Source organism: Oculina patagonica, chromosome 4 (assembly GCF_052425735.1).
Source record: "Oculina patagonica isolate OP01 chromosome 4, crgOcupat, whole genome shotgun sequence".
NCBI lineage: Eukaryota > Metazoa > Cnidaria > Anthozoa > Scleractinia > Oculinidae > Oculina > Oculina patagonica.
In genome coordinates, this window is record NC_135761.1 from 45553265 (window position 1) to 45682511 (window position 129247).

The 129247-nt window shown below is 38.5% G+C and overlaps 6 protein-coding genes and 2 non-coding genes across 13 annotated transcripts in view; 2 read left to right on the forward strand and 6 right to left on the reverse strand.

Annotated features, from left to right (window-relative positions):
- Positions 1-2175: 2175 nt before the first annotated feature.
- On the forward strand, positions 2176-16179 carry LOC144652578 (microfibrillar-associated protein 1-like). The gene is made up of 18 exons (XM_078512633.1): positions 2176-2351; positions 2477-2528; positions 2677-2782; positions 3312-3388; positions 4144-4219; positions 5499-5542; positions 7580-7604; positions 7732-7791; positions 8308-8364; positions 9008-9081; positions 9780-9888; positions 10559-10604; positions 11419-11471; positions 12134-12195; positions 12907-13066; positions 13912-14001; positions 14500-14565; positions 15639-16179. The coding sequence occupies exons 1-18, from the start codon at positions 2282-2284 to the stop codon at positions 15744-15746; spliced, it is 1335 nt and encodes a 444-aa protein (XP_078368759.1). The 5' UTR covers positions 2176-2281; the 3' UTR covers positions 15747-16179.
- Positions 16180-20143: 3964 nt separating this feature from the next.
- Positions 20144-48944, reverse strand: LOC144650320 (gamma-aminobutyric acid type B receptor subunit 2-like). Of its 5 annotated transcripts, XM_078509971.1 has the most exons (18): positions 48353-48943; positions 40360-40811; positions 37409-37546; positions 35735-35908; positions 35151-35258; positions 33742-33807; positions 32659-32862; positions 30839-31057; positions 30028-30094; positions 29153-29236; positions 28668-28818; positions 28004-28136; positions 27091-27201; positions 23684-23806; positions 22968-23306; positions 22302-22485; positions 21930-21997; positions 20630-20758 (listed from the first exon to the last, which is right to left on the reverse strand). In XM_078509971.1, exons 2-18 carry the CDS (start codon positions 40807-40809, stop codon positions 20756-20758), a joined length of 2622 nt encoding a protein of 873 aa, XP_078366097.1. In that variant the 5' UTR covers positions 40810-40811; positions 48353-48943; the 3' UTR covers positions 20630-20755. The 5 variants fall into 5 exon arrangements, with proteins under 5 accessions (XP_078366094.1, XP_078366093.1, XP_078366095.1 ...); XM_078509968.1 differs by lacking the exon at positions 21930-21997 and having other exon boundaries at positions 20144-20758; positions 48334-48944; XM_078509967.1 differs by lacking the exon at positions 21930-21997 and having other exon boundaries at positions 20144-20758.
- A 10603-nt stretch (positions 48945-59547) lies between these two features.
- On the reverse strand, positions 59548-81435 carry LOC144652509 (atrial natriuretic peptide receptor 1-like). Its single transcript, XM_078512531.1, has 21 exons — positions 81304-81435; positions 79914-80603; positions 75557-75843; positions 74891-75026; positions 74304-74525; positions 73461-73542; positions 73045-73141; positions 72416-72520; positions 68429-68506; positions 67895-67999; positions 67133-67204; positions 65897-66065; positions 65099-65248; positions 64351-64525; positions 63516-63656; positions 62969-63092; positions 62549-62617; positions 62020-62194; positions 61027-61125; positions 60325-60416; positions 59548-60100 (listed from the first exon to the last, which is right to left on the reverse strand). The coding sequence occupies exons 2-21, from the start codon at positions 80590-80592 to the stop codon at positions 59993-59995; spliced, it is 3165 nt and encodes a 1054-aa protein (XP_078368657.1). The 5' UTR covers positions 80593-80603; positions 81304-81435; the 3' UTR covers positions 59548-59992.
- Positions 81436-87039: 5604 nt separating this feature from the next.
- Trnat-agu (transfer RNA threonine (anticodon AGU)) lies at positions 87040-87113 on the reverse strand. Its single transcript has one exon. It is a non-coding gene; the product is annotated as a tRNA-Thr (tRNA).
- A 1494-nt stretch (positions 87114-88607) lies between these two features.
- Trnat-agu (transfer RNA threonine (anticodon AGU)) lies at positions 88608-88681 on the forward strand. Its single transcript has one exon. It is a non-coding gene; the product is annotated as a tRNA-Thr (tRNA).
- Positions 88682-92394: 3713 nt separating this feature from the next.
- LOC144652590 (uncharacterized) lies at positions 92395-98066 on the reverse strand. Its single transcript, XM_078512652.1, has 3 exons — positions 96987-98066; positions 94645-94885; positions 92395-92531 (listed from the first exon to the last, which is right to left on the reverse strand). The coding sequence occupies exons 1-2, from the start codon at positions 97924-97926 to the stop codon at positions 94647-94649; spliced, it is 1179 nt and encodes a 392-aa protein (XP_078368778.1). The 5' UTR covers positions 97927-98066; the 3' UTR covers positions 92395-92531; positions 94645-94646.
- Positions 98067-102528: 4462 nt separating this feature from the next.
- LOC144652638 (uncharacterized) lies at positions 102529-105145 on the reverse strand. Its single transcript, XM_078512714.1, has 2 exons — positions 104835-105145; positions 102529-103632 (listed from the first exon to the last, which is right to left on the reverse strand). The coding sequence occupies exon 2, from the start codon at positions 103606-103608 to the stop codon at positions 102982-102984; it is 627 nt and encodes a 208-aa protein (XP_078368840.1). The 5' UTR covers positions 103609-103632; positions 104835-105145; the 3' UTR covers positions 102529-102981.
- Positions 105146-106735: 1590 nt separating this feature from the next.
- The window catches only part of LOC144652556 (acyl-coenzyme A synthetase ACSM3, mitochondrial-like), a 70605-nt gene continuing 48093 nt past the window's right edge, over positions 106736-129247 (reverse strand). The window contains exons 2-16 of one of the 2 annotated variants that reach the window (XM_078512607.1): positions 127747-127862; positions 127545-127645; positions 125428-125540; positions 124981-125117; positions 124292-124359; positions 124140-124194; positions 123726-123847; positions 122165-122519; positions 120481-120564; positions 112399-112500; positions 110738-110789; positions 109514-109589; positions 108360-108456; positions 107817-107936; positions 106736-106937 (exon numbers count right to left, since the gene is read on the reverse strand). In XM_078512607.1, the coding sequence (XP_078368733.1) occupies positions 106851-106937; positions 107817-107936; positions 108360-108456; positions 109514-109589; positions 110738-110789; positions 112399-112500; positions 120481-120564; positions 122165-122519; positions 123726-123847; positions 124140-124194; positions 124292-124359; positions 124981-125117; positions 125428-125540; positions 127545-127645; positions 127747-127842 (1665 nt within the window). In that variant the 5' untranslated portion in view covers positions 127843-127862 and the 3' untranslated portion in view covers positions 106736-106850. Of the gene's footprint in view, positions 106938-107816; positions 107937-108359; positions 108457-109513; positions 109590-110737; positions 110790-112398; positions 112501-120480; positions 120565-122164; positions 122520-123725; positions 123848-124139; positions 124195-124291; positions 124360-124980; positions 125118-125427; positions 125541-127544; positions 127646-127746; positions 127866-129247 lie in introns of both variants that reach the window. The other variant, XM_078512608.1, reaches the window with a different exon arrangement.

Sequence of the window (129247 nt, forward strand, 5' to 3'; positions counted from 1 at the left end):
TTACCTTGGTACAGTCGTCAAACTAGCTCTACTTTGTTGCAAAGGAACATGTTAAACTGTTTTTAAAGTTTTGTTTTGTTATATGGTTTTGTTTAATGTCATTGGAAACTGTTGCAGTGGAAAATTAAAATCAGTTGGACCAATTTTGAGACTTACTGTTTGTTAATGTTGACCAGTATTTTGACACTTTTCGCGAAATTAAGTTCCCTTAATCTTATCTTTTTGGCCAAATCGCGAAATTTAAGTCCCGTGGAATATGGCCGTTCCATTTTCGCGAAATCAAGTGCCCGCGAAAATAAGTAACAATAAGGTATAAGCTTGTTTAGCTTCTCGGCTAACAGCTTTCAATCCAGCAAAAACTCCAGGTAGTCCGGGAGTATCGAAGACTCAATTCATTCATGTTGAACCAAGCCAACACTGAGCAAATGTTGTTTTCTAAGCTTGTTTTGTGAGTGTTTTCTCAGTGAAGGCAAGAATTATCGAACTTGCCTAAACCTTAAAGCTAGTGGTTCTTTATTTCGGTTTTATGTTGTTTTCTTTCTCATTTGTCGCCCCTTACAGCAAGGCACCCAAAAGTGTGACCACTTTTAATTTATTCACATTCTTTTGTGCAGATTTAATCCAATCAGCAGTCAACTGCAAGCTATCCAATCAAAGAGCAATCAAAATCGGGCAAACTAAGGGTGCGTTTCTTTGGGAAAATCCAAAATTGGATCATTGATCTCAGATCACACGGATACTTTGCTCCCAAAGAAACGAATAATCCGAAAACGGATTTTTTGCCATGACAACCCCTTAAACACTTTTCGCACAGAACATAAAATATCAGCACAAATTTATTTTTCGTCGAATGTATCCTAGCTAAAATAGTTTAAGCATACAAAATATTTTACAAAATGTGGCGAGAAAGCATCTGAGAGCGAAGAATGATTGCGAAATGATCAGTGCACATTTCACTCGTGACAATTTCAAAAGGATACAACTTCCGTAGGCACACAGTGGCTGTTCTAGAAAACCTGTATCCCGTTTTAAATGAAACTACATACCTATCTGAAGCTACCGTTTCCTTTTATCGTGAAAATTTTTTGTATTTTGATCGAAATAACTGCCTAAAACTTTCCGTATGTCTGTATTTTCACAGCAAAGACCGCTGGGCCAAGGTACTTTTTTCGAATCCTTTCCCAAAGAAACGCATGGATCATGAATCCTAAAAATCCGGATTCAGATATGATCTGATGTATCCACTCGAAGTGTGGATTCTTCAGATCATTGATCCAAGATTAATCCATTTTTGGATATAGGTAAAGAAACGCAAAATCCGTTTTTGGATCAAGAATCCGGATTTGGATTTTTCCCAAAGAAACGCACCCTAAGACACAGTCAAAATGAATTGTCAACTGTCGAGCGCTAGCGACCAGCAAACTTCAAGCATCATTTTCAATGTTGTTGTTGCAAGCAGGAAACACCATAGTGCACAAGTATGAAGCTACAAAAATAAATAAACTTTTGAAAGAGACCATTCTTTTCCTTACAATGTATGTTTCTTTGCTATTTCTTATGTTTTATGTTTAAACTTCGCGCGGCGGGAATTTTGTGTTTACGCAACTGGATTACATAGTCAACCGGAAATACAAAACTGACCAGATGTTAATTTTTCTACTCATGCGCAGTGCGTTTTGCCGCGGTGTTGACAGGGAGCTGGGCCATCTCGCCGGGGGGGAGCTGGGCAAGACCAGAAGCGCTTGTATTAAAAAGTGCACCAAAACGGGAGCGAAGAGAGGCGGCTGTATTCGCAGGCTAAGTTTGCAATTCATCGATTCAAATTAAAAAGAAATTGTCTAGCACCTAATTCCCATAAATGTAGATGCAGACTTCGTCGAAAAAAATAACGGCGCGCTACACTGTTCTCCTGTTTACGTGCCACTTTGCGAGTTATTTGCGGCATTAAAGCGGATAGTTTATAGCATAGTAATTCAATTGTCCGGTATAATGCAAAAATAAACAATCATACAGTAGTAAACTACAACGTACCTTGCTATTTTCAAAAAGATAATCCCTCTTTTTTGGGCACCACAGCCTCGACAGACTTCACTTCAGTTCCGCGCTCTCCGTGTAACACGTGACTAACAGTGCCCAAGATCCTAATCAGCGCCTGTCAGCGGTGTCACTGAAAAGTGCATGTGCGTAGTGTGATCCGCCATATTGGATTTATTTCGTATGCTTTGCAAAGAAGAAAACACATAATTCGTGGCTCCAAATTTAGATAACTCGAGGCTACAAAATGGATCCTTTAGCGAAAGGAGCCCCTATCAACTGTACAGCAGGCGCTGTTCCTGTGAAAAATGAAAAAGGTGAATTCATTTGCGTAGCTACCGACGCGTTATGGCTCATGTGTGAAGTTCAAATCCTAGAAGTTCGTCTTCAAAGACAAGTTTCTCGGTTGGTTACATGTATGTTCAATTTTTATTGTTTACAGGAGAGTTTACCATGAAGAAAGTGAAAGTCAGCAGATATGTAGCCGGGAAACGGTAGGATCGTGCTTTTATTCTAACGGTTGACAATTTATACAACAAGTTATATAATTTAAAGTTGCAGACTTCTTCCTTGTCGTCACGTCAGTTTAAATCTACTTCGTATGCTTAAAATTTTGTGGTGTTGCATGATTGTGCATTACAGTCCCGAATACGCTAAGTATTCTAGCGATGAAGATGATGAAGACGATGCAGTACTGGGAGAAGCATTTGTCAAAGAACGAGAGATTGATGAGCAAGAAATAGACAAGGTACAGTAATTCATAATTATTGTTTCTATACATGTTTGTGATAAAATTTTAACTTGTGCTAGTACATGTATTTTTGGCTGAGAAAGCTTATGAATTAATATAAGATAGCAAACCACACTGAGCTTTTAAACCCAGCCAGTGTTGTGTTGTGTATTTTTAGCGGAATTCTACCATAATGCAAATGCTTTGCAAATGCGAGAATCTGATTGGTTGAGGTACTATTCTGCTAAAACAATTGGATTATTCGCTCTTAATTTCTATGAGGTTATCAAAGCTGTGCTCTTAGAAACCTAGCAGGGTGGCCTAAGGCTCTTTAGTAAGACATTTTGGGTGCCCAGCTCTTAAAAGCTTTCATGATAGCGAAGTTATACAAGTTGCCCAAGGACAAAAGCAAGTCGCCTGTGGCACCCAGGCTTTGCTAGAGCACAGCTCTGGGTTATAGTAAATTTTGCCTGCAGCCTCATTGCCAATCACCTACAGGAAATGTTGAGCTCACAATCTAATTGTTTAACACTTTGTTTGTCAAAAGGTATTTCAGAAGGCAGAAAAGACGGACAGAAGACTACGGCGACTTCAGGAGAGAGTAAAAGATGAAGATAATGAAATGTAATTTGAACTATCATTGCCAGTTTTCAGGCAACATAATTCCCATTCCATTGCAAGACCCCACAACCATTTCTCTGCTTTGATTGTCATTATTTTATACTAGCATACTAACTCCTATTAGCATAACCCAGTGGCCATCTATTGGCAAAACACATAATCTCTACAGTTTTTCCCCAAATCTTGTTGATATAAACCATGAATACAATTCTTGAAATAGTCTGTGTTTGATAGATCAGGCACTAATTTATGCTAAAACAATTACACCGCTTGCTTTCAGTTTCTATAAACTTTAATAGTTGGCTGCCGCTCAGGGCTTTGCCCCTTACTAACTACAAGCCAATAGAAACCTCAAGCTTGGCATCGTATTGTTAAATATAAATAAAATTGTAATTAGGTTAACAACACATAGTGCCATGTAGATGCAACGTGATACAATGTAGCACTTGTCTTACAAATGTGCGAGGCGTGAGAGGTAAGGAGTGTGGCAAGGCAGCGAGGCAATGTAGAGAGGTATGCAAGGCATAAATCCCTACTTCAAATAAAAAAAGGCTAACTGCAAGCTATCTAAACTAACTGTAGGCTAACCAGAGTGCATTTAGAGTTCATGTCTCGCTGCCTCACACGTTGTGACGACCCTTAGTTTCAAACTCTTGAATAAGGTATAATAACCATACAACTCCTTTAAAATTGTGGCAATGTACACAGTATTTAAAAGGATCATGACAGTGAACTTTTTTCCTTCTTTGATGTGTCAGGGAGGAAGGACATAGACGTCGCCCACATGAACCAGAAGTGGTTGCTATGGGAGACGAGGAAGCATCAGGAGAAGAAGTATGAAGTGTTTTTGTGTTGATTTTCAACTAAAGAATGGAGCAATAATACAGACCTTTTCGTGGTTTTTGCTCCTATTTTGCTGCATATGTGCACATGTAGGTAAACACACGGGAATTGCAATACTTGAAACAGGAATCCTTACTTAAATTTCCACATGTACAAATGTACACTTACATGTAACCCATTTACCACCGCACATTTTGACACAAAAGTGCCCCTAACACTGGCCATTTTGAAAATGGTGATTTCTTAGGAAGAAATGGTGCATAAATTTTTCAAACGAAGCTAGCGCATACTACAAACATCGTATCTAACTAAAAAATAAATCACTGCAAAGATAATTTCACAGCCAACAAGTACATAAAGACAGTTATATTTATTTCATTCAAAACATTTACAAAAGCAGTGAAAACGCTGCACAACTCTTACCGCATTATGTAAAGATCGTCCAAGAGCATCCCTGTCAAATTTCTTGTTGTTTAAGCAGGTTTACGGTTTACAGTTGCCTTGACATGTCTTACACATCTTCACCGGTTATTGATCGAACACTTTTGAAGATATTTGACTTTAACTCTTGAAATTCATGGTAAAATTTGCTCTTGAATATCGACTTCACTTTCGGTTGTTGCTGAAAGTGGCGAAAAAAATTGCGCGGGAAGTTTTCTTCTTCATTTTACAATGCTTTCTTCATCCGTCAGCTCGTGAAAAAAGACCGCCATTTTGTTTTTTGTTTTTTGTTTTTCAAAACATGTGCTCTCATTTGCATAAATTAGTTTTCCAAATATGGAAAGTAGTGCCCAGTTTTTCCCAAAACAAAAGAGATCGTTTCCAGGCGTTTTGTTTGGCCGGTTTACCGGCCACTGGGGTTACACAAACTTTTAATTTTGGCCGGTTTACCGGCCAGTGGTGGTGAAAGGGTTAAAATTCTGGAAGAGAGGTTTGGTTTGTGGATCTAGTTTAAAATACTTAGCTCATATACAATACATGTTATGAGTAAGATATTTGAGAGGGTCAATAACTGAATTCAACAAACTAGGGGGCATTATGAACAATAAATAACTATCATCTAAGTATTGTCCAACCAGGTTTCGTTTCTGTGGCTCCTTTTAATTACAGTCTTGTACAACATACATGTATACATGTACATGTAATTCTCTTATTCCCTGGGAGATTATTAGCCCTCTTTCTTTTTCATGCTTGGTTTATCAAAAATATACATACATGTACATTGTCATATCTTATTTATTTTACATGTGTAATTGTTTGTTGAATGTAGGATGACAGAGAACAACGAAGATTACCAAGAATGGAAGAAAGCAGGTTGGTTCTGCATTTACAGTTTTTTCTGTTACATCTAGGATGAGTCTCTACATGTACATGTACATGTGCATGTACATAATGTCATTGTATTTCAACATACAGTGTACTGTATAATCTTTGATAAAGATGGTTGATCATGCATAAAAAGATGTATCGGTAATTGGTACAGTAGATACTTATTGCAGTACCTCCATATATACGTGTAGTTAAAAAAATTATTCAAAGTCCAATTTCCCCTTCTAGAATTTTAATGTCTGCTATATTTCTATGTAATGTTCCAACTTCTTTATATGTATTAATCTCTTTGATATGCTGAGTAATACACAAACAATGTACATGAACATTATAAGAATAAGAATAAGAATAATAATCATCCTAATAACGGAGGCTTTCGTTATACAATTTAGAATAAAAATCAGCGAAAATAAATGACGTTTCGATGAATCGCGGTTCATCATTATCAAATTCTAAAAAGGTCAGATTCTGATGAGTTCAATATATATTAAGAGTGCGTGTGAAAATCTCGTTGCATAAAATTAAAGACTATACAATGTGAATTGTATAGAGTGTTAATTACGAACTAAATAGTTTTGCTTTAATGGAGTCAGATTGAGTGTTCAGTTTAGGTTTTAACTCCTGGATAAAAAGCATTTCGAAGATCAAGCATTCGAATTTCCCGCGACATTTCTTCAAGATTGTAAATTGCTTGTTAAGATCTTTGTTACTCTGGTTGTGGGCGTCACGCAGGTGGTTTCCAATAGCTGAGTGCTTATGTTCATCAATGCATTGGAAAAGGTGTCGGCGAGTGTAGCCTACATAATCTGCATCACACGAATCACATTTAAATTTGTAAACAACACATTGTTGATTTATAAGCGGCGGTTTGGCCTCTGCTACATTGATGTCGTCGGCAATTTTCTTGCTTGTGAAAACTGGGCGTAGATCGCTGTTTATTTTCTTGCCAAGATCGGACAGCTGTCTTCGTACAACGTCTGCTGATCTTTGGTCTTTGAATGGCAGAATAATCCGAACGGGTGCATTTGCTTGAACATCGCGAACTTGCTGTTGACTTCGCGACTCGGTGAATCGAGTCGGTGAGCCGACGACATCAATGTAGCAGAGGCCAAACCGCCGCTTATAAATCAACAATGTGTTGTTTACAAATTTAAATGTGATTCGTGTGATGCGGAATATGTAGGCTACACTCGCCGACACCTTTTTTATTCTTTACAAATTTAAATGTGATTCGTGTGATGCGGAATATGTAGGCTACACTCGCCGACACCTTTTCCAACGCATTGATGAACATAAGCACTCAGCTATTGGAAACCACCTGCGTGACGCCCACAACCAGAGTAACAAAGATCTTAACAAGCAATTTACAATCTTGAAGAAATGTCGCGGGAAATTCGAATGCTTGATCTTCGAAATGCTTTTTATCCAGGAGTTAAAACCTAAACTGAACACTCAATCTGACTCCATTAAAGCAAAACTATTTAGTTCGTAATTAACACTCTATACAATTCACATTGTATAGTCTTTAATTTTATGCAACGAGATTTTCACACGCACTCTTAATATATATTGAACTCATCAGAATCTGACTTTTTTAGAATTTGATAATGATGAACCGCGATTCATCGAAACGTCATTTATTTTCGCTGATTTTTATTCTAAATTGAATAATAATAATAATAATGGTTTTATTGGTAACATTTCTACAGAGTAGCTCTTCGTTTACCAAACAAACCCTAACCTAACCTAACCTAACAAATAAAATGATATTTACAATTAAAACTCCATAATCGTTAAGTTACTGTATACTACTATGCTACTATACTATATACATTTCTACATTTAAAAAATACTATACTATATACATATAATAAAAAAATAAAAAAATACAAATAAAAATAAATAGAAAAGCTACAGGAGATTAATCTGTTGGAATAATAAATTTAAGAATAACAAATTTAAAGTAACATTATTGAACATGATTTTACCACTAAGTGAAACATTTTCATTTATGTCTTGTAGTGATGAAGAAGATTTAGATGAAGAGGTTTGTACTATGCAATTGACTTTCGTCATCAGTTGACATTTCTCACTAAAATAAATGGCCTTTATTGCTGTACATGTACGCACTTGGTAACTGACTTAAACATAATTAATTCTGTTTTGTTATTTAGGCAATAGAAAGAAGAAGATCAATACTCAGAGAAAGAGCAAGACAAAAAGAAGCAGAAAAGGTATCATTGTGTTATTTTTTTGCTAACAATGTGGAGCCTGTTAAAGTACTATTTGACAACCACTTCTAGAGGCTAAGTTAATACAGATGAATCCTTGTTTTTCGAACTTCCAAGGGAAAGGAAAATTGGTTAAAAAAGTATGGAAGTTCAAGGCAGGGCCCAGTTGTTCAAAGGGTGGATAACCCTATCCACTGGATAAATTGCAATCCAGTGGATTACTGTCATACAAAACCTACTCCGCTATCCACCAGGTAGTGATCAGAAGAACAGGGGCCAGGGGCAAATTTACAGTGTTTGACTTTTGTTTCGAGTTATCGGGGGGTTAAAAATATAAGGGTTCGAAAAATCAGGATTTCACTATACATGTATTCCTACAGAACTATTAAGGAGTTTGCCAGAAGACTCCCACACTCATTTCCAACACTTGTTTTTCTCCTACTCTAATGAAACGTTTTAGAAAGGTGCCTGTTAATTTTACAAATTATGTTTGCAGCCTGAATTGTCCTTTCATTGCAGGACTTACTGGATCTGGAAGAAGAAGCAAAATCAGATGAAGAAGAAGAGGAAGAGGAGGTTGGTGTACATGTGTGATCAGAATACAAACTCTCATTACTCATCTTACTTTAAAGAATACATGCATGTGTTTGATTTAATAGGATTCATGAGAATTGGCTCAATGGTTAGTGTGCTGGACTTAGAATCATACTGTGGACCACTTGAGCCGAATACAGACTCACCTCACCTATGCATAAAATAAAATAAATATAAAAAATAAATCGTCTTTGTTTTACCAGGGTAGCACGTAATAGTCTTGCGACTGACAAACCTGTGACCATCAGATTCCGGATCGAATTAGAATTTAGAAGGGAGGAAAACCGGAGTAACCGGAAAAACCCTCGGAGCAACGACTAGAACCAACAGCAAACTCAACCCACTTATGGCACTGGGTCTGGGAATCTCACCACTGCGCCATACAGTACCGCTCAGAAATAAGCTTCCCAAATCATACGCGAAAAACGTGTATGCCTTTACACATACGCGCGTATGCGTATCTGCGTATATGCGTCTGCGTATGTGCGTACCTGCCCTCCCCCCCCTGCTCCTCCATGCTTTTGAACCTGTCAAAACAATTTCTGTGGAATTGGTTTCTTGCTACAGAGATAAATTATACGCAATCTTAACCAAGCATTACTTAATGTGATTGTCATTTTTATAGTCATCAGAGTATGAAGAGTACACAGATTCAGAGGAGGAAGCTAATCCAAGATTAAAACCAGTGTTTGTACGAAAGTAAGTCCAGTACAATGATTGTAGTTTTCTTTAGGAAAGTTGAAACAAATTTTCCTTGGTAACTTGTTGAGCTAGGAGGGAAGCTGGCTTGTGCATTGGACAGTGTTTTAAGAGGAATGGTTTTGTCTGGCCATGATGGGTAACTGGGTTATAAATACTCTTATGCACTTAACTTCCACTGGAGTGTAATGGATAATGATAAATAGGCTACTTTCAATAAATTTAAATTTAACTTAGTAGTGAGGGCTAGAGGACACAAACAAAAGAAACAAATAACCATGCTTGTAAAATTTCTTTTGTTTTTGTCCTCAAGGCCTCGCTGTCGAGCTGAATTTTGATATATGTATTGAAAGAAGCCTACCGTAGTGAATTCTGTTTGCCTAAAAGCAGGACTACAAGTTCAACAAGCAACTCTATAACATACTTTGACATTGTTTTCCAGCAAAAGCGATGTGCAGTTCAAAGTGATTGTTTTACCACTTGCCCATTAGTTTCTCCAACTTCACATGCGTCAGTTCTGAAATGCAGCTGCTACTTGCCAGGACACCAGCGCCCCCAGAAGGAGACGAATACTGACAGAAACCGAAACGACAAAAATTTAATAAGTGCCACGGCACGAAATACAGGGTAATGATTTTTGCCAAGAAGAAGAATCAAACAGGAAGCTACATTGTGTAATGTTTCTTTGTTAAATACAGGAGTGACAGAGTAACTGTTCAGGAACGTGAAAAGATGGAACTTGACCTAGAACGTAAAGAAGAAGAGAAAAAGAAGATCCAAGAGGAAAGGACAAAGACATCACGCAAGGTAAAAAAAAAATGAAAGAAAATAATGAAACAACTTCCTCAAGATGAGGATGGGGAGGTTACATGTAGCTTGCTGGGCTCTGGACTGAGTAGTCCAGTCCCAAGGGCCCTGCAACCCTCCAAGTTAAGACCATTTTAGCAACTAAAATTTTGGAGCTGGCGACTAAATTGAAACCAAAGTCACCAGCCTGGTGACTTACATGTAAATTGAGAAGAAGGATCGAAAGCACGACTAAAAGTTTTTACTGGCGACCAAAATTTTAGCAGTTGGTGGCCAAATGGCCACTAAGGAAAAAAATGAACTTGAAGGGTTGCCGTTGACACTACTCACAAAGTGGCTCTCTCCACCCAGGTGTATTACATGTGAACTGGAAAAATAATGCTGGGGTGTAACTCAATGATGGACTAAATGTAGCATCCCATCCAGGGGGGGGGGGGGGTAGAAATACTCATAGTCGCTTCATGCTACAGAAATCAGGATATCTTTTGGCAGTGTGGGCCACTTGGCTTAATGCAGATTTTATATTACCTACCTACAAAATAAAGAGATTGGATATTTTATTTTGACAAAGTGCAATGTGGTGCAGTGTTGCTTATGATGTCTTGCAGAAATAGTAATAATTTCTACTGGTGTGAATATTATTGTTTTAACAATCCTTTCTGTTTCACAGCTTGTTGAAGAGCTTAACAGAAAAGAGTTGCAAATAGAACAAGAAGGTACAGAATAGCTGTTGTTTAACTTTCAGGGTTGCCACAGTCAGGGAAAATTCAGGAAAAAACAAAAAATTTTCAAGGTCAGGGAAAAGTCAGGGAAATTTGCAAAAAGTCAGGGAAAATCTTAGTTCTTGTCAAAGACAGTGAAAAGTCAGGGAATTTTGGCTGAAACAAGTAAACAAAATGGAGTTGTTGGTTAAGTCAAATGCCATGCCTTCAAAATCCCATGAAAATCCTTAAGAGATCGAAAGTGAAGAGAAGACTATGTGACCATTGATGGTCTGCAGAAGAAGCTAAAGCAAAATGTAGATAAAGGTTGGGCTTACCGTATTTGTTAATTCACCTAATTCAAGGTCAGTGAAAATTGTTTTAGGGTTAGTGAAGAGTCAGGAAAAAGTCAGGGAATTTTGGGCATTATAATTAGTGGCAACCCAGCATTTTTAACAGGTACACTCAAGCCACAACACCAATTTAAAATTGTAATTTTGAGTGGAAAGTTGTAATTACATAGCTTATCCACATAAATTATTCAATGCAAATACACCTAATTGCAATAACATTGAATGCATTTACAGGGAACTCACAAGTTTATGTATCTGTACACATATTAATCGAGTTATAAGATAAATTGATTTACATGTACTATAAGCCGTTTCTTTAGATTGGCATCGGGACTGCCAGGCTTATTCGGGGACGGCGCTTATTAACTTTTTTGACCCAAATGCGGCGCTTATTCAAGGCGGCGCTTATTCGGGGGCAGCGCTTATTCGAGTAAATACAGTATGTTGTTTAAATGTTTCCTTTTGTTTTATTACAGTGGACAATGAGGAAGACATTATCATAACAGACGATGAAGATGATGAGGAAGAGGTGACAAATTATGTTAATTAAACCTTTGTTTTAAGGGTTTCCAGGTTCGAGCCCTGGCCCGGGCATTGTGTTGTGTTTTTGGGCAAGACACTTTACCCTCATAGTGCCTCTTTCCGTCCAAGTGTAAAATGAGTACCAGCAAATTTAATGCTTAGGATAACTGCGATGGACTACATGTATACTGTAGCATCCCATCCAGGGGAGAGCAGAAATACTTCTAGTTACTTCATGCTATGGAAACCGGGATAAGCTCCGTTCTGATGGACCACTAGGCTCGAGTACCGACTTTACCTTTACCTTTTATTTGCACATGAGATTCCATGGTAGTCCTCATTTTACTAGTAATAATAATAATACTTTATCTCAGATACACACTTCTTGTATCTGAAAAGGAACGACCACAAGGTTATCCTCGTGCTTAGGTGCCCTTAATTAAAATTACAATCTAAAATTTAAAAATTTCGATTGCGTAAATAATGAGCAATTTAAAATTTAAAACTTTAATAATATCTATTAAGGTAAATAATTAACAATCTAAAATTTAAAATCAGAAATATCTAGATCACCTGGATATCTGTGGCTTTAAACTCTCTTCTCCTAGTCGCAACTGATTCCAGTATGTCTCAGGTAATATTTCTTGTGTTCATTTGTTTTCTTTTCAGTATGAAGCATGGAAAGTCCGTGAACTAAAACGTATCAAGAGAGACAGAGAAGAAAGAGAACAGTGAGTTCTTAATGTATTGAGTTGAATTGTACAGAAGTTCATTTTTTCCTCACTTCCCACCATGGGTGCAAGACGCTTTTCTTGTGCAGTTTCCAGTCCTGATAAGGGAACCAGTAGGAACTGGATTTCTGTGTCTCCTACATGTACATCGTATAATTGCCAATGCTAACATGGAGGAAGTGTTGTATTCTTTAAATGACTGAGTTTAGTCTATTTCATTAAGATATGTCAAATACTCGCAATAAAACTTAATGTTAGCCAAGAAGTTACTTCTATGGATCTAAATGACAAAACCATAGGTTCAATACTAATAAATATGTCTCCCAAGCATTAAACGTAACAAGCAGACGACATTAATTAAACGTGACATCAAAAAGTAGTCAGCATCAATCAAACCACCAACGAACTATGTCATCCCCTGACTACAATTACACAGTCACTTATTTAAACCCAAACGATATTAACTTTGAAAACTCTTCACCCTTACAGTTTTTCAGAGACCTATTTTCAAAAACTTATATCCCAATACGTTTCAAGTCCATCCATGCCACTCTTTAGGTTTGCTGTGTAATTGAAATGTTCCTTCACTCTTTTAACTTGATTTTTTTTACATGTACATTACTCAATTTGGTGATCATTTTCTTATGTCTAAATTTGGCTGAATTCTATGATACAGGTCCTTTAACATTTGTGTTATTTTAACTTATTCAGAATGGAGAAAGAACGCCAAGATGTTGAACGTCTTCGCAACATGACAGAAGAGGAATGGAGAATGGAAGTAAAACACAACCCCAAACAAATCACCAACAAAGCAGTCAAGGGAAAATACAGATTCTTACAGAAATACTATCACCGTGGCGCTTTCTTCTTGGTAAGTGAACACAACTTTTACCATCCGATTCATGGTTTGAAACACCCCATGCTTCTCTGTAAATTTATTTGAGAATTTGTGTGTCTGTGTTGTATTTTTCTAGCTCGACGATCAGCTCAAACAGTCTTAGTGAAAAATCTTCTAAGTAACTGTACTCATCTACAAAGCATACTGCAACCAAGAATTGGTGTGATAGAGCGGTTTTCACTTGAGTGGCGAAAGTTAATTGCGTTTGCTTTGGTTTTGCATTGCTTCGCTTAGTGATTGGTTTAAAAATCTCGCGCCACTTTCTCAGCCAATCAGAACTAAAACCAAAACCAATTGTGACTCGCTCGCCCACGTTTTCCCGCGCTTCGTGCCGGCTACATGTATTTGCTTCGAGTTTTGATTGGTTCACTGGATTGTCTGTGTCCTTTGTGATTGGCCAGAGTAATTACTTTGGTTTTGGTTTTACGACACTCAATTAAAAACTGCTCTAACTCTTTCTATGGTTCCCATCAGCTGCACGTTTCTGATTGAAGTTGTGTTTGGTTCACTGCACCTTTTACTTTCATTGTCAAGGATGTAATGAATTAAACATAATTTCACACAGTAACGTGATATAACTTGCTGTAGGCTTGAAAGAGCCTTCATCCTGACCTTCTTTGTTATTCTTGCTAAATCTGGAAAAACGGGGCATTTGTCCAACCATCTACATTATACAGTGGTGAAAGTAACAGTTTGTTCAGTGGAAAGGGACCTTTTGCCTTTATCCTGTGTTCACTGTTAGTAATTTCCCAAGTGCTGTATCCTTGTGATATTTAAACCGGAACTCATGACAAGTGGTCGATTTTCTTGTTTCAAAGGATCAAGAGGACGATGTGTTCAAACAGGACTTCGCTAAACCAACACTGGAAGATCACTTTGATAAAACAGTTGTTCCTAAAGTAATGCAGGTAAGAGTGACGTGACTAAAAAACCTTCACTTTCTATTGAGTATTTTAAGTAACTTGGACGCATACTGAGAACTCTTACTTTACAAGTACTTTACAGTCAACTCTCTTTAGAACGGACATCATCTGGGCCAGCTCCAACTGTCCATCTTAGAGAGGTGTCCGGCTTATCGGGAGTTTAGCTGTAGTAAAATGACTGAAAAAAAACGGCAGGGACGGGACCAACACCAAATGTCATTGTTATAGAGGTCTCCGTTAAGAGAGAGCTGACGGTGGTATGTAATTTGCTGTGTGCGGACCAAATTTCTTCCCGTCATTCTATGGTACGTTCCCTTAAAAGGAAATTTCAAAAATAGGGCATGCGACACTTGTACAGTTTCTACATGTGGCACGGCAAGGGGTGTTTGTCTAGCTCTCTGAATATAAAGGCGGTTGATTTAAATCGTAGTTTATTTATGAGTTGGAAAATGGACACAGTTTGAGTTTCTTCTTCTTTTGCAGGTCAAAAACTTTGGTCGATCAGGTAGAACAAAATACACCCATTTGGTTGAACAAGATACAACACAGGTAGGTGACTCAGATATTACTATTATTTGAACTTGTGATATTCTTATTACTGCAATTACAATGTTTGTAGTTCATAAAAAAAGAAAGTTGGTGATTGTCCACTCGATGAATTTTAAATGACTTTATAAGAAGAAGGTCCTTGAATCAAACAGCATCATAAGGATATGAACAGGCCCTACAGGATCTTGGATGATTTCTCCTGTGATCGAGAGCAACTGGTTTTTTCATCACTCAGCAGACTGCTTGTTTGTTTTAATTCTAAGAGTTTTTTTTCTGAACATTGTCGCGAACGCAACACTACTTGGGCCCATGCTCTATAATACTTGCGCGTATGGCACACGCCTGATCGAGTCGAGAGATGAGAGAGCCGTATGGTCTTACTCGGTGTTCATTCTGGGTTCAATGTACAGGAAATGCCGCCTGGCACAGCTAGATCATCAACTTGTACATGTACAATTGATCGTTCGCTCGTTTATTTTCACAAACCAGTGGAACATATCAAACAAAGTGGTTTTTTTGCTCTTGACATAGCTGATACAGCTTCGCATTTACCGAAATTTTATTTCATCTTCGTTATCTCCATCGAGCTTAGTCATGCGTTAGTCAGCGGAATTATAAACAAAAGTCTACGACCCACGGACCAACCGAGCTCATCTACTTTTCTCCTATTGTGCATATTTTGCAAGTTAGTCGTAAAAACGAGCGTCTGGCACCAAGTTTAATATCATAATATCGTCAACTTTGCTGCCTTCCCTTTCGCTGCTGTAGTGTTAGTCTTCATTACTCACCAGTTAACCCTCGATGTTCTGTATTTTTACACTAAAGCCTGGTTTTCACTAGCGACGCAAGCACAAGCACAATCACGCAAAATGGACAAATTTTGACCCTTGTGCTTGGGCTTGAAGCACAAGCATCAAAATACAATGCGCTTGTGCTTTTGCTTGCGTCGAAGTTGTTTTCACGGTGAAAAAAGAGCTGTTATCCTTGCGCTTGTGCTTGCGTTTGTGCTTACGTCGCTAGTGAAAACCAGGCTTAATTTACACTAATAACGTCTACCTCTTTCTTCCATACAGACGGATTCTGCGTGGACGATGGAGAACACGTTGGCCATGAAATTCCACACTGTCCGGGCCGGTGGCAGCAAACAAACTTTCCAAAGACCAAGCAAGCGAAGAAAATAACTTGTGTGGCTCTGTTCACACGTCAGTATACTGTGCCGCATGTTATCATTGCGAGAAATTGACAGCTGGGAACGTTGACAGTGTTAAACGCACGCTAAAGGAAGAGGCTTTTTTTACGGTGGCTCGTGGCAGTGTTAATGTGATCGACCAGAATCTACATCATTTCTGGCTGAAGTGCGATTCATGAACGTGCTCGCTGAACGTGATCATAGAGTTACGAAGGAAGGCATTACATTTATGTAAACGACTTTCTCCCTCGTGGAGAGTCATTTACAAGTTATGGTGGTCACTATATGGTTATGGTGACTGCTCATATTGGCTTCACGCCCCTCTACGAAACATTTCTATTACAACGCTGGAATTTGAACTACTGGGTTGCTATCAACTCTTTTTTGTTTGTTTGTAAATATTAAAGAAAATAATACCAACTGAATTTATTCAGCCTCCAACAAGGTATTTACATGAAATGTGCAAAAGTGTGATAATGGTGCACGTCATTCTCGTACCCAAAGCCACTTGTCCCTCTTAGCCGGCTAAGCCACGGGTAAAAGGAACAAGTGGTTCTTGGGACACATGATTTCATTGGCTAGATTTTTACAAAGAGAATTTAAATCTAGCCAATCAAATCAACCGTTATAAAATCCCTTACAACACAGGGATTTAAAAACGGTTGAATTAATTTGCCAAATTAAAATTAAAGATCTAGCCAATCAAATCATGTGTCCCCAGAGCCACTTGTTCCTCGTGCCCCAGGCTCAGCCGGCTAAGAGGGACAGAGTTGTTCTGGGGACGAGAATGGGTGCGAGTGCATACCCATTTTGGTGGGAGTGCACGTGAACGTGATTGCGTTGAGTAACAGTATGCTGTATCTGTCACGGGATTTTAAGAAAAGCCATAAATCAATGCAACTTGGTATCTTAGATCAACGGGGTAAAAATTGTGACCTTGTTGAAAGCTGTCTTGCCTCGCGCATATAATGGTAATTTTCTCGCCCCACGCTTCTCTCCTTGGTTGAAGAGCGGTGCGTATTTCACCGCGGTCAAACGTCTCAGGCAGGTTTTCTTTCCAATTTCACCGTTTTTTGTTCAAATTGAAGTGTTATTACGAGCAAGGATAGATAAAAAATAATTGCCGAGTGAAAGCATAATCCATTCCCTCAGGTAAACCAGTGTTTTACTTTTTAAATGTTTCCCATCCGAACCAAAGGTGCTTTGACAAATGGCGCCGACAAGTCCGCATATCGCTATTTTCAAACACGTAGAACGTTTTTAGTAAAGCTCCAAAAAACTTAGTAAACCCTTAGGATACCGGTTATGTATCGAACTTTGAACTGTGAAAATTAAAACCTTATCTTTGCAGTACTTTTCTTATTTTTTGCATATTTCTGTCGTTTGACCGCGGTGGAGGTGCGCATGGGGTTGTGGAATGCTGCACTCACAACGTGCATATCGCGTTGCGCATAACCATCATCCGCCACACTCCCTCAGTTTCCCACCTTTCACCGACAAATTGCAACTGCGCCTGGCGACGCGGCAGAATTGGTAAAACGTTCTTGTCTTTGTGTATTGTAAAAACCTGTCCAGTCGTTATTTGATAGACCTGAATAGCGAGGTTATATTTTGTTTTTTTGTTTGTTTGTTTTTTTTTTTTATCAGACGACGTCGCGAGCAACTGCTGAGTAGCAGAATACGCGCTTGAGTTGTGGTTGGTTTAAGGCTAAAATATCCTCTCATTTTGGGGCTTAATTAAAATCTTACCCTTGTAAATTTCCCGTTATCTTGACATTTTTTAAGTTTTACTGCGACAATTTTGCGCCTGCTTATGTGCGTCAACGGACGACAGTTTTTCGATCTTTTTCGTGCTCCCTCCCTTACTTAAAGCGTCTTCGACCAGCACTTAACCTTTTATTTTGCACCAGGCATTTTAGTTGGAGACACCCTGGAAACTCGATGTGTCAGTGTTATTCTATCGGACTGTGGAAGGTTGGAGGTCGCAAATAAAACTTGCTAGCATCAATAAGCCAGAACTTTCCAACGGCATCGAGGTGATGTCCTTACCGCTTTGGAAAAATAACATAACACATTTCAAATAATTTTGGATTAACGAAAGTTTTGACCAAGGAATTGCAGTAACTAAGTAGAATACGTCCAATGCCACCTACCAAAAGTTACCTGCTTTACGAAGGTGAGTTCGAAATTCCAAAATTCCTTGCCATAACTCGTCCCCATGCCAGTTGTCACTGATGAGAACAATTGTAACATGCGGGGGACTGATATATTTTTTTATGGAAGGCGTCTGGAGACGAGTTTACTTCTACAGGTTTAACCTTTTCTTTTTCCCGGCTGTCCTTGCGCGCCCATAAGTAAAAAGAGATTTAATCAGTGACTGTGTTCACATACCCCCGGTAAAAAGACTAAAACTACGGAATTGGGTGAACTATTTTTTATTCTTTTTTTTTTTTTAATTCGGTCTAGGACGTTTTTCAATCTACAGTATATATGATCAACACGAGATAAGTGATCTAAGAAAACTGTTATGAAATACAAAGGCGAGATTTCCATGTGATCGCAGGCGAACGCTGGAGCTACGTCACGGCTGGCGCATCTTGGAAAGATGAAGCCTTAATTTTAAGTTTTGCTAATCTTAGCCATTCTTTTTCCTTTTTGGTTTACTTTTACCTCGCTGGTTTGTTGTTTTTTTCAGCTAAGTAAACTGCAATTTTGACGTGGCTTAGATTTCGTTGCCTTAGATTCGTAGGAGGCGCAGTGGCCTAATGGTTAGCGGGCTGGACTCCTGATCGAGTGGTCTGGGTTCGAGCCCTGGCCGGGGTACTGCGCTGTGTTCTTGGGCAAGACATTTTATTCTCATAGTGCCTCTCTTCACCCAGGTGCATAAATGAATACCGACGGATTTAATGCTGGAGGGAGATTAGAAATACTGCTAGTCGCTTCATGCTACTGAAACAGGGATAAGCTCCGGCCTGATAGGCCACTGGGCTAGAACGCAGACTTTACCTTACCAACTTAGATTTGACATCAAAAACATATCGTATATATCGTAACCTGCTCCATTTATGTTTATAACATAGCTAGGAGAGCCGCGCAATCAGATTCAGTATACTTAAGCGTGCTCAAAATCCCGATGGAGCACGCTGATGACGTAATCGACGAGTGAAAATCTCACTGAGTAAAGCTTATACGCTGTGTTTTGCGAAAGCGATGACATATTATCTTCGGAATATGAAAAGTGAATCCTTTCAATATTTTTCCAAGGATACGAGCTACAAGGTAAGCTGTTTCTTATTACGAGACGGAGAGCGAAAAAGAATATAAATTCGATATTGCAGTCAAAGTTGTTTGTGTGCTTTTCTTCATTCAAACAACAACAACAAACGTGCGAGTCTCGAACGGACGAAAATCATTTTTTCACGTGAAGAATGGGCCAACCATGAATGACAACAGCTCGATGGCACTAAAAACTAGCTGCCTGACGAAAGTTTTCGCGTTTTAATCATTACACCAAAGCGTCTACGGCTCTGTTGTGATTTTGCCGCTCGGAAAAAATTTACTTCATCGGGCGCTTCATTCAACTACCGTTTTCAAAAATAAATGTTTATTTACATCAATTACAATTCAAATAAAATCGGTTCACAAAAATACTTAAAACTAAGCATGGAACCGAATTCTTTGACTCTTTTAACCCTTGAAATCTGTTCGGCTGTTCGAGGTTGTTTTGTTTTAATTTTCTTCCACTCGGGAGTAAACATTTTAATTTTAATTCAGCGAAAACTAACCTCAGAATCAACAGCAGTATTTGCTGTTTTCGACATCTTTTTTCCTTCGCTCTGCCACCGTATAAACTTAGTCAATTTATCAAACATTTGACACAAACTGCTCCAGTCGTGTAAATTTGTACATGTGTAATTTATTGATCGACCGCTAAGTTTATGTTCTTACACTGCACAACACAGTTTTTTTCCCGCGGCCGGTTTTGACGCACAATTCCACCGGCAATGTTATAAAACAATTGGTTCATGCTTTTAGCTGTGCCCCATCGAGTTATGGAGCACTTGGGAAGTTTGGAGAGCACTCAAGAAGCTAGAGTTGCCCTCGGCTACCGCCTCGGGCAACTCTTACGCTTCTTTCGTGCTCTCCAAACTTCCCGCGTGCTCCATAACTCGATGGAGCACGCTAAAGCATGAACCAATTGTTAAATTATACAAGCATTAAATTCCACTGAGTGATTCTTTTTGGTGAGTAGATTGAACTGACATATGTCTGTGGCCGTTAGCTAACGATCACATGGTAACCAGACGTTCTAGAAATCAGTCTACTCCTGATACTCGGGAAAAATTCGACACGCCATTAAAAATAAATTAAATGTATGACGGTAGTAGGTCTTTTCTGGCAAATTTAAAAACGACATAACAAAATTGACACTTACTTTGTTTTCTAATGTTCACGGTCGAGGGATTGAGTAGGGCTTCTGGTAGAATCCCGTGTATCAGAGTTCAAAAGAAGAGCACTTCTTGGAAAACATGCAAATTCCGCCTAATTAAGTTTCTTACTTGGTTCTGGGAGCTGTAGGAATGAAGCTAACAAGTTATTTATTCATTCTTCGACCTCGATGCAATTTCTTCCTATTCTACTAGAATTCATTTTTTCAAAACCAGTTTCCATTCCACTTTTTTATGAATAATACAAGTATAGTTACATTACTTTTTTATTTCACGTTTTGACTTGACTGCCGGGCCTGGAGTCTCTAAGAAAAGTGGAGCGAGTGGCTGGGGAGATTTGACTAATATAACACATGAGGTTGCAGCTAGCTCTAGAGTTGTTCTATTTTCTATGTGCTGCTTGGAGCTCCTGAGTAGCAATTTTTGATGACAGCCTCACAGGTCTGAGGACTGAACGCCACTACCATTGTTTCGTTCAGCTGGATGTCGTCCATGCGTATCTCGTAAGTAATGTCGTCTGAGGAAGAGCCCCTGTACTTGAACATCACTCCGTTTACTTGAAAAGTAAAATCAAATAAAATTGTCAGATAGGAGGCTCTAACAGACTACTAGCGGGTAGGACAGTGATGGTTTTGGTTGCGTTTCTTCCCTTAAACATTTTGTCATCCTTTCATCATTTACAGAAATGACCAAAAAAATTTACAAACCAAACGTTTACGACTCAAGTATATCCAAATTTCCGAGTAAAGCGTGGTGGTTACTTAAAAACTAATTAAACCGGCAGTCAGTGCACACATATCGGTACGGTTTGACTGTATATGATGTAATTTTGCAATTTTATCATCCTCAATTATCTCCCATTTTCCATTGTGATAGCGGATTTAAGATTGCAGATTGAAACTTTATGACTTAAAAGAACATAAGGTCATTACGTCACATTCGACAAGATTGTTATCATCAAAATAAATATTTATATGGATTCGTGACCCACCACACAGGTTTTATTACCTACTTTCTATGTTTCCACCATTTCCGAACCGGTCCTACGAACTTCAAGTAGACCAGGCTAAATATCGTGACTATCATAGTCGTTGAGTGTCTCATTCTTACTTATTAGAAACAGTGGTTAGCGAAGCCATAAGCTACACGAAATAGCGACTGAAGCTGCCACCTCATTCCTGGGAGTAACAATCAAGTCAAGAACATGTACAACCTTTCCAATCACTGTAAGTCGAGACTGACCAAAAGACTGGCAATGTGCACTGAGGTGCACTAGGTCCTTTGAGAAAAAGCTCAGGGTAAGGAAAGAGATCGGATGCTAGTCAATGTAGGGTGGCTATGCAGAAAAAACTAAGACAGAAACTGAAGACAGGAAAAATTAGGACGTGCAGAATTTAGCCAAGGAACATCACCCTTAAGGCCACATTGTTTTCTTTTCGGTGAGCTGGAATAACGTCTCATGCTGTATGAAGAAGCAAGGTAGATAAGAGTGGTAAATGTAATCTATCATTGTGAAGTGCCTGAGGAAGACATTAATGTAGAAAAGAGCAAGAAACTCGACGGACAACATTAAGTAAAGAATGAAGGAATGAATGAAGAAGACAATGAAGCAAGAGATGTATTTGACTGGTTGTAGGTACCAGTGACCTTTCAGGAGGCCATATTCATAAGAAGGCCAGCTAATGAGCAAATAATTGAAGAAGTTGATTTGCGTATGAGTTACTTACAACATTTAAGTCTTGTCCGTCGTATTTAGCTTGGCTTTCTATTAGTGGAATGAGGAGGGTACTAGGGCCTAAAAGTAGTGAGCAGTAGTAAAATACTAAAAATACTGACTTTTCATGATTTTTTTTCATTTACTACTAGAGACTTGACGTTGGGATTAGGTAAGTTTGACAAGTCTCCTTATTGGAACATTAACATTTCTCCGAGACTTTATCGCCCGAAATAGAAAGATAAAAGAAAGGCATCCACTTTTCTATTATTCCCTCGGGTGAGAACAGGAGCAAAAGAAATGAAGGTCCCAGCGATCGCAAGAAAATAAGGTACGGAATAAACACAAAATCTGGGCAAGACAAAACTAAAATACTTCATCTTACCTGCACTTCCAGGAACATCGCAGTCTGTTTGCGTAGCTTTGCAGGTGAATGAAGTCTGTCGCTCCTTTAGAACAGGGCTACCGCAGGTCAGGCTATGACTGTGTGCTCGTGTTCTTGTCTGGCCGACATGCATACTCGAAGCTTGGGTAGTTAGTGTTTCGTCCTTCATGAGAAACTGGTAAATCTGAAAGGAAATTTCTGGCGTTCTCATTACTCTCTTCCCAATACAAGTGTATCATGTCTTTTTACGTATTGCTGTGAATTTGATAGAAGCCTTAGTTCTATAAATTTCAGTTCTATAAATTTTTAGTATTGAAATTCTACTGGTCATCTACACTAGGAGTTGCTTTTTTTTAGGTTAGGAGTATTGTTCCTGTTGTTTGTTCTGTTGTCCGCTCGGAAGGGTAGCGAGCCATTCATGCAGGACCTTGCGGGAGCAGCTAGCAGACCCGTAAATTTAGTCGTACAACAATTTGCCGGTGAAAAGAGAGATTCCCTGAATGGTAAATACCTAGTATTTATCAGCTTGAAATCGATAAGCTAAATAATATGGCTTGGTGAACCTCGTAAGCTGACGTTTCGAACATTTAACCTTCGTTTGAGCAAACGTCCCATGTTTCACACCTCCCTGTCACGAAGTACTCTCCCTAGGGTCTAAATACATACCTTCGGCACAAACACCAGTAACAGCGTCGCGGTGGTGCACACGATCAGACACAACGATGAAATAGCATAAGGAGCTTCATAGTACATGGATCCATCCAGAGCAATAGCCACAATAGCACCAATGATGGACAACACGACCACGTTATAAACCGACATCCCGATGTACCTGGAGTCGTTCAGAGCAGGAATGGTGACATTGCGCGTCTCCCAGGCCAAGAAGAGACCAAATAACAGAAGGATCCCTTTGTACGCGAATATGCCCCCCAGGAAATAAGTCTTGTATTGACAAGTGCACTGGTACAATGCTGGGAGTATGATTGTGTCTTGTTCCTTTCGGCTCTGTAAACAAATAAACACACATCATCATATATACAGAGCGACATTCATTCTGTAAGTACCGTAAATTTTATCTCCTTAATTCTGAGATTTACTGTTCAAGAAGGTGTCTTTCCCTATAACCCCCTCTTAATTAATCGTCCTTCGTTTCTACGTTTTCCGAACTTTCTTTTTGGCTCCCGAAACTCGCAGGGAACTCTTGCAAAATTTCAAAAGAGATAGAAATAAAGATTTTATTTAATTATAATGAAATAAAAGATGTGGCTTCGCCAACGTACACAGCTTGTCGCACGCCAAGATGATTATCTTCCGTTGTACAATCACAAAATGTGATCACGCAAAAGTCATATAACTCATATTGAATTTATCAGGTCACTCACCATTTCTTTAAATGTCAGTATTTCAGCTTGGAGTGGATCAATAGCAATCCAGCATGACAGGAACACCACATCAACTGCTAGCAAACCTGCTACAATAACAAGCAAGTGAAGATCCTTGATGGCCTAAGATTAAACAAAAAATGAAAATGTGAAATGACAGCAAAAAGATATAAAAAGACTAAAACCTGTTTTCTTTTAATATTCGTAACAGCAGAGATTTTGAAAACGATTTTATAATGAAATTAAACGCTAAAATATTGTTAAAATTCATTTTAAAACTTTAAAAACTTTAAAAAAGTAGACGACGTTTCGGCGCTACTCTACGCCATTATCAAGTCAAAAGAAGTGATAGTTAAAACAAGAATATATATAACGTGAAACAATAAAAATAGTTGTCTGTCCTATGGGCATAATACGTAAAGTAAAAACAATGGAAAAACTAAAAGTTCTTATTAAAAATAGAGAAGTGTCAAGTAAATAATTTGGCGCGGATAGAGTCACTCTGGGTGTTCAGGGAAGGATTAATGTCCCTGATGAACAGCATTTCGTATACGAGGCAGTCAAACTTGCTTCTGCATTTCTTTAACACTCTGAAAAGGTGATTAATCTTTGCTCCTTTGCTGCCATGTTGTGCCTCAAGGTGTCTACCGATCGCAGAATAACGGTGCTCCCTAATGCGTTGATGTAGGTGTCGGGAAGTAAACCCGACATATTTGCATCGCACAAATCACATTTAAACAAGTAAACAACGCATTGTGTGTTTACGATCGGGGGCTTGTTTTCCTTTACGCACAAAATCTGTGACAGCTTTCTGCTGGTAAAGACGGGTTTGACATCGATGTTGATCTTGGATCCCAGAGAATGAATTTCTTTGCGGACGCGATTAGCTGATCGTTGATCTTTAAAAGGCAATGAAATGTAGACAGATGGCTCTGATGGGGTTGCGGCGTGCGGTTCTGTATAAGTTTCTTGCCTGAACTTGCGTATTGTAGAATCGACTAATGCGTTCGGGTAGTGTAGTTTTGAAAACATGGTGCGTAACTTGTTGCACTCTTTCGTGAAGGCTTCTTCGGTGGAGGATAAACGGTGCGCCCGATCAACCATTGTGTTTACCAGGCCTTTTTTGTATCTGTTATCAACGTGGCTTTGAAAATGGAGCAGAAGGCCCGTGTCAGTTGGTTTTCTGTAGACTTCCGTTTTTAGTGTGTTGTCGTTTCTCGTGATTAGTGTGCCGAGAAATGGAATAGAGCCCTCATGTTCAAGTTTCATGGTAAAAGACAAACTAGGATGGGCACCGTTAAGTACTTGTAAGTAATCTATAGCCGCCTCTGTGTTGGGCATTTTGACCAGAGTGTCATCAACGTATCTTCGATAGAATGACGGGATCATGTTGTTTTGTTCCAGTTGGTTCTCTATATGGCACATGAAAACATTGGCTAGTAGTGGGCCAAGTGGCGAGCCCATAGCTACACCGTCTGTTTGCTCATACAGCTCACGGTTGAATTGAAACAGCTGATTGGACGTAGCGATTTCTAATAACTCAGTCAGTTGATGCTTTTGGAGTAGTTGCGTACTATGCGTCTTATTAAACCAGTCATCTTCAAAAGCTTTGTCAACAAGAATGTCAATTGTTTCCTTCAGAGGAACATTTGTAAATAGTGCAGATACATCATAGGAGACAAGGATGTGGTCAGATTCGATGCGAGTGTTCTTTATCTCGTCAGTGAAGCTGAAAATATCATTAATACAATATTTGTTGGTGGATAGTGGCTTCAATTTCTCCTCTAGCCATTTTGCCAACGGGAAGTTGTATGTGCCAGACGCAGATAAGATTGGTCGCATGCAGAGCCTTTCTTTGTGCGTTTTGGGGAGGCCATACAGATGTGCTAGTCTGGAGCTTTTGGGGCAAAGTTGGTCGGCTGTAGCTTTCGGTAGAATCTGATGGACCTTTTCGTGGAGTTGCTTTTCTTTCTCTAAGAGTGGATGAAAGTGTTTAGGAGGTCTTCCTCTGGACTTTGGGCGATGTTGATCGATGTGGATAAATTTTGTAGAATCGTTGATCGAGGCCTCACTTAGTAGACGAAGGTACTCGTCTTTGTCCATTATTACGACACCCGAGCCTTTGTCCGGTTTGGAAATGATAATGTTATCTCTTCGTTTAAGGTTGCTGAGAGCTCTCAGTAGTGCTTTAGGTGGAGATGGACCTTTCTTTGCGATGTAATGGAGGGCGATCGAGCGCAAGGTGGCGGATGCAAGATCTTTTTTGTTTGGATCTAGGATGAGGGGATCCAATTTCCAAAAAGCTTTTTCGAAGCTGGCTTGGATATCTTTACTGGAGCAGTGCTGAGGAAGAGAGAATTTCAGACCTCTGCATAAGATAAGCTTCTCGAAGAAGGATAAACGACATGAGGAAATGTTGTTGATGTGTTCGTCTATGTCGGTGTCCTTGGATATCAATCGAGAAAGTTTCTTGGTGTGACACTTCATCAACTCTTGAAACTGAGTTCGTTGGAGTGACCGAAGTATTTTGATGATGATAACAACTTTGAAAATCGAGCAAGTTTCGCGTACGTCATGAAGGCTGTTTGTGAAATCTTCTTTCAGTTGTTTGAGTTGGGGCAATTTTCCTTTTAACTCCTCCTCGACGATTTCTCTTTCGAAGTTAGAAGAAGATTTCTTCCACTTGTTGGATCTTGTAGTGTCGACTTTCGCGAAGGTTGGAGTAACGTCAAAATTCTGACAAAGTCGTAAGAAATCGATGGCGCCTTCACATTTGGTGAGTCGAATACTGCCCTTTTCCAAACGTCTGAATAGGTGCAGTTGGTTGTCGCGTTTTAATGTTCGTAACAGCAGAGATTTTGAAAACGATTTTATAATGAAATTAAACGCTAAAATATTGTTAAAATTCATTTTAAAACTTTAAAAACTTTAAAAAAGTAGACGACGTTTCGGCGCTACTCTACGCCATTAATATATATTTAAAAATGAAAGAAATCATAATAAATGAAATAGAACTGCGTTCGAAGTTGATCCCAATCCAGGACCCACGATTGAAGAGCAGGACTTATATTCGTGTAACCTACACCTTTTCCTGGGATGGGATAACTTCATGCAATGGTCATCTATTGTCTAACTGGATTTTTACAATTTATACTCGCTTGGGGCTTATCTTCAATCTTGAAGAATACCACACCTATACGTGAAACAAAGGGTATAACACACCCAGGCAAAAGATGAGAAACGTCCGACAGAATTAGACGATTAAAGGCCTCAACGTCAAAAAAACCTTGCTCTAAGAAGCATACACCTAACTTTGAATAGAAATAAGTTAGTCCTCTTAAATCTACCATTAACTGAGTGTCTTGAGTATTTATGCACAACATACAAATTATTTCGTTACATCTCACCATTTTTTTGAGAGTCTTGGCAGCTGTGAATATCTTGTGAACTCGCCAAGTCTTGCTAAACATGGCACCAAACGATAAAGAAAATCCAACAGAAAGCACTGCAGTTCTAGCCTGTTGATAATAAACAAGGGTTTTTATACTGCATTGGTTTTTTTTAAATATTAAATGCATATTGCGCCGTACCTACGGGTTTACAGTACCACTTCCAAGTCTTGACTTGTTTTCTAACACAAAAACTAGTTTTGCTGCTTATTACTTGTTGGCTCGATGTGAACACGACATAGAAAGGCAAGCAAAGAATGCGTAAAGTACTATGTTGAAGGATCGGTAAGAGGAACACTAAGTAACTAAGTAGTTGACCACTGATAGAAGTGATCATAGTAATTAGCTTCTTAAGGCTGTTGTGCTACGTCGGCACTTCGTTAATTATAAACTAAATCTTGATAAAGGTTAATAAACGGCCGTAGAAAATTTGGAAAAGCTGATGTTTCGAGAGTTAGTCCTTCGTCGAAGCAAGGAAGTCGTCATGCTGAGTGGGACAACATGTATCACCATTTCTTTGCACTTAATTACTGCTTTTTCCATCCACTGTCTTTTAATTATGTATCTGCGTTAGTTTTGCTTAGACCGACTCTCCCATCGAGTAAAAGAGGTCTTATACCATGCATTAACCGACTTCTTGGAACAAACATACTGTTTCTTTCTCATCCTATCAGAAAAAAACAAACAAAACTACTAACAGTGGCTTGGCTTTGTTGTTTTTGTTACAAGTTCTGTTTGGTTCATTACAACAACAACAACAACAACAACAACAACAACAATACTTTATTTACCCACGCGACACCTTGGAGCGCAAGCGCTCGTTAAAATGTGTGCGTGAAAAACTACAACTAACAACAGAGGGTGATCTTACGTTGCAGTTGTTTCCGTACTCCTTTAAGGTAAGGAACCTCGCATCCAATCCAAGCAAAACCACTGAAGCGTAACAAAGTATGCATCCAAGAATAATTATATTATTGAGCTTTGGTGACGACATCTTGATAATTCTGAAAACATAAAAGAGGGAAATTATTTTTTTCAACGTAACTTTTCCTGTTGCACTAGGATAAGCCTCTCTTAGTGAGCTTGTAGCTAAGAAGGTATAATTTGCCAGACTAGCTGATGAAATGCGTTTAGATGTTTTGTATCTCGTAATCATATTTAATGGAGGGAAATGGTTTTAAAGTTCGGCAAACTTGAAAGGAGCGAACAAAGATTCCAAAATTTATGTGAGTAGGTCCACGACCGTGCACAATCTTTTGTTTTGCACTAACATATTGTGGTTGATTAAGTAACCGTGGCTAGTTGCTCGCACACATCTCAAAACTTACTGTGTTTTGTAGACGGTCGAGATGTGTCGAGGCCAATAAGACGAACAAAATAATAACCAAGAATGTTTATGGTCCCGCAAAAAATTGACTGTTTCTTTACAAAAATTATCGGGTCGGGACCACTTTTTTTTTTTTTTTTTTTTGGGGGGGGGGGGGGGGGGGGGGGGGGGGGTCAGTGAAAATGGGCCTACACGAAAACTTGCTTACCTATTTTTTCCATTGCTGATGTTAAAATAAAGAAAGCTCGCTGAGCAGATGATTCCTACAGCTGCCATAAGCCACATGATTATTATCAGTGGCAGCGGTATCATCATAAACTCCAAATTTTGGACTGTGTGATCCTTGGGCGGTTTATTGTCTGAAAAACAGGAACGTGACATTTCATTTATCTCACGGGGACGTTTTGTACCTTGATTGTTTATCAAACACAGTTGTACGTTCGGATAAGTTTGTTCAAAACTGAAACTTTTTGCAAGAAGATGATAAGATATAAATCAAGGGCGAATTAAGCGGGGGCAGAAGGGGCCGCGGCCCCCCGTTTTCTTTAGATTTCTGTGGGTATGGGGCGAGGTGGTTACCTGGCCGAAATGTTTTCGCCCTCCCCCCAACTCCTTTGTAAATTTTCTAGACCCGCCACTGTGAGTAGAAAGTCCATTGTATTCTCTTTGGAATAATAATAAAAAAATCGTTACCTGGCCATATGCTGTCTCGTTGAGAGTCAAATATGTGAAGCTCGTCAGAGAAGGTGAAGTGCTGACCAATTCTGGTCTCATCACCTGAAACGTAAATAAGCAATTACCAAAATTCAATTAATGATTAATAATCAATACTGTTTAGCCAGGTTTACCAAAAAAATGGAATCTTATTGCAGGGTTTTTATTGTTTTTGTTTTTTTCACTACCGAAGTTGTGAAAAAGCGAGTTACAACACCTTATGGTCTAGTTATCGAGATGTCATGGTGAAATCTTTATGGAACCCAACCTGCCTTCCCTCTGGAACGCCCGCCGCACTAAACTGATACGTTTCAAAGACACTGGGACTGTGTCACGGATTTTACCTAATTATTGGCCTGGTAAAGGACCATCAAATTCGTTGAAATATAAAAATAACCTCTCAGGAAACAGTGAAGGAACATTTTAATAACACACCAAATACAAAAGAAGGTATGGATGACCAAAAGCGACAACGACTGAAACGGATTGCAATATGAGTTTTTGAAATGTTGTTGGGCTGAACAGTTTTCAAAGTTAATCTTGTTTGCTTGTAACATTAAATTATAATGCCCGGGAGACACATTTGGTTGCAGTAAAATAAAATAAAATAAAATAAAATAAAATAAAATAAAAGAAATATATGTTTATAGTGGTCATGCACTTAGCTTCATATCTCAACTAGATAGCTAGTTTACAGGCATGCCACTGAAACAGAGGAAAAGGTTGTTATTTACATCCATAGAAGTAATTTGTTTTTGCAAACATGAGGTTTCATAGCGATATTTGGCAAAACTTAATAAAATAAACTTAACTCAGCCGTGTCACTGAGTCCCTTTTTAAAAGACTAACCCTACCTCCTTTATTTTGTTTGATAAGGACTGTTCCCACACGTTCTTTATTTTGGTCAAACCCAACAGGGCCCTGTAAAAAACAAACAAACCTTACTTCTCAACTGCTTTTTGTGGTTTATTACAATTTGACTACTACATTAGATTCTTCCGACGCTATTTGCTTGTTATACCAACAACAACAAGCTTTATTTGCATGACTACGTAGAAGTTTGGTAGTATTGCGAAAGCTACTTGAATTTAATTACATATAATTTCATTAACTAGGATAATTAGTTAAGTTGGAAATAACATAACACAACAAAGAAAATAATAATATTAATAATAACAATAATCTAAGAAAGAATTACTAACAATAATTGTTCATTTAACTATTCGAAGTGGTGATCATTGTAACGAGATTGTCTCTCAATTCAAAGCATGCTGAGATAAATGAGATCAGCTTAATGTTTACAAAGTAGTCAGTGGAATTCATAAGATGTGATAATAGGGTTTCGCGTGGTAGTAATCGTAGTAATGGAAGTTTGGATTCTATTTTAGAGAAGAATATGTCTCGTATCTGAGTATAAGCTGGGCAATCTAACAAAAAGTGAGTTTCATCTTCAATTTTGTTACAATTGCAGAAGTTGCATATTCTTTCATACCGGAACTTTTATTTTAATCGGCCATTAGCATTTGCAACTTTTTTTCTGCGTTTTTGAATCAAATTGAGAATTTGCATAAGTAATAGACATTCTCGACATTTATTGGCGAGTATTTCCATTCAAAAAAGTGAACGAGAAACTCCATTTTTCCGTTTTGTTTTTCTTTTACTTACTGTGATTCCTTGAAAGTTGGTGTTCGCGATCCACTTTTTGATCTGTAGAACTTCCTTCCAGGTGCGCTTTTGAAGATTTTCATATGTCATTCCATCGGCAAAAGAAGCATTCAGAGTGAGTGCGATCACCCATGCCGCATCAAATGCGTATGCAGAATCCTTTCTGAGTCTTGTGCTGTTATTTAACCTGACCATTTCACTCCAGAAGCTTTCCGAAGTCTGAGAAACCATTAAAGAAAAAATGGGTTTGTTATATTTTATGTTAGTTAAAATGTGACAACCTTCAGTCGGTGTCTACTGATATAAGAACCGGTCCAGAAGGCTTGTTCGCCAATCCAGAGATAAGTTTCCAAGGTTGTTATGTAAGGCCGTAGGTGGTGGTAAGTTAACGTATTTATAGCGACCATCCCCTAATTTACCAAGCTCTGTAAGCAGACTACATTATTCTCAATATATCAATCCAGGTTCTGACGTTTAGGTTTTAAGAGTGAAATAATTAATCGCCAAAGAGAATTCGTCGAGCTGTAACATTTAATTTTCCCATGTTATATTACAGGAAAGATGCTGGGACCAATTAAGTATATGATATATACAGTAAAAACCCGCGTATAAGAACAAGTGAATTAAGAACACCCAGGTCTGATTTTAGGAAATAAAGTACCATTTATATAAGAACACATTCAGCCTGAAAAATGAAAGTTGTTCTTATATGGAAAAATATCAAAGATCAACACTACGTTTCATTGCACACATAATAGTTCCATCCCAATTACAGTACAGCATTGCCTTGATTTATCAATTTTGTTAAAATTAAAATACAATTGTGTGCATATATATTGATTTCATCTATTGGTAGCCTAGTATGTTCCTTATTTTAAGAAACTTTTTTTTAAGAACACTTAAGAACACTTACAGGCTGATTTTGCAGATTATAACCCTTTATATAAGAACCAAATCAGCCTGAACCGCCAAAATAGGTGTTCTTATACGCGGGTTTTTACTGTATAAATAAATAGACACAGTGACCCAATGGTAACACTTCGGATTTAGCAGTCAGGGTTTAGTGGGAGTCATTTTCGTGTAATGTGTTATATAGGACCAGATGCTTTTCTATCAAAGTGTCGTTCTCCCTCCGGGATGGGGTGGGGGTACTCTCTTATATAACCTATATAGGTACGTGCTGCGCCAAAGGCTATGGTTTTTGAGCCAATTTGGTCTGAAAAAGGGGATGATTAAACTATTTTTTATGATTGTTTTAATTCATCCCTTGAATAGTGCGATTAAAATATATTTGTTTGCACAAACCAAAGCAGTTCCTGGGTAGAGTCTGATCTGAAATGTGGTAGGGAGAAACGAACGTATATTTTGGAGCGAAATAGGGTAATCGGGTTTGAGGAATCGCGCAGCACACCCCTGTAAAAAGTTATACACTAAGTTCTTGTTCGGGAATGAGAGAGAAAAGACAAGCCCTGATTCAAGATGGCGGTTTAACAAGAAGTACTTTATTCGGAACGAGGCTCTCACGTGGGCACGCCACGAGGCTGTGACAGTGTCACGCAATAACAATATTGTCACAACCCCCACCCAAGTTTCTGGAGAGTACTTTCAACGGGCCTTCCCCACTCAGGAGTATAAATTGGTACTTGCGACCACACTAAATGCTGGGGGGGGGGGGGGGGGGGGTAAGCGGTCTAGCATCATTCGTGGGTGGGGGTGCGGGAAAGCAATACCTTCCTACTGCAGAAACCGGACTGACGGACCGCCTTGCCATGTTGATAGCAAGGATTGAAATTTCACTGCTCGTTCTTTTAAAAACTTACCATTCCAGATAAGGTTTTGTGGTCGTCCTGACGAATGTCTAGCTTGATCGTTGAAATGTAACGATCAGCTGCTTGTTTTAGCTCATCACTTTTACACTTTTTAAAAGAGCCGAGCTTGGAGTCTTCGGGAAAAATTTGAATTGGCTTTAACTCGCCAAATATTACCCAGGCATAGTGTGATCCATACATTTTCTGTTTAAAAGCCTGTCAAGAAGACAACAAGTACTGGTTGAACGTCAAGTAGATAGATAGATAGATCGCTATATAATATGGATATTTTTTAAGAAGTAGCAATGGATAAATGAAAAGGATATGACTGATAATATTAATTTTAAATTGCTGGGCTACTTGTAGCCGGCCTGCGATAGCAGACGTATTTCCAGCTGTCGCTATTGGCGGAGACAAGTGACAGCCGGAAATACGCAGGCTAGGATACTTGCTAAGTAAACAACAGTTCTTTCGTGAGATTATTCACACCCTCACTGCTGTAGCCTTTTTTAACGACTGATTGCAGAATACAAGTCAGTAGTTTTGCAGGTGACTGGCAAGTCACTCATACAGTTGGTCGGTTGGTCGAAAGGTCGTAAACTTTTAATTCCGCTGACCGGTGGAAGAAAATTCGGCATTCATTCGGTGATGAAATGTCGGTTAAATGTGAAGCTCAGTGAAAACAAAAACTATGGTTGTTATGGCTTTACTTACATAAAATGAACACGGGCTTCTAGGAAACAAATCAGTCTAGGTCTTTTTTCAATAACGCGTTACTTTTATAGCATCAGTGCTTCTAATTTTTTCTCACAGTGAAACTCATGGGAGCTCTTTCGATCTCGCTTTTTGGGATTATACCGTAACGATAGAAAGGGAAAATCAAAGCCCAACCAGCAAAAAGAAAAACTGAGACAGTTTTAATTAAAAACTAACCAATCAGTGACTCCCTTTCCCACGGAGGAAAAAGAGAACCCTATTGCACGTTCACTGCCCGTTTCGAGTCACAAAAGCACGCCAATAAATTTGTCTGCTACGTACCCTGTAGTTTTTCAGTGCTAGCTTAACCTTTTTATTTATGAAAGCAAACTAACTTACCTCGCAGAAGACATATCTGGCTCCAACGTAGCCGAACTCACCAATAATGATCCTAGCGTCCAGTGACTGATTGCAAAAGAAAGAAATGAATTTAGTTACACAAGGCTGCGATCGAGTACTACTAGGGGCCATGATCGTGGACGATTATGGCCCCTTGTACTACAAAACAACGAGAGGTCTTCTGGGAAGTAGCAGAGCATGAGAGCCCCTGACTGGGGCGCTCTATATTGCCAGTGTGATGAAACAACACCGCTACTAGCAATCCTTTTGCTGAAATACAAAAATCCGTGCACTCGTCCTTAGCAATGGGCGCAAGTTTTATCCTGAAAATATTGAGTTTGCGCATGAGGATGGCAACAAACGACGTGACGAGTGTTCCCCTCACCCACAAACAACTGTAAATAAAATAGGAAACAGTGTGCTGTTCTTTCTCTTGATTTCTTAAGTAGCTTCAAAACTGGGAATATGTTTGCTGTCTCTAGACGATCAGCAAAATAAAAAAATAGTGTAATGTGTGTGTTAGAATCGAAAATAGTATTCTCGTCGAATTTCATTTTGACGCGTACGAAAGTCATATCAGAACCGCGCCGCTCGCGTGTTAACTTCCTCTAGTTATGATGCTGATGCCAAAGATCTAATACGACAACTGGGTTGGAAAGATTTGTGTACCCAGCGTCAAATTCAGAAAGCCTTAATGGTATTTAAATCTTTAAATGGTTTGGTCCCTGAATACCTATCGTCTAAATTTCTAAAACGTAACGGAATGCACTATTCTCTAAGGGATTCCGATAACAAACTGGTTGTACCTCATCCACGAACTAACTATATGAAAAATAGCTTTAGTTACAGTGGTGCAACTCTCTGGAACAGCCTACCCTGTAATCTCAGGATGATAAAATCCTTTTATCAATTTAAAAGTAAAGTTAGACACGGCATTCATGGAAAACAGGATTAGTTTAATGGATTTACGTCTTCAATTTTTATTAATTAGTATTCATTAATGTAATTAATGTAATTAAGTAGTATCTTCCTGATGTTTTTAACCGTGTATAAAGAAATGTAATAAATAAATAACAAATAAATAAATAAAATATCCATGCATCAGATGCTAAACGCGCCACTCATGATGTACGTCTTGTGTTCAGTAGGGATGTTTGGATCAATTTAGGTTTCTGGGAAACTGCTCACCTACCCCTCCCCAAACCTAACATTAACCCTTACTTATCGCTTTGAGCAAAATGTTAGGTTTGGGGAGGGGTAGGTGAGCAGTTTCCCAGAAACCTAAATTGATCCGGATGTTTTTGGTTTTGACCGTTTGATGCCCCGTTCCTCTTCTGAGTGGCAAACAAGAAAATTGCAGTATCTCGAGTTTTTCCATTTGAATGTCAGTGTCAAAACAAGAAAAATACCTTGAGCTTTTCCATTTGAAAACTGAGATCGCCGCGCTGTTCGAATCCTTCCACTGCAATGATGCTGATATTGTTCTTCTCCAGCTCAACTTTAAGCTTCGCCACTGTCTGGAAGTCGATTATGAAAAATCGAAATGTTGGTAAGTTCGCTACTTAATACCTCATTTTCATTTCTTACTCACTTACTACTCACGAAATGATAACCGAGTTACTAGATTTGATAACTTCCAAATCTATTTGTATTTGCGGAGTTTAAAAGATTAAATCTTTATCTTAAGGTAAAGTGAACATTAAAGTCGACTACACCAGAACTGTCGACTGCCTGGACTCAGGAAACTTTAAACCTAAGCTTTCTTTTAATTTTTAATCTTTAGTTTTTTATTTTCCTTCTTATTCTTTTTCGCTTTCGCGTCCAAACCGTTGCAGCTGACAAGCTCGAAACTACTGAGCAGATTACAAAATAAGCTACTGCAGTTGTAAGTTTGCATGTCGCTTAAAACTATGTTGCGTTAACATAGCATTAAAACCAAAGAGCGCACGGAGACTGTGTTCATTAAGTTAAACAAGCAATAGAGCAACTGTACCGGCGAAAAGAACTCCGGATCGTATTCGTGCAGTATGGCAACTCTTTTCCAACCATAATGTTTGATGAAGGCCACCTTTGCTTTGCTGTATGACGTCGACGAAGGAGCGGCTCGGTAAGTGTTAGGATAGAGTAACCGGCTCTCAAATTTAGGTGAACCTGATGCATACGAAACCTGAAGAAAACGAGAAAGAATCGTTTATACAATAACCGAGTTACTGCGCGCGTTGTGATTGATTGATGCCTGTGACGTCATGACGTCACTGTGTGGTGTGACTCGCGCACGTGATCAGAGTTCATAGTCAAAATCAGTGTTGTCGGCAAAGACGTCAAAATGTGGTAAGAACATCAGTGACACACTCGCCTAACGGCTCGTGGGCCACTTTTTTTGTCCTTACCACATTTTGACGTCATCTGTGATCTATAAATGAACAGACACACGGCAAAATAGAATCTATTTGTTAATTAGTTACCCAGTTATTGCTCATTGTAAACTGTATAGAATGGCATTTTGGTGATACTCAGATATAACCCAGTTATGTCATGCTATTAAACTTTCATCAAGATTTCTCTCCTGTAGCTGCCATAGATGGGTAAATAAAAAACAAATGTAAGGCCTGTACATTTCTCGAGGGAAGATAAACTTAGTTAATGACATTGTCAATTTTTTTAAAATACCTTGCTAGCCCTGTCTTCACTCAGCTCATGAAAGCTGTTAAAATTGTAAATCGCTACTGAACCCGTATATTTCCTTCGAGAGTGGATGCTTAAGAGGGGTTCGACTGTATAGCCAAGTAAGTTAATTAGTCGAGAAAGAGTATACATTAAATTAAAGGTGAATTAGAAAAAGCAAGTTACGAAGTAACTTACCATTTAAATACACTATTTAAATTCTCCTACGGCTGCTTTTATTAAGCACTAATAACTAACAAAAAAATTACCAGCAAGGTTTAGTAGTAGAATATTAAATGTGTGGTAAATCTCATTTTTTTAGGAATTCTGGGTATATTTTGTGAAGCAAATACATGCAAAATAATCGTGACAAGTCGACGTTTCGGCATCATCTTGACGCCATTCTCAAGACTAAAATAAAACTAAATATGCACTGTCCTTTAAGAGTTTCTAAATTTGCATAAAGCAAAAATTCTTACAAAAATGTTTTTGCACGGACAGAATCCGTTTGCTTGTTTAGTATTGGTTTAAGTTTGCGAATAAAAAGCATCTCTTTGATTAGACAATCCACTTTGTTCTTATACTCAGCAAGCACGTGAAATTGGTTTAATAGAGACACAGCATTGGAACATTGTGATCGTCCACGTAATGCTTGTAAATGGACGACGATTTCTGTTTATGTCCGTCAACACGTTGGTGCAAGTGGCCCCGAGTGTAACCAACATAGCCCGCATCGCACAGGCCACATTGAAATTTATAATCTAAACATTGTTGGTTAACAATGGTTGGCTTGATTTCTTGCACTTTGAGGTCTTCCTGTAATTTGCGGCTGATTTGGTTACACTCGGGGCCACCTGCACCAACGTGTTAAACGTATTTTAGTCTTGAGAATGGCGTCAAGATGATGCCAAAACGTCGACTTATTACAATTAATTTCGTATGTATTTGCTTCACAAAATCGGATCAAACTGGGTATATTTATTCTTGAGAAGAGCATCCATACCTGAACGAGTTTCCACAGGGGAGCAGCCTCTGCTACGGGCTCCAGAGCCTTTGTACTTGAAGGTCCAAGTAATATAACAGGTTTTTTGTTCTTGTTTAGAAGTTTGAAAAATGCAACTGTGGCGTATGCACCATTGTCCTGGAGAATAGAAAAGGATTGTCATTATCGACAATATAATAAGAACCTAATCTAAAACCTTGAGCATGTTTATGAATGGCCGATAACACAAATTATTACGCGACTAAGAGAGTCAGGCGCCAATACCAAAATCAACCAATCAGATTGTTCCATTACCGAATATTGGACCGGGTATTCTCCCGAATGATCCCGCACGTAATGAACTGATGGATCACAAAGGTAAACTTAACTTACATGATAAACACTCACGTACTTTTTATCTTTGTTTAACAGCGTTTGGAAATTCTTTTCCGACCGAAACACTCTTTGGGTCCTCGATTTATTATACAGAATCAATCATAACACTTAAAGGTCTAATTATACAGAGAAGGCGATAAAATCCGAAATTGGCAATTAACATTGGACCCGAAATTGCCTTACAGTCACGTTAGGATATATTGTGATACAAATGAGAAACGTCATCCGTTAAGAGGGCCATCGGATGTTACCATATTTTTTGTTAAGGCTATTATGTGCAATACACTTGGCCTCACAAAACGCACACATCACTTGTCAATAAATAATAGTTAAGAAGTTGTCGAAAAGTCGGGAAAAGTAAGCAGAGCCGTAACTAACAAGAGGCAAGACGAGGCCCTTGCCCTGTCTAGAGTTTAACCCAAAATTACAAAAAAATATGTTTAACTGGGAAAATAATCCCCAGTCGAACAAGATTGACTTTTCTCAAGAACTACGTCATGAAAAATGTCTCTGAAAGAGTTTCAGAGCTTCTAGATTTCACCATCTTTCTTTTCAACATCTTGATGGGCACGAGCCAGGATAAATTGACAACATTTCTCCTGGAGAGTTTTTGTCACAAAGCCTTTGTCTGTCGAGTCTCAAAGGATTGGTTGGTAGAAAACATAAAAAATGACACTTCTAAATGTTCTTTATGTGAAACAAGAAGTGTTAAGTCAGCTGCGTATGTTTCTTCCGTTCGTTTCTTTGGGTTAATGGATTGGTTTGTCAATATTTTCAGTAATTAAAAGAAATGACAATTAAAGAAAGTTGCTTCCTCAAAGAACAAACACAAAGCTCAAATGCATGGTTGACATAAACTTCAGGACCAAAAGTTTTTAGAAGGAAAAAGCAACTTAACCTTTTAAGCCCCATGTTTTCAAAAATATACATTTTCTCATTTTGTTTACGTTGACCTGCATTTCCCATGAGATGTCAAGAAATTCATGTTTTGCGATCAGCTCTATTGTTCTGCAATGATAATTTTAATTTTAGACTATACAGCAAATTTTAGTCAAATCAGACTTTCCAGCTGAGCACAGCGAGAACTTAGTGAACTCTAAGATTTAAATGATTCCAAGCATGCCTTTTAAAGATTTCACAGCTCCAAGACCTCTCATACAAATTTCCTGCAAAAATCGATTTATGAACCCAAACATAGTTTTAAGAATAATGTAGATTAATGGTCAACTTGTGGGCCTTAACACTTTCAGCCATAGATTTCAACCCATTTCACTGAAAGCACCAAAGTGCTTTTTTGCATTCGCTATGAAATGCTTTTTTGGGTGTTAATGTTTCTGTTGGATATTTTTTATCATACCTCCCACACAGTGGCATTATTAAAATGAGACCCACACAACACGACCTAACTCAATCTGGATAAATAATATACTTCTGCATATACTTGGTCAAGATTTTTGTCTCCCACAATGTTTCATAAAGAAAATGAGAGAAATTAGCCACTTCTTTTAGGAGGTAACTAACAAGAGTGCTCTTGAAAAATATTGTATTTTTAATTTATTATTTATTCGGCAAAACTGCGGTTAAATATCTTTGAATCAGTTGCTTCAGACCTTTCTTTAATTAAAAGCACAATGAAGCTTCAAACAAGAACTGACAGAATAACAGTTCACTTATACGATCTATTCATTTCAACCGGAACAACGTCACAACAGTGCTTTGAAATTGAAAAGCAAAACACTCAACAATCAACACCGCTTATATTTTAAACGAGCGAAAATGTAACCAATTTATCTTTCGAAAGAGGAAAAGAAAAATGTTTAAAAAAAATCACTTGCTTTTTCGAATTTTACGATTTTTCATCAGTGTTTTAAATGAAATAACTAGAATAGGATGATAGTTTCTTTCTCATTTTTGCACGAGAAACGTGAATACATCCGCGATTTAACGCAAAAAAAATACTCGCAAGCAGAAGTACCGACTTTAATTAATCAAGAAACCAAAATCTCTAAATATTTGAACGAGATCTGCATTTGTACAAAGGTACAATTATTCTTCAAATGTTCTATTTCTTTGAAGGTTATGTCCGCTAAAAGGTATGCCCTTTTGTTACTTTCAAATTTAAAATAAATAAATTTTAAAGACCGGGGTTAAAGAAGGGCTTATTCCATTTTCTTGAATAGTTTTGATTTGTTGCTCAACACAAGGTTTAATCCAACAGAAGCCTGGCAAATTTGGAAACAAAAGATACTATAGCGCTTCTGTAAAGGATTAGTCTAGCTTGATTTTAAACCAAGTACTAAATTATTCGTTGTCGGTTTTCCAAAATCGACCGCTAGCAATAAACGACCCAACAGGAGGTTCCATTGATAAAAAAAGAGAGTTGATGAAATGGTAGATAGCATCGACATTTCCCCCAATCTCACGGCAGTAAATATGCTAGAGATGTTGCTGTAAACGGTGAAATAATTAACAATAAAAAACTTCATTAATTTATTGCAGATGAAAACTGCATCAGTATAAGAAATGTAGTATAAATCTCAGAAAGAAAATAAGCGGAATAAAAACTCAACACTTACCCAATGCGAATCTTCAGAGTCCAAAACCAGTGTATAATTATCCAAAATATCAGTTCTGTTGTTTATGAGAGCGATGGCCATCTTCATGGCATTAGAATATCCATACCTATCATCCGTCAAGAAAGGAACAAACGCACCTATATGAATTTCCTTTTTTCCCGGGTCCAAGATGTTTTCTGCAGGATCATCTTGACACGGCTTTACCGCAGTTACATTGAAACACGCCTTCATTGCCATTTTCTGCGTACATTGGGCGAGTGTCGTTGTATTTGTTGTGTTTTTCTTTTCTTGTGTTTTATTCCAACAGCGCAAATCACTTGAGTTGGATAATTTTTCACAGCACAGATCTGCATATGTTTCAAACTGTGAGCGACAATATGCAGCATTTTGAGCCAAAACCAGAATACACGCAAGACCAAGTAAAACTCCTGGACAGACTTTTCCCTTCATTGCTGAAAGATAAAACAGAAAAAAAGAAGTATGTTTGAGAGAGTTTGACACAAATCTGGCGTTTCACATGACAAACAATTTCAAATATTTTTTTTTAAAATTAAACAAGACAGTCGTGCTGTTCTTCATTACATACAAACTACGAGAACCTTTTCAAGCCATTAGGGGCCGACGAAAAAATGATTTTTGATTCGCAAAGAGTTATTGAGACGATTTTTTAGTCGTTGTTTCTAATGTGTTTGTCTCCGTTTTGAGACAAACAAGAATGACCTCATTTCAGTTCTAAGGGCTCTTTCCTCTCATGATAAACATCTTTATTACATGCTTACTCCATAGGAAATAATCAAAAGTACTAATATTCCTGTGACCAAGTATATAGAGCACCGTATGTAAAGCGTTGTTAAACGCTTCTCCAATTTAACATAGATAAAGTGTTTTTTATTAGTTCGTAAGTACAAAATTTAATTTGCCCAGCGGGAGAACTTTGAGTGTTTTGCCGCACACGGTATAGGCTTAACTTTTCTTTTGTCGACCAACAAAAGGTTTTGATTTCGGTTAAAGTAAGTTCCGTTTGAAATGACTAGGAGATTTTACTAATACTTTACTCAGCTTTCACTTGATTGAAAGCTAGCCAATATAATTCTAAGCTATTATGTTATTCTATTCACCGTAGCTACTGGATATGACGAGGATGTTTCGGTTTTGCAAATGTTTTCTTCGAAAGATACTAATATAAAAAGACAATGATAATGTGCAGTTGTCAATATCCGGATTGCGTCACGTGACGTCATCTAAGGAGTTTTGAATGTGATTCTAATGTGCTTATTATGCTTATTACTTAGTGCTTTAGGCCACCTTCTGTGTGCTAGACCTTGTAACAACCATAGCTTTTATCGATTGGAAGTAATGACGCGATCACTACTCATTCTGGTCCTCTAGAATCTCAATTTTTTTCCGTTAACACTATAAATACGAGAATACCTCGCACCGGTTCTGATTTTTCATCCTGTGTGCCTTGCGTGCCGAGGGTCATTTCTCATATACTATAAAGCCTAGGAATAAAAGACTTCCCGAAATGGAAAAGGTATTCTTCACGTATTCTTTAATATTTATCGAAGTTTTTTTTTTGTCATATTTGTCAAAGTTACTCATGAGAATTGTCGAAATCCTTTATCTCAAATACGCGAAAGCACATGGACTGCAATCGGCCAGTCAGCTAAGATTACTGAACCAGTCTGAATACAAGTAAAACAGTGGTTATTTTCTTCAAAACAAAAAGCAAATGTCCTATGCATGCAAGTATGCAAGAGGAAGGTGAACTGCTGAGCACGATTTCTGTTTGGTTACTAAACAGAATGATGTCAACGTAAAATCGGAAGTGGTGGAACGATCAATGCATGCGAAAAAAACAAAACAACAAAACACGAGCGTGTCTTTTTCGTGTTTACCTCGATTCGTCATGTTTACTCAGTTTTGTTTTCATGTAATGCAAGAAACTATCGTAATGATTTCCTACGGGGCAAGCCATTAGAAGAAGTTTTCCTGCCTGAATGTCCCCACATGACATTTCGTGTCGCTTCGTGCAAACATGACGAAAATTAATTCAGAGAGCGAATCGCTAAGATACAATTATCTCAAGCCGCGACACAAAAACACCTTATAGGCGTTATAGATATCATTGCTTAATTTGAACATGCACCTTGAACGAATTGATTTAACTAGACGTGTGACTTTAATTAGTCAAATCTAAAGAACATCGCTAAAGAGCTTATGAAAGCTTTAATGTCAATAAACCTCATAACGGAACCTCAGTTTTCCTGCTAACTAAACATCTTTAGCCTAAGCTTTAAGCCGAGTTCTAAGTTTGGCAATGTTGTAAAAAGTCATCCGAAGTTGCTTGGAAATAACAAAAACAAATTAGTTTTTCAATGGAAAAACGTATACTTTAAATAATGACTGAAACGGTGCAGCGACAGAATTAGACACAAAACATGCTTTGTTGTTGAAATCCAAGGATTTCGAACAAAAATTGCCATAAAATATGAAACGGAAAGCAAGATCAAAAGGAAGATTATTTTAAGGAAAAGTGGGTACTAATCCCAAATTAATTTATGCAGCATTTCCATTTTTTCTGTTATTTACGTAACTATGGTATCATTATTATTATTTGAAATATTTGAATAGTATGACATCTGTAATTTTTTTCTTGCTTTCTTTTTACATTGTTATAAGCACTAGGTTAATTAAGATATCCCCCCCTTCTCTTTTATTTTTCGTTTCCTAGTTTGTAGTATTGCTAGTATTGTTATAATTATTCAAAGCAATGTAATCGCGTTTGTAACTTTCATGTGATTTGTATGTAAGTTATCTCAGTACTGTTAGTTATATGTAGAGTAATTGTAGAGTTAATTTTCATAATGCTAATTATATAATTATTTTTGATTGTAAGTTAATTGTAAGTAATACTTCAGTGGTGGTCGTAGCATATAGTGCTTTCAGGAATTTGCATAAAGCAAAGTATATAAAACAACAATTAATAAAATAATATTTTTAAGAGAAGAAAAAGCTGTTATACTTAAAAAGAATAAAGGTATGTGATTGTATCAATAATAGTACTTTATGATTTTCAACATTGGCATTTACATAGCAACTGGAGTGAAAAGGCTCCTAGGTGTCTCCAAAGAAGATGGCAGAATGTTGCCTTATCTTATTTTCCCTAAAAAAAAGCATTTTCAATCGATTTTAGAAAAAAAGAATCTAATTCCAAATTTTAGACTAAAGAAATTCTTAGATAGAGGGTGTCTAACTGGCAAATTGTAGCCTAACAGGTTCTTAAAAATTAGGTTCTTACTCTCGAGTTTTTACTGTAATGCAAATGAAACATGGCGTGCCATTGGTCCAGTTGTTTCTTGAGGATCCTGTGAAAACAGAGATGCATTCATTTCACTTCCTGAAGTCAAGTTATTATTCCCTCCAACGATGGCCTTATGCATGAACTGGGAAGGAGTCCAGCATTTATTTTTGTTAACATGAGTTATTAGGCAATTTTGTAACAAAGAAGACATAGCCATAGTTGTCATTCAGAAAACAACAGGGCTAGGGTTATTCAGTTTAAAATGGATGAGATTTTCGTAACCTATATACCACGTAATAAAGAGTGAAGTTGTAGTCAAAACAGCTCAAGCTTTCCTCAGAAGGGCGAATTAATGAATTAATTAATTAATTCAGTCATTAATGGAGATTTGATATCATTCTTTGCTTCAATATTTCATTCCTGACAGGAGTAGTTCCATGTTTAAACAGCGACTCGATTCAGAACTCGAATGTTGATTGGATCGGTTGTCTGGCTTCACGCGACAGGCACGTGGGAATTTACCCAATTTGAATACGTTTTGCCCAACTATCTCACTCACGGTGTCTTTTCGTCGTTTTGTTTTTGCCAATCGCTTATTTTCATGATGAATTGTAGTGTCTATATTTGAATATATGTGTATGAATAGAAAGACATATATCTGCGTTCTCTGTTAAAGAACAGCTCCTCGATTCAAACTCGGTATTATTTTAAAGTTTATGAATAAATATGACAGTGTAATAAGAACTAGAAAGGAAATGATATCTCGATAAAAACTCAAACAACGTGCTGATGATTTCTTCGTGGCATTCGCTAAATTCGAAAAGAGCAGAAATTGCGTTTTTGAAAATATTCAATAATGTCAATGAAAATATTAAGTCTTGGGATGAAAAGATTTGAAGACCGGCCTACGCCACGCGTTTCCTATCAAAGGTTGCGTTTAAGATCTTTGCTAAAAAATGTTATGGAAAGGCAAACTTTAAATATATATCAAGCTTACCATTTCGTCATTAGAGAATCCAAGAGCCATGTTTTTATGGGTGTTACTGCATTCTAAGCTCACTTCACCCTTGAACGTTTGCAACACACACTAGAAGAATATGCCGTTGTTTCGTGATCTTGTTTTTCCTCACGAGATTTTGTCAGTGAATGCGAATCACTTTGTGTCGGACTCATTTCCCGTTCAACAATTTTGTTTTCTTATAAAAAATAAACAATGCACCGACATCCTTTTTAAAACCCGAGCCCTGAGGGTTTTCATACACTAAAAGTACTTTGCGATGATTTTTTTTTTCTGTATGGTAGAGAGTTTTGGAAACAAGCTTCTCTCAAAAAGTTTTTTAAGGTTTTGTGTTCTGTCGTTTTAGGTTTTTAGATACAATTTGATTGTTAAAAATTAAAGTTTAATGCATTAGCTTTCTTGTTCTTGTATGACGTTCATTTATGGCCTGTTAGACGCCGCTGACGAGAACATCTTTCAGTGCAAACATTGTGATAACGAATTATTTTAAAATGCTATTTCTGAGCTCCTATTGGTCGGTGTTTTTATACAGGTCATAGTGCAAGTCTTTTCAAACAGAGCTGTTTATCAATGTTTTTAATTGTTTTAAAAAGCCCTTTATGGTCATCATACTTGCCCATGCGCAATGGCTTTGTATAAAAATTCTTTATATTATAACCAGTTAACCAGAAAACAAGTCAGGTCTACAAGGCACTCTCTGACAGCTCCTAGTGATACAAATTCTTTATTTTGAATCTAGAGAATTTTGTCTATACAATAAGCAATTCAGAAGACAAAATACCATTTCACAGCCTATTGTTCTATAATTGACTTATTTGGTACTTAAGATATTCACAGTGGAATGCTTAGTTTAGTCATTTTATTTTGTTAGTGGCTACTTTCTTCAACAAGACATACATCTGGAATGGAAATATTATGCTTTAATTGTGCATCGTGATAATTAGCAGTTTAGCCAACACTGTGCTAACGTGACATTATATAGACCAATGTGTGAGTTTCTTACTTGCTAGTAATAACATCGTTTTTAGGAATCAGCGCTGGAAAATATTTTCGGCAGATTTTATTTTAAAGTTTGATACAGTCATGAACATAACCATTTACTGACTGTGAAATTGTCTCAGAAGAATATTTCAGACATTTCAACCTTCAACTGATGACATCATTTGGGGCATACTGGTGCCCAGTCTCGCTGAAGTTTCTGATTAGGATACAGGTAGTAAGAATTAGTTTTAGGGTAAAATAGTATGTCATTTAGGTGTCTCGATATAGACAGGATAATTGACGTAAGACTAGCTTCCTATCCAGGGAGAGTAAAAAGACTCCCAGTCGCTTCATGCTACGGCAGCCGGGCTAAGCTCCGGCCTGACGGGCCTCTAGGCTCGAACGCAGACTTTACGTTACCTTACCTTACTCCTCAAAATAGGCACTCGATCGTCGGTTGTTACCTTAAAACCTAGATGTTTTTTTTATTTCGGTCAGGTCTTAGTAAGGGTCTGGACATGAAAGATGCCCTTCGGTGCAACACATAAAACTTGGAAATCATTTAGCGACTTTTTTTTTAGAAAGTGTAGTTGAAATTAGTAGAGAACGAGTTTCCACCATTGTGCTAAAATACTACTTAATTATTGGTGGAAACAATATTTTTGTATCCAGATCAAACATGTCTTTGTTTTGAACTTGATGGACGTTTTTTCGAAAGAAGCAAATGTCGTCTGAATGCTCCAACGATGTCACAATGTTTAATTTTTGTCTGCTAACAACGGAAAATACATTCATATCATAAAGGTATTGTCATTCATCTAATTGTTCTGCGAGTCACAATATAGACAAAATGAGGTGCAAATGCGTGGAATAGAGAATAAAGGCAAGATAAATGCAGTAAATGTAATATTTTTCCATACCTTGGATGAATTTGGAGACGCGCACTCTTGCACTACTGACGCCTTCCAAGGGGTTTTGGCAACAGGCGACATTGCTCCAAAATAGCTAAAACTGTAGTGACAATCTTGTTCAAGAGCAACGACAAGCGACAGAAACTAGCACTAAAAGGATGTATATTTGCGACAGCGACAACGTTTCCCTCACCAAATAAGCGACTGGTGTGTTGGAAACGAGTGACAAAGCAATCTCAGACAACCCATTGGAAGGCCTCTCAGACTAACACCTGCAAATTGTCTTTATGTAATAGCATTTAAAAGAACCTTTACCGTTGGATCAAGTCGCTTTATTCCAGTATCTGACGACAACAATTTTAGTGCACAGATTTTAGAGTGCAATAGGATATATTGACATAATTTTCAAAAAAAATAATGTTAACTGTTCAGGATCTGTAAGCTGAATAAATTAAGATAAATGGGGTTCCTTGTTGACAATGTGACAATGTATTGTTTCTACCGATTTTTATTCTGCTATGCCTTAACAACAGTTTTCTTTCATGTTATTTAAAAAAGATTAAAACCCTAGGAAAAGCAATATAATAAATACCAAAATTCACTTTGGTTTTCAAAGTGTATTTCAGTGAATAAATTAATTCTAAATTGAATCGATTGCTGACGCGCATGAATTGCAGTTTATTTTATTTGCAGCTGTTGAATATTAGATTTTTCAGTGGTACTAATTTTCTTGAAAAGAAAAGTATGAACGTTTGGCACCACGTGCGGAGAGGACGGACATCCTGGGAGACAGAGGAAACCCGACCGCCCAAACAAAGAGACAGACGTTTGGGCCAACCTTTACACACAGTTTGTTCTACAACGAGAGAGTCATTTAAATATTGACGGTATCTGATTCTAGTTTCACCGCTCATGTTTATATCTATTAATAATAAAAGCGGACGAATTCCTACTTGCCAAAGTGAACTTGATAAAAAACAAAATAATCCGAACCGCCACAAAACATAAAACATGCATTGACATACAATAAATACTTTTTAAAAAGAAAAGAGTTGTAGTTTTCACCCGGTGGTTGATTTACGATTGCGGAATGGTTATTGATGTCATTGATATTCATTTCAAAGTCTGATATTTTTGCTAGTTTTTTTTTTCAATAAATGGCTAAAATGATTAAAATGATACTACGGTATATTTTCATTTTAAATTTGTAAACAATATATCTTGCCTTAAGGTTAAGCGGAAAAATGGAAAACGAAATACGTTTTATCGCAACCTTCAGGGCAGAAGTAAGATCTTGTATTTTGCTGCATTGCCAGCACATTAATGTATTTGAATTGAAATCCTGCCCTCAAATGAACTGCTTTCTTTCTCATTAATTAAATACCATATACGTTTCACAGTGTCAACAGTTCAGCAGTGATTTTTTTTACGGAAAGCTACAATTTGGGGGCAAAAAAGACAGAGATCTTTGTAAAGAAACCTACACTTATTCCTTTGTTATCATCCTGTATTTTTTTGCCTCTAAACAATGAAGACTGTGACAGTTCATTTTTTTGAAAATAAGGTGCTTTGCTAATTCCTACCATTGAAAAACTCTGCAACGTTTGGACTAATGTGCGGTAGGAAACCCTTCCTCAGTTTCTCCAACCAACAAAATGCACCACTTGCTATTAAAAGACATCAAAACTAACTCAAGTTTCAGATCTCTGCAATTATTGTGGTACAAGGTTTAAAAATAGTACAGTAGTAATACTCCTCACCTAAACAAATAACACCAACCTGCTTCTCTCGAAGAAGTTTGCTGGGTCCTTTTTTAAGTCTGTGTCACTGTCTTTGCACCTGGTGAAAGTTCAAGCAAGAAGAAACGAAAGGATTATTCTGAAAGATCGTCAGACCATCTGGTCTGTTATCTTTAGTTTAAATCCAAGACAGTATACGCACACAAACTAATTTTTTTACGTCAACAACGTATTTTTGCTTTACTAGTATTTACTTCTAAATTAAGACGTCCACAAAATTAAATTCCAAGGTAAACACAACCCAAATTTATTCAAGGAATTGAGAAATTCTGATCTACTTTATCTGAAGTTTTTTGGAAGGTAATAAACAAAATCAATGACTCAAAATACTGGCAATTTTGGTGTTCGAAATGGTCGCGCCATAGTTCCTCTGCCAAGTTGTTTTATGCCGGCATTCACACAAACAAAAAAGCCCCGGAGGAGCTAAAACCTTTCAAGCTCCAAAAGCCGCTTCCATATCTAAAACGTTTGCTTCAATTTAGATAAATGTTTCAGTCGTTGTCCAACTTGCAGAATAAACATTGCCAGTCGACGATTAGAAAATTGCACGGACAGGATACGGTGTACATTGTAGAACAGGCAATTTGTCATGCTAGCTGCCGATCATGTTATCTTATCAAATTTTGAATTCACGTAAGAGCAAACGAAATCATTAATTTTCTCTTTTAGAATCAATAATCTTTACAAGACTGTTTTGACAACATTTGTTGTTTCCCTTCCCGTAGATAAGACAATATAATCATGCATCCGTTTTATCAAAAATACAATCAAATATTTCGGGTCAGACGTGCGGCTAGAACTGACTACTGTCTGTAAAGGGAATAGATATAACGTTATTATTTTCATGTAAAGCAACACACACCAATTCGTTAAGATTAAATAACAGCAAAAATACCTCTAGCGGTTTGTGCCTGGTTTGCTTATCATCACAAGTATAACACAATTCTTTCAGAACTACTGAGATAATATCGACCATTGGGTAAAAGTTGTTTTATATTGTTAGACGGTATTACAATAAGTGTTGTGTTATAAGTGTTGTTTTCTTAAAGATTTTGTAGGATTCATTCTTGCCCGCTAATAAAGGTTTCATTTCAGCGGAAAATGGTTTATTATACTGATTGAAATTAGATAAGAAGAAATTCCATTTAAGGTGTAAAGCTAAATGGTTACGTGCTGATTCATAATGATAAATTCGGGTCACAACATGAAATGAGAGACAGTGAACTGAAGATGAATTAGAAATTCTGGACTAGTTAGAAAAAAAAAACGTATGGATCAACTGTTTTATTGATTGCTTTAGCAAAGCGCATGGATAACTTTATCAATTTTTTATTTTTGTTTTTCACACAAGACTATAATTGGCACGGTTTTTGTACAGACTGTCATGTGTGACACCAAAAATTATTTGACAACGTTTTTGATTGGCTACTGTAATTTCGTGCGTGGCATAACAATTAGCCCTGACTCTTCCTCGAAGAAAGAAGGTCCAGAGCCTATTGCCGTAGAAAACGGCTTGGCTGTTTGCATATATCAAAGTCATTCTTTTCTATATTATTGAGGTCTTCCACATCCAAGCCTTATTAGTATCTTTCTAAGTTACTTTTTAACCTTTCTGTGTCGTCTGATTTAAAGGGACTGGTCACGGTTTAGCACAAATTTAGGCATCGGAAATAACCATCAAATTCGGTGAAATATAAAAATAACCTTTTAAAACAATGAAGGAAAATTTCAATAACATAGGAAAAACAAAAGAAGGTATGGGTGGCCAAAGGCGACGAAGATTAACACGGATTGCGAAATGGATTTTTGAAATACTGTTGGGCTGAACGTTCGAGCCTCGTTTGCTTGTAACTTTAAATTATATCGCCAGGGAGACATATTTGGTTGCAATAAAGCTATAGTTTTATCATTTTGATCCATAGAAGTTATTTCTTTGCAAACATTCAGTTTCATAGCAAGTATTTGGTAAAACTTAAAAAATAACTTCAGCTCAGCTGTGACACATTCCCTTTAAATAAAAGCTATTTCCCCTTTGCAGGATTCAGTCATTCCTGATTGCTTCTTGAAGGAACGTATGTAATTTTTTATAAGCCTGCTGTACAATAAAAAAGTGGACTCGCCTCGAAGCTTCAAGAGACTGAAACATTTATCATGAGAATACCAAAAGGACCTTGCCAAAATGACATCGATAACGTTGTTTTAGTAACGCGGGATCTAGGTATGCTTTTGAAAATATTTCCGTAAAAATTCTCCAGTATTTTTTTAATACAAACAGATGGTGATACAAGCACAGGGAAAGACAGGGAAAAGTTACTTTCATCCGTATGCTTGTGTCCTCTGAGGGACCGCCGGGGGCGTGTCCGAGCGAGAGTCCGGAGTCCCAGTCACCTGTGGGGAGGGCGAGGAGGCCGCAGCGGGTCCGAAGGGAGAGGAGTGTATATTGGTGTGATCACATTTCCATGAAATAAAAAGACTTTTCTCTTTTGCTTTATGTATTTGCTATTATACTTGTGTCGCTAGCGAAAACCAAGCTTTAATTCATGTTATTGCTTTCAAAAAGGCCCCACAACCATGTACACAATAGGAATAGAGTAAGGGAAGTGATAAAGCAAAATACCTCATTTTTATAGAGTTATTTTTGAATTTTTAAAAATGTGACAACTACCTAACATTTATGAAAGATGTTAGAACGTATTCTTTATACCATAGAATCTTCAATTTGAAAACACCTAGAACCCTTACTACATATGTACACATATAGTATACATGAACTCCAAAAGCTACGGATATAGAGCTAAACCCTTGGTCGACGTACCCTGCATGATACCATTTCGACACTTAGGCAAGGACTGTCTCTCTCACAACTACTAGACAAACTTTGTCTTCTCGTACTTCCTTTAAAATTCATTATTTTATGCCTTGTCTTGGCAGAAGGTCTCACCATAATGCTTATTAAAGATATGTACGTTAAAATTTAAATTTCAATAATTTTATAATTGCATTTTAGATCTACAAATAATGAAAAACATTCTCTTCTTTTATTTCCTTTCAGGTATTTTCTTTGCTATCTGTTTTTTTTTAAGAATTATTTTAATACAGCTACCTAAACTTTGACGTGTGAAATGTTTTGTGGTCTGAATGATGAGTCCATTACGCCAAACCGTTTCCATATCTCTGTCAAAATTACGTGCGAAAATATATTAGAAATATACTTCCTAATAATTGACGTTTGACGACATGCCACTTACGTCTTTAACAGACTTGTCATTTGCTATGTTTATTCTATTTGTTGTAAATCACGCAGACGTGACTGTTGTGTGGAATTAATCCTCTCGGGTGGTTTCAAGCTTTTTTTTGCTATTTGCTAATCAAAGTAATTTTTATATACAAAAAGGACAGTTTTCTTAGAAGTATTTCACATACTGTCAGATACGGTAATAAAAAACATAAGATAAAACTTGTAATGATCTTATGTTATGGCCAATCAGCGATCAGTATTTGTGAGGGTCAGATTGTAGCCATGCATCGCGAGGGCGAAGAAACAAACAACACTGTAAAAAAAAATCCAAGCTCATTGTTTGCAAAAACACACGAGGATTCAAATAAAAAAATACACTGAAAAAACGTTTAATGTCTTAAATGGCTTAGAAAGGAGACAATTGCACAAAAACTTTCCCGTCTGACTAAAGACGTTGTTTCTACAAATGGACCCCGCTTATTCATACTCGGTTATTTCGAATTGCCCGTTATTTAGATCTAAAACCCATATCCCTTGAATTTGGCCATCAGTCATTTACTATCGGCTTTTTCGAACTTCCGCTATTTCGAACTATTTTTGGTTTCCCCTGACAGTTCGAAATAACGGGTTTCGACTGTATTAAGGTCTTTTTTACGCCTTTAAGTGAAATTCATTAACCCAGATTTAACGTTCTAATAACTTTTACTCCTAGTAACTTGCTCGTTTAAAAATATGTTTCACACAGAAAAAAAAAACTATCGGTCGGGCTTGGCCATGCGATATTAATCTTTTTGTGTTTATCTCGATCTCTCAATTAAGTTAACAGCTACTTATTGAACGAACGTCGGCAAAACTATTGGCCACAAGATTTATACGTGCGAGGTCAGTGAAGCACTCTATCTTTAAAAAGGCGCTTTCCTACTAAACCCACTCAGTCAATAAGGACTAAACATATCACCTCTGTATTTTTCTTGGTAAAAACAAGAAAGATGCTAACGCTTGAGGATGCTAAGTGAATAGCTTTTGGGCGGACACTCGAAATGTTTTCCTTTTGGGTTCAGCTCAGGAGGTTTTTGAGAGCCTTCTACATTCGCTCGTTCAAGCGCGTAGGTGTTTATCTTATAACGCGTGGGACTAAACAAATCGTTAACGACAAAATATTAAGTTAAACACTCAAAGAAAATTTTATATCTCCGCTGGGTCTTTGTCGTTCTCTATTTACTATCACGGTGGGCGCTTCATGGAAAGTACCCCAGGTCAGTCCATCTCATTCGGATTCCCTCGGTATTGTCGAAAATGTTCGAGATCGAGGAAAAATACATTTTGATTCATGAATAGTCGGAAAACCTGGACGGATCCTCTACCAGACTTCGGGTGTCTTCGGATATCAGCGAACCGTATTCGGAAAGTCTCGAGCAATCTTTTATGAAAAAATTGAAATTGCCCCAAAATAACTTATTATATTTTTTGTTTCAAAGTAAAAAGTGTTTCGGCAATTTTCGGGTAGCTTAAACCAAAAAGATTGGTGTCCGTAGAATTATTAGACCGAGTTTTAAACTATATTGTCCTCACTTTGAAACAACTTTTGTAACATAAAACAGAAATTCATACCCTTTCACCTCTTGAAATAAGTTATCCCTGCCAAACCTAATGCAATCGCAATTTCGGCGGCGCTATACCGATCATTCCTTATTTAAATTTCTACGTAAGTGATCTCTCAAAATTAATGGACATTAGCCTCTTTGATTTCAGCCTTAGTTTCGTGCTCAGAATCACGATCGCGATGTCAAAATCGGCAAGTGAAGATGTTGTTTTTGGTGTGTGATTAAGATAACGGTCGCCCGTGCAACTGAAGAAAAACCTAAAATCTTGGGTTTAATATGCAATCGTGCTAGCCGAATTAACCTTTTGTGTACAATCAGTTCCAACATAACATGTTGAAATAAACTTAAATGTGGGAATAATCTTTGAAGCATGAAAAATATACGCTAAATGAAATACATTTATCATGGAATGTCAAAATGATAGATTCTGAATAACCTTTTCGGTTGCTTTGTCTTTTCAGAGAAAGGGAATAAAATCTGATGTCTATAAAAAATATATTTTCGTGTTTTATTTTCAGTGCGATTAACGCTGATTTCTCTGTTTTTTTCAATAGCACACATACAAATACGAGCGGAAACAAGCGGCTCGATATTTTTCCCGAGGTCAATCGAACAGCGAAACAGTTACTTTATCAGGAAAGCGCTTTCTTGATTTCTTTTGTTGAGCAATCTTCAGCTAGTGCTAAAAGCAAATATCGAACAAAAACGCTTTGAGTCAAAAACTACGGTCTTTGAGAAACCGAAGTTTTATACTGAATCCTAATATTGAAGGAAGGCTTCATGACAAGTGATCAGACGAAAACCTAATTTCATCCCCGTATTTCGAAATTGGCAATAAATCCGTGCAAACGAAGACTTAACGAATTAAAAAAAAGATAATAAATATAGATGGCGTAGGCTCCACGGAAGGATACAATATCTTTAATGCATTAAAGCAGAAATACGTGATTTCCCTCAGACTGTAAAATCAAAATATCTTTTTCGGTGCTAAGAAATGTCAACACATTTATGTCTTAAATTGCTAACCATTTTTACGAAAGTTTGATGGCTACTTGAAATATTCATCAGTGGCGAAAATAAGCATCACCAACGACATATCAAAAATTAGGTAAATCGACAGATTTGTACGTAATACTTGTTTCTATTTGTATCGGGATATTTTTTCTACTATTTGTTTTATTTGGACCAAAAATTTCTTTTAACTACATATTTCGATCATGCCTTATAATAAACCGGATGCGTAGCCAATGTATATTTCTTTTACTCTGATTTTCCTTTTTTAAAGTGTTATATATGTATGATTTGAGAATTATAAACTTCAGACAGACATCATTGAGCAGACCTCAACCACCGCTGTGTAATGCTTTACCAAGAAAGACTTAAAAACCGCTTTACGTGGCGGTTATTGGCAAGCCACGAATATGCATTTACTAGATAAAAAAAATGTTGCGCCGCTCAATCGTTAAATCACAGAATTTATTGCGGTTATTTGTAGCCATGAACAAATAGAGAAATAAAAAGAGAAAATAATAACAAAAAACAACAACAAAAGAAACAAACTAGCAAAGTTATGTAAAGAAATCAAAATAAACATTGACATACTTACCGAAAATATAAGCCAGGCTCGAGGGAAGATCATCGTGAAATTGTTCGTTTGCCTTGCGTGGTTGCTACTATGGCTAAGCTGTTTACGCAGTAAATGAAAGATTTTGGCTTACCGCCGATGTCGCTTTGTGTAGCATTGAAAAAAGCCGAGGACAAACGGAAAGAAACAGTGTGTCGTTTACCACGCACCGGAAAAGAACAGAGGACATTATCCCTGCTTAGTAAAGTAGTTTTCAAATCATTGAGTTTTGCCTTTATGTTGCAAACCTTAACGAAGTCAGCTGTCAAATGCAAAATACTGCCTGCGAAAGTAACCTTGAACTGTTTCAATAAAAAGGGCACAAATTGATTTTCTGGCAGAATAAAAGGAATCGGATTTAAACTTCACTTTTTTTAGTAAAACACAATGTGCAAGACAACAAAGGCAACAACGTGTGATCGTAAGATAAGAACCAATTTGCATTTAAATGCGGAATATTGTTTCTCGAGATGAAATTTGATCATCAAATTTCATAATGAAGGATAAAATTAGCGGTCGCCTTCGAAGATGCATTGGTACCATCGAGAAATGATATTCTGGGCAGCAAAAATAATCTAGCTTATTATTATTATGACTTTTTTAAAACAGATATTTGGTATTCAAGGAACATGGTCGTACTCTTCTGGTTAATAATGCAGGTTATGACGTAACCGCCAATATATAAACTTCCTGGAATACAATAAAGTCTCCAAGTACATTTACCATAAAAAGCCAATTGTATACGCTATTACAGATATATTCGCGGCATGAAATTTATTTGCGACTGATATTTTCGGATGAGTCGACAAAAGGATGTATTCAAAAATTAGCCTGCACGAAAACTAATGTCATTACAGAGTCGAAAAATAAATATAGAATAAATAAAACATAACGTTTTAACGGTTAACAATTCTATAATCGCGAAAATTAAGTGACCTAGTTTTAAAGAATAATGCAAATTTCCGAAATATCTCTGCCAAAAGAGCGGCAAAAAGTTTGTTTGGAGCATTTCCTGAAATACTCAGGTATCGTGAAGCGTTCAGTATTATCGAAACACTTTATTTGAATTGTTATGGTAAAGGCTCAATCCTAGCTAAGCCAAATAATCGTATTATTAATTAAGTCACTTCAATATGCGAACAGAGCATTTGGTAATCTTTGTTAAACAAATCCCTCACAGTAAGATTCATTTTTCACTAAGAAGCGAGATCTTATCAGATGAATTAATTTATAGGTAGTTAAACACCAAACAAATTGAGCATCTCGAATAATTTGCATATGAAATAATCTATGATTTATATTTTTTTACAGGTGGAAATCATGTCATATTCGAGATAGGAAAACGAAAACAAATCTTGAATTGTTCACAAGTCGTTTGTTCAGTTCTTTTTACAGGCTTTATTTTGTTTAGCGACTCGTTCACTCAGCTTGACGTAGGAAACCGTGAATTCACGTCTGAATGCTTTCTGTCTCTTTCTCGTTTCTACGTCAGCTTATCGTATCGCAGTGAATGCGCGTTTTCCTCTTAAACTGGACCTTGTAACTCGATTCATAAGCTGTAGAGCTAGAGGCCTAACAAGCCTCAATTTTCGAGTATGAATAAAGCATCGTAGTTTTATATTATAAGTTTACAATACATAGACGTCACATTTTTATTTATTTTTTCATATTTAAATGCAGTACTGACCAAACTTTGTTATCAGAGTTATAACTAAGTTATCAGAAGTCGAGGGGGTTGATCGCACAGGATTAAAATTTTGCAAACGTTTACAAATGTTTCCCTTTCTTCCATGTTCTTAGCTTATCAACCTTGTTCATTTTGGAGCAATTTGTTACCTCTTAGATGTCGCTGTATATTGATATGAAACAAAAAAGATAAATTCATAATGTCGTGATCGACAGCTAGAGAGCTTTCAAATGTTTGATGTTGACAAATAATTACTAAAAATCCTTAAGGAGAACAATAGAGGTCACTTGACCAGAACTTATGACGTCACAGAGTGAAAGCTAGGGTTATGCTTAACCTATAGCCGTGTATGGATTAGGGTTGCAGGGGTAGGGCTTATGGGTTAGGGTTAGGGTTGAGTTGTTTGGGTTGGGGTTAGATTTGTGGGTTAGGGTTGCTGTTTGGGCCTGGGCTAGTCACGTGACCAGCACTCCTTCCACATCGGGTCACCTTAGATAAAGTAATTGTAGCCTTGTGATTGCATTGGGCCCTTATTAAGTTTCCGGCCAAGCTACAATTTCGAATTATTTACTTCCCTTGCTTCAATTTTGTGCTCTGGTCTAATGATAAATGTTTTGTGGGGTAGTGCTATCCACCCTCCCCTCCAACTTCTTGCCCTGTGCTCAAGTTAACACAAGATGACGAGGAAGATTATGCCTTTCATGTTTGAAGCGTCTCAGATGTTTGAAAGATGAATTGACTGACAAAAACTATTTTTTGGTTAACAAGAATAAAGAAAAAAATAGTACAACCAGAAAGCTACTGCAAGAAACATTGTAAATGTGCACTCCACTCAGGAAAAGTTCAAAGTCTTTTTTAAATATATCCAGTGAAGTTAAGTTTTGCCCGAAGCGTCTTTTATCCTTTCTATGCTACAAGGGTTCTAATATCCACTAACGTTTGTTTTAAATTAGCAAGCAAAGTTAAAGTGAAAGTATGACGTTGGTGAATTGCTGTCATCTAGTCAGAGCGCGTGTGAAAAACAAGAGAAAATTTGCCACCAGATGGAACAGAGCAATAGTGAAAACATTTAAATTTTGTCATAAACTAATTCCCAAAGCAGAAAAGTCGAAAAGAATAATCGTGAGTAAACAAAGCTTGGAGTGAATTTTGAGCTTATGACGTTATCATGCATAAGGCCTATTTTGTCCAATTTATCCACTAACAAGTTTCCAGTGGAAAGGACCGTTTCATTTCATTACATTGGTTCATCAAAGGAACCGCTGAATTCACTCTGTGCAAGGATACATCGGTTCTTTTGATGCAAAATGATCTGATTGGATCGTTGATCCTAGACCACGAATGAGATCACGCACGCAGTTCACACCATGCAGTGACGTCAATTATGCATCTGTCCCCTGATAGATCACGGGAAAGGTACCAATCATGAGCTCGCAATATTTCGGTTATTCACGGTGCCCAGATATGGTCAGGAAATCATTGTTATCTGTATTCCGTACATAACAGATATGCTATGATATATGTATAGATTCAACCGGACGCCTGGGTTAAGGGCTGTATAACCAGTTTATCTAGCTGTAAAATGCGGTCATTGACAATTTGTGGTATTATAAAATAATCATCCTGCTCAATCTTGCGTCGTTGGCTAAGGTGATACTTCGCGCGATTTCTCAAGAAAAGCGTAACGTAAAAAGCCAATGCTATTAATTTATAAGGCATTTCAGTTACTTGCGAATGAGACGGGTTCATACTGGTTCATGCAAAGTTTTATTGTGCTCTCAGTGAGATTTCCGCTGTGTTTCATGACAGTTTCCAAAGTGTTTATAAAATAACGCGCGCATTGGTTCCCGTTGTGTGAAAATTTTTGAATGGGGCTCTGAAACTTTTGAATTCTCTAAAATTTACTCTGGTCTTTGTATGAAGTCATGTAAACGTTCTTCTTTGTTAGTGAACATTTCTTTATTAAAACGGTAATTGAGAAGACCTTGTAATATTAATCGTGTATAATTTTCCATATACATTAAATAAATTATCTTTATTTTAAGTTTCCTTGCTCGAAGAAAAAGTTTAAAATATAAGCTAAACTATATTAGCATATTAGCGGTTGCTTGGCATAAAAGTAACAGTTCCGCGCCTTTATAAATAAAACAAGTTAGTATGACTAAGTAAGACGTTTTTGACATCGTTTTTAAAACAAATCGACACGAAAATAAAAAAATGTTAACTTTATACTAAGTTTTCTTAGTTGCGTATAATTAAAAAATTCAATTTATTACCATTATTTCTAAAAATATTATTTACGCCAAGCATCAAATGTGTTCAGTTTATGCCATAAATTATGCCATATAGAGCAGTTTGCAATAGACCATATTCGTATTCTCGGTATTGGACTGGAAGTAGCTTACAATGGAGGCTCATGCGGGGGAATATCATTAATAACAGCGTCATGTCGTTTGCATTTGAAAAGATTACCCGCATTAGCCTCTATTGCAAGCTAGTTCCAGTCCAATACTGAGAATACGAATAAGGCCTATTGAGTGTTGTATAAAGACCAAAACAAAAGTTACCACTCTGACGAAACACAAAGAACAGGATTCACACAGTGTATCACTTCATTCATTTATACGACTGAGGATGATTCTAAACTGGAATCGAAACACTGTTCATCTGCATTTATTGTTTGTTCTTTACATGTAACACATGTTCCACATGTTCGTTGCAGGAAACTCCTGTCCACATGTAAGATCATATGAGATTCACTCGTGCGCAGTTCCCATCGTGGCTTTGTGCTCAGATGGTAGAGCAGTGGTCATGTCACCTGAAAGTCGTGGGTTCGAGTCCCACCTGAACCACTGAGTTTTTTCAGTGGCCAGGATTCACACACTGTCGAATAGTGTATCACTTCATTCATTTATGCGACTGAGGATGATTCTAAACAAGAGAAGACTGATCTTGTAACTTTTTGGCATATATAACGTAAATTAAAAGGAAGCCATTTAAGTTGAATATGACATCGGTCAAGTCTAGATTTGCTCAAAAGTGGATGGTTATTATGATAGTTGTGACCTTTCGTGAAGAGGATAAACATTTCAAGTATAAAGCAGCTTAGTAACCACGCATACTTTATATTCCGTTTTAGTTTGTGTAACACCGTTGTAGTTTCTCAGACCTTTTTGATATTTTAACTCTAAGGCCTATAACTGATGACATGAAATCTTATCAATGAAATTAAGGACATCACTTTTTATCCCATTTCAATGCAGATACTGATACATTCCCCACTTCCGGGCCATCTTTGCCAAAAGCATCTCAAATAAACGTTAATGGCGGACCCCAAGCATGCTTGTTACACCAGGATTGCAGTATCCATTCCTGTTATTGACCACTCAGGTGACAACTCTTTGCTTTGTCCTTCCCGATCTTTTCCCCTCCTTTTGTCGTTAACTCTTGCCTTTATTGATCTTGTTTTACTTGAAAGTATGTTGTTCCAGAGAAGCCGCTTTACTGAGATCTGGTAGCGGTTTCGTGAAGCCTTCACGTCCATTCAAGAAATAAGTCAGCATTGTACCTTTTCCCTGTGACAGAAAAAACAAATAAATCAAATAAATAAGAACTATGTTATTTTGTAAACAACCTTTTAAACAATCTGCCGTCTTCGTCAGAGTAAAACGAGGACTATAAATTATTTAAAAAAATTAATGGTACCAATTAGACTTCTTCTGGTCCTATAACGGGGGCGCTGTAAATATAGCCTTTCTTATCGCATTATTATCATGAAAACGAGTATAATAGGTTTTACCTTCATTGATGTCCAGCCTCTTTCCTCCGTGTGATAACCGCCAATGTCATCCAATAAACACTTGCATTGAGAACTCACGTGAATCCTGAGAGCTAAAACAAGAAGCATTTTATGTGAACACTTTTTAAAACTTACGTATTTTCCACGAATCTGAGTTTCCCCATATCATGAACTTTCACTCCAGTGGTTGTGAACCTTGTCAACTTATCAATTGTATAATAGTGATGAATCAACCTTCTGTCAATAATTTTAAACGCGGTGGGAGCCTTTACATAGAGGTTGAGATGGGGGTGCGTTAGGCATCCTGATACGACTGATACACAACCCAAAATAACCCACGTTTGGTTATTTTGTTGAACTGATCTTTTTAGGGGAATTCAGGATTACTACCACTACTAATGGAATAAGGTAACTGCGATTGTTCAATAAAAATTCCCTTTTTGAACGACTTTGTCGTTGACGTCACCACTGTGGTTTATAAGTACAGCCTCCTATTTCGAAAATGCTGACAACGTTACTTTTTGGAGACTCGTCTTAGTCCTTATTAAACAAGTTCACCTTCAGATGGAGTTCTGCTGTATTTGCCAATATTGAGCAATAAATACCAGCCAAGCGTTCAAAGGAGGGCGTTTCCTTTTCATTTGTAGGATATCTGTAACGTGGAGCAATTGCAAATTTATCTTTGTCTTGCATTTAACTTACCAAGTCCGCTAGACTCCATTCGCGAGGCTGTATTGACAGTATCACCAAACAGACAATAGCGTGGCATTTTAAGACCAACAACACCAGCCACACATGAACCTATGGATTAAATAGGACCGTTAGAGCAGTTTTTACTTCAGTGTCGAAAGTAATTCGCATTTGCATTCGTTTTGCATAACTACGCTTTGCGATTGGTTTAAAACTCTCGCGCCACTTTCTCAGCCAATCAGAAGTAAAACCAAAGCCAATCGTGACTCGCTTACGCACGTTTTTCCGCGCTTCGTGCCGGCTACCTTACATATATTTGCTTCGAGTTTTGATTGGTTTACTGGATTGTCTGAGTTCTTTGTGATTGGCTAAAGTGATTCCTTTTGTTTTGTTTTTACGATACTCAATACTCAATTGAAAACTGCTTTACTGTAATCACCCCGGATAGGCTAACATGGCCAATTTCACATACAGTGTACTTGTTTGTGCTAAGGTGCAAACTATTTGTCGTAGTTTCCAAAGTGTCTAAGAAGTACTTAAAGGAGCTTTGCTAAGACAGTTTTAAAACTAAGATAGCAAGGGTAATAAGCAAATAAAACATAGAGTATTAAGATTTTTGAAGAATCGCGTGGATTATGCTGGTTTCCTCTAGCGACGCAAGAACAAGTGCAAGCACAAGCGCAATCACGCAAAAAGGTCAAATTTTGACGACCCCTTTGACCCTTGTGCTTGTGCGTGGCATCAAAATGCAATGCGCTTGTGCTTTTCCTTGCGTCAAAGCCGTTTTCACGGTGAAAAAAGACCTGTTATCCTTGCGCTTGTGCTTGCGTCGCTAGTGAAAACCAGGCTTTACGACCAATAGCTAAAGCGTTTAAGCAAAAACATTCAAGATGCACCATGCGTGCCGTAGGTTTTCATCAAGTAATGAAATATCGTAAGTACGATGCAGAACATAACATATATTAGAAAAAGATCTAGGAAAGTAAAGGAGATAAATCTACAAACCAGAATGGATGCCAATCCTTAGCTGTAGCTGTTTTTCCGGTAGATGTTTTATTTTAAAGCAACACATGTCACTCAACAGATCTAAAGACATGTTTGCAATCTCCCCTGCATGATTGATGCCATTTCGGTTTGGAAGTCCAGATACCACCATGTAAGAATCACCAATTGTCTCAACCTTATGAATATAGTTTGGACTTTTCAACAATAGATGAGCTAAACAAAGACACACACAATAACCCCTTTCCCCAAAGAAACAAATTAGTACACAAGAATATTAACTACAACAATGGTAGCAGCAGCAACGGCAACAGCTACACGCAACAGCAGTAGCAGTAACTGAAACAGAATAACAACAAAAGTACCAGCACCAGTAGCAACTGCAAGAGCAAGAGGAACAACGAAAACAGCAACAACAACAACAAAAAAAAACAAAGAACTGTTAGGTTTTATAAGGAAGACTATTAAGATCGTAATCAAAAGTAAACTTGCAGCGAATAGAATGTGTGTTCAAACAGACACTAAACCTTACCTTGTAAACATCATGGCAGTCAATAATGTTATCAAAACAGGTGTAAAGATCATTGAGCAAGTTAACAATCTGTAAATAATGGAAATATTTATTTCAGTACATCAAGAATAAGCAGGAAATAATTCTGCAAAAACATCAACAGAATCAACCAATGAATGGACCAACTGACCAGACCACTCATCGACTGACCAAAAAATTCTGATTTATAGCAACTAAAAAGAAAGAACAGCTAAGAAGCTTAAGAAACGTTTCAATGTAAAAGAAGAACGCAAACTTAAAATCCTACGTCTCGATTATGCGGTTTCCTATACATCACATTTGCATTTCTGCAGCAGCCGTAAACAGAGAGTGCTTCAAACTTTAAAGTTTATTTCCAAATAATTCTACTGTAAATATAGATAGGGTACTTTAAATATTTACCTGTAGTGGTTTACTCTCAGCAGCCAGTGAAGTGAAACCCACGATGTCACTGAAGAATATCGTGACCTGATCAAATGACTCTGCTGTGACAGGCTCACCGCGCTTCAATTGCTCTGCTACGATTCTACATAGGGCAACAATTACTCAAAATTAAAAAGAAGTCCATTCAGATCTGTCTTTCAAAAAGTAATTGAAGATAAAGATAGCAGTCGACATAAATTTTAAAATTGCTTCATTGGCCAATCAATAATATATAATACAGTCATCGCTCTCTAAGACGGACACCGTCGGGACCGGCTCAGCTGCAAGTGTCCGTCTTATAGAGAGTAACAGTAAAATGACTGAAAAGCGGCAGAAAAGGGACCAACACTACGTGTCCGTGTCCGAGAGGTCTCTGTTAAGAAAGAGTTGACTGTATTTTTTCCTTAGGGAATATTGTTGTTCGATTCGGAGTGTTTCATATAGTAACATTCCCCCCAATTTTTAAACCATATCAAGTTATTAGCCACAAATTTTGATGCCCCTTTCTTAAACTAAATCTTCTTACTTAGGTAGCATTCTGTACAACAAAGCGTCCGTCTTCTGTTTCTCTTCCTCCAGCTGTTCTGTCCTTTCTCTTACCACTTCCTCCAGGTGATCTGTATACTTTTCCATCAATAAAATCATATTATCCATTATGTTAATGTCTCTGTGAAAAAATAAGACAAGACCATGCAATTTACTACTGTGCCATGCAGGCAACCATTCTAAATCAAAAGAGATGTATATTTTTACTAATAAATCTATAATTATTTGCCAAGTTGAGCTAAGCATTTAGTTATCTAACCTCAAGATTCTTGTCTCAGCGAAATGCAAACTGGTGAAGATGTAAACGTAGGGTGGTTTGAGAAGGTTGTCGAACCACAAACGTAACTTTTTCTTTTATGTCAGCTCAACGGGTTTTTGGCACTAACTGCTATTCCTTGCGCCATCTAATGTTCACGAGTATTTTCCACGTTTCTTAGCACATATATCACTGACTTAGCCAATTCTCTAGAAGAAAATCGTTTGATCTCCCAGAAATAAGTTTCAATATATCAAACAAGAGCGACAGTGTTTCATCGGGATATCCAAACACCAAGAAGAGAGTTAAATTTACGAAGCGCAGCAGAGTATTTTTGACGAAATTCCGTCGAGCTTTTTGGATAGCCGATGAAAAACTGTCCCGAGTGTTTGATATATCTTCGCAATCGAAACAAAAACTACGGAACAAACGGAGAAATAAAATCATACAAATCTATGTTAAGTAAGACCGTGTTTCCACCGACTGACACATACGTAAGTTTTGTATAATCATGCTATTGAAACATTTCTTTTAACCTAGTTACCAAGAATATACTTACTTTCCATTATTAATTCTCTTAACTGTCTGGAGAATATCACTGAACCTTGGTCGTAAGCTGGGATCATCATCCCAGCAGGAATGGATCATTTTTACATAAAGGCCATCACCAAAGCTGCTTGGTATTATTGGACGGAAAGGAGGAGTCTCTCGCTTTCTTAATCTGTTGACAATCGCTGTTAATGGATAGAATAATAATATGATAAAAATATATCAGAAGATCAATACTACAATCAATATGCAACAACTAGTTAGTGCACATATACCATAACCAGCTAGTGTACGAATGTGATGATGATGATGATGATGATGATGATGATGATGATGATGATAGAAAGAAGGTGAAGGATACAAGGCCAACGGCTGAACGCCCCAGTCTCAAGAACGCGATCATTTGAGTTCAGACAAAGTTTCTTTTTTTCACAGCCAGCATTATCTCAGCGGTTTTTTTCGGACCTTATTTGGTACTCCGGTAGGAATACTAACCGCGACCCCCGCGATAAACTATTAGTATATCTTCCTGGAGGCAGTACATGCTCCGGTATGCCATTTTATTGGAGTCTAGCTGTTATGTTTTGTTCCACTTGTTCACATGCGTTAAGCTAATTTGAAAAATAATTTTTTTTACCCTTTAAGACGATGGATATAAATGTAAGGAGAATCGTGCTTTTGCTTTTACACAAGATGAACTGTTTTTATATAGTATCGTGCGAATTTTTTTTTAAAAAAATGAATAGTTCAAGACGTACTTTTTGCCTCCATAAAGTCGTTCATACAGTATGGGAGACCTCTCAGAAGAATTTCCTGCAGAATTATCCCATAGCTGTAAACGTCTCCCATTTGTGACGCGGACGAACCCTTCTTTTCATCTAAGTGCTCCGGGGCCCGCCACAACAAACCTGACAAACAAAAACTATAATGTAAATGGACATTTTGTTGTCTCGCCAATATCACAACAAAGACGAAAGATGGCTGTTTGGCACATTAGAGTGTACAAGTACTGCCGCGATTGTTACGGTTTCAACATTCACACGATTAAGGCGGGTGGTATGAGTTTGAAAAAATGTCTTATTGTAATCTATCAAGTATCATTTTTCGCGTGCCGTTCGCGCAATTGGTCTAAACACGTCACGTGAAGCCAAACCTGGGAAATGTTAGATGATATCCCGCAAGTGATGTTCTTTAGGTTTTTCTGTTCGCTTCTTGGAACAAATAATGCCAAAGGACAAATATCAGTGCCCAAAGACGTTTGGACGTTACTTTTAATTCAAACAAGTGCAAGGGAAGTACTTGAAGGAAATCGGCTCTAGGTCTTGACAGTATTGGAGATAAGATGAAATGGATTGAGGATAACAGGGACGGCGGAGCAATTTTCCAAGTGGGGGGCTGACTTGAGACTTGAAGTGGGGGGGGGGGGGGGGCTTAAAAGACCCTTCTCTTAATAAGTCTTTATTTTTTCGTAAATTCTGGGGGGGCTAAAGCTCCCCCAGCCCCCCCGGCTCCGCCGTCCCTGGATAAGATGCGTGTTAAAGCTGGTGACTACTTACGATGATATTCTGCAGCGAGGCCAATATCCGAGTCAGGTTTCTGTCCTCCTTTAAACTTTTCAAGCCCGATATCTGTTATTTTACAAACCCATCGGCTGTCTATGACGCATTTAGAAGACCGAAGGTCACCATGGCAACCAATGGAGCTTTTGTGCAAGAAGCACATTCCCTATAACAAAATTCAAAAAGGCATTAACACTGCCATGGCAGGTGAGGTCGAATTACTGCAACACTACTGAAATGAAACTGTGTGTGTAATAATGTTTTACTATTAGTAAAGAAAACGTGGAAATGTCTACACACATTAGCTCACCACGAGTCTCTAGTAGCTCAGTTGGCTAGAGCGTCCAACTGGTATCTGGGAGGCCATATGGGTTCAATTACCGTCGGGGACTCATAATTTGTCTTAGTCCCATGCTCGTGTCATTTTTAAAAAATTCATCTTCATTATTTACAATCATTATTTGATGTTAATGTTATATATAATCACAGACAGACAGACAGACACCTTTTTTAAAATTATGAGACTAAGGGCCTCTTTATATGATCCCGGTTGACCGGGCTGGCCCAGTTACCGAGATCTCGGCTCACTCCTATTTTCTTGTAAAATTTTGGATGTGTTCATATGAGAAGGTGGGCCAGCCCGGTTACCGATATCTCGGTTTCTGCAACCGAGTTCAACAACCGGGAAGAATATTTTCCCATATGAACGCTCCAGCCCGGTCGCCGGGACGCAACTTTTTTTGAGAAAATAGCTTCCCTTTCGTAATTGGGTGGTCCAAATGGTTTAATTTTGCCTTGTATCTATTTCCACTTCAGAAATATGCGAATTAGCTTTATTAATAAAGTTACATGGGTCAATAAAGCTACGATAGTCGCGAAAGATTCAACTTTATGTGTCGCCATTTTGCCTTCGTTTCTTGAATTTTATCCCCGTCAACCGGGCTAAAATTTTCCATATGAACAGAGGTCAAAATCCGTCCTGGTAACTGAGACAGCCCGTAAACCGGGCTCATGTGAAGAGGCCCTAAGGGAAGTCCTTTCAGGGGCTTAAAAGAAACCTGCCACCAACAGGAGCCCTGAGCACTAAAATGCTAAATTACATATAGTTCTATGAAAACTATTTGAAAACAACTATTTGTAAAACAAGAAAAGCGAACGAAGGCTTTCTAAGTAGAAATTTTTTTACTCAATGTTATTGCACAATTCAAGCTCAAGCTAGTTGCGTGTTCTTACTCTAGCAACATCGGAGGCAAAGGACATTTTAAACATCCAGTCCAACTTCAATTTTTCGTTGTTCAAAACATCCTGAAATGAAAAAGTACGAAATAAACGAATTAACAATCAATTGCGAAGGGTAGTTTCCAGACATTAAGAATTACTTTGAGTTTCGATTATCCAAACACATCAGAACCTAAAACATAAATAATTGGTAGCTTGCCTTAATACACCCTATTACATACAACGTTTGATTTCCACTCAGTTAGTGCCTTCACAGCGGTCAAACGCCAAAAAATCCGGTCTTCGCCGCCTCGAATTTTTCTAAGAATTTGACTCGAAAGTGTGCAAACGTTTGCAAGAAATTGTTATAGAAATAGTACGGTGAAAAAAAAGTTTCTAGCTGGGAAACTCAGTGGAGATCAATCATCAAATTTCCCATCCATAAGCTGCGTATAAACCGTAACTTTCCAGGGACGGCGTTAACGTTTTGCTTTAAAGTGAAAGCTTTTAGAAAATTTAAGATTTGTATGGAGAATTTTGGCGGGAATTGCGCAGGAACTGCGCATGCGTTTGACCGCTGTGTGGTTAGTGCCACACACGAACTGTTGAGAGAGTCCCCTCTCTGTGAATACAATTGCTTGAGGACGAGCAGTGAAAAAGGGAGAGAAACAACAAAAATTACCTCCCTTCCTTGCACTCATTCTTTCGATGATTTTAGATTAAAACTACAAAGAATACTCAACATCAGTATTGTCTATGACATAGCTGTCTGATTACCTGTAAACTTCCCTTGTTGCAGTACTGTGTTAGAATCCAAATGTTCGGCGAATCTACGCACGCTCCAATAAATCGATTGATGTTCGGGTGTTGAAGATCGTACACCTATATCAATAAACGGGACCACAGAGAAACTTTTAAACGATCCATTTACGAGCAGAAGAAAATTCCACGCGTAAGTTGAATCTGATTTATGTAATATTAAAAGCTTTACAGCTTTTTGGTGAAATTATTGCCTTAATCAAAGGCAAATTAAACTGAGTAAGTTATAAGTTTTGCATCATGAGAGAACTGGCGAGAAGCTATCTGACTTATTTGAATAAGTTATACTTCCAAAGGTGATGGCAAGACAATGGCAAAACTATTGCTGACTTTGCACAGATATACAAATGTACAAGCGTACAGATGATGTCATGTGTTCCGTAGAGGGTGCCATATAGGGATGATATAATGACTTTAGGATTTTCTGGGCTCAAGTAACTCATAAGAAAGCACAAAAGATTGAGTTGCCATTCGTCAGGTAAACTGAATTACCTCTTTTAGTTCCATTAGAATTGCTCTGGACAGGTTCACGTGTGTTTTCCTCAGCTTTTTAACCGCTACCACGGTGGACTGTAGAATCAGTAAATATGGAATGTCATTAAGACATAAGAATTGAAATAAAGCGACTATTCCTGTTATCAAACTTATCTGTCACGAAAAGAGAATTTTAGACGACGCTCATTTAGGGGCTTAGAAATGGCCACTATCGCGTATACGTCATCCGTATGCAAGATCACTGAACATAAATAGATAAGACAGTCACTTTGTAACGTTTTCTTATGTCACTAAGATGCTGTACTTTTCCTGCAATGACGTGGACCAAGATCTTTCGCTAAAATGTTTTATGACAACAACAAAGTTACTTCAAAGGTCACATTACGCATGTCTCAGTGGCATACGTAGACTTGCCCCAAGTCGCTCGTTTTTTCTTTGCATCTATAGTTACCAGAAAGAGTTACTTAAATAAAATCGCTTTGAAATCAAGCACATACATACATACATACATACATACATACATACTTTATTTAACGTGGAAAAAGTACACACTTAGCTGTTAGCTAGTTTACAGGTGCTCCACGATTTAAAGTTTAGTATTTACAAAAGTATTTACATCAAAACAAAGGGTATAAAAGTATTACATCAGACTATTTTAAAATGGTTAAAAAAAAAAGAAACAAACAAACAAACAAACAACAACACCATCTAGCTAAATTAAGATTCCTAAAAAAATATATATATATAAATATAAAAATCCTATCTAAAAGCGATAAAATATAATTATTAAACATTGAAATCAGTTTGTCTAATCTTTTTCAAAAAGTCCTTTGAGCCTGCCATGGAACGAATATCACGAGGTAGCATGTTCCAGTGCTTTGCTGCAGCATAACGCCACGACTTAAGACCATATCTGGTAGTGTTCACTTTAGGTATGGAAAGATTAAAATTACCGCGAAGATTGTACGCTGTTCTCTTTTCAGTTATAAGATTTTTGAAGCTGGATGGTGCCCTGCCTTGAATAATATTGTTCACAGTCAATAACATATCTTGAGTGCGACGATTTTCTAAGGTTGATTTTGATCCGATACGCCGCAAGAGCGCTTCGTACGACGAGGTCTTGTCGCTGTACACAAATCTCAAGGCCCTCGCATTTGTTCTTTCCAGTTTTTCTATATTTCTTCTTCCACAGTGATACCAAACTTGACTACAATAAGAAAAATAAGGTAAAATAAAAGCTCTATACAAGGATTCCTTCGTATTACAAGGTAGAATGTTCTTTAACCTGCTTAGAGCGTTTATTTGGCTCCCCACCTTGCGACAAATGTCCGCAATGTGTGAATCAAATTTTAGTTTATCGTCTAAAGTTATGCCCAGTAATTTTATCTCCTTGGATACTGGAATTTCTTTACCCTCACATTCGATCTTGATGTCACACTGACTAGCATTTCCTAACACCATGGCGTTATATTTTGTCGGGTTGGCGATCATACCGTTTTGTTTGAACCAAGAGCTGGCATTGAACAGATCTTGGTTAATCATGTTTTCAACTGCGCGGGGACATTCGTTTGAGGCATGTAGATTGGTGTCGTCTGCAAAGCTTAGTAAGCTGCTCTCGTTTATAGCATAGGACATATCGTTCATAAAAATATTAAAAAGAAGCGGTCCTAATATTGACCCCTGGGGTACACCACTACGAACGACATTCCACGATGAAAAACTGTTTCCCAGTTTGACTCGTTGGTAGCGATGTGAGAGATAGCTCTGAAGAAGGGACCACGATCTTTCATCCAGTCCGTAAAATCTAAGCTTTTCCAACAGAAGATCGTGAGGGATACAGTCAAATGCCTTGCTAAGGTCCAGTGTAGCAGCACCAATAAAGTGGCTTTGATCAAGTTTTTCTTTCCACTCTTCGGTAAGTGTTAATAGCGCCGCAGAGCAGCCATGAAATTTCCGATACGCGAACGTATAGTCGTGGAAAATGGTATCAAAATACGTACTCATCTGTGTATGGATAATGCGTTCAAACACTTTGTCGAATGCGGGCAGCACGGTGACAGGTCTAAAGTTTGCTTTGTCCAACACGCTGTCCTTTTTGTGTAAAGGTGTAATCTGACCATTCTTCCACCCTTCGGGGACTTCTGCCTTTGCAATAATAGTATTTATAAGATCGCTTAGCGGTTCAGACACTGATGGTGCCGCTGCCTTGACTGCTCGTGGCGGAATCAAATCGTATCCCTGGGCTTTGTTTGTCTTGATGTTGTTGAGTATTTGCTTTACTTCGTGGTGATTTGTAAAACGAAAAGCAAAGTTCTTACTGGCTGTACTGTTCTTAGGTAAGCGAGAGGCATGTGACTGATGTTGGAATGGAGTGTATGAATCGATTATTAACTTATCGGTGATATTTGTAAAATAGTCGTTGAAAATCTCTGCTACTTGAGCTTGATCGATAATCGTTCTGTTGTTTTCCTTTAGAATGATCAAATCGCTTTGCGCACGTTTCTTTGTGTGTAAAAGAGGACGTAGTGACCGCCAAAAAGCCCTGTAATTTCCAGCACGTGAGCAGCACAGATGATCAAAGTGTTTAATAACAGACTTTCGCCTCATGGAGACCACGCGATTTCTTAACACTCGGTATGCTTCCCAGTCATCTGTTTTCCTTGTTTTGTTAAATTTTCTTTTTAGACTGTTTCGCTTTCGAATGGCCTTTCTTATCTCCGGTGTAATAAATTTGGATTGGCCGGAAGTCGCCTTACGCTTTCTTATTCTGATGGGTGCATGTTTGTCAAGCACATCAGTATACATCTTTTGCCAGGCCCAGCAGATGTCATTGATGTCTTCGAACACATACGCTACATTAAACGGCACACATGCAAGGTCCTTATTGAAAGCATTCGCGTCGAAGCTTTTAAAACACCTGCCTTTCGTAAAAGTGGTCTCTGGTTTGGATAATTTCTTGTTGAGAATAGTATAGACCAGTTTGTGATCACTTAGGCCTGTCTCCATTGTTCCTGATTTTAATGCAAATTTCGGAGAGTTTGTTGCTATTATGTCCAAGCAAGACTCTCTAGAAGCTGAAATTCTTGTTGGCTCCTTTATGAGATTGTCCAAGCCGTAAATGTCGCAGATATCTAAGAAGGCTCGACCTTGTTTCCCACTGTCTTGTGGTTTTAGAATATCGCAGTTTAGATCGCCCAAACATAACACATTAGCTCGGTTTGAAATCGCTGCGTCTAAAATTTCGCACATGTCGCTCGTAAACGTCTGGTTGTTTACTGACGGTGGTTTGTAAACATTAAGTAAAGACATAAGTCGCTGTCCAAGTTGAATGTCGACGAGTATTGCCTCCACTGCTTTGCTTCTGATTCTCACTTGGCTTGAAGGAATGGATTTACGAACATACAATAAAATACCTCCACCGCCTTTCTTGCGATCTTTGCGATAACATTCATATCCTTTGACCGCGAACTGGGAATCTGGAAATGTTGCATCTATCTTCGTTTCTTGCAGACACAAAATGTCGAACGTTTCGATCCAGTCCTGAAGTTCACAGAATTTTCCAGCGAGAGCGTTTATGTTGAAACTTCCGATAATGAAGTTCTTATTTGCATATCCGTGCAAAGTGTCGAAGAGATCGCTATTTGCATCGTTTAAATGCCCATGATGCCCACGAAAAACCACTTGAGTAAAATCGCCTTTGAAATCGCGCGGGATTCATTTCTGTGAACGCGCGCGCGAAGGAAAACAAATGACACTTGCCGAGGAATGGCTCGGAACGATCCTCTGCCATTTTGTTTCTCATGCCCGCGCGCCCTCCGTTTCCGTATCCAGCGGTCTCCTGCGAATCTAACGAGCGACTTGGAGCAAGTCTATGGCATACGCTGCTCCTTTACCTAAGGGCCAAGTTATGGTTTTGAGACACAATAGCTCTAAACATGGTTTCAATCTATGATAATCCGTCATTACAGTGACACTGACACAAACCTTGTAAATCGCCACATTGGTGAATACTTGTCCTCTCAAATCATCTTCATCAAATATCCTCGAAGACATACTGACCTCACCAAAACTTCCACTAAACATTGAGATCTGTCATGGAACAAACCACATATAAAGATATAACTTGTTGGTCATAGTGTTAGGGTATAAACTGTGATAAAAGTAAACGGAAAGCCAGTAGCCATAAACCAAAGTTCGTAACGTATGACGTAAATTAAATGCATCCGGGACAGTTTTACACGAGGGAAGAACGTGAATCGATGTATGAGTTTGTTCAGCGACAAAAACAATATTTTGAAGTTTTGTGTGTTTCTTGTGGTTTTATGAGGCGCGGGTAGCAAAAGCTGCGAATCTGCCAGTTTCCTGCTAGCCCCTTATCATTAACAAACCATCATTAGCCCGGCATGCCACTACATGCCGGGCCAATAATCTTTAAAAATGTCTTTAATGTTAGCCTGTTCTAGGCACTCGGTAGTTAGTGGAGAGCGAAAAAAGCAGGCGGTCCCCCCCCCGTTTTTTTCCTCGCTGGCCCGCGTTTTTCGCTCTTCCCCAAATACCGAGAGCCTGGAACAGGCTACTTTAATGTACAAAGATGGTTATAGCTTTTCTCTTACAATACTTCTTCCATCCAGCGGTTTTCTTGTAAACTTTACGTCAGCTGAGGAAATTTTCCATTGTTGACTCTGAAGTGATGCTTCAAAGGCCTTCCTCCTACAAACAACAATACAGTTAGTAAACAAAAAAAACAAGCAAACAAACAAGCACGTCAGACAGCCTTCCAATTGATTTATGTTTATTATGTGTTTTTGAATACATAAAGTCAGTTATTGTGAAAGAGGAAGATGTATTTGTAGGTTTCCAGCAGCTAGAATATTAAAAAATGTACTGGTTATTGGGGGTAAAAACAATCATCGCAAGGTCATGGGTTCGAGTCCTATCCAAACAGAATAGAAAATCACTGATTTATGGATGAGTGAGTGATTAAGTAAATGTATGTGTAATTAATTTATGTTATGCGATACATGCTTACCTATAATATAGAAGTAGAGCGATCATACAAATTATTAAACCAATGAATGCCGACAGTACATAGAGAGCAATCTTCCAAATAACTGGTGAGATAAGATAAATATCCTTTAGATAGTAAATCGGCCAATAAAAAATCATTTACAATCCATGCATATTAAATTGACAATGTGCTGAGGTAGGTTTCTTGGTTATAGTGCAATGCCAAATTACAAGCAATGTATTCTACATATAACCGCATGAAACACGTTTCGCAAAATTTGGGTAATGTTGAATAAGAAAGTCTAGTCCTATGTTCAGGGAAGCCAAGCACGTATGGGACATTTAGATTGACAATCCTTGCTCTCCCAACCCATTGTTACTTAACTGCTAAAGGAAGAGAGGGTCACTATTGATTTTTGGCTCCTGGGTAGGAGGGATCTTTTTATTATTTGTCTACAAATGCTAGGATGACATTTATTGAGTTTTTGTGGCATCCATTCATATCAAAGGCTATACTGATGTAGAGAACATTGATTATTATTTATCTTGCTATGTGCTGTCGCTGCCAGGTAGACTTACTGCAACAGTGCAACAAAATACTTCCAAGTCCAGCTTTCGTTCTCATTTTACGATTTTTGATAAACGGATGCTTTAATTAACAGTAAGGTCAAGAAACAAGACCTGTGAGGTCTTTATTTCAAAAGGGGAACTTAGTTCACCGAGAATTTCCTAGGTCTTGCAAGCAAAAAAACCGTACAACCTTTCATAAAGGTAAAGAGTAGAAAAACAAAACAAAACGAAACAGAGATTAACGAGTAACATAACATTACAAACTTTGCTTAAAATTGACAAATTTTCTTCATACCTGGAGAAACGCAGAATTCTTCGTCGAAGCCACACTCGGGTCGTCCCAATGGAGCAGTTACAGTCCCCCCCGGCCAGACCATCGTAGCGTTGGTAAACTCGAGCTTCTCTGAGTGTCGGAAGTAATTCGCTACACGGTCCATCTTGCCATTATGAAAGTTTTTCATTTGGAGGCTCAGTGCTCTGTCACCATTTCCGTCGATAAAAACTCGCCCAGAGACCCCTACAAGATGTAATGTTTTTAGAATAACTTGTAAGCTATACGGTTCGTTTAAGCTCAAGCAATATGTTTGAGCCATCCGAATGCTTAAAAAAGCGATGACTATAGCAAATGCCTGAATGACGCACCGTCTTGTAAGCAAACAGAAAAACGAAAAAAAATGTAATGTAATGCTAGGGTTTGTCTGCTTGCTGTTTCGCGTTAAAATGGTTCTGCCGTTACTGACATTTTCGTAATTTCCTTTTTTCCGATCGCGTTGACCGACAAATTCAAAACGATAAGGACTAAATAGAGTAAAAACATTGTGCGTAAGGCATACCGAAAAACTTTTAAATTCATGCTGTTATAAATCATAGTAAATAACAGACCTTCAAAGCTTCTGTTGGTCATGTGCTTGATGAGCGCTCTTCCATCTGTAAAGTTTCCTCCATATCTTAGATGATCATGAACAGCTAGTGCGTACAATACGACAGCGTCATGAAGAAAGCCCGCGTACATATCCACCTAGAACACAAGACAAACATGATACCTCAAAATACCCCACAGTACCAAATGTCGCGCTGAGGAACATGCAACATACCCGTTAATCAATTAATAGTTTATAAGATATAACGTAGTTAAGAATCCCAACTGGTAGAAGGCCACCGCATATTGCCTATTTGCAGGGCTTGGCCGACGGGTTAACAACCGAGACTCCTCTTTCCTACCACCAGCTGGATTTTCTCTGAGCGAAAATCCAGCTGGTGGTAGGAAAGAGGGCTTTCCCCAGGATCGGACCTGCGGATCGCAAGGACTTGCGGCCCAACAACCCAGTCGTGCGGCCTCAACTTTTACTTTTTAGGTTGAGACGTTTTGCGTTGTACAAAATCACCTTCAAAGCGAACGGAAATTTGAAGCAATAGTTCTCCAATGTAGAAAACCCTAGTGTAATAATTACAAAACAGAAAGGAACAAGAATGGATGAAAAAAATCGAACCAGGCCTACGTTATGTCACCTTACTACTTACACAGTATAAAGCAGTGTATCCCTTTACCTTATCATCTGGTCGCATGTGATATCCGAGGCCGGCAAACTCCGGCATTTTCTGCCGAACTTTGTCCTCAAATCTCTTATATTCCTGAGTTGCAGGGATATAGTTCGCAATGTCCATGATGCCTTCAAATGCTTTGCAAGCGTCTGTGTCCCTTCCGTCGTCTCCCTTACAGTTCTCAGGTGTGATTTCAAAGGTGAAGTAAGCGTACTGTGATGTTATCATTTCTAAGTCGTGGAGGTTAAGCATTATCTGCCGTATGGAACTTCCATAGCCAATGAGAATGAAAACTAAAAGAGAATACAGTATGCAGGTTACGAAACAGATAAAGAAAACTAGAACACGGACAAATCGTGCAGACAAACAAGTCGCCTGACGATTTGTTCGTCTAGCGTGAACTCAAGACGGCTTTTTGACGACTTGTCTGTCTGGACGACCACGTCGTCCTTGAAAAATCAAATAGACGGACAAATTCAGACGACTTATACGTCCCAAATCGTGTATCGTCCCGTTTTCACACTAAGACGACTTGTCCGTTACAGACGATTTGTCCGTCTCTTGTGTGAAAACGGCCAATCAAACAAATTAAATAATAGGAAAATACAAAAGGTAATGCAGCAAATGAGAGTTGCTTTTTCTTAGAAAGGCATGCTTAGGGTTGGTCTATTGGTTGGCACCAATACTTATTTTATACCTGTACGGGAGATATAGAAGTAATTTTTTTTGCTAACATTAAGTTTCGTAGAGCGTATTTAATTTATTAAAACTTAATAAAATAGACAAAACCCAGCCTTGACACAGTCCCTTTCACCCACTGACAACTCGATGCTATTCAGCCTTCTAACTACTAAAAGAGGAGGTACAGCATTTTGAATAGTTGGCTTCCAAGTATAATCACTCGAAGTACCCACTTTTGGGAAAAGCTCATTGAACCAAAGCGAGCATTCCACAAAGTTCTCCGCATCGGCTAACACAAAAGGTAATGACCCCACAAAGGCTGGCGGGAAGTGACGAGAGCATACGTGTCGTGCGTGTATGTACCGTTTGTGCAATTCTTAGATACACGCGATCAAAGGACTGATGTTTCACGCTTGGATTGTGCAATCGGTACAAGCAGTTTGCGGTCGCGGGTTAAAAGAGAGATATGTCACTACATTTTAAGTGATTTTTCTGGTAAGTTTCAAATTGAAGGAAAGCTCAAAATAATAGTTTTCCAATGTAGAACAACACCAACGGAGTAATAAAAACCAAAAATAAAGGATTGTTTCGACTGACGAAGATTCAGACGAATTACATATGACAAACTTGAAAAATTTTGCCAACTTTTTCAAGATGCGTTGTTGGTGACGTAGCCCCTTTAAATACTTGCCCACTAAACTGTTTTTGACGCGTAACTGAATTCGTCATTAGTGTGATAGTGTGAGAACTGTGAAAGGTGAGCGTAAAGACCTGGGCTGGACTAGCTGGAATGAGGTGGAACAGCGAGCAAAAGACCGTGAAGGATGGAGGACGTTTCTAGGTAGCCTTATGCTCCAGTTAGAGGAGCGAAGGGGATGAGTGAGTGAGTGAGTGAGTGTGATAGTGTGAGCAACTTTATCCCTAGCTTGCAAGCTTCTTGAAAGCAAGCCTCTTGTGTAAGAATTGATCTAAATAAAATTACCTTTCAGATTTTTCTACAGGTTTACAAAAATAACTTAGTAGATAAACGTTTTGTCTTTCTGACCAACAAAAACACTCTTGGCTACTATTTTTTTGAGACATTTTTTTCTCGCGCTTCACATGTGTAATAAGGCACGCGTGTTTCTTAAAATGGACACTAGACTTGCGGTCTCTATTCCTGATTATGGTTTCTGAATTTAAATACGTTTAAAACGCGCGCTGTGATTGGTTCGTCAGTTATTGCGTGCCGGAGACTAGTCGACTATGTAAACAGCCTAAGGGCTTCAAGCTTCGTTTCTCGCCTATTTTTATAACAGGAAAAAAAAAATCGGTTTTACGACGTCGTAGCTTAAGAGAATTCAAAAGTGCTTGTATGAAATCTCGTTTATCTTTCGGATTTACTCAAATGTACGAGTTCAAACAGACGCATGAGGCATGCGAACACGCCCCGGGTTTTTCTATTTGTTAAAAGAACTAATTTATCATTCGATCTATTTTTTCCTTTTTGTAGTCTTGCAGATTGGCTCAAGAGACCCTACGTCACTTGCAACTACATTGTAGCTGCTGTCAAATGAGTATTACCAGGGCACAATTTTGTAGTACGTAATGTTGCTATGTTGCGAAAATAGATTTTGGAAAATTCGAAATATTATATACCCCGTAGCTACAAACGAAAAAAAATTCTTAAGCACAATAAAAAAATTCTCGTAGAAATCTGCCTTTCAGTAAAAAACATAAAATATCGAATGTTGTTATCACTGACAATCATTGAGATTATCAAAAAAAAAAAACCGGTGCTCTCAATCGCTGCGATCGCCGAGATCAGTGATCATGCATATAGACGCCTGCTCTTTCTGAAACCGCAAAAGTCCCACGTAAACAATACTGGCCGCCATGTTGGTGATACAAACAAGACAAGATACATTTCGTTTATGTCCTCCAACATGGCGACGACTTCGTCACTCGCAAACCAAGAGTGGCGGCTCTATGAAAACTTTAATATGGAAACTATTGGCGATGAAATAACCGCAGTAAAAGACTAATCAACCAAATGCAATATAGTAACGAGCATTCGTTAAAGTGAGAGACTTATTAAGAATTAAGATGAAGATGTGGATACTGAACGTCAGCTAACATCACATCCTGTCTAATCGCCAGAGGCTTTTATATTGCGTTATTTTACGGTTGACGGAATCATATTATAAAGTTATTTACTTATCATAATCTCTTTTACGTCTCTTGTCTTGTTTTTATCAACGAGATTTAGAACATTTCAAAGAAGGCGACTAATAATTAATCAAACGAGTTCACCAGAAAGAAAACACGGTGTTGAAGCAAGGATTTTCTTCCCTGCTGTCATTGGTTAAAACCACTTGAAGATGTCAACCGAGACCAGTTCATATCGAAATTATTGTGTCTATATTTGCATACGCCTTTAAAATGTGCTCATTAACCAAGTCTCAGCATATAAACATTTTACGCGTGCTTTTGTTTTGACAATTTCCGCTTTAATTCGGCATTCTTTGTCGCAAAGTCTTTTTAAAAAGATTGTAAAAACACGCACGAAAGATGAAACACAATATTTCGTTGGGTGGTTTTCATCGGAAATGAAGTATTCACAGCATAGTCACACGTGAAGTGGTTCACGAAAATTGATGTTAATTATTCAGTTCTGGAGTGCTTTTGAAAATGGTAATAGACGTAAGAGTTGTAAATACTTCATTTTCCATTCGATAACAAATAAAATAGGATTGACTGGAACTATTCTCGCCCTCCTTCCAATTAAACCCAGTCTCAGTCAGTTTTAATATCAATATTTTTAGTTTATCCGTGTCCTTTGAGGTTTCAAATAAGTGGATCATGACACCCAGTATTTACTAGATTTAAAATGACCCCGCGTGCTTATTTACATGGAAGATAAAGGCACTTGAAGACCACTAAAGAGATGAAAAATTCTTCGCCGGATCTCGAAGATTAGGATAAGAAGGTTCAGTTAGAAATGGATAAACTTTATGAATGATATGAAACGATTTAATGAAACGAGTTGTTATCAAAGAAAAAAGCTACCGCTGAGGACCAGAAATAAAATAGCAGTGACCTCACGTTGTCAAAAGATACAGAAAGTAATAGAAATTGTAGGTGGAATAATAACTATGCGTTGCATTTCGTGGGAATGACTCAGCTGTTACGAGCATAAATGATGCAAAACTGTTCCTGTTAAAAGATCAGTCTTATTTTAGTCAGACTTTCTAGAAGCGGAGTTGAAGTTTAAATCTTTAAATAATTTACACGTTTTCAATTGATCTTACCAAAACATACTTATTGAGGGGTTATAATAAGTGATACAATACTAACGCATTTTAAAGTGGAATTGCGGTTTTCTTTATGCGTCTAGAAAATATCACCCCTTCTTTCCGTTTTTCTTTCCTTGCAACTTCCTGCTAAAAGCTTTGATTTGAAAATTTGTAAAATCAGTTTACAAATTTTAGATGCACGCTGTTCGCAGTATGATGAAAAAAAAAAGATGCTAAGAATAATATTTAGGTTACTACAACTAATAATATACTTTTGATAAACAACGGGTCTAAAAGTGTTTTTACTTCTTGTCGATGTGATTCACTCGCTTTGAATGACTTTCATCTCATGTCGCGTGATAAATGCTTATAGCCTTGTCATGCAGACACGAAGATTATTTACTTACCATGCGCCACTTCTCTTGCAGATTGAAACATGCTCTTGAATTGCTCATCAGTTGTAACACCAGGGCTAAACACATGAAAATAAGACACAGTATATCCTCCACTTTTAGCGCTATCAATTTCATTTTTTACAAAACTAGCAACTTGCGACCAAAGGCTTTCCGTAGAAGTCAGGATCGCTACTCGGGTCCATTTATATTTTTCCATGATCTTTAGGAAAAATTTTCCGGTTTGTGCGTATGTTCCAACGGTTCGAACAAATGTGGGATATTCATCTTTATCGGAAAGTGTAGACTCGCCACATCCGAACGATATCATAGGATTGTCCCAGTGCGCAGCTAAATACCCTCCCGGCATACAACCAACCGAACAACCAGGCCCAATAAACGCATGTATAGCTGGTTTCTTCGCTCGCAAGTCCGCCATAGATCTCAGCGTGGCTCCGGTATCGCATTCACTATCTCGCCAGTCGTAAGTCAAGTTATAATTTGGTAGCAGGTTCAACTCGTTCTTTATCGTGTCGAAAGCAACAAGCAATGCAGACGCCATTCTCGGTCCATTAGGCCATGTTCCATTCCATGGAATCAACGCACCAATTCTTATTTCTTGACTCGTTGTCGGTCGTTGCAGTTGCAGTTGAAGCACTGTGAGCATCAAAGTCATCAGACGTTTCGCTGTCATGTTCACAATTGCTAGCAGAAGCAAACAAAAAATATCTCAAGTGTGAGCTGTTGTCGTCTTAGACTATTTCTTGAGCTAAATACGCCAACTGTTTGTCGAGCCATTAGACATGTTCCTAGCGAGCTGCCGGAAGCTTCCTCGACCAAATGGTTATATTATCCAGTATTGCTTTCAAATTACATTATTCTTGAATAAAATTTGCGTCCGAAACAGATTTACTCACGTCGCAAGGTGTATGTTACTTAAACAATGACCGCAGCTGAATTATTACGTATTCGGTAAACGGAAAGCGCCTATGAATTCGAATGGAGCGCGCATGGCGCAATGTATTCAATTTACCGTGTCAATTTTAGTTGTAAATTGGTTTGAATTATTCAAACTTTAGGCGTAATTTAAATTCACGACTTTACGATAAATATTGTTTACTTTAATTTGTATTGTACATCCTATACGGCGAAGCTGCTAGAATAAATGCAAATGTCTCTAAAAAAATAAAATGGGTAAAAAAGAAAATAACAAAAGCCAAAAAGAAATAAAAATAACACAGGCAAGGAAAAGCAAGGGTAAAGAACCGAATCAAGCGAATCTTTCGCGAATTAAGCTCAACACGGTAATTTGGCAATTAATATGAGCACCTGCACCGCATGTAAATGGAGTCAAAAACAGTTAATTTAACAGTTTTATACGACGGAAGATAAAAACAGTTCTTACGACGATTTAACCGGAAAACGGAGACGATCTTTCTGCCGCAAACTGTCCATCTCCCGTTTACTGTGGGCTAGAACCGTATTTTTGCTATTCGCTGCTCATCTTTATGGATTTTCATTTAAACAAAACTACTATAGTAAAGAAAAACAAATATCGAATGTTTTTATTCTGAGTAATGTACACTATGCTTTTAAATCTAATGGTCTGGTCGCGAGTGCAATTTAGAATTAATCTGAATGGGCTGAGGACGTATCAAATTGCCTGACCCGCAGGGCCAACGCAATTTAAATTCCTTCACGATTTTAAATTTTAACGTTTTTCCAAATTACAAAAGAAAACGAGATAATTGTTTTCTTTTATGATTTAAACTAAAAAAGAGAGAAAGTATGTGTGACATTTTGGCCAATATTAGCTTTCAACCCATTTTTGTGTCTCTTAAAATGGCCAATGTAGGTTAATCTAGCTTGAAGACGAAAAATTGTCTAGAATAACGTTTTGGTATTTTACTCAGTCTCACAAACCATCATTAATTAAGCCTATTGGTGTTTTGTGAAGTTGCCTCCACCCCCTATTTCATGCGGATTTTTCTCATTTGGATTAAAATACCCCAAACGTCAAAAGCCTTACGGGCGGTCATTGGACAACAGGTGCAGCTTTCAATTACTTCAATTTTGCCCAGATTACATTCTTAAAGAACGCGGGTTTAAAGATACACTGTCACAGGGATTTTAATGCTTTTCGGTAACAAGTAGTAGAATTGGCGAATAGGTCCTCTCGTACATGAAATACCTAGTATATCAAAATGGAGATATAGGTAAATTGTTGTTAAAGACAGAAGGGAGTCATAATAATATTTAGTTTTTTCCAGTCGACAAGTACAAAACTTGAAAAAATCAGCCTGAATTCTTCAAGCAGAGATCTAAAATTCCTGATGGCATCACAATAATATCACTTGTCTATCGCTTCAGTACACTTGCATGGTGATTTTTGATTTGTAACAAAATTGGACCCATATTCGTAGTTTCCGTATGTTTTTAGGCTCCTGAGTTTTTGGAGTGAAACTGGTGACAGTGCCCCTTTAAGATCGAACGACGATAAGCAAGTTTTTTTTGCGCAAAACTTTTTAGCTAATTGGGAAGAATCGGTTGTTGTTAAATTTGGAACGCCTCTTTTCACAGAGTGTGTGGCCATTACGTCAATCAATCTATTACGTCAATCAGGAAAAACTTGTAATAAAATTTAATTATTTCGTCACTGTTTATTTTCCGGCTTAGCTGTCGAACTCATGGCAACGTTTTCAAATTGCGGATGACTTTCTTTTCAATCCTTTGTTTGGTGAAAACGTTTTTCTTGCGCCCAACAATAACGTTTGTTATCAACATCGCGTTTCTATAAGAGTTATTTCCAAGTAAGTAAGTAAATAGAAAACTAAGTCAGCATATATTACAAGTTTGAAAACAAATCAGCGTCTCATTGACGGCATAAATATTTTGTGGTTAGCTCAGACACAGAAGTGTCTCGCTTCATTTAGAGGTCTAATAATAGGTTAGAATATTAATCGTCACCGAACAGAGTTCATAATTGATAGTAATAAAAACGCTCTGCGTAAAATTATATCCAACCTGCCCCCCCCCCCCCAGAGACACTTAAAAAGTGGATTGTGGTAAATGTAGTCTAGATTTTCAAAGTACTTCTTTGGAGAGGAATAATGGTCTATTCGTCAACGGTCGATCGCTCCCACCGTTGTAAGGAAAGTCATAGGCTCGACTACTGTTAGGAGAAATCAACGTTTTTTTCCCGAGTAGCTGTCACTGACTGAGACACATCCTTCTTAAATTTCGAATGTTAAAATAATCAAAACAAACCCAGAAATATCAAAAACGCACATTGGTTACACTTACTGTATCGTTATTTCCTTGAATTACTCAGGTCCAAGGTTTTGTAATTTGTTGATGAAGAGCTCTCTTTCCCCTCTTAGCAAACCTAGCTCAAAACTACCAGTAAAAATAATTACCAACGCATGTAAAGATCTGCAATTAGCTTGATTATGATATTGTTCTTTCTATGAAAAACTGCTTCGCCCCTTTTTCGAAGTCTAGACAATTTATCTTTAAAATCAATTACATTCACAACTGTATGCAAAATACTTTCTTCCCTAGTTTTTCCCTGGACGTCACTGTTGTATAAATAAAATGACGTACGCTAACGAGAAAGCTTTATCTAATAGTAGACTTGTGGTTACATTCTGAGTAGTAAACTGCAAGAAGCCTCGTCGGGATTTAAGCAGCCGGAGGATAAAGCGAAGTGTCAGAAGAAAATCAAAGATACAATATATGATCTAAGGAAAAGAAGGAGCAACAATCGTGCCGTATATTCTATTAATAAATTTATTAATTTATCTAAGAATATCGAGGCTGAAATTCTTGACATTTTAAGAATACTTTACGAATAAACCCGAGGCTGAGATTTTGAAAAGAATATAAGTTTGTGTGTTGAAAATTTGTAAATACAATAGAATTATGTTTTTAACCAAACCGTCTAAAATTCTTCCTTTCTCTAAACGGCAAAACTAACCAATTAAACAATAGAAACATGCACTGGCCAAATGTTCGATGCTAATAACAGTTCGATGAACGGTACATGTAATACATATGTATGGCATACAGCACAAAAGGAAATGTCATAAGATACAATATAAGAATATTCACAAGAATTTTTAGCCTAACATCGGCAGAAAAATAAGAATATTCAGCCTGGGCAGGAAAAACAATATTCTTTTAGAAAAAAAAGAGTGTATTACTATTACATATGAGGTCAGCGGCGCCGAATATGGCGGCCACGAGTTTCAAAGCTCTGATTTTAGTGTTTTATTTCTTAGCTATTTGTTTTATAATTCCTTCTACTTGCGATCCAATCGATTGCCATTATCATGGGCCTTGCCAAGAAGCTCTCAGGGTTTTTCCTGGCGCATATTTTAGTCATTATGGTCGAATTTCTGTCACTGGACGAGCTTCAATTGCTTCCGTGGTGAAGCGCTTTGGATTTCATCGATCAAGTTTACGATCACATGGTTTCAAATGCTATCTTTCCCGTGCTTCAATCTTCTTACAGGCAATTCCATAGCACTGAAACTGCACTTATCAAGGTGATGAACGATATTTTGTTAAAGATGAATTCTCAACACGTCACATTGTTAATTTTGTTGGATCTGAGTGCTGCCTTTGACACCGTTGATCATCAACTACTTTTAGAGAGGCTATCTGACGAGGTTGGCATACGTGGGACTGCTCTGAATTGGTTTAGATCGTACTTGTCTGATAGAAGTCAGCGCGTCTCTGTACATGGGGTCCTTTCTCGTCCTTTTGACTTGAACTGCGGAGTACCTCAAGGCTCGTGCTTAGGGCCTCTGTTATTCATAATATATGTGTCCAAGCTGTTTAAGATCGTAGAACATTATCTTCCTGATGCTCATTGTTTCGCGGATGATACGCAGCTGTACCTGAGTTTTAAACCACTTGGTAACACCGCTCAAGCTGATGCTATACAAGCTATGGAAAAGTGCATTGACGCGGTGAGGAAATGGATGATTCACGATCGGTTGATGATCAATGATGACAAAACCGAGTTTTTGTTGATCGGCACACGACAACAGCTTGATAAACTAGATTCGTGTTCCATTACTGTGGGCGATAATCGCATCAGTCCAAGCCCATGTGTCAAAAACCTTGGATCGTGGTTTGACTGATCATATAAACAAGGCTTGTAATGCGGCATTTTATCATTTGCATAATTTGAGACGTATTAAGAAATACCTATCGAGGGATTCTTTAATTACTTTGGTTCATGCTTTTATAACCAGCCGTCTTGACTATTGTAATGGTTTATTGTTTGGCTTACCAAAGGCGCAGATTGCTAAATTACAACGTGTACAAAATGCAGCAGCAAGACTTATTCTTGGCATCGGAAAGTTTTCTCACATTACACCGGCGCTTTACGAGCTGCACTGGCTGCCGGTTTCTTTGCGTATTGATTATAAGATTTTACTTTTGACTTTTAAATGTATTTATGGCCTGGCGCCAACTTATCTTAGCGATATAATTAGGATAAAATCGAATTCATTATACAATCTTAGGTCTACTGGCATGCCCTTATTGGACCATCCCAAGGGAAAGATGCTGTCAACATTGGGAGCTAGATCATTTTCAGTGGCAGCTCCGAAACTTTGGAATGTTCTACCTGTGGAGCTTCGTCAAGCGACATCACTTGACTGTTTCAAATCTCAACTTAAAACTTATCTTTTTAAGAAGTATTTTTATAATCTATAACTTTATTTTTATTTTCATAAGATGTAAAGCGCTATTGATCAGAACATGAAAATATGCGCTATATAAATTAGCAAATTATTATTATTATTATTACTTACACTTGACTCTGAAGATGACTTCCGCTCAGGTTGTCGAAACGTCAGTCACCAACAACAGTTCTTCTCAGAACTACTCTCACCCGGACGATCACGCTATATGAATTATTTCATTCAGTTGTATTTTTTCTTTAATGGAAAGAAAAAAGGAACTTAACTTGTCGGCATGTCTGGAAAAGCTAGCTGAAAGGCTCTCGAACAAGAAACTAAACGCAAGTATCGAGCGACGGAAAATTACTTTTTATAGCGTGAAATTACATGATAAAAAGAAAGAGAAGCTTAAAAACGTTGTATTAGTGAACGGAAGTTTTATTCCATTAACGGGCCAGACTGATAAAAACGGATTTATTTGTAATCAGATAACATTCAAGTAAATTTGAGAAGAAGTCTAACTAAACACTGTGCTAAAAAAGTAAACTATTTTAGCAGCTTAGGACCTATTTGCATGTTTTAAATTGGGTTTGAGCCTCGTAGATTTCAATCATTTCCCAAGAATATATATTTAAGTTCCTGTTAAAAATAACAAGAATAACGATACTTTTCTGACCAAAAGGGAACGACAAGAAGCGGAAAGAAATTGATAAGACCTTTGCGGTTCCGACAATTTTGTAATTTTCACGCGCTTTGCCGACAAAAGAAAATAGGTAAATCTTTTATCAGTTGATTTAAGAGGGATAGCAGCTGCACTAACATGAAAAAGGGGTTCTGTTATTATTTTTAATGGTGGGAACGTGTTTCATAGAAGATATGAACGATGAAGACTACAGTTGATTTGAACGTTGTCTTCGAATGCCCATTGATAAGATTGGTCTGACAGGTAGAAACCTAATGGATCAGCATCTGAAGATTAAGGTGAGATAATTAAATAAAATACACATTCAATTCTTCGTAGATGTCACCATCGCCGTCTTCAAAGCGGTTGCTAAGTAAACATCCAACGCACAGTTTGCTCTTTGCGAGAAAGCCGCAGTGCATCGTGGTAGTAGTATTCAACATCTCTTCGTCTTTAAATCTGCCCTTAAAACATTCTTGTTACGGAAATGTCATTTTTGATTAATTTTATGAGAAGCCGTACCTAGCTTTCATGTTACCTTTAGTTATTTCATTTATTACTGTTATAGAAAACATTTTTTAGGTTTCAACTAATTTATTTTTATTTAGCATTGTAAGCACATTGAGTTTTTTAAATGCGCCCAAAAAACTTTATTATTATTATTATTATTATGAAGAGGGATCCATTCATACTCTTTCCATACACTACATTAGGATTGCGCTAAAAATATATGGGTTTTCTTTAAATTTGCCAAAAATGAATTTTCAGGCACCGATGGGATTTGAACCCATGATCTCCTGTTTACTAGACAGGCGCTCTAACCAACTGAGCTACGGCGCCAACTGATTTTAGACTGGGCTTGCCAAGTCTTATCTTGCTCGAAGATGGCCTCTCCAAGATACTTCTTATTCTAGTTGGTTTCTTCAAAGCTCGCGACATGCAGTTACTATCCCATGAAACAACTTAGCATCGTGTCAGTAAAGAATGTGTTAAACTCTGAGGGCAAATTTTTATCGTACGAAGAGTTTAGCGACAAATTTAATATCACCACAAATTATATGCACTACTTTCAGCTAATTTCAGCCATTCCATCGGAGTTGAAAAGAAGAGCAGCTCAAACTTCTATTCCTGCAGCTGATCTTTCCTCGACCTCCGCATCCATTCTTTCAAACAAAACTTTAATTAATCTGGCTGAAGCACGTTGCAAAAACTATTACCAATTGTTCAACAACCATGATCCTATTGTCCCGAGTGGTGTAAAAAAGTGGCAGAGTAAATTCCCTGAAAAACTTGGTGAATGGACTAGAAGTTTTCAAGATATTTATCGCTTCACTAAGGACAATAAACTTCGTCAATTTTGTTTTCGTTTTCTGCATAGAACAATTGTAACGAAGAAAGAACTCAAACTATACCACCTAGCCGAAGACGATAAATGTATATATTGTTTTAATGCAGATTCAATAGAACATACGTTCATTGACTGCAAGGAGTCTGTAAAACTTTATTCACAAATTATATCATGGTTCAATCATCGTCAAGGTACTGAGGTAACACTCTCAAAAGAACAAATTGCTTTTCACGACACATGTCACGCGACTAATGTGCTCTCGGAACCCACAAAACGCAAGCTAGATTTGCTCATCATCTTGGTCAAACACTATATCTATTCTTCAAAATATCTTCAGAAAGAAATGTCTCTAGATGAACTTGCCAATAAACTAATTGTACAATGGAAACTAGAAAAATGTACTCAAACGTAAAGCTGTTTATCTAAATAATAATAATAATACAAGGTCACTGTAGCGAATTACTTTAAAAAAATTGCTCTCAATAACGAAGTATATATAATTTTTTTTTTAAAATTGTAATACTTTAAGCTAATGCATGGACTCCTTTTTGTACTTTTGTTGTTGTTTTTTTTCTTTAATCATGTAAAAGAAAAGCAACATTGTATAATCTCCAATAGTGTATGTAATTGTAAGTAATGTACGTGTTTTTAAGTGTATCAATAAAGTGTGTTTCTCGGCTAAAGTGCAAAAGTAAAATATATTTTTTTAACCGTTAGATTCGAGGAAAGAAAAATGTTGGGTAATAAATTACTTATAATAGAAAATCTAATTTTGCAGAAAATTAGCGACGTTATGTGGCCAGTGCTGGACGTCATCTCAAAGTAAGAGACCACGGCTAGTATGACTTTAGGGCGATGTTCCAAAGCACTGAGGTCAATATACTTCCCACTTGGGGGTAAGCACTGCAAATAGCTGGGAAAAAGATGCCGATTTGAGAACGGAATTAAACGTTTGTTATATTATTAACTATTTCTTGACAGCAGTTGGCGCCGTAGCTCAGTTGGTTAGAGCGCCTGTCTAGTAAACAGGAGGTCATGGGTTCAAATCCCATCGGTGCCTGGAAAAATTTTTTTTTGCGCCCGAAATTAAAAGAGAGGAAAGTCAAAACAGTAAGAAATAGAGACAATCGTTATTCTTTTGAGTACCTTTGCTGTTTTAAAAGCTTACGAAACTTATTTATACCTATATGGGAGATATAGAGGTAATTTTTTGGCTAACATTAAGTTTTGAAGAGTATTAATTTTGAATAAAACTTAATGAAATAGACTTAACTCAGCCGTGATCGACACAGTCCGTTTTACCCATTGACAACTGGATGCCATTCATCCTTTTAACTACTTTAAAAGCCTGGTTTTCACTAGCGACGCAAGCACAAGTGCAAGGACTGACAGCTCTTATTTCACCGTTTAAACGGCTCCGACGCAAGCAAAAGCACAAGCGCATTGCATCTTGATTCTTGTGCTTGCCGCTTGCACAAGCTGATGGTCAAAATTTGTCCTTTTCTCGTGCTTGCACTTGTTCTTGCGTCGCTAGTGAAAACCAGGCTTAAAAGTAGAGGTACGGAGTGTTGAATAGTTAGCTTCCTGGTTGCATTTGATTATAACCACTAGAGGTATCCATTTTTGGGAGAGGCCCATTGAACCAAAGCGAACTTTGCACAAAGTTGTCCGCATCGGCGCTTACACAAAAGGTAATAACCACACGAAGGCTGGCGGGAAGTGTTCCCTAAACTGAAGTAATTTGTATAATTATTTAGATACGTTTATTGCTAGAAGCCTTTTATTTGTAAGATCTATGCTAAACTAATTTTGTCTCTGTGACACCAAAAGGTTGGCAAGATGATGATATTTTTGTGTGGTTTGTTCTTCGTCATATTCTCCTGTCTCGTCAGTACTGGGGCGTAACCGTAAAGCATTATTCAAGATGTCAATTTCAAGAAAATCAGAGGTAAAGGTAAAGAAATGTAGCAACTTACTCCAGAAGCAAATCTCAGTTTTCGCCTTTAAAAAGGGTGTTCAATTGGCTGTTAGCACAAGATTCTTTGTTTTTGGGAGGCTTGTCGACCTAACTTGGACATCCAACGTGAATAACGGACTTTTAATGAATGGTTTGAAAAGTAACACAGTTTAAAGTGCTTGGATTCTAAGTTTGTTTCCTTTGACACTTTAACCCAATATGACTCGATTATAGGCCTCCAGATACAGTAAACACCCGCGTGTAAGAACCTACAATTTTCTAAGTTTGGCAAAATTGGTTCTTGTATTTGAGGGTAGTTATTGGTAATTTAGGCTAAGTAGGTTCTTAATTTCTAAGGAGGAGCCATAGTTTTTGATTGTACGAGAAGAAAAAAAATGGGTTTGGTCCTTCATTATGCAGCATTTATTCATAACTGTATTGCTTCAAGCCTCATGCAAGGTCCAAAGAAGACAATTACAGTCTATGTATATCTGTCTTCTCTTTATTTGTAAATATAGTTTGGGATGTTCTGTTAAAAATGTTCATAAAAATTTTCTATAACCCACATATAAGAACCTGCTGAAATTTGCTTGGCTAAACAGGTTCTTATATTTTGGGGTATTAAAATGGCGAATTTCTGCCAGCAGGTTCTTAAACCACTAGGTTCTTACACGCGGGTGTTTACTGTATTCCACCAAAATGGTCCGTTGGATGCCAAACTGGCCATTATCTTTCCTCTTACTGTATTCTTGAACAACACACCTTACTCCACCCAAGTGCATCAATGGGTACCACTCGGTAACCCTACTACGAGAAAACTTTCGAATAAAATAGTTTATTTCTCATATTTCATATACACGCACAGTGCACTGCAAAATTATTACACTGCAATCCTGCATGTAGTCACATCTGTCATTAAAATATTCCTTACGTTACATTTATATCTGTCATATATTTATCTTTAAAAGTATAGCTAGTTACTAACTACTTATCTACAAAGTCTTCTGGTATCTGAATCGCTCTCGGGGAGGAAACACCCTTTTACGGTTAGAATCGCCTCTCCAAGCATGACTGTGGTATTACAAAAAGTATCCTTATCAAGTAGAACTAACGTAATAATCTTTACGTGCATTCGCCCAGTTATCTGATTGGCTATTTAGTCTCAGACTCTCTTTTCGGTTTTTTAAGAGGGGCGTAGCAAAAACGGTAATTTTAACTTCTCCCGAAGACAAGTGAATGACGAAACAAAGTTTTGACAAAATGAAAACAGAAGCTTTTGACAATGAACTTATTCAACTACTTAGTAATTCACGACATCAAGTCAACAAAACATCAGCCGTAATTTAGGAAGCGTTTCTTTTAACCAATCCATTTTCGGATCCAGTTGTCAGATTTGTTTGAATCTTCACGCTAGCTGGAACGAAAATCTAAAAAAGATCGAGCTACAACGACAAGGGGCCGAGCTGACTGACCATGTGCTATATAATCCGGACCAAGTTCGCTCAAATGGAACGAAAATCTGAAACCAGCATTTGTTAACACTCTGAACGAGCCTCCATCGGAGGTGAAATCTAAGATTGATTTGTGGGAAATCTAATCTTCGATCGCGAAATCCGGATTAAGATTGGCTGAAAGAAACGCTGCCTTGGTAAATTTCTATCGCAGTACACTCTCATTAACTCGCACTCCTAAGGAAAATAAATAAAAAAGTTTGGTTTAACGAATGTGAAACCAACTTGTACAGTCTCTGCACATATGATCTTCATTTCAGGCATGGCTTTGTTTAGATCAGTATACAAGTAAACTTTACTAAAAACAAAACGCTTCTCTTTTTACAGACATTTGAATGTGCATTACATGTAGTTTGACATTTGTCTGTTCTCCTTCCAAGAGGTTTTCTCAAAGCGGTTATGAGTTCAAGATAATTCATTAGTGAGCTACTAACTGTTGACAGAGCCCCCAGCCGGTAAACAAATACATGTACAGTCAACTTACTAAGACGGAAACCTGGTGTTGGTCCCGTCCCTGCCGTTTTTCTGCAATTTTACTGTTACTAAACTCTCTATAAGACGCACACCTCTTTAGACAGACAGTTAGAGCTGGTCCTGACGGTGTGAGTGAGTGAGTGACACTTTATTCAAAGTCGGAATTCCATCAATTTACAATTGGTTTTCATGAAAGCCGAGTAAAGTTTAAAAATTCAAATAGAGTACGTTGTCCGTTTTAGAGAGAGTTGTTTGTACATGTAAGTGCCACCATAGAGTTGAAGGCACTGTTCGAGGTATCAAGAGTCTGCTGTATTAAACCAGGATATCATACATATAATAACTGTCTCAATATATTACTGTAATACTAATTATCTTCAAGATAGATTTCAACTTGATCTATGTCATAAAAAGAAAACAGAAACACTACTGACAATGCGCATACATATGCACACTCAAAAGTTGAGATGCAAATCTTTGGTAGAGCGGTTTTCACTTGAGTGTCGAAAGTAGTTTGTGTTTGCTTTGGTTTTGCATTACTACACTCAGTGATTGGTTTAAAAATCTCGCGCCACTTTCTCGACCAATCAGGACTAAAACCAAAACCAATCGTGACTCGCTCGCGCACGTTTTCCCGCGCTTCGCGTCAGCTACTTGTATTTGCTTCGAGTTTTGATTGGTTCACTGGATTGCCTGTGTGTTTTGTGATTGGCCAGAGTAATAACTTTGGTTTTGGTTTTACGACACTCAATTGAAAACCGCTCTAAAAGGAGAGTACAAGTCATGCTCAGTCACTGTTTTTCACATACATTGACAAACTTGTTTTCTTGCACGAAACCTGGGATTGTAACGCCTAACCGTACATGCCGTACGTGTGCAGATAATGATGAATATACAAGAAGCTCATTTATCATTGACTTCCCTCATGTTCCATCACTTGCATAATCAGTATAAAGGTCATCTTGAAGCTGTGGAAGCCAGAAAAAAGGAAAAAAACTAGTTAGTAGTGCATGTAAGGGATGCAAAACAATGCTTGCTCAGTGTAATGAAAGGTAAAGTAAATAAAAGAAGCAACAATGCTTCCCATCTTTAAGAACAATCTTAGACTTTATTTTAGACAGTAGTTTTACTTTTGCTTGTTTTTTCACTTATGTAACTTGGTTTCCATTTTCTTCTTATTTTTTTAAATTATTATAATTCATTTGTATTTTTAAGTGCTCTTTTATCCGTTTTTAATCATTGTAAAAATTTCAAATTTTTATTATGTCGTCATATTTTACACAGGGCCCCTTTTGATACCAGCCAAGGGCTGATTGGGCCATCCTGCCTAAATAAAGTTGACTTGACCTGAGATTCTGCTCTATGTGCCCTCTCTTGCAAGATTGACATTCCCTATAAGATAGACTTCTGTGACTTGATTGACTTGATGCCAAAACAGTCCATAAATGTACTTGTGATTTTGTACATACCACACATGATTATTGTAATGTATACAATATTATTTTATTTTTAACCTTGAATAAATAAAACTATTGTTGTAATATCAAGCTTATCCCATGCCAATTAATGATTAACCTATTTAGCACATAGGATCACTTTCATATTTCTCCTGGGGCATCAGAATACAAATTCAAGCATACAGGCCATGAGAATTAAGAAGCTGGTCGCCAAAAGGAACGTACTGCTTAATTAATAACCAAATTCTCTCAACCTATACTTAAAAATGTACATTTATGCAGACAAGTGAAGAGACTTTTTATGTGTTGACAAAAAGGTTGGGGGGGGGGGGGGGGTTTACTCAGTATATCAGTCATTGGGGATGCATATGAGGCCAAATTGTAAAACCCACAAAGTCATGTAGTAGTAGTAGTAGTAGTAGAAGTCTTTATTAAGAAGCTAGTCACAACAAACGTGTGGCTTTACAATAAAAAAACAATCTAAGGCTAAACAATGTAAGGCTAAACTCCAAAGGCCCAGAATGTATAGTTTGTCACACCCAAAAGTGTTTTTTTTAGTCTGTCTGCGAATGTTTTGTATTTTTGTATGGGAAGCAAGCACAAGAGCAACTGCAGAGTGGCCAAAAATTAACCACCGCTACCCTTTTGCATTTGAACTCATTTAAAGCCCCCAGCACTTTATATTTTGTTTGTGCACTGTTGAAAAACTTTAGAGAAACCAAAGGGTCTCAGAACAGACGAGTCATTTTTTCTCATGTCAAGAGACCATTCCAGACAGTTTTTGTATCCATTTTTCGTTATTCATTATGCATTTGTCACAAACTTAAACATGATCTCCACTTGTTATTTGCATGTAGTCTATGTTTGTAAATGAAACTGATGCCATTGTTTGGCATAAAAATAAGAACCCTGGGCTACACCTTTTTGTCAACACCCACAATAGCCCTTGGCACAGTTTTTCATCCAAAAAATCCAACCCCCCTAAAAGGTATTCAGATTAGGTAGGTAGGTACATGTAGGTAGATAGGTAGGTAGGTAGGTAGGTAGGTAGGTACATGTAGGTAGATAGGTAGGTAGGTAGGTAGGTAGGTAGGTAGATAGGTAGGTAGGTAGGTAGGCAGGTAGGTAGGTAGGTAGGTAGGTAGGTAGGTAGTAGGTAGGAAGGTAGGTAGGTAGGTAGGTAGGTAGGTAGGTAGGTAGGTAGGTAGGTAGGTAGGTAGGTAGGTAGGTGGGTGGGTGGGTGGGTGGGTGGGTGGGTGGGTGGGTAGGTAGGTAGGTAGGTAGGTAGGTAGGTAGGTAGGTAATACTTCGTTTAAAACATGGTAAATTCCATTTAGGTATACATAATAAAAAAGGAACAAGGGATAAAACTAACTAAACTAGCTAAGAGAGGCTAACTACTAGTAAGAACAAACAAACAAAAACCTGCTTTACAAGGATGCCATGTATTTATAATTTAAATGCAAAATGAGCCGAACTTGTGATTTACAATGCCAAAAGAGGCCTTCACACTCCATGTCACTGTTATAACAGAACTCTCTAACAATCAAAGTGTGAAATGAACCCCCTTTCACAGATTTGTGGTCAACACAGAAATTGTAGTTTAACAGTACTTAATAAATACCTCTAAATCTCTGGATGTCGCCGTCTGGCATTCATAAAGAAGTTTGCAACTGTTCCCCTTTCAAGCCCAAGTTCTTCTGCAAGAGCATTCTGCATTTCTCTTGAAGGCTTTTTAGTTTCCTTGAAAATGGCAAATAGTGCTCTTTTCTGAGAATCTGTAAAGTATAACCTGGACTTCTTGGCTGCTGGGCCATGTACATGTAATTCTTCCTTTCTAGCTTTAGCATCAAGTTCCAAAGCAGCTGAAAGGGCAATATAAAGTACAATCAAAAGGTCACCTAAAACCCTGAACACCACGTACCTTATTACATGATATTTTCGCGACACGTTAATTTCACGAATTTTGCAATTTCAAAAAAAATGCGAGAATAAAGTGACCCAAACAATACGTGTCTCGAACATTAGACAAGAAAACTAAGTTACTCACATTATGGCAATAGTCGAGAGAGAATCAGTGGTATCAGTCGCAATTTTGAGCCCTGATGAGTGATAGTTATCTTGGCTGTGACTCTGACATTGACTATTCCATCACCTCAGAGCAAATTTGAGCTTGCAGTCTACTTGTTTATTACAGTCTCAAGTGAAAACAGGATTGTGTCATCTTAGCAAAAGTTTACAACATAAGATCTTGAAACTTAAAATAAATATTACTGTACCTACAGAAGGCCGAGTGTCAGATGGACTGGGAGCTATCAAAGTCACAAAGTTGATTGGCTAACATCAATATTGAACATGCTCCAGCATCAAGACTGGTCTAGCTGTTACCGTATTTTCTCAAATAAACGCCCCCGGCGTTTATTTCAAACTTGGCGTCATGAACCCGGCGTTTATTTGAAGCCGGCGTTTAATCGGGGCCCGGTGTTTATTAACGGACTGCAATTTTCAGCCAATTTTTCAGACTGATTTATTGTTACCGATCTTCGAGACCAAGGGGCAGTTTGTCAAGGCGGGACAATTTTTCTCTTCCTTCAGCCCCAAAAAAGTGTCCCTGGGTATCCAAAGGTGATTATTTCCCAAAGGCGCACTATTACGGATTGGACAGTTTATGTTGCAATCGAGATTTGTGACAAACAGAATATATTTACTTGCTAGCTTGACCTCAAATAAACGCCGGGACCTCGAACAAACGCCCCCGGCGTTTATTTAAAAACTAGCAAATTTGACCTGGCGTTTATACGAGGCCGGCGTTTAATCGGGGTCCGGCGTTTAATCGAGAAAATACGGTACTTTTACCATGAGAAAGTTACAAACAAAAACAATAACAAACACTGACTTGTTACAAACACTACACCAAATGAAAAAGCCAAAAAAACTTGATGAGAGAAAAAGTAAAGAGAACAAGAAAATTAAAAAATATATATATCTTCAGCTCAGGTAGCTATCAAAACACCAGCTGGTGACAGAATTGCGAAAGTTTTTGATTTATATACTAGAGGTCAGAAGTTAAAAACTTTCAAATAAAGTAACTTCAGCTCCTGTAAGAATAGTTTGTCAATCAATGAAAGAGGCTCGAGAGAATGAAAACATGGCTTGCAATGAGCAATCCGTCACAATTTTGATGCAAAATGAGTCTGCAGATTATTCTGAATTAAATCAACCGTTCTCAATAGAATCACTTACTGTATCTCAACCTAAGTAATAAAATAAGTTATCACATAGAAATTTACTGAAATTGTGGACTCCCGTACGAATAGCAAACTAAAGTCCGCGTACGGGTGCCATACGAATAGCCCCTGCACAGAATAAAATGACTAAAAGAATAAATTAATTTAAAAGTTCGAAAACTTTTTTAAAGGTCAGATACAACCATATTTTTATTTTTTTTTATAATTTAAGTTTTCTTGTTTAGCTACATGTATATAGCACTGTAATATCTTATTACCCAAGGTTAGTCGGTCTGTACCGGAGGATCTTGACCTTGGTCATGAGTACAGACCTCACAGCATTTAATCTGTACTCAAGACCTACAGATATGTCCAGGATTGAACGCTAATGAAATGACAGGCATCACAGTGTCTCAGTAAAAAAAGGTTCATCAAAACACACCAAAATTTGTCAAATATGAAGTAATATGGAAATGTCAAATAACACAGTCAAACACGAAGTACTCATTAAACAATACTTGCTTTCAATCCTGGACATAAGTGACCAGACAATATTGAATAATTCAGACAATGAGGTTGTACATTCAAACATGTACTGTACAAGGTCTGAAACAATACAAAACATGGCGTCCCTATATACTGTGCTAATTAAGAGAGGAACAAAGCACTGTTGTAGAAATTATTCACAAAGATTGTTTTTAAGAGAATACAAGTCATTCTCACCATGTTAGTATCTTACCTTCAGTTCTTAGTTGTGGGATTCTCTTCACCTCTGGTAAATCCAACCATTCCTTCATTTTACGAAATATTTCTCTTCCACCTCTCAACTCATTCCACGGTTTAGGCTTTCTTAAAACGTCACTAAGTGTCCCTTGAGATCTGTTCAAAACTTTGCGTGCAAATACAGCTTGTGGTATTGAGTATTTCTTGAGTTCATTCGTGAGAGCTTCGGCAATTTCTTTAGTATCAAGCTCTTCAAATCTACTCATGTTAAACATGTCGGCGGATTCGGTGTCTATAGAAACTTGTTCTTGTAGCGACTGTCTGGATAATTCTAACTCCGTTGAAGAACTGTCCGAGTTTTGACTTTCACTCCTGAAGTGCCGTCTATCACATGGGTCCTCGACTTCTGCATTGCTGCCAGAACTACTGTTATCTTGCATCTGTGAGGTACTAGCGATCAATTCATTGATTTGTTCCAAAGCGACTTGTTCCATAACAACAATGCCTCGAGCAGAGTCGAGGGAAATCCCTTCAGAAACTACAGTCGTTGTGATCATAGAAGATTCCGAATCCGTCATATTATCGTTTGTTCCGTTCTCGTTTGTTGTATCCCTAACGCTCTCGGAATCGGTAAAATCATTAATCTGCGTTGGCTTCGCGCGTTGTTCTCCGTTAACCGTCTCGTTCGCCATGTTTGAATGTTCGTCGTAAATGTAAGGTGAATTTAGAGGAGATTTTTTCTGCAGGCCTAGAATTTCCGGATGGAACGACTCAACGTTGACCGCAGCCTTGGAAGTCTGAACGATGTTTCTGTCGTCGTTGCAAGAAGAAGTGTTGACTTCTTCTGACGCGCCGAGCACTAATGGGTCCAGCTCCTCTACATCAGAGTCGGGGCTGTCGGGCAAGTTTGAAAGCGAAGATAAAGGATTTGTGGACGGGTTGTCATCGGAATTCATACCAGACAGTTACGTACTTAACAGTTCTTCCACTTGCCGGAATATTGAAGATGAATTGTGGTTTTTGTAACTAAAATGTCAAAGAAAACAGACACAAAATTTTCTGTAACGAAGCCGCCGCCATATGTCTACGGCTTGACTTTGCGACCACTCCTTGTTGTTCAGCGGCTTTGCAATTTTTTTCTTTCCTTCATTGCTTCATTCCGTTTTAAATTTCTTCATTTCAGTTTCATTTCACGGGTTAATTGGCGTCGTCCCGTTTACATTGTTGTGAGATTCATCGAACTAAAAAAAATAATAATACACAATCCCTTTTGTATTGAAATTCACGGTTATCATGATTATCTCAATCATGCTTTGAACAACCGCTTCTCCTCTTTTATCACGTACATGTACACAGTGACTTTCATGAGAGGAAGTAGTTTATTCGATCGATTCAGTTTATTCTGTTCCATTATTTTTATCTTAAAAAAAATACCTTTGATTACGGAGCTCCTGGCCTAGGCCGCTATGGATTGTGCTAGTAAAAGAAGCATATAATGCTACTAGATATTGATAGCAGTGCCCGATTTTTTTCCAAATTATGTTAAAAATTAAACTATGCTTTTTTGATGCGATCATGAAATGGGACGTTTTCTCTGGTCTTGTATTTTTCTTTGACTTGCCTCCGATCGATCAATGTGAGCGGGTTCTGTCCTATCGGGCGGCTGCTCTTCTTATCGTATCTGCAAGTTGCTTCACGCTTTTTTGTTTCCTGTGAAAGCGCGAACTGGGACGTCGCAATCTTTAATTTTCTCCCGGTGTACCCAGTCATCTAAGAGACGAACGAGGCGGTACTGCGGTAACTCCCCCCCCCCCCTCTCCCAGACGAATGAAAATAGGCTGAACGATCGACAGAACTTAAATATAATCAATCATAACCAAACAAGTCATGAACCTGGCAACGTTCCCTTTAAAAATACCAAAAATATGCCGATTATGCTAGCAGGGCTACCTTTTTTTTTTAAAAAAAGTACAAAAATTATGCTCATTTTCCCAAATAATGCCAAAAATTATGCTAGCACAATCGACAAGGGCCTAGCTCCTGTGCGCGCCTTCGGCTCGCACGAGCGTAGCCCTATAGCTAATGAAAATTGGTAAAGCGGTCGAGCTGAAAAGTTTAAATTGTCTCGTACGTTCCCCAGTACGTACGCGCGTAAAAGACTCGGGACACGGTCTCCCGTAGCTAAAGGAAAGTCAGGAAACTACAAACTGAAAATAAAGCTCACAGGGCAAGTTAAAATACAGACAACGAGTAAAGTTACTCAGCGACACTACACAGCAAAACGTCTGAGATAATTATTATACAACTGCAGCTCTATTATTTTTGCCTTTTTTATATATGAGTGTATCGAAACCTCAGTGTATTAATTATCGCTCTCGTTCGACAGCTAAATAGTTTAATAAGTTTTAATTTTATTGGTCTAGTCGTATTTTCCGTAACTCTAAAAACGAGCAATTGACTTAGTTACTAACGACTGGATGTTTCAGTATGAAAAGGCGGGAAATTTGTTGCGCGGTGTTCACTGCGTAGAACATTTCCATTTCCTTCCAATTCCACTTATGACCCAGTCGCTTATGATCTAGTGAAAACTAGTTTGTCGGAGTAGCAAGCAAAAGCGGAAGCACAAACCAATCAAAATGTTTGCTTTCAAAAACAATGAGGCGCGTTTACACGACAGAGAAAATTAGGTACGGACCAGTCAAAAAATTGGCCGTGACCTTACCGCTTTTGTAGAGAAACAGTCGAATCAAAACGGGGCCATAGGCGCCTTTGGCCCCGTTTTGATTTGACTGTTTCTCTACAAAAGTGGTCGGGTCCGGACCATTTTTGCGACGGGTCCGTACCCAAATTTCTCTACCGTGTAAACGCGCCTAAATAGGCCCTCCAAGTAATTCCTTTCTGCTTGTGTCGACTCTGACAATCTAGCAAAGTTTTCACTGGATTATAAGCGACGGAGTCAAAAGCGGAATCGAAAAATCTGTCAACTACTCCGTCGGTTTGATTTCACTGAATCGTAACGCTCTGTGCTTCTAATAACGACTCCTCTTGCGACTCCGTCGTTAGTGAAAACCAGCCTTAATTATTGCACAGTCCCTAAATATTGATGCATATCTTTGAATGAATGAAATACTTTTATTAAAGTGTCTGAAGTATTTAGCTTAAAAAAAAAACTAATTGTGGACACTATTTACATTATTATATATCTAAGCTATTTAAAGTTAAAATATTTACACTTAAATTCTAAGAAGAAGAAAAACTGAAGAATCGTACTACATACATTAATAAATAAATAAATCAATAAATTACAATAGAATATAAAATTTTATCATAAAATTAGGTGAAAGATAAAAATTGCAGTTAAGAGTTAAAAATTAAAAATTTAAAAATGTATATCGGCTAGCTGCATATGTCACATTGACACTCAGTTTGTATAAGACGGGTGAGGTCTTTTTTTAAAATACTGTTTTTAAAACTCGTGACATTATGTTTTTCTCTATCACTGTGGTCTAGTTTGCTCCATAGATAAGGCCCGAAATATCGTAAAGAATGTTTTCCATAATGTACTGTGCGAAAACGTGGAATATTAAAATCAGCGTTCCTCAGACTATATCGTTTCGGGGCTGTATTAAATATTTCTGTTATATAAGTGGGCACAAGTCCGTGTTTTACTTTATACATTAGAATGGCAATGTTTTGTAGACGTCTTTGGTACAGACTTGGTAGACCTGCTCTTTTCAGTAGCTCACTGTAGGTCTCCGATTGGGATTTAAAGACTGCCCTGAGTGCGCGCTCTTGAACTCTCTCCATTTTCTTCTTATCGGATGATTTGCAAAAGTGCCATACAATATCACAATATGTAAGGTGAGGCAAAATACTAGATTTGTACAGCTGTAACTTTGCAGACCATGGAATTAGATTACGTAGTCTCATTAACACCCCAACCTTACAACTCGTTTTCTTGCAAATATCACTAATGTGTTCACTAAAGGTATCTTAAAAGCTTTATTGTGCACCCTTTATGTGCCCATCTAGAACTTAAAAAGAATATTCCCTGCCACTATGCCCTGCCCATTCCCACCATCACTTTAAGCTGAGACAATTTATAAACAGGAAAACAAGGCGGCTCTAAGTTTTTAGAGTAGATCGCTATATTATTTTTATAGTCGCTAACAGTTAAGAATTGAAATAAGTCATCTTCTTCTTATTAAGCTACTTCTATCAATTGAACGCCCTTAAGGGGCGGGGGGACTATAGACACCTTTTCTGTCTCCATAAGATGTTCTGTTTATAACGTCTTTACTTTACTTTACGTATTAATGTAAATGATAGTAAGGTATTAATAGTTATTATATTATCATTAGTTAGTATTCACACAAGTTTAATGACAGGTTTCGATGGAAAAACATATTTCATCTTGTTTGAATTAATAGCGTGTATGAACAAAGTTTATGAATGTACGGTAAGTTCCGCTTGACTCAAAACTATACTGATTAAAGCAGCGTTCTACTGTGACTTGTTTTAGGCTGCGTTCACACTGGACCAGTTCTAAACGGCTCCCGTACGAGACCGAGATTGTTTCATCATGCATCTTTGTTGACATAGCGATTTGCTTATGTTGATCAGGTAGCGGATTGGTACCAGCCCGATCCCGTGTGAATAAATAAAACAGGTCCTGGTTTTAGAAATAAACTCTTTTTCAGTTCTCTCTCAACATAGTCAAAAGTGTGCAACCGTTGGCAAATTGACTGGTTAAGTGTGCAACCGTTGGCAAATTGACTGGTTTAAATAAAAAAAGCGTTTACACGAGGCTGGTCCATCTGGGGGCAAGAAAGGTTCTAAAACCAGGACCTGCTTTTTTGCAGGTCAAAAAGAACGGTCCGGATCGGAACCGGATTGACGGTACGGATAGCACGTCCCGTGTGACCACAAACCCTTTTCTGCCCATTGAACCGGTCCCATGTGAACGTGGCCTTAGGGCCTGTTTACATGATTCCGGAATGACTTTCATTCCGGAACGAAACTCGTTGCGGAATGAAGTTCGTTCTGCATTTACATGACAGAGCACAGGTAGCCCAAGCTCGATATATGAGTACAATAAATATGACCTTTGCATTGTTTCGTAATTCGATCGATTTGCATATTTATAAGGATTTGTATGGGGAAATAAATCTAGCCGAAAAGAACGAAAATATATCCGTTGAATTACAATAAAAAAGTACTCACCTTAACTCCTTTGTTGTTCCCTTTGTGTGCTGTGAGGTTTTTTAGCCGATTTAGCGCGATTCCAGTGAGTTTTAAGAGAGGAAGGCAGTGGAACTAAAACTCACTGGAATCGCGCTAAATCGGCTAAAAAACCTCACAGCACACAAAGGGAACAACAAAGGAGTTAAGGTGAGTACTTTTTTATTGTAATTCAACGGATATATTTTCGTTCTTTTCGGCTAGATTTATTTCCCCATACAAATCCTTATAAATATGCAAATCGATCGAATTACGAAACAATGCAAAGGTCATATTTATTGTACTCATATATCGAGCTTGGGCTACCTGTGGACAGAGTCGACCGGTTCAACCAAAGGCATTTTAACGTGTGTGGTTTTCGCGCGAGATCAAAACAAGGTGGCGCATGTTTCGCGCAAACATGTTTCTGTGCCCACTAATGGCCGTTTGTGCAATTTTAACGAGTAATTTGACCGTAGAGCTGCTTCTTTAGGCTAAACAGTAAATGCTATTACGTTTTTTCGCTCTGAATTCAAACTGTGGAGTCCGTGTCTGGTTTCGCGAGTTGCGGTTTCATCTTGGAACGAAATTGGTTCTGTGTTTACATGATACCAGAATGAAATGTCATCCCAAAACGAAACTTTCATTCCGGAATGAAAACCGGAATGAACTCATTCCGGAATGAGTTGACTTTCGTCTCGGTATCATGTAAACAGATACGGAGAAATGTATGGGGATGGAATGAACTCGTTCCGGAATGAAAGTCATTCCGGAATCATGTAAACAGGCCCTTAGACATGGGCACCAAACCAATAATTTGTGCTGCTTGAATCATCAAGGCAGCAGGAAAACGAACTGTCGACGTTTTCGTACCATCCAAAGTAGTCGGCATTGTAGACATGTACAGAACTTTCACTGATAAAGATTTCAAAGAAGCACTTTCCTAAGCTCAAGTCATGGTGAAACATCGAATCGCTATCCTGCCACCAGGCGACAGTGCAATGAGAGCAGTTCTGTCCTTTAACATTCATGTGGTCCATCATTTTGCAGACATTATGTCCATCAAAGCTTAATAAGTTGACCTGAGAGAAATTGCCTCTGACGTAGTCGCGATAATCGAACACTTCAGTGGGAAAGTTGCAAGTTATTCGCCAGTGGCTTGAAACAGCTCTAAGCTCTTCCATATGTTGCAAAGAGAGGCGGTACGCGTCCCAGTTAGGATTGCTTACGTTTAATGGCGCGTCACTATACAATGGAACTCTCATCAACTGCTTCATTTTTCTGTTGCGAATGCTTTGCGACATCACTAGAGTCCATGCCCAGCCGGGCTCGGAGGCCAGGTCACAAAACACTCTGACAGGATTGTTTCTGCTATCCCGGATGTCATAAAAACTTGAGGATCGGGCTCCGCTTCTCATCAAATCCAAACAACTTCTTGGCCACTGAGGATTAAACGCACAAAATTGGTCACACCATGGCATGACCAGTGTTGACATTTTTATTTTTACGAATAAAGCAACCCACAAAATTAATAAAGCCTTGTAAAAAGCTACGATAAATTTTTATCGATCTGAGTAAGTTGACTGAAAATTTGTCCTCAAAGTACACGAGGATGTTTTTTTATTAGCAGTTCATTGAAAGATGTGAGCGAGGCCCCACCTTCCTCAGTGTAGAAGAGAATCTCAGTATTAGAAATATAGGGAAGATTCGCACTTGCGGACAAGTATTAAAATGTGCCAACATTTTTGAGAATTTTTTTTAGTGGTGACAAGTTGTAAGAGACATCTTGAAGCGAACAAAAGGTAAGATTGTTAGTGCAATAGCGTAGCACTTGCTGCTGGTATCCTAATACATTTCTCCGGCCGCTTTGTGGCGGCAAAGCAAACAGGTGAAACACCAAATTCTGTTTTTTTCTTTTATCACGTGTGTACATAATGTGACTTTGTCGTTGTTACACGTCCCGCTAAACGTCCCTGCTACATTTCCTCTTGTGCTGACTACACATGATTGTCACGATTTTGACGATGTTGTTACGAGATGTCCCCTCCTGTGAAGGCACCTTAAAATGAGGAAATGTATCGCAAATACGAAGCGAACCAATCCTAAGACAACAGCCTCTTTGTTGTTTTACATTATCGGACAAGTTAATTGCCTCAAAAAAGTAGTTCGCACTTGTGTTTTGAAACAACTGACACTGACTAATAATGAAATCTACAAAATGTTACCAAAGTTATCCGCAACGGCAAGTGCAAATCTGCCCTGAGCTTAGACTTCTTTTTTTCTGAAAAGCATGTATACCGTAAGGTGACCATAATTTCGTATTTTGCACTCACCATGTCATGTCGTTTATTAAACGCAAACGACCGAGTTTTGTAATAACGTATTCATGATTAAATGAACTTTAATCAGAAAGAAATATTGACACAACAGAAATTAGAAGATTCACTTGTAACGAAATTGCAAAAAAAGCGTTGAAGATTTTGGGCAGCACAAATTTAATTATACTGTGAATCCAATGTTTGTTTTATATTCAACTATCAGTTTTACGTAATGAACAATGCCGCAACAACTTTATTAAATTAAAATCCACCCTTTGTTATAATAATAAGATTATTCTCTCCCAAATTAAATACATTTCACTAACCTTTTGTCTTGTCAATCTCCCGAATAAACTGCCCGGCTGACTAATAAAATTTTCTTCAAGAACTCCTTCGTCACTATTTATCTCGCAGAAGCCGCGTTCTCTAGCCGTTCGATGAAAATTGTACGATTTGCACGAAGCATGAGACAGACATTTGTGTGCACAAGAAATATATCCTTGAGTTTTAAAAGCTGCTATAACATAGCCAACCAAAGCGCGATCATACACGACAGGACCTTGGGCTTCACGATTAAGTTGATCAATGCCAAGACACCGAACGTACAACAACGTAAAAAGGGCTGATTGAACAATTTTGGGGATCATTTTTTTTTGCGAAATTAGTTTGACGTTCTAGCGAGGAAAACGAATCCAAATTTGCTCAGAGAGAAGTTGGCAAACGTTCATGATCTAATATGATTGGCTCGTGTGAGAAAAGTAATGACATCTACGCAAATAATTGACTTATTATTCAAATTGAGCTTTTGAACATCTGTCCATGGACTTAATTTTTATTTGCTCAAGAAACTTTCCAACGTTTTTTCCGTTTATGTAACAATCAGGTTCAGCGGAGAGATAAGGGAGCTTAACCAATGACGACGGCAACGCCGAGGACAACGCCTGGTGCAAAATTAATTTATATTTACTCGAGGATCTCGAAATTATCCGTTGTATTCAGCGTATCTATTGGTTTAGGAACTAGATTCAGCTGAATACCGTGTAAAGATAGCGTTCATCCCCAAATAGAAATACGGAAATTTAGCCGTCGTTGTTCACGTTCTTCAAAATACGCAAAATTTGGTCATTTCACGTTGTTGTTTCGTTGAGAACGGCCAAGAAATGTACCAGAAAAACACACGTGCATAGCTATTATTCTATTTTTGGTGATGTTCTCATTCACGTTGCCGTCGTGTTTTGCTTAAGCTCCTATTATACCTAGTAGAGCAACGGTGACCTTATACGGAGATTGTGGGCTCGAATCCCACCGAAGGCAAACTAAGCTTTGTTAGCATCCCAAGGCCCCCTCCCCACTTGAAATGATGGGCTATTTCCAGCACAAAGAAATGGCATGATTCTCATTTGAGCCCACCAATTTATGCAAATGGAGAACAAGGCCTAGAAAAATTTCCCCATTGTTCAGAGTGGCTGTCTGAAAATATGTATGGAGAATCTCGCGAAAGGACCGAAATTTCGCCTTTTGCCTTTGGAACTATCCACCCGAACAGCGAGAATCGTAATGCACCAATCACAGCTGTTGAAAACCAACCAATCACAGCGGCCGGAACATAACTCCAATAGCTTTTTATTGCACGTGCATCAGGGAAGAAATAGACAAGGAACATGGTAAACGAAATCCTCCTCCTCAGAAGAAAAAATGGCGGCCGAAACTTAGCCATAATTCTGTGTTATCTTGCGGCTGATCCCTTCTAAAATGTGAATTCATTTTGTTTCAAGGTGTATGAGCACAATTCTTCGAAATTAAATATTTCAAAATCGTAGCCGTTCGTAGAGCTCCTTTTATCTCACGAAATATTTATCATCATCAAAGACCTTTTAAAAAAAAGAGGTAGTTATTACTTTTATTTGTTAAAAGGTATTGGCTGTCAATTGTGGGAAACCACAAATCCTGCACAGAACTTCATTCATTCCTGATTTACTTAAAAACGCTTTTACAGATATTTTAAAAATATATCCACACGTGGGCAATCTTCTATACTTTGGCGCTGGACTTGAAATCCGGATGTCGCGGGTTCGGGTCCTGTTCTGACCAATAGCTTGTGTTGTTTCACGGTAGACCCGAGTTCAACTCCTCGGCTACGCTTGTAAATAGCCAACTAGGTCTGCCTCCTGCCAGTTGGGAGATTTTAAACGATGTTAGGTTTATTTACAATATATGTTATAGAGTTTGTACACATTGACCCTGAAGAGCACCCCATTGGGGAGTGGTCTATTAAGTATCTTTTTAATTCCATTTCCCTCAAAATTGGCAGTTACTTCATCAGATCCTCTGTTATGCTTCATTCACTCTTTATTCCATTCCTTATTTCTCAGTTCTCGTCTGCTGATCTTGCCGGTTGCAGTTTTAGGAAGATCCTCAATAAATTCCATCTATAACATAAAATAGCAATTTAATGTGTGCATGAGGATTAAAAAGTGCGACTTCGCTTTTCCAAAGGGAAAAAATATATAAAACTTATACCTAGTACAAGAATTCGGACGATATTCCGTGATATCATTTCATCACCAAGGTGCAGGGCCTCTCTGCATGAGGATTACATGTTCCTCATGAGGATTGGATTCCTTATTCTACAGTAATAAACGCAACTGTCCCTAAAACGTTCACGAAAAGTCCCCTTTAGAGCAGTTTTCACTTGAGTGTCGAAAGTAAATTGCGTTTGCTTTGGTTTTGCATTACTACGCTTAGTGATTGGCTCAAAAATTTCGCGCCACTTTCTCAGCCAATCAAAACTAAAACCAAAACCAATCGTGACTCGCTCGCGCACGTTTTCCCGCGCTTTGTGCCAGCTACATGTATTTGCTTCGAGTTTTAACTGGTTCACTGGATTGTCTGTGTCCTTTGTGATTGGCCAGAGTAATTTCTTTGGTTTTGGTTTTACGACACTCAATTGAAAACTGCTCTAATAATAAAGATAACGCTTGTTCACTTAAAACAACAAAAAAACAAAATATTTCCCCGTTCCATAAAACGAGTGATCTTGTTTCAAAAAACTCCAGAGAGGCCCTCAAGGTTGAATAATATAACCTTTTGACATAATATCCCTTGTTCCCGTGAAATAAGTAAACATTTTCCTCGCTCCCAAAAACTCCTGGGAGGCTCTCTTAAACATCTTTTGACATTAACGTTTGAAGAATTGGAGAATTACATCAGCACCTCATTATGCCGTGCCTGTTTTAGCCTGTGTGATTTGAGCTGTATATGACAATAGCTTCAACGCAATAATAAAAGAAACACAGTGATGCAAATACCCTCTTTGGGCACATCCATTCTGCAGTGTTGTATGTCACGTGATCTTGCAGTTCCTTTATCAATTCATATTGATTTTTGTCTTTAAAGCCACTCGACAATACAATGAACGCTTTAATTGTCTGCGAATAAAAGAAAAGATCCGTGGCATCAACAACGTTGACTTTGCTCACAGTATTTGCACTCTGTGAGCTGGATATTAGGTCTGATAAAGCCGCCCTTGGTCAAGACAAACTAAAGACGAATGCATACTGGGTGCAGTGTCTTATTCGTCCTGCAATTTGATGAGAGGTCCCCCTTCGGTTCAGACAAATACGTCCGTGTTCGTGTTTTTTTCAACCGAGCAGGTTAACTCGTCTTGATCAACATGGCCGCACTAACACTATTAACAGTCCAAAACCCCACCTCCACTGTTTTACTTTATCTCTCGCAGAACGACAGTAAGCTCAAAGATTTCACTTTCGATCTATTGTTTTAAACATCCAGTTTACTTTTGGCCGCTTGTTATACTACCAGTCTAAATGTATTTTACTTAAATGGATTACCTGCGTCATCATGCAAGGGCTGCTGCATACAGCACAGTCCAGTACTGCAGGATGTGTTTTCAGGCAATTTTCCACCTCGCAAGGATTTACGTTGAGTCTATTAAGTGAAGAATATCAATGCGAACCACTTGACTGACATCAGATGTACACTACCGATGTCATTTACGCGGCGTTATAGGTTACAGTGCGACGCGCCTTACCGTGGCCACCCAACAAACTTTTTTCAAGTGTGCTATCGTAATAACATTATCTCTTCGACGAACACGCCTCCTTGCAAAGTTGTATATAATTCAATAGATACTCGTTACTTCGTATTTATCAACAAATTGCAGGAAAACGTAACATATTACAAGATGACACTTGTAAAAAAGTTTGTTGGGTGGCCACGGTAACACGCGTCGCACTGCAATGGTACTTTTTTCATGTGCTCCAACAGTTTTCCTCTATTATCTTTACATTACGTAATACACTTTGGATTCTGCATATACTCTGCTTGGGGAAACAATCCATGTTTTATAGTAAATGTAATTCAGTTCAGAGAGAAATATGAATCTAAGTATTGTACAGAATTCTTTACGGTGATTCAAGGTCCATCGTATCACGCACCAAAAGGTCAATTTCGTCATGTCTAACAATTTTTGAACGTGTTTGAGAAATATTATTATGGCGTACGACTTACCCAAAGGTTCGTATATCCAAATTTATACCATGCCATAGAAAATACAGCCAATCAGAATACAGGAAAGCCGTTGTATATTCGACGGTATTCAACCCATCCTTCCCATCGTGCGCTGCCATTGTATTCTCGACGAAATTTAGAAGGCGTATTTTCTATGGCATGGTATAAAATAGTTACACAACACTTTCTCGTGGTATACTATGGAATATCCCACTTGTCACTTGTATTTTCTTGGTATACACACTCGCCTAAAGGCTCGTGTGTATACCGAGAAAATACAAGTGACTCGTGGGATATTCCATAGTATACCACTCGAAAGCGTTGCATAACTAGTATATATAAGAGCTGTTAAAATATTCGCCCATATATCATAAGGAACATGCAGTAACCAGAAAGTAAATCAGCAGCAAAGGCTATGTGCCTCACCATGTGCACAATGAAAATGTGCCATATACACGCGTTATTATTATCTTACGAGTTGTCGAAGATCACATCATCAGCTCTTCCGACGATCAAGAAATAACCTTCAGAGTCTATTTTACCCAAATCACCTGTTAAAAATAGGAAACATTATAAATATGCAGGACAGTTAGTTCGTAAATGACGTTATCCACGAAAAATGAGTGTTTATATTAGTTTTCAAACCTGTTCTTGTTTCCTTGAAAGCTTTTTTGAGCTGAAGATGATGAACAAAAGAACCAACTGGCTAGACGACAGACAGAAAGACGGACAGGCGGACAGATGGATAGATAGAGCGTCAACAAACGTTAATAGTGACTACTTCTTCCACATAGAGTTTTGTAAAATGTATTTTCACGGTGATTGTAAACGAAGATAAAAAAGAATAGTAATTGTCTAATGTTCCTGCCGAAAAATCGCATTTTTCCAGAAACTCTAAATGCATTTTTTTTTCACTGAGTTTCCGTAATGGCCTGTTATTGCCTTTTAAGTTTAAAGGTTTCTAGACGATTTCATTCAATACTGGTCCAAAAGAAATTCCAAAATTATAATGGCTCCTGTTTTTATGCTGTGATGCATTAGAAACTTAACGATTTTTATGTAGATTTATTGTGAGCACTCTCCCGTGGCCCTTCACGTCCTAAAGTGGCAAACTGGATAAATGTTTGTTACTACATTTCTTGGAGTTAAGAATACTTTAGTTAATGGAATACTTTTACCACATTTTACACGATAGTTTTCCGGAAACGCAGAAGAGAAGAGAGTATTATTATATAAACTGCAGCGGTTTAGCGAGTGGTAGCAAATCGATAAAAATGGTATCACACATGGTCGATAAAAACGATATCCACACATGTGTGATATCATTTTTGACCATTCATCTCGTAGTTTGCCATGTTTAAATACTCAATGAGCCAAAGTTTATCGATATTAAGTCGAAAAATCTTCGAATCTTCCTCGGCAATCTTCGGAAAATGTTTGGAAACATTCGTACGACCTTCGGAAAACATTTTGAAAATCTTCTGAAATCTTCGGAAAATCGTCAAAAATATCGTAATTAGTAGGTTTATATAATAAAAAGAATAATACATGGTTGCTTGGTGATATGAAATTTATCTTCTCGTTTTCAAATCCGATATCTCACTTGTTCGCTGCACTCACTCGTGAGATATCAATTTGGACACTCGAAGATAAATTTCATATCTCCGCGCAACCATGTATTATCCTCTATGTAACACACCTGTTGCGTAGAAATCTCCAGAAAAACATGCTGCGGTTTTCCCAGGTTCATCCTGCAAGAAATTAGGTAACCTCATACCTTGAGTATACTTGAAGATTCTTCAAGAGATCTGGTACATGTGTGTACTGGGTCCAACTAAAATTAATTTGAAGTAAAATGCGAGCATGTGTCAACCTACATGTATTCTTACAGATAATTTAATATTGCGGAAGGGAATTTTTAAGCAGGAAACGGGTTGTTTGTGTAGCAAAAAATTATTTAAACAAGCAAAAGAAAGCATTTGTCTATACAAAGCGCTAATGTAGAAATGTGCAAATTTTAAGATGTATATTTTCAAATATTATTTTTTTGTCTTTTTTACACCCAACTACAACGACGTAGGGTTCTCAACAAAATGTCCTAAGAAGAAACATGAATCAACAAGAAACTTCAAGCAGTTTATAACCGTGCTTTTGCATGCATAAATAGAGCACACCTGACTGTGTGATTCCGCAGGTAATCCCCCTAGCTGGTGCGATGACATGTATCCCGTGCCTTGACATATTCTTGCTGAGCTTGCAATTTTCGTTTCGATTCCCAAAATAAACTCAAAACAAAAATTGGAATATCCAGAAAACAAGTCGTTGTTTTGCAATATATAACACGTTCCGGGTAAATTGTACGACTTGTACTCGCTCCGAGCCAAACGCTTGAAAAACGCAAACATAAATATTTCACACAAAGAGAGCGCAGGGTATTCGTAAATATTTCTAAAATAGGTGAATGATTATTTAAAGCTACAGGCGAGCGATTGAGTGGCATGGGCCTGACGTAGTGGTAATTTTAAATGGCTTGGACATGTCCAAGCTGTCTTTGGTTTCGCTATGTGATTATTCATTCCTCTCTTCTGGTAAGACAAAAATATACATTTCACTCTAAACAGAGAGCAGAGTATTCATGTTAAACGAGTAATCGCTAAAAAACATCAAAGCTTGCGTGACCATAACCAAGGAGCCGGCTTGACCGCGTGGGTCTGGAACGATTTACCGACAAAAAATAACCTACAAAAAACGACAAATAGCGCCGGCCAGATTATGAACCGGCTGCGCACGGTTAATTAGTACCATCTTATTGAACTCTTCCTAAAAAAATTGAATTATATAGGGCCTGTTTATATGAAAAAAGATTTGTCCTTAGTAGGAAGTTTACCCTATCCCCGGAGCCATCTTTTACCAAGTGTTGAGATGATAAAAGGTGGCGCTGCCAACCGCAACAAGAACTGGCTTTCCCGGTTTCGTGCTCTGTTTATGCTCTTTATGTTCAGACTTGTCCTTAATAGGCGAGACAGAAAGAGTCAGTGTTCACAGGCAAAAGGCTGGCTGGCCTCTCAGGGTTAGTCAACCTTCAAAGCGAGTGAGTCCCTGGAGCGAACTTTACGATTTGTTATGTAAACGCTTCGCAGCTATTTATAAATAAATGTATGAAAAGTACTGTCGCTTGGAGTGGTTCGGTATGGAGGGTTACCATCCTATATGCGGACAACTTTTCTTCACATAAACAGGCAATCTGTCATGTATCGTTCTGAAAGATAACTTTCCACCCAGAAAGAAACGCAGCATTCCATAGAAGATTCACTTAAAATCAAACTTTTAAATCTATAAAATGTAATTATGATTTCTAACCACGTAACGAGTAAACATTCCAACAGGACAGTAAGGCTTCACACGAATCACAACCCTTCCCAGTGTACCTGGAGGCACTTCTTGGTCATTGTCGTCAACGATCTAAAACGTGAAAAAATAAAAAAAAGTGCGGTTCATGAGGAAAGCGAAGCCAAGTACAGAGGCCTCTATATAAAAGAAGGTTAAGGATTTTCTCCTGTTTTAAGGAGGGAAAATTCGTTGTTTTATTGTGTTTATCTCCTGCCCCATTTTTGCATATCGTACTGTTTAAGTCATGCTTTGTAAGACCTCTCCCATTTAATCAACGGATCAAAAACAAGTCACATAAAAAGTAATGACGCCGCAAGTGGCACAAGGACCATGGTCCCTCATGGCCGATGTACTGGGTTTACTGGGAGCAAAGTTGAGAAAAGTTGTCCCTAGGTATGCATTGCAGAATAAAACCAGTTATATGTAAGCAGTAAAGAAATAACATATCAGAACATATAGACTGATTCAGGTAAAAATGTACTTGTGCTGTTACATCTGAAAAGCTTTTCATTTTCTTGCGAACAAGCAGCCACGCACTCGATTTTAGCCAGCGCTCTGTCGTGATATCGCTGTATTTCCGGCCTGCGGTCAGGCCCAGTAGTACCCAGGCCCCTCATCTATATAGAGCTTGTAATTTATTCATCGTGTCCTTTTGCTTGTCCATACGTTTCAACCGTTTGCTTAGCGGTATTAAACTTGTGTGTCAAGAACGCCTCCGTGTCTCAGGAATCACTTCATGGTGTCAGGAGTGGGATACGATTGTTGCTGAATTGGACCTAACCGTGTTACAGCGAAGAAGAGAACCTGGTCGGTAAAGAATCCTTTCTTCGCGTTCGTCGTAAACAAGATGGCGGAACTTGCGGGTTTACCGATTCCTAGCATGGACTGGCATTCGCCGGATGCCCCACAGGCGTTTAAAAAGTTCAAAGCCCGTTGCGAGCTTTACTTTTCGGGCCCACTAAAGGAGAAATCAGAGGAAGAAAAGGTCAGTTATCTTCTTATCTGGTCGGGTGACTATGGCGTCGAATTAGTTTCCATCATCATCATCGATCCTTTTCGCGCCATTGGACGCATAAGGCCTCTACAGTCTCTCTCCAGCGGGAGCGGTCTTGTGCCGCCTTCCGGATCCCATTCCAGGTCAGGTGCAGGGACTTAAGTTCTTTCTCGGCCGACCTTCGCCAGGTTGTTCTAGGCCTTCCCCGTGCTCGCTCTCCCTCTGGTGTCCAGAATAAACCTTCTTTAGCCACATCGCCGGAGTCCTTCCTCAATACATGCCCAATCCAACTCCATTTCCTGCGGGTTAAGCTCACCATGATGTCCTCTTGTTTACAGATGTTTCGTACTTCCAGGTTGGATATTTTTTGTGGCCATCTTATTCCCAATATAATACGGAGGCACTTGTGGATAAAAACCCTCAACTTTTTTACTACGTCCTGTGTTGTTTTCCAGCTTTCGGAGCCATAGAGAAGCACTGTCTTTACATTTGAGTTGAATAGTCTTAGTTTGGTCTTAAGAGAAATCCTTTTGGATCTCCAAACTGGTTTCAGTGCTATGAATGCCTGTCTAGCTTTGCCGATACGCGTTTTTACATCTGCATCGGCACCTCTCTGCACATCATTCACACTGCCAAGGTAAGAGAACTGTTCTATTTTCTCTATCTCATGTCCATCTATCTTTATTTGGCAATTTCTTTTGCATCCAGTGCTCATCCATTTGGTCTTTGTGGTGTTAATCTTAAGCCCAACTCTACGCGCATTGTTCTATTTCAGTACGTTGGTGACTTGTTGTTCACCCAGTCTAGGGTAATCAAAAATAGCAAAGGTGACAGCGTAGACTTTAACCGCCACGGACAAGAAGAAACTTGACACCTACTGGACGCGCTTTGAGAATTACCTTTCTCCAAAGAGCAACTTTCGACTCGCAAGATAAAAGCTCAGGACCCTGAAGCAAGAAACTGACGAGTCAGTCGATTCATTTGTTAAGAGAATTCGTATTCTCGTCGAAGAATGTCGTTTTGAGAATGCAAATGAGCACATTATCGATGCCTTGATCTTCGGATCTAATTCGAAGCGTACGCAAGCCAAGCTCTTAGTCAAGGACGCCACTCTCACACTTGATATTGCCCTGGACATCGCCCGGACAGAAGAGGTAACAAGCAAACAAATTAAGGAAATTTTACCCGATAATTCGACTCGTGTGCAATGAAGCAGGAAGGAAGCCTTCCCGTCAAGTTATACTTTCATACGTTATCAGTTGATCAGGTCAAGAAAAGCGACACCCAAGCCTTCGTTGAAGTGGAAGTGGAAATCAATCACTCTAAGAAACTGCTTTTATGCAAAGTTGACACTGGTGCTGAGGGGAATGTTATTGCTTTGAGTACCTTCAGACGTCTCTTTCCAAATTCCTCATCCACTAGCTTGTCACCATCAAGCACTATCATTACTGCATATGGAGGACATGCCGTTGATCATCATGGCACTTGTGTTCTCAAACTGGCTCATGGAGGTACCTGTAAGTCATATCCATTTCATGTTGTTGATGCAGATGGTTCAACCATATTAGGCCTGCCGACTTGTACAGATTTGAACTTGATTACAATGAATTTCAGCATCACAACCCGTGAAGAGGTTTCCAAGCCAAGTACCCAACCAACGCCTCTTTGCAATCCAGACCCGGTTGCAAAGGAGGAGGTGCTTAAACAGCACAAAGATTGCTTCGAAGGCGTTGGTTGCTTTCAGGGTGAATTCCATATCACCGTTGATCCTGCTGTTCCCCCAGTTGTGTATCCTCCACGTAGAGTTCCAGAAGCCCTCAAAGAACCTTTAAAAAGGAACTTGATTCGTTGGTTGAACAAGGAATTTTAGCAAAAGTTACCGAGCCTACAGATTGGGTCAATTCCTTGGTGTGTGTCACCAAGAGCACCGGTGCGTTGCGGCTTTGCCTAGATCCCAAGGATCTCAACCATGCTATCAAGAGGCCATACTACTTAACACCTACACTGGAAAATATCCTTCCGAAGCTTAATAGTGCAAAGTGCTTCTCCATCCTGGATGCACGCAGTGGTTACTGGAATATCAAGCTTGACCAGGACAGTTCACTGTATGTGTACAACCTTCAATTCGCCGTTTGGGAGATACAGATTCCTGCGGTTACCTTTCGGTTTAGTTTGTGCACAGGACATTTTTCAAAGGAAAGTGGATGAAACCTTTGGTGACCTACCTGGTGTGACTGGAATCGCGGACGACATTGTTGTGTATGGCTACAAGAGTGACTGTAGTGACCATGACGAAAACTTTTATGCCGTTCTTCAACGTGCTCGTGAGACTGGTCTTCGCTTTAACCTGGACAAGTGCAAGTTCAGATGTACTCGAATTCCCTTCTTTGGCCATATCATAGGTGCTGAAGGTCTCCAGCCTGACCCACGGAAGATAGATTCCAAACTGTCCATGGATCCTTCAACTAGCCTCGCAGATCTCCAAACATTCCTTGGAATGGTCCAGTTCCTAAGCCGTTTCATTCCTAACTTGGCATCCATAGCAGCTAATCTCTGGGCGCTCACCAAGAAAACAAGTGACTTTGTTTGGTGTCCTGAGCATCAGTCAGCTGTTGATCGCATCAAGAGAGCCATTGTGGCCCCCACTGCACTGCAGTACTTCGACAAAACCCAGCACGTAACCATTCAAGTGGATGCCTCCCAGAGGGGTTTAGGTGCGGTTCTTCTACAAGCCAACGGTCCAGTTGAGTTTGCTAGCAAGTTGCTGACCGAGACTGAGAGTGTCGATATTCAAATATCGAGAGAGAGATGTTGGCCGTTCTTTTTGGTTTGGAGAAGTTCCATTATTACGCCTACGGCCGACCTGTTGTTGTGGAATCTGACCACAAACCTCTAGAGGCTATCTTTCAAAGGCATCTGTCAAGTGCGCCACCTCGCATCGCTAGGATGATGCTGCGCATACAGAAATATGATGCACAAATCAAATATGTCCCTGGAAAGGACATAAATGTCGCTGACGCTCTTTCAAGAATCAGCTCCTGCTCTGGTGAAGATATTCAAGGCCTAGATGTATCTGTTCATGAGGTCAACCTTCATCTTAATGCAAGCCCAATGTGAGTGTCCCAGATACAGGCAGAAACTGCCAATGATGCAACCTTGTCACCTCTACATGAAATCATTTTGCATGGATGGCCTGAAAAGAGATCTGATTGCCCTGCCTATCTTCATGCCTACTGGAACTATCGCGATGAGCTTACTGTGGCCAATGGTCTGATACTGAAGGGTACACGTATTGTTATCCCAAAGTCCCTACAGCCTGATGTTCTGCAACAAACTCACTACGCCCATCAAGGTGCAGAGAAGTGCAAGCTTAGAGCGAAGGGATCAGTATTCTGGGCAAACATCAATCGTGATATTGAAGAGCTGGTTAAGAGCTGCCCGCCGTGTCAGCGTCACCAGAAGTTGAATGTCAAGGAACCCCTGCTGCCTCATGATGTGCCGAAGAAGCCGTGGCATACTTTAGGCTCCGACATATTCTTCTGGAACAATGCCAACTATTTGGTAGTTGTTGATTACTACAGTAAGTTCCCTGTGGTAAAGAAACTTTCCAACCTCAACTCGTCTGCAGTCATCGCACACCTGAAATCTGTGTTTGAGGAACATGGGATTCCCAGCAAACTTATAACCGACAACAGTCCCCAATACGCATCTGCTGCTTTTCAGGAGTTCAGTCGCAGTTACGGATTCACTCATGTTACGTTCAGCCCGCTGTATCCACAGTCTAATGGTTTGAGCGAGAGGACTGTACAAACTGTGAAAGATCTTTTGCAGAAGTGCAAGGAAACCAGGCAGGATCCCCATTTGGCCATGCTTTGTCTTCGTAGCACCCCACTTAGTCATGATTTGCCTTCACCTGCTGAAATGCTGAATGGCCGAGTTTATCAGACAAACCTGCCAGCTGTTACAAAGCCCTCGTCATCTGCAAATGGAGATGTCAATGTAAAGCTCCAACTCAGACAGGATAAGCAGAAGGTGCTTTATGACAAAACAGCCCAACAGCCGCTTCAACCACTCTTCCCTGAAGATCGTGTTCGTGTCCTCAATCCAGCTACTAGAACCTGGGAGCCAGGCATCATTCACGATGTGGCTAGTCCCCCTCGCTCATACTTGGTGAACACTGAAAGAGGTGGCACGCATAGAGTAAGTAAGTAAGTAAGTAAGTAAGTAACGTCTTTATTTATAGAGGGTAGCACTTAATAGCTAAAAAGCTAACAAACTCGTGGCCCTCCTATTTACAAGTATTAAAAAATCTAAGATACACATTAAAAAACCTAGATATTCAATAATATATAAGAAACGAATTACAATTAAAAACTAATTATTAAAAACTAATTAAAAAAAAATCTGTATTCGAAATAAGATCTTACATTAAAAAATGGTCAACAAAATGTTGTTTCCTTAAAATTGAACTGCAAAAACTATTTCTAAAACTGTTAAGTGAAGATTTTTTTCTAAGCTCAAGTGGCAGGCTGTTCCATGCTTGGCAAGTTTGTACTGCAAAAGTTCTTCCACCTTCAGTTTGTCTCTTAAAAGAAGGGCAAAGTAAGTTGAAGTTCGAATATCTTGTGTGTCTACCATGCATACTACTATTTAACTTTAGACTCTCTTGAAGATATGAAGGCAAGAAACCTTGAACCCTTTTATATGCAATTGCACATCTTGTCACTTTTGCATCATCATAAAACGGAAGCCATTTGAGACGGTTAAACAGTGGAACAGAAGGGGCCGTTCTGTCGGCGTTTAGAATAAATCGCGCAGCTCTCTTTTGTAGCTTTAGTACCCTGCTAAGATTGTCCTTGCTACATGTTGTCCAAATGACATTGACGTAATCAAATACAGGCTTTATCATACTATTATAGTACAATATTCTCTGCTTGTGTGGAAGCACACTCCTGATCTTCTTTAGGATACCAATACGTTGAGAAAGTTTTTTGCATACACCATCTACATGCCGCGAAAAAGATAAGTCCTGATCAATTTCTAGCCCTAATAATTTAGCACTACAGACATTGGTTAGCTTCGTGCTCCCGATAGAGACTTCTGGTGCATAATCGATCTTGCTCGAAAGACGCTTTCCTGTGACAACCAAAACTTTAGTTTTCTTTTCATTAAGCGGTAACCTGTTTGCTGACGCCCAGCTTACCACCTCCGACACAGCCATATTTAGTGAGTCCTGCAGGTTTGACATCTTTCGAAAATCTGCGTACGAAGTAATTGTCGTATCGTCCGCATACAAATCAAGATTGGATGAACTAACATGCAAGGGCAAGTCGTTTATGAAAACAATAAACAACAAAGGACCCAATATGCTGCCTTGGGGGACTCCATGCCTCACGGTTGTTAAGTCAGACATTATCCCTGCCAGTGACACCAGTTGACGCCGATCGGATAGATAGGACTTGAACCATGCCAGCGACGACCCATCGACACCATAAGCATTCAGCTTGTCGAGAAGAATGGCGTGATCAACCATGTCAAATGCTTTACAATAGTCAACAAGAACTAAACCACAAACTTTATTAACATCTAGGTTAAACAACAGTTTGTCAATAATCCGTATCAGGGCAGTCTCGGTACTCTGGCGTTTCCGAAAACCAGATTGGCGAGGATAGATCAAATTATTCTCTGTCAGGTAGTTATACAGAGCATCATGGATGTGCTGTTCTATTACCTTAGATAACACAGGTAGAACCGAGATTGGACGAAAATTGGATACATCATCTAGGTCCCCTCCCTTGTGTAGTGGCGTTACTTTAACGGTTTTCCAGCGACTTGGAAACACACCAACCTGAAATGAGTAATTGATCAGTCGTGCTACTGAAGGGGCGATCACTGTAGCAGCTGTTTTTAAAAATCGGGCAATGATGTTGTCGATACCCGACGCCTTTCTTGGACTAATCTTCATAAGAGAGGATACCACCTGAGTCGTTGAAATTGGAGGGATTTCGAATGACACGTTAGGACAGGTTAGAAGAAATCGTCGTCATCTTCGTGCAACTGGAGAGTCTTTTAAGTTCCAAGGTGTTGAGATACCTGCTGATATTTCAGTTGATGACTCAATCTCCAATGAAGCCGGAAGTGCTGAGAGTGCCCGCTCTTCGGCAGAGCCTGCAGAATTCGCGACTTCAAGCTCAAGCTCGACCTCAGATCCTTCTCCTGTGTTGTCGCTTCGCCCTCCAGATCCTTCTCCTGTGTCGCTGCCTCGCCGCTCCAGCAGGACAGTTAAAGCTCCTGATAGACTGAACTTAGTTTGTTATCCTTAAGAAAAGGGAGATGTCGTGATATCGCTGTATTTCCGGCCTGCGGTCAGGCCCAGTAGTACCCAGGCCCCTCATGTATATAGAGCTTGTAATTTATTCATCGTAGCCTTTTGCTTGTATACGTTTCAACCGTTTGCTTAGCGGTATTAAACTCGTGTGTCTCAGGAATCACTTCACTAAATAGATCCATTGTTGACGAAGCTTATGTGAAACACGATTTAGCTTTCAAATGCTCCTTCATGTACGACGCTAGGTCTATAGACACGAAAGTCATCGATCGATAATGGCTCTCAATGTCCACTTTTTTGGCGGTCGATTACTTTCTACACGTAATTGTCAGACACATTTTGTTTCTTTGCTTCTTGTTTTTATTGTCAAACCCCTTAAAATTCTAATGGCCGCCTTTATACGGTCGCCTTCATACGGCCGTCTTGCTTCACTCTTTCTACCATCAAACTATGGCCGCCATGTTGCACGACGTACGTACGTTGTATGTGCCCGCGAACCATGCCGCTAGCCATGATGACCACGAAAAATCTAAAGCATGGTTCTGTAAATTTTCTATGGGTATGGTTCTTCGGCGCGCGCGGGAGCTCCGCTATTAAGAACTACATGACGTGACTACAACATGACTACAGTTTCGATGTTTTCTCAACATTTTTTGTCATTTTGAAGCGTTTTTTTTGTTACAAAACATTTGGCAAACAAAAAATATTCCAATGAATGCTATAGACTTACAAGCATGTCGATTCCAGGAAGAGGTTTACCAACAGAACCAGAACGTGAATCATCCCCAGATTCTCTCGGCCCAGTTAAATGATTCTGCAAAGATTAATTTAAGATTATCTTAGTCCATAAAAATACAATAACTGATTGATAAATTGTGATTAATAATGATAAATGGACCGAGCTATGAACACTACGTTGACGAAATTACCTTAAGACAACGCCAGAATGTCTAATAAAACAATTATTGGATTCAGTTTTTCAATCAACGCGAAATTATCAAGACCGAGGTTGTATCATCCGCCTCAGCCTTCTGCCGTTGGTGGATAACGCAAACCTTGGCCTTGATAGTTCTCACTATCATGCTTGCCCTCATCCAATATTAAATTGGAAATTAGTTGCACGGCGAAGGAAAACAAGCATTGGCACGATTTAACCTGTGAGTCAATCAATTTAAGCAATCAGAGGAAAAGAAGCCTGAAAAAATTCAGGACTTCAACGAAATTCAAACCCGTAACCTCCGCGAACACTGGTGGGATGCTCTACTAACTGAGCTATAAAGCTTTAATTTTGGAAGTCTGCCGTTTTTGTGGCTTCCTGTAAAGGGCTGAAGTTTTTTCTGCCTTCTTTTCTTGTGGATGCTTGTTTCTCTCCGCCGTGCAAATACTTTGTTTTCTCTGTGATCTATTCCTTCATGGGAAAGATAGAGTTCGCAAAAAAATCAGTCGGTAGACCATCGCACCAACTATGTTTGATGTTGATGGTACTTGCGGAGGTCAAGGGTTCGAATCCCATTAAAGTCCTGAATTTCTGTCAGGTCCTTTTCCCCAAATGCTTAAATTGGTGAACTATCGGTGATTTTTGCGTCAGTCCTTATTTTTCTTTGCCAAGCTAATAAATTCATTTATTAGGTCAAAGAACAAACTTTTTTTGGCGACTGACATCTAGAAAGCTGACTCAGAGCAAACCCCTCTCAACAGACGCCGACTACTATCAGCATCTAAAAAACGACTCATTCACGACGTAAACAAAACCAACGAACGGACCTCAAGTGGAACGACTATTAGTTTGACTTACAATAGACTGATCGAAATTGACCAATTATTGTTGACAAACTTTGCGCAAGATTTGCAGCGAAAAAAATCAGTGCTGAATTGAACAATCAGTGTTAACGGATCAGATTTAACATCATCGACTGTCAGCAACTTTACGCTTGACCCTCAAGATGACCGTAGGCAGTTGCCAGTTTAGATACCTGATACCTTGCAAAATATTTCCAGGTTATGTTCGATTGACAGTCTGTACGATTTGAGAAATGGCTGAATAATAAGATAAAGTGTTTACGTCTGGGAGGGGTAGCCAATATGCAGATGGACAAAAAAATGAACTCTAACAACTACATTTGGGAACGCGGGAGGACTTTTACTGCCTGTAGGGAGGTTACCACTTCTCGTGTTTTTACCCTAGTATAAGAACATTTGGGGTAGAGCTGAGATGACGAAAGTCTGATATTCTGGATGGTCATGGAATGGTGATGAACTCTAGAAAAAATAGTTTCCTTTAGAAGAAAACTTGATCATCTTCTATTTAATGGCTCTTGCCGTATCACAGCGCAGAGTGTCATATGCCATTTCTACTACATCGGTCACAGGGAGGGGTGGGGGGGAGGGTGTACTTTTTATCAGTAATAACGTACCATCTCTGTTTGTCCATAGAGGTTCCAGAGTTCCACTCCTGTTTCTTCTTTCCATCTACGTATCACATGTTCGTTCGCAGGTTCTCCGCCGACGAAACAGAGTTTTAATTTGGTAAAGCAAAAGCTTTTCACATTCTCCTCGTTCAATGCTTCCATGTAAAAGAGAGGACTAAACTGACCATGAGTTATGGGATACTTCTGAAGGGTTTCCAGTGCTTCCCTGGTGGTAACGTTCTTGTAATGAGCAAACACTCCCGAACCAACAGACCAAGCCGAGAAGAAACTGTTAATAGGAAGTACCGCCCAGCCGGTTGGACTGGCCGTCCAACTGAAATCAGTTTCTAGAAAAAGGGTTCTGAAAGAAATGAAATGCTCTTTGGTAATCAGCTTCAGAGAAATGTTAAGCACTGTGATCTCTACCCTTCTTCGTCGATCCTTGCGGGTAAAACCATAGAACAACAGGAAGCGCCCCAGTATAAATAGCGTTTCTGGGATAATTTTTAATAAGAAAATGAATAAGATTTCACCATTTATGGACCAAACCTACGGTATAAAGCTAGATATAGTGATTTTTTTTTTAGTAATCTATGCGGCTCAGTAGGCCCAGGAGTTTAGAACACCACTAATTCGTAATAAGAAAGGCACGGCAAGTCACATTTTTGGCTTTGTTCTGACCATTTTTGGGCTCGACACCCTTAATCATTGATATGTTATCGTATTGGATCCAAATGTAATTTGGCACCAGTGCCCAATGTTTTGGAGATGTCGAAGATGCGCCTGGGAGGTAGTCTTGGCACGGGTTATAAAGGCACCGTGTCTAACAACAAGAGTGGCGCATGCGTAGTTTTTACGAAAATGGCGGCCACTGCCGCGTTGTCGGTACAAAGCCATCGTTTATTTTAGTTACCTGGCCGGCAAAAAAGAGTACAAAATCGAGAAGCTCTGGGGGACAAAAATGCTACCGAGGAAGAGCATCGGCGTAGAAAAAGCTCCCGTTATAACAAAAAATCGTAATGCTAGAAAGCACGTCCGCTTTCCCTGCAAAAAGTCACTTTTCGCTCTGTTCTCTTCTTCGGATCTCGCCAATTTATTTCAGATGCATGTCGATTTGTTTTGTCTTGGAATCATGTTGAATCACTGAAAGCACGATGAACGACAGTTAGAAATTAGAGGGTCCAATATAAAAATTGGAGCCATGCCCAGCAGGAGAAAAACCTTCCCTTTTTTGCGAAGTAAATAGGTAGAGCCGTACCGAAATGGTTTGAGCACGGTGCCAAAAATTTGACGTGCAGTGCCGATTGAACGTCGGAACGTTTCGAAAGTAAACTCGAGAAGCTGTATGGTACAATTTAGAAATGTTAGTGATCAGTAGAATGAATACTAGGAAATCTTCGGAGGTTAAAATGTATTTTTGGACTATTTTCCATTCTGTTTTGTAGCACCTTTTCAAATTTATTACCGTTACCAAATAAAAGAAATGAATAAACACACATGCCAGCCACACAGAGATCACATTTCATCGATGTTATTTAACAACGCCATAAACAACCATCTTACGTACTTTCGCATTCCAGCACTCCCCAGTCCCGAGCTAGCCTGAGTATGTTCCACCATCTTCGAATTTCCGGTTGTGCCGCTTGTGTGGTATATAAGAGTGGGTGCTGAGCTTAGTGACTTTACAGACTAAAAAAAAAAGGAATGACTAACAATATTGGACAATTTGAGAAAGGTTTTATAATGCATGCATGTTTGAGTAACTCGGAAAGTCTGATTGAGGCCCATTTTAAGTTGGAACCTTCAATCTTGTTAGGCTATTGGACCGTACGTCTCTAGCTCTCCTTTGTATTTCTATCGGTAGATAATCTATATAAGCAAAGTCAAGTTCACGAACAGCAACTATATAAATATTGTTCCCTTGGTAAAGCACGTCCGCTCTCCCTGCAAAAAGCCACTTTATTATTCCAATTAAGCCTACCTGATGATGAGCACTTGCCGCTTGAAAGAGATCCTCAAATGACAGCCAGCCCTCCCTAGAGAAGTACAGTACAGCCTAAATAACGATAGACAATTACAAGAAGCAACATCAACTTAATGCAGTTAGTTAGAGAGCTTGAGCGTTTAGGTTACCTCTGTTCCTGTTTCATTCTGTTGACCACAATTTTGCTTCTAAGGTTGACTTCACCAGAGCTAGTAATCTACATCAACGACAACACCAGCAAAAAGAAATCAAAACTATATCTACTTTTCTACATCTTGTTTTGATAAACAAAACAACAAGACAAGGTAAGACAATACCATGGAACGTCACTGCACTTCTTGATACGTCAGACAGTACAGCAAACTCAACACCACTGACCGAGATATGCGAACACCACACAAGACGAAATTCGACACGACACGACGAAAGTAAACTAAAACAATTGAAGGACGCAAGCAACAAAGAATGGCTTTACTTTCAATACGAAAACACACAACACTGTCTAGACGCAAAGCAAATGCACTGACAAAACGTATCGCAAAGCTTCGCCACGGCGGCACGATACGACACGACAAAACGTCTCACAGTCACTGAGGAAACTGTAGGGTTTCTAGAGACCACTAAGGCCAGGAACTCGCTGAATATACGGTCGTCATAAACAAGCGCATGCACACTTAGGTACACTACTCGCTTAGTCACGTGAACCACATTTTCCCGTACACGAACAGTAGCCAGACAAATCTGCGGGTCACAACACGAGAGTTAACGATACGAAACAGCACAACGAAAGAGTGTTCTCTCGACACCATTATTAAAAAGGGTGACTTTTATACCTAACCTGATCAATCACATCCAGCAGTTCAGTGTCAATCTCATTACAAGGGGCTGTCACCACACACACTGGTTTTGACTTTAAAATTCTTCGGTGAAGTTCTTTTGGACCAATATTTGTTGCAATTGTTACGAATACGCCACCTGTAAAAAAAATGTCGTCATATACACACTTTTATTTTTTGTAAAATAATAAATACCTTTGTCCTCTCTAGATAAACATTACATGACAATTTATTTTACAAAAAAAGTAAGTATGCAGCCACTAAAAAGTATATTTTATGTCTAGCACAGGGACGGTTATGTAATTTATTCCTTCACAAAAGAAACTGTTGTCCTGCGTCAGCGGTTGTCTCGCCGTCCCTTTCTGCCTGAAGCATTAATTACGTCTAACATTAGAAACGTCTGCTGCTGAAAATTGTCGTAGTTTACCTTAACAAAAGCTTAGTAATACCTGCCCTTAAACAAGCAGCCAGCATTAGCCAGTATTCGGGAATTACGGGAAACATCACCATGACACGATCTCCTGGTTTGATATCAGCTGCTGTGCACAGCACGTTAGCAGTCCTGAATTGACAAAAAAAAAGAATGACGTCCAAAAGAACGTGCTTTAAGGTGGCTGGTATCGGTTTTTAGCATTTTAAAGCTCATCTACTTTGATGGATCAGTACTACAAATTTTTATCCAGAGGCGGCGGAGCGTTTTGGAACGTGGGAAGACTTTTGGAAGACTGTCCCAAAAATAGTCGGCATGTCCTCAGATTGGAACAACAATTTTCTGTTCTAAAAACCTTTTGTGTTTTGAGCATTTTCTAGACCGAAGATTTCCGAAGATTCTCCGATTGTTGTTCCAAGGCCATACGAACGTTTCCGATCATTTTCGAACTTTTCCGAAGATAAACGTGGTTTTCCGAAGACTTCCAAGGAAGTTTCGAAGATGTTTGAACTCACTAACGAGACGGAATATCTTGACAAACCAATTTTACGCTGCACTCGCGATATTTTCGGCACCAAATTTTCGTTTTGGGGTGTCAACAGCCCCCCTGCCCCTCCTGCTCCGCCGCTTTTGTTATCAGTTTCAATCATAAACTGTTTATTAACTTTGTCAGTTTTGCTTCTATCGTTGACTCAGTCCTCTACTATTTTTAGGTTGGATTATAGAGAGGAACATCGTGGGGAGTGAAATACAATCAGAGAATTATAAATAAGGGCCTCTTCATATGATCCCGGTTGACCGGGCTGGCCCAGTTACCGAGATCTTAGTTCACTCCTATTTTCTTGTAAAATTTTGGATGTGTTCATATGAGAAGGTGGGCCAGCCCGGTTACCGATATCTCGGTTTCTGCAACCGAGATCTCGACAACCGGGAAGAATATTTTCCCATATGAACGCTCCAGCCCGGTCGCCGGGACGCAACTTTTTTTGAGAAAATAGCTTCCCTTTCGTAATTGGGTGGTCCAAATGGTTTAATTTTGCCTTGTATCTATTTCCACTTCAGAAATATGCGAATTAGCTTTATTAATAAAGTTACAAGGGTCAATAAAGCTACGATAGTTGCGAAAGATGCAACTTTATGTGTCGCCATTTTGCCTTCGTTTCTTGAATTTTATCCCCGTCAACCGGGCTAAAATTTTCCATATGAACAGAGGTCAAAATCCGTCCTGGTAACTGAGACAGCCCGTAAACCGGGCTCATGTGAAGAGGCCCTAAAACAGGTGCTGTAAGCGGCTTTCTACTGTCTGGTTCCAAGTCTTGCTCGCCACGATGATAAAGATGACGATCGATTGAAAGAAAAAAATTGAGGGTTTAAGCCTCGGCTAAACGATCAAACATTTTCGACCAACATAATGTTGGAAAAGCATGTTTGACCATAAAGCCACCTCGCTCAACATTGCATTTAAATGGTTTTCCATGTTTGATCTAGATCAAACATTTTCATCCAACATTTTGCTTCACGCGCAAATGTTTGATCATTTAACCACCTCTGCAAACAAAGCAAGCCCAAGCGGAAAAAAGCAACCAATCAGAAACCGGATCTATGTGACGTCGCGCCATAATTTCAGCGGTAATTCGCACAAAGCGTTATGTGGGCTCACTTTGGTAGATGTTTGATCAAACATTGTTTGCTTGTTTAGCTACACCATGTTGTGTGCGACAAACTCGATGTTGGACAAAAATGTTTGATCGTTTAGCCGGCGCTTAATACAACGTGTGGCAGTATCAGAATTGTGAAAAGCGGGCAACATGAACATGACGACTAGTTAACAAAATAGGAAAACTATTATTCGCCCCTCCATTTGCCCATCCCAAAAATAATTTGTGCGTTTGGCTAAAATTACAGGTTTTGTTGTAGGTCCAAAAACTAATTTTAACACTAACTGTCCACCCTCCAGGGCAATTGAATTTTGTTATCTTCTTAATATTTTTAGGATGTCTTTTATATGTCTTTTTAAATTTTTAATTTGTACACGGCCCCACAAGCTTTTAGCTTTAAACTTTTTACCGTGGTTAAATAAAGTTATTATTATTATTATTATTATTATTATTATTATTTAAGAATTTGGTAACCTACTTTTTAGATTTAACGGCAACATCTTGAAAGCTCCACTTAATTTCGTACCCGTTGCCATCAATCCACCACAGAGCTGGGTGGTCACTCTTCCTTTTACCTTCCTAAAGCCAAAGAGGACAGGAAAGAATAAAATGTTTGTAATTCTTTAAATAATGGAGCATACTCTGACAAAGCAGGAGGTAAGTAATGTTATAAACATCACCTTTTCCCTCTGTGCCCATTCGTCTATGACGTCTGCGAAGTTGAAGTACTCCGGAACTTGAAAATCTTTTGTTCCTCTGACTACCACGTCAGACATCAGTCTTTTAGCTCTCGGACCTACTATGACAATAATAAAGGAGCTACCACATTACTACTACCTGTCGATAACTATTACAAAAATTTTATGGCAAATTTCATCGTGATGTGATTGGTCTTTATTTGCGAACTAACCACAATAAGACACAACTTACTTACTCTTAACAGACAGCCCAAAGACTAGGGATTGCATAGAACACAAGGCGAATCATTTTTTATCATGACGATCTACCAAGGTAAACACACATTCATTACTTTTCACAGCTTATCACACAATGACCGGGCTAGTCCGAGCAGTGTGAGGGACGTTTGTGACAGCTTTCCTTTTTGAAAAACTCGATCATATTTTTCTGAGAGTCTTGTGTCACTTAATGATGAGTAGGTTTTTAACCCTCTTTTAACCTCACCTTTTGTTTTATGTGGCAGTGCTACTAGACCCGATGACCAATGAATAAATGTAAACTAACTCGGTTCAAATGAAGAGATTAGATCCTCGCAGTTATGAACACAACTTAAGCAGTTGCGAAAAGAAAGCCTGAAAAATTAGACTTGACGGAACTCGAACCCTGTCCTCTGCGATACTGGTGCAGCGCTCTAACCAATTGAGCTAACAAGCCAACTGGGAGCTGGTCTTTAAATTGGTTCGTAATATACCCGGGGAAGATGAAGATGAAATAATGAATATATATGAAATCATATTTGAACTGCGAATGAAGAATGAATGAAGAGAAGATCCTCGCAGTTATGAACACATTTTAAGCAGTTTATTCTGATCCTTCAGCCCTTTCATAATTCATTTTCCGTGTTCATAGCCACTTTGACTCTATTCAATCTAACCTCCCACGCGTATTAAAATTTGTAATAAGTAGCTTTTGCAATGCTACTGTATACTTATGTAGTTATGCAAATAAATAAAGCTTGTTGTTGTTGTTGTTGTTGTAATATTCTCAGTAGTACAGAGGGAAGTCGACAAATACCACCTCGAATTAGACGCTTTTATCGCAGCTGGAGTTCGTTCTTTGGCAAGTGTTAATGAGTCACGGTAAATTCCCCGACTTTGTTTACCCACACGGAAAAAAACAAAATTTGCATACCATGTTCAGGCAAGCCCTTGACATGTTCAAACAAGCCCGTGACTGTCACGTCACGCTCTCAACGTAATTCGACAAATACCACACTGAATTAGACGGCAAGGAGTCATAATTGATATCACGTGCATTAAATCAAAAGAACAATAGTTGGGCACGTGTAAAACAATAGATTTTTCATTCCAGATTGCTTAGAACTCAGATTTTAGCACACAGGAATGAAAACAACTTACTAACGTCTAAAAATATCATTCGGGTAAACCCCGGCACCCACGCACAAATTTGCATGCCGCTCGCGGCTTCATGTCAATTGAACAT

Coding starts and splice junctions, on each gene's coding strand:
- LOC144652590 (XM_078512652.1), bottom strand. CDS start 97,926: ATGAATTCCGATGACAACCCGTCCACAAATCCTTTATCTTCGCTTTCA. Junction 94,886..96,986: donor CCCACAACTAAGAACTGAAG/GTAAGATACTAA, acceptor TTGCCCTTTCAG/CTGCTTTGGAACTTGATGCT.
- LOC144652578 (XM_078512633.1), top strand. CDS start 2,282: ATGGATCCTTTAGCGAAAGGAGCCCCTATCAACTGTACAGCAGGCGCT. Junction 8,365..9,007: donor AAGAAGAAGAGGAAGAGGAG/GTTGGTGTACAT, acceptor TCATTTTTATAG/TCATCAGAGTATGAAGAGTA. Junction 9,889..10,558: donor GGACAAAGACATCACGCAAG/GTAAAAAAAAAA, acceptor TCTGTTTCACAG/CTTGTTGAAGAGCTTAACAG.
- LOC144652509 (XM_078512531.1), bottom strand. CDS start 80,592: ATGACAGCGAAACGTCTGATGACTTTGATGCTCACAGTGCTTCAACTG. Junction 73,543..74,303: donor AGAATTCTGCGTTTCTCCAG/GTATGAAGAAAA, acceptor TTATCTCACCAG/TTATTTGGAAGATTGCTCTC. Junction 64,526..65,098: donor CGACTTTATGGAGGCAAAAA/GTACGTCTTGAA, acceptor ATCCATTAACAG/CGATTGTCAACAGATTAAGA.
- LOC144652638 (XM_078512714.1), bottom strand. CDS start 103,608: ATGAGAAGCGGAGCCCGATCCTCAAGTTTTTATGACATCCGGGATAGC.
- LOC144650320 (XM_078509968.1), bottom strand. CDS start 40,809: ATGAAGGGAAAAGTCTGTCCAGGAGTTTTACTTGGTCTTGCGTGTATT. Junction 28,819..29,152: donor ACGAGACAGCATATGGCCAG/GTAACGATTTTT, acceptor CCTGTTTTTCAG/ACAATAAACCGCCCAAGGAT. Junction 27,202..28,003: donor AGTACGGAAACAACTGCAAC/GTAAGATCACCC, acceptor TATTATCAACAG/GCTAGAACTGCAGTGCTTTC.